Source organism: Cololabis saira, chromosome 3 (assembly GCF_033807715.1).
Source record: "Cololabis saira isolate AMF1-May2022 chromosome 3, fColSai1.1, whole genome shotgun sequence".
Lineage (NCBI taxonomy): Eukaryota > Metazoa > Chordata > Actinopteri > Beloniformes > Belonidae > Cololabis > Cololabis saira.
The window spans coordinates 19,185,567-19,329,745 of NC_084589.1; the positions used below are offsets into that span (position 1 = coordinate 19,185,567).

A 144,179-nucleotide genomic window follows, 5' to 3' on the forward strand; every position below is an offset into this window, starting at 1 on the left:
TGGCAAGACCGACAGACAGAACGGAAGAGAGAGAGACGGAGGGAAAAAAAGAAAGCATTTGTTGCAGTGTTGGCAGATATGGAGACAGGAAAGGACATTTATTGAAGAAAAGAACATAAAAAACCTACAAAGACACAAGAAATTAGACTTTGGCTTTTCAAGGTTACAATTATTTTTTTTCTTCCAATCTCACATTCTGAGCTGTCCAAATGTTTGAGCTGTTTGTATTTATTTTTATTTCATGTATCATATGTCTGAGCCAAAAGTCAGTTTTACTTCTTAATGATTGTTATGTAAATGTTATAAATGTTATAATACCTCAGCAATCCTTGTATGTCAAGTAGATAATAATGTTTATGTTTGCTTTTATTTCTAGTGGTGTACGGTAAATTAAGGAAATTAAAATGTACAGAAATCTAGGGGGTTACTTGGTAAGTGTAATACTTTGATGACATGGTATTTTATTATTTTGACTGAAATTCATTCAATCCCCTCAATCCTTTGACTTCTCAGTTATACAAAAACAAATTTAAATCACAGATCATGTAGAATGAAAGAATTTTCCAAAATACTAAACTATTTAAACATTTCAGCATCAAAAACCTTCCACTTTGTACACTTAACCAAACATACTCATCAGATTCAACTACTTTTTGCTTTCAGAGGTCACTGAGAGGCAGATGCAAATATCTTGCTTGCACAAAACCAAAAGCTGGCCACATTGGAGCCTCTCGTTTTACACAAAGTCTGTTTTCTGGTTTTAATCTAACAGAGACTCGCTGAACTGGGGGGTTTAATTTGAGTGTCATTTAGCCCAACTCATATGCATATTGCATTATCCCCACTAAATTATGGAGCACAACACCTGCCACATCATGATGTTCTCACTGTTAACTCATACTTCAGAAAGCAGAGTGACGCCTGTGGAAAGATGATGTTCTCAACCAGAGGACGTTGAGCAGACAGAACAACAGACAGGAGCGATCGCGGCTTTGCAAATCCACGGTAAAGTCAGGGAAATTTCACGAGCATCCCTGCCTCTCAGATGCACAAATGTTCACATTTACTCGGGTCACCCGTGTGCTTGAGTCTTATCACGGTTTTAGCACAGAGACAGATCAGTGCTTTCTGTCAACTAACACTCCACCCCTGATGATAGCAAAACAGGGTATGCGTATTTGGAGTGTGTGTGTGTGTGTGTGTGTTTTCTCTTCCTGCACTCTGTCATCCAGTCACATTCCAGAGCCGTGACCTCCCTGCTCATTGTCCAATTTGTGTCTCTATTTATTGTCCTGCCTCTGATTTCTTTATTTTATCTTCTTTAATCCATGTCTTTCACTTTTCTAAAACCCAATCTTTTCAACATTACAGCAACATTTTTATGAATGTTAAATTATGGATGTGCTCATATCCTCAGAGAGCCTCTTTAGAGACGGGGTTACTATTTCCTCTTGGCCCTTTGGGAACAGGCACTCAACACCACTTACCCACTCTTTACAAAGTAAACACCTACACAAACACATGCCTGTGCGATCTGTCCTTATACCCCCCACCCCTCTTTTGTTTTTGCCTGTGTAAAATTACAGTTGTACAGGTGTCCAGCCAGCAAAACAACGCTGACAGACAGGCACGCTAGAGGACAGCCAAGCACTTGTGTTCACCACAAAGATCTCGCTTGTCTTACAACCGGCTGTCTTGCCCAACATGTGGCTTTGGTTACAAAACCCTCTCCTGTCGCAGGATCCCCCTTCATCTCTGTGAAGTACACAGAGGACGATGGAAGGTACTTTCCGAGATGAGCCGCAAAGTGGCTTCGTTTTTCAAAGGGCCGTGGATGTACATGGCTCGCGGATTCCTGTGTTTGCTATGAGATAGCGTGGCACCTGGACAGGCCAGACAGGAAGAAAGGACAAGAGACAAGAGGAGGGAGATGATAAAAAAAAAAGAAAAACACAGAGGGAAGCTGCTTAGATGCCATGCCAAAGAAGGGAACGGTAGCTCTCTCAGATTTCAAATGTCTGTTCTGTGAATTTACAGTTTCAAACGTTTCCAATCTCACTGTCTTTCCACCCTCATCCCCTTCATCCTGCACTCATCGTCAGCACATCAGGAAATCATGTGTAGATGAGTCCGTGCAGAGTCCTGCCGTGGTCAACTCCTTTCTCTGCATGTTTTTAGAAAAACACACAGCAGTTTTGTACTTTTAAGGACCCCCCCCACCCCCATTTTGACACAATACAACTTAAGAGAAAATAAAAGTGGTATGTATATATCTATGTCAGCGCTGCATGAAGACAGATGTTTCTGCAGCTTGGAACAGGGGTAAAACAAAGAGCCTTTTTTGTGACTGACACATCCAGAGTCCCCTGCCAATCTGAGGTACAATCCATTTCCTCGGGCCAAAGTGTTCTCTTTGTGTGTTGAATATGTTTTAGAACATACTGCCCATTGATTGACACAGGCGCAAGGGCTGGTAAAACATTTCTGTGGTGTGAAGCAAACAACAATGCGTCTGTCACTCTGGCTCAGATGTTTGGCTTGGTGGGGGGTGGGGAGGGGTGGGACTGATACAATAGTGGTATAAAAATCTGGACGTTCTCTCTTGTGCTCCACTTCCCCCCCCTTTTCCCACTTCCCTCAGTCGAGCTGCTTCAGAAACTTTTTGCCCTTACACTGAGTTTTAACTCTAGACCTGGTGAATTGCTTTTTTCACATGTCCTCACAAAACTCTGTCTCTTTTTTTTTATTCCAACATGCCGCGCTTGGTCTTCAAATGATCACGATATCCATGAGCTGAGGCAGCCAAACGTTTGAAGCTGCTTCAGAGTTACAGGAGGAGTTTCACGCGTTTGAATTGGATGTGTCTTTTCCTATTTAGGACATGACGTAATATACTCAGCACATATTCTTTGATAATCATACATTAATGTTGACACGACCACATACATTCTTTGGTAATTGTTCCAGTTTCACATCACATACCTTGCATGTTGCTTTTGAGCGAACACAATGTAAAATTACTCTGACATATTTATACTCGTCGAGGTTGTTGAAGTCTCCCTTTTACTCCTTCAAACAGTTGGAAGGCATAGTGCCGGCGCGGAGAGTGAGCGTTGCATTGCACCTTTCTATTTCATAATGAAAACAGCAGAAAGTACATTTTGTATATATAAAATGTCCTGGTAGTTGTGTATTTCCAAAATGTCATATGGATTGATTCAACATCAGCATTACAATTTTAATCAGTGGTGTAGAACCAGGTGTTAAAACGCATGCGGCAGCCCTCCAGGCCATAAGAAATTGGACAAGGCACCAGGAAATTGTCTCTCCTCTAGAAACAAGTGTTTTGTGATTGTTTACCCCATGTCTTTAAATTGCATTTCTTCCTTTTTAATTTAAGCACCTGAGCTACAGGATTGAAGGAGGGAAAGGGAGAGGGAATGGACTGTACGAGAGGAATGGGCCAAACCTTTTCCACTATTTTTCCCCTCCCTTTCTATCTCTCCATCCTCTGCAGTATTAACCCTGTCTGATGTGATTCCTGTCAAATGCAAATGTCACGACCTGATACGGTCAGCCCACGGGGCACGTTGGCTACATTCTGGTCCACACCCAAATGAAAGAATTTGAATGATGCATGTTTGTGAGTCTGTGCCTGCAAAAACCTGCGTGCGGATGTGCACGTCTGACTGGCTGTCCTTGACATTATTACAACTAGAAAAAAAGAAGAAAAAAAAACATAAGCAGAAATGTGATTGCTATGAGAACAAGGAAAAATCCAGTGTCATAAATAAAGTACAGCGTCCAACATACAGCCCTATTCTTCTCACTATGCTTGAGCACCTACATGAACATGCAGTTCAATCAATAGGCTTTCAAAAAGGGAACTTTTAAAAACTGCTGTGCACACACAATTCAGCTTATAGGTTAAACGCTTCCACACTATGGTAATGATGCTTTCAGGTTTGACTTTAAGTCACTCAGTTTGTATTATTCAAATGATTGATTTCAATGAAGGTGTTAGATATTACTTTAAACTCTACTTCTGAGCTAGTCTTTCAATACCTGGAAAACCACACAGCTGTTCCAAACCGACTGGCTTCCTGCATCGAATCCCAGCGGGGGTCTCTCTGTGTAGCGTTGCATGTTCTCCCTGTGCTTGTGAGGGTTTTCTCGAGGTACTTCCTCCCAAGTGGCCTTGTAACAGACTGGTGAAATGTCCAAGGAGCATCCCTGCCTATCACCCTCAGAGGGAGTGCTGGGATGGTCTCAAGTAGATCCCTGTCACCCAAATCAGGAATAAACGGGCATGCAGTGGTGCAAAAAAGTATTTAGTCAGACACCAGTTGTGTAAGTTCTCCCACTTAAAAAGATAAGAGAGGCCTGTAATTTTCATCACAGGTATATCTCAACTATGAGAGACAAAATGGAAAAAAAAAATTCCGGAAATTCACATTGTCTGATTTAAAAAAAATGTATTTGCAAATTATAGTGGAAAATAAGTATTTGGTCAATGACTAAAGTTCATCTCAATACTTTGTTATCTACCCTTTGTTGGCAATGACAGAGGTCAAACGTTTTCTTTAAGTCTTCACAAGGTTTTCACACACTGTTGCTGGTATTTTGGTCCATTCCTCCATGCAGATCTCCTCTAGAGCAGTGATGTTTTGGGGCTGGAGTTGAGATCTGGAGACTGGCTAGGCCACTCCAGGACCTCAAAATGTTTCTTACGAAGCCACTCCTTCGTTGACCATATCACATTCTCCCAATCCTCTTCTGCATCATCCTGGACATGTACTGGTTTAAACAGGGGGAACGTCTGGCACTGCAGGATCTGAGTCCCTGGCGGCGTAGTGTGTTACTGATGGTACTTTGTTACTTAGTTTGGTCCCAGCTCTCTGCAGGTCATTCACTAGGTTCCCCGTGTGGTTCTGGGATCTTTACTCACCGTTCTTGTGATCATTTTTACCCCACGGGGTGAGATCTTGCGTGGAGCCCCAGATGGAGGGAGATTATCAGTGGTCTTGTATGTCTTCCATTTTCTAATAATTGCTTCCACAGTTGATTTCTTCACACCAAGCTGCTTACCTATTGCAGATTCAGTCGTCCCAGCCTGGTGCAGGTCTACCATTTTGTTTCTCACATCCTTTAACAGCTCTTTGGTCTTGGCCATAGTGGAGTTTGGAGTGTGACTGTTTGAGGTTGTGGACAGGTGTATTTAATACTGATAATGAGTTAAAACAGGTGCCATTAATACAGGTAACGAGTGGAGGAAAGAGGAGCCTCTTAAAGAAGAAGTTACAGGTCTGTGAAAGCCAGAAATCTTGCTTGCTTGTAAAAATCCTACAATGTGATTTCCTGGATTCTTTCCCCCATTCTGTCTCTCATAGTTGAAGTTACCTATGATGAAAATTACAGGCCTCTCTTTTTAAGTGGGAGAACTTGCACAATTGGTGGCTGAATAAATACTTATTTGCCATACTGTACATAACGGACGGCTATTCTGCCTTTGATAATAATACCATGGGTTATGCAATAAAACTTAAATAATGTGGTAAAGCTGTATTTTTCTTAAACAAGATACATGCAATATCTGCTATATAACTTGAGTTGTATGTCAAAATGTTACGAGTTGTTATTCATTTGTAAAATCTGTACGTATTATTTTTCTAATATATATAATATTTATTTTTATTTTTTTACACAATTATTCCTTGAATTCAGTTAAGAATTTCAAACACGCACTAGGAACACGTGCACGTCCTGACATGTAGGCTGGGCTGGCTATTGTGATTAGAACAATACTATAGTTTATGCCCACAACCACATTTATTTTCCAATTTTTATTTACAAAATGAGCAAGTATAAATGTTCTGTTAGATATATAGAAAACAACAACTCTATATTTATCTGTATGCTTGCACACAATTAAATGTAAACACACGTCGTTGAGAGGGTCTGATGGTGCAGTATTTGCTTTGTGATTGATTAACCTTGATTAATAAATATTACTACAATGTACTCTTTTAAAACAGTCAAATTATGTATTGTCTTGACATAATTTTATGTTGTTGAACTTTGTTTTATAGAAAAATTCGCCTTGCATTCTCCACGATACGTCACCTCTGAGAGTAGTGTGAGATATTAACCGCTAGAGGGCAGCATATAACCACTTATATAGAATCCAGAAACTGTGCTAAAGCTTTCAAATGACTTACAATAACCTAAACAAGTTTACACCCGTGACTCAGAAACGTTTCTTCCAACTCAAATAGACATGAAAATGAGATGAATACCATGTTTTCACTCTCGAAAATATATCAGTAGAGCTCCATGTGACTAAAATGAGCTGAGTTCTTTCAATATAATATCCCTCCATCCATCCATCATCTATACCCTTTTATTAGGACCACAGTGATATGGTAGAGATTTTCCCAGCCATCTTCATGCCAAAGTTGGGGGAACACCCTGGACAGGCTGCCCTTCTAATGCTGTCAATATAAATATTATAAATAGATAAATCCTTACTCTCCTACAGATTTATAACATAAAGAAATAATATTGTTGTAGATAGAGATAAATGTATCTATTCCTTTTCTTTTCAACTGTCTCTTACCAGAGGCTTTCAAACAGGATCAAATATTTGCACAGAACACTTCTGAATTTTACAGCAATTGTAAAACTACCCTGCAGCATGTCCCAGCATACATCCATTCACACGGCTGCATGTGCAGAATGGGAATGCATTCTCTGAATAGTGACTGTGTAAGCGTTACTGGCTGCTCTAATTCCTGCAAGACATCAGTGTCCACCAGAACACAAGCAAAGACGCAGTGTTAGAAAAGTGAACAAGATTTGATGATTTGGGGGAACAGCCAGATAAAATATAAATATGTGTCTGTGTTCATTGTTACCCAGGTATTCAATTGTCATTTTGTTCACACCTACTTAACACTACTTTTTTTATTATACTGTACACCCAAGTCTTAGGATGTGGCTTCAATCTATCTGTGTCATTAAAGCGTTAAGCATGCATGCATGCTTTTACTGTAAACATGGTGCACACGGGTTCCTATTGAGAGAAAAGGTTCAGGGAAACAATTGTAGATGCATATGTGCGAAAGTGTAAAACACATTCTACATGCAAAGGAAACACATAAACACCAGTACACCATAGATTAATACTGTACATCAAATTATTGAAAAATATTGATATATCTCACTAATCTCATCCATAGATGGTTCAAGGTTGGTACAGAACTAATGTGCAACAGTTCCTGCAACTGGCAAAGTAAACTGTACGTTTTTCTTTAACTGTGTTTCTAATCATTTGGTAGTTTTTCGTTTTTCCCAACCATAGATGTTTGAACCTAATGACCTTTTTATTACAACACAGACGGGAAGTGTTGAAAGTGTTTGAAATTGAGCTACACCCTTTCTCTTTCTCTTTCCCTTTCACTCTTTCCCTCTGTTAACAGGAACATAATGGCAGGTGTTGAATTAAGTTACAACCATATTTATACAGTATATATAATTTTACCTGACCTTATAAAGCACAACAATGTCAACAAAAAAATGACAATAAATGGCATAAATTCCTGAGCATTCAAAAAAATACATAAATATATACACCTTGCTCTTCATCTGGATAACATTTATTAATATGCAATTAATTTATGTTTGTTTTAGTTGCTAGTAATAATCAGTTTTCTGTGCCCACTTCTTACTACTCACGGTCGCTGAGGTCTACTATCGCCTATTTCTGCTGTCTTCCAGCATAGACCCTCAAAAGGTTGCCAGGCCTGCCCTGTTTCATGGCAGGGATAGTTGCAGTCCTGCACACTAAACAGTAACAATAACCAAAATAATTGCTCAACATGCTTTCACCCACTTGGGGAAAGCATGAGACTTCAGTCTGCTCAGGGTGACCAGTCCATCACACTGTTAATGGTGTAATAAAAGCTTTTTTTCTTAAGCATATATTATTCTTGGCTCCATGTCATTGACAGCAACAAATCAAGCCAGAAATCTTGGTGTAATTATTGACTCAGACCTGAACTTCAACAGCCATCTAAAGTTTATCACTAAATCTACCTATTACCACCTGAAAAAACATTGCTAGATTTAAGAGGTTTCTGTCTAAACAAGACATGGATAAACTTATTCATGCATTCATTTTCAGTTGGTTGGATTATTGCAACGGCATTTTTACAGGCCCTAACAAGAAATCAATCAGGCAGCTGCAGCTGATCCAGAACGCTGCTGCCAGAGTCCTTACAAACACCAGGAAACTGGACCACATTTCACTGGTCATGAAATCACTACACTGGCTTCCAGTGAGTCAAAGGCCAGAGTTTAAAATCTTACTGCTGGTCTACAAAGACCTGAATGGTCTAGGACCAAAATACATGGTTGATCTGTTAGTTCCTATGAAGCTCCCAGACCCCTGAGGTTCATCTGGATCTGGTTTGTTGTGTGTCCCAAGAACCAGAACCAAGCAAGGTGAGGCAGCGTTAAGTTATTCTGCTCCTCACCGGTGGAACAAACTGTTTACTGAAGCGTACTCTTAAATTAAATTCTTACCTGATGTACTCTACTGCCCTTACTTTTTAACAACTTGTGCTTTTTATTATTGTACCTCTTTTCTTATCATTTTATTTCATTGTATTTGTCATTTACTGTTTAATTGTGTCTTGCTGCTTTTAATGTTGACGTAAACCACTTTGAATGACCTTGTGTTGAATTGTGCTATACAAATAAACTGGCCTTGCCTTGCCTATTAGTTTAGTTTAGTTTAATTTATTTCGGTCATGATATCACAAAAAAAGAATAGAAATAAGACAAACATCAAAATAGCTTTTACAAAATTAAAAATAAAATAAAAATGACAACAAGGAAACGAATACACTGTTCAAAGAAAACATTACAAAAAAGTTTCCAATATACAAATAACATCTAGAACAAGTGGTGTAGGCTGAAGCGAAGCTTATTCATTGCCTACCCTCAAAAGGATTATTTAAAGTAATGAAATAAAAGCAAGAAGTAAGAGATAAGACTGCCAGTAAAACAGCCTCCATGGGGATAACAAAGATTCCTCGAGAAATAAGAAAAAAAAAACCTGCAGTCTACATGTTTCCTTCATCCTTGAATAATCAAATCAAATCACCAATTAAATGAATACCCAAATCAACATAGTAAGCATCACCACTCATTACTTTGGTATAGAGCAGGGGTCAGCAACCTGCGGCTCTAGAGCTGCATGTGGCTCTTTAGCGCCGCCCTAGTGGCTCCCTGGAGCTTTTTCAAATGTTTGACATTTTTTTCTTCTTTTTTTTCTTTTTTCCTTTTTTCTCCTTTTTTCTTTTTTCCTTTTCTCGTTTTTTCTTCCTTTTTCCTTTCCTTTTTTATCTCAACATTTTGACTTTTTTCTCGACATTTCGACTTTTCTCTCGACATTTCGACTTTTTTCTCGTCATTTGGGCTTTTTTCTCGACATTTCGACTTTTTTCTCAACATTTCGACTTTTTTCTCGACATTTCCACTTTTTTCTCAACATTTCGACTTTTTTCTCGACATTTCAATTTTTTCTCGAAATTTGGACTATTTCTTCGACATTTCAACTTTTTTCTCAACATTTCGACTTTTTTCTCGAAATTTTGACTTTTTTCTCAACATTTCGACTTTTTTCTCGACATTTCGCCATTTGCCTTCATTCTAAGGTTTATGCAAGACTTTTCATTTTTTGCGGCTCCAGACATATTTGTTTCAATCATCCTTCTTTTCAATGTTTTTTTAAATAAGGTTAAGGTTCTACTTGATTTCAAATCCCTCTCCAACTTATTCCATACATCCACCGCATTTATTTCATTCATTTATTTATTGTTTTTAACGATTAAATACAAATTTTTTCCCATGCCAGAGATTATTAGTATTAGAAAAATATATATCAATTCTGTACATAAAGCTAAAATGTACAACATTTAGGGGTAGTTTGTGAAAGCAGCATCGGTTCACGTTCGTGGTGGTGGTGCGCATGCGCCGCGCTGGATGCAGGAATCGTGGTCCGTTAGCTTCAGAGCTAGCGGGAGCAGTGGAGGAAGAGAAGGGAGTAAAGGAAGAGAAGGGAGCCAGGCGTCCTGCGCACTTCACACTGATATCGGTGACTTCAGATACCCCGCAGCTAATCCCTGAGCGGAACCATTATCCCTCCATGCTGTCCAAGAAAGGGAGATAACGTTAATAGCCCGTCACTGCCACCTCAATTAGCTCCGTCCGGGACGGATAACACACACACAGACAGCGGGGGCTGTTTGGGTTTTTTTTTTCCTCCTATAGGTTCTCCTTCGACCGGAGTCAGTTTTTCTTGAGTCATATCCCCGGGTTTAGCAGCAGCTCGAGTCCCAGCCAGGATGAGGCTGCAGGCTCGCAGCAGGCACCGTGCTGCTGGAGCAGAGGGGAAGAAGATGGACCAAGCTCCCCCCTTCAGAAACCCCTTTGTGCACGTCTGGAAATTCACCCCCCTGGAAAAGGCAAAGGTACGTCCTGCAAGCACAGGAGTCCGGCAGCTGCTCAAGAACACCCGGGTCTGGGCAGGAAAAGTGCGACACAGTGATTTGACATCATGTTAAGGCTGATTTATGCGACGCAGAGGCTACGGCGTAGGGTCTGCGTAGCCTACGGCGTAGGGTACGCGGCGACGCACACCGTACGTTGTGCGTCGCCGCGTACCCTACGCCGTAGGTTCTGCGTCGGTTTAACGCGGAACCATAAATCACCTGCAGGTTTTCTGGTGCTAAGCACCAGCTAGTAGCCAGCTAACACTAGCTGCATGCATGTTGTGTTTCCCCCTCCTCCTGGCATCCCTTCCCTCTGTTTTAGACTGTCTTTCAGTCCCGTGTATATTGCCTGAAGTGATAAATATCCACCATGTCCCCCGGGCTGCAGCAGCATCAGTGTTTTAGTGTCTCATTCATGAGCAGATGTAGCTGCCTGACTGACTGGGAGGGGCCTGACTGGCTTGTTGCTGTTTAACTCTTACTTTCTACCCTAGCTTTGACTTGAGTTGACGTTTTAGTTATTTATTTATTTAACAGTTAGGTGTTACATTTTAATCACAGTGCTGTGTTCCTGCAGCTTCAAGTGTTTCAGGTGTGGGAGCATCAGAGCAGCACCAACACGTGTGGATGTGGGGATTGGAAAACTGACAGTCATGCTCGTTTATCCTCCCCGTTTATAGCCCGCGTTTACTGTATTTTCCTTGCTGCTCAAGGTCTCTTTATTTGTCCATTTTCACTTAAGGAGGACCAATGTTCTGTTTGTTTCAGTCATCCCAGCTATCCGTCATTACTGGGGCTAATCAGATTTAAAGCTTTGAGGCTCCTTTTGCAGAAGATCTTAATTGGAGATCACTTCAGGCTCGCACACGCTGCTGTATAAACGCTGCACAACATGTCAAACATTCATCGGTATTGCAATATCAACATGCTCAACATCAATATGGCAACGATGAGAAAATGTAATAATGAAGTGCAGCCTGTTATTTTCCAAGTTCCATATATTCAAACGCTAAATGTCAGTCATAAATTTGGAAAATCAGATGCTTTTTTACGTGGAAAATTAGTTTTTTCTCTTGTTTTTTAATTTAATAGAAATAGTGTGTTTGGTTTTTGTATGTGTATACATTGGCCTTAGTGTCAGAGGTAAAGTTTTGGTTTATGCATTGCGAATCATATTGTCATTGCACTTCTGAACTATGATATCCCATAATCAATTCAAATTCAATTGACCATTTCAAGGTGGGTGATATGGCCTAAAAATTATCTCAACATTTCAAGGAAATTTGAATGGCTCATATTTATAAGAATCAGCATCTTAGTTCTAATTATGTGTGTGATTCTACTTACAAGGTGGCAGCAATATTATAACAGTTTAACACTAATTTAATTCAGTATTGTAACTTATCAGAGGCCTGTATAATACTGCCATCAAGTAAAAACGATCAATTCACAGCTTGTAAAAATATAATTACAAGAGCTGCCTTTCTATTTTTCACATCACTGTCAAGAAAGCCTCTTGTTGCTGTCAGCAGTCAGAGGATGTGTAAAAGAAACTAGTAAGATTCTGCCAAAACATGCTATAATCCGTTCAAATCTGCCTCCAAAATCACAGAACACTTAAAGCATTGAAGAAAGAGTTTGACAGACAGGCCAGTGATTTTGCTGGGGTTACAAACAATGCTTGAATGTTTTTTTTAAAGCCCTATTGCTTCAGTGGGTGATTGATATATTTTTAATTAATTCGTCTCTGGTAATATATCAAAGCATGCTTCAGAAAAAGATCTCCTACCCAGACTTTTAAGAAACTCTTTAAAACCTGTTGCAGTATTTTTTGCTGGGGTATTTCATGATCCTTGTGGGGGAAAAAAAGGTTTGTAAGCGAGGAGTTGTGCACCTCTCTGTCGATGTAGCGGGTGGTCAGGCTGATGTGTGGTTCTGCGGCTTGGGTTGACCACATGTCGATGGTAGAAGCAAAAAGGTTCATTGATAACGGTGTGGCTGAGGGTTTGCTGCAGTATGCGTTTACATTTGACCTGTCACCAGCTGTTAATGTTCCCCTCTCACGTCCCAACATAGCTTGGTCTTATTCTGTTACCTGTTACTGCTTCAAGTGATGATGCAGTTTAGTAGTGTTTCAATATTGAGTAATCATAGATTTCTTTCAGATTTTGCACATAATTGGGCTTTTTTGGATATCAGATGACTTGTAGCCAAACCCTCTCCACACTTCTGAACTAGCCCTTTTTAAGGACCTAATCCTCATCAATAGCTACCATGCTGCTTTCATTTGTACACAGGAATCCTGGAATTGTGCAGTTCGGCAAACAAACATGTTCTAACATTAACAACTGATATCACATTCACTTCAGTTCATACCAGTAGTATTATCATGAAGATTATGATCTGGCCCAACCCTTGTCATTACCCACTTGTCTCCAAACCTCCACTCATCGTGTAATTTGTTCTTAGGACCAATCCTTACAATTTCAGAATTTTTAGATCTATATTCATCTGCCTGAGTCTCATAGATTCATGCTACATCCAAACAAACATCTGGCAAAAGGCAAACACCAGTAAATCACAGGACCATATAGTCAGATGAGACTATCTGTATTACAACCTAATCTAGGTTTTGTTGTAAAACTCTTTCTAGAGTGGTGTTGGTCGGTTTTTATCACTTACAGCTATAGGAAAAACAAATACTGCAGCGTAAACGGTGTTAAATGAGACGGTAGTGAGGGATCAGCCTTAAGTAAAAACCAGTGTTTTACTAACGGCTGTTCTTTGTCATAACAGGTGTCACATAAAGTTCTGTAAGGGATTTAATTGGGGACCCAGGGAGGCTCACACAGATCAGTCCTCTTGAATCTTTGCAGAGAAAGTGAAGGGAAAACTTAGAATTTCACTTGGAGCCGAGGCAATAAGTTGGTTTGTGTTTTCAACTCCTTCACCTTTTATATTAAAAAAATGCAGCAGTAAATGAGGGTTATAAATTAAAATCAGCTTGATGAAGATTTGTATTATACTAGGTGTTGATGAAATATTCAAAATAAGGTTTGATAACAGATGAGCTTTGGATAAATGGACAGAGTTTGCATGCTGGTTATAACTTAATATTCCTCTTTTGTGTACTTTATGAAACCAAGTTTGTTTGTTTGTCATTTGTTCTCAATATACACTTTTGACTTTTACATTTAACAATTACAGAAATAATAACTCTGGTTTTTAGTCTAAAACAGTTTTAGTTCTGAAACAAAAGCAAGTTGTGAATTGAATATTGTAATTCAGATGTCACTTTATGTGTGGCCACCTACATCTGGAGATAATGCAATGGAAGCTTAGTGTTGTCATGTCACCAACAGGCAACAGCAAATCTAAGTTCAAAATGTACCATGATCTTTGCTCGCAAGACTGTCAGAACGCAAGTCTCAGCCACTTTCAGTTTTGGTACATTACTGTGTTTTAAGTTGTTTGGATTAATCTGTTTACCAGTCATTTAAGTGTCACTCTAACAGCTTTATTGTCATTGACGAATGGTGATCACTTGTGCATTAGTAATTGGGATTTATATTTATAGTCATAGTAACCTGTTGCATATTGGTCTTTGAACAAGGGCCAGCAAGAACATCTTTTTTTTTTTTTGATTTGTCACAGCTTCCTCTTTCAGTGTTTGCAGTTAAAAGGTCAACAAACCTGAGAGAGCTTCATTTGTCACTGCTCTACTTTGTCAAGCGGAGACCATAAGTATCTACAAATCAGATCAGCAACATGATTAGCAATCTTCCATTGTGCCATGCATCGTTTGAGAGTATAGTTATAAGAATCACGGCATACATTTTCATTGCTATGCTGATGTTACGCAGCTGTATTTGTCTATGAAGCCAGATGAAACGGAACCATTAGCTAAACTTCGGGCATGTCTTAAGGACATCGAGGACTAGATGTCCACTAATTTTTCACTTCTAAATTCCAACAAAACACAGGTTATTAGTTTTGGTCTCAAACACTTTAGGAAGGGATTAAATGGTGTTGCGATGGCCTCCAGTACTACTGGGAGAAACCTTGGTGTTATTTTTGATCAGGATTTGTTGTTTAAACGGCATATTATTCACGTTTGTAAGACAGCGTTTTTCCATCTCTGTAATATCTCAAAGATTAGGAGCATCCTCTCCCTGATGCGGATGCTGAAAAACTAATTCACGCATTTGTATCTTCTAGGCTAGATTACTGTAATGTGTTATTAGCAGGATGTCCAAGTAATTCCCTGAAAAGGCTCCAGCTGATCCAAAATGTGACAGTGAGTGCTGACAGGAATCAACAAGAGAGACCACGTGCTGCTGGGGGACACCAACATGATCCACTGAGCGCTGCCCCTCACCCTTCTCTCCTCTTCTTCTCTTTCCTTTCTTCAGATCAACCCTCAGTTATTAATTATATGTATCTCACCATCATTGTTCCCCATTGTTCTTGTAGTGTGTTGTGCTGGTCTGCCCCCTCCTTTTCTCTTTTGTGCATGTTTACAGGCCAGATCCTCAGGAGCTGCATGCTGACCTGCAGTCCCACCCTCTGATCATCCCAGTGCTTGCTTTCACCTGTCTGTATGGATGTCTCTGTTGAATACCTACTGACATCCTGCCCTGCAGTCCCAACCTCAGACCACCTCAGTGTCCTGTTTCTGTAGTCATCCCTGTAGTGCACCAACTAACCCTTGTGTCTGTCCTCTCTCTGTTCTTCATTCTCTCTGTCTGTTCTCTCTTTTCCTGCTCTGCCCAGCTGGTCTTCAGCAGGAGGGTCCCCCCTTATGAGCCTGGTCCTGCTCAAGGTTTCTTCCCTCCTAAAGGGGAGTTTTTCTCTGCCACTGTTTGGCTTAAGGTTTTTCTCCCACTAGGGGAGTTTTTACCTGCCATTGTTTATGTTATGTTTATGTAATTGCTCGGGGCTCATGTTCTGGGTCTCTGGAAAGCACCTACAGACAACTTCTGTTGACACAGAATAAATACTATATAAATAAAATTGAATTATAGACCAGTGAGTATAGTTTTAAAGTTAGCCAGGTTTTTGTGAAATTATTACAGGTGGCATTTTTATACACAATACCGGGCCTTTTATTGTGCATTATTTTTTTTAAATGCAGAGTGGTTTCCCCACAGCAGAGGTAATTGATCGGTAACGCCGGATACACAATTGAATACTTTTTCAATTTTTCTGCTATATTTACACTGTTGTACTTCAATTATCTACCTTTGTAGACTTCTCTCTTTGATACTAAGTGGCCTCAGAACAGCATCCATGCACGTTCAATAAATAAGAACCCCTTTTGTTTCACTTCTCCCCACATACTTGGTTTTCTCATGCGCATAAGTAAAGATAAATGGACGGGACATTAGCCCTGATCGGGCTGATCCAGCTGAGCAAGGAAGCGAGGACACGTGTGTCTTGTGTACACATAGCTAAAAAAACCAGTGTTCAGCTTGGGTGCAGATGGTTTTAGGGACGTCCCACTGACTTCCCTGAGTGTGCGGGTTTGAAGACATGGGTAAAGCTTGGTTGCGTGCTCCAGTGTTTCGGAAACCCTTGAGCAATCTTCTGTGCTATGAGGTCATCTGCTCACAAAATTAGTTACAAATTTCTCAAGAATACAACAAGGCTAGCCATTTTTATAACTTCACTTGCCACACTAATGTCATGTGCCCGCTGCCTTGATGCAACATTTCATGTTTACAAAAGACAAACAGGAAAAACACGCTGCCCTTTTTTTTTTGGCTTATTTGGTTTTGAAACAGAACATACTCAAGAAAACAATGCATTGTTTTAATAATACTTATCCCCTCTGCTCAGATGGATCTACTCTGATCAAATGAAACATGTTTGATTTGTTTTCAACCTTGGATAGAGCAGAACGGATTGTAGCGTAGTTTCTTCACTCCATACCAGCAGCTTATCAGAAACACATCAGATTTCCCAGGTTTGCTTCAAGTTTGCTTTAAAATTGGATGCAAATGCATCTGCTGTAATAACTGATTAGAGTGTAGTGCCATATTGGAGCTCATAAAGTCTTAACAGTTAACTTATTTATTATGTCAAGAATTGCATCGTAAGACTAGATGCATTATGGGAAGGTAAAAATGAAAGTTAGTCGTTTAAAATTGTTCTCAAAAGATCTGCAGCTTGATGTTTGTCTAATCTAATCTGTATTGGCAGACAAGGAGGTCTCTCCTGATAAGATAGTCTTGGCCTCATGCTGCCCACTAGTAGCTGCTATCCAGACAAATATTGACACAAGATAAGGCTGTTATCAGTCATAAAAGCTGGAAAGTAAAGAGCTAGTATTGGCCTGACACAGTGAGGAGCTACGTTTCTGAAACCTTTCCTTAACAATGCACATGAGTATGTAACACTTTAATGATAATATCAATATTTTTGGCTACAGAAAGTTTGTTCATTTTGATGAGTCCATGCTACAAACTGCTGTCCTTCAGAAACATGACAACTATATTTGTGAATAGGAGAGCTCTGCTTGTATTTTCTAACACCTTCTGTCTCCTAACTTCACAGATTGCTTTGATGACAGTAACACTATTCCCCATCCGTCTGCTCATGGCTGCATTCATGATGCTCCTGGCTTGGCCTTTTGCCTTCCTCGCCACTGTAGGGCGCTCAGAAACTACCGTCGAACCCCAGTGCCTCTGGAGAAGGTGGGCACTTTCTTGATGATTGCGTTTGTCTTAAGCTTTTTTTCTCAACTTCATTAAGTAGGGTCACTTTACTTTGCACAGGTAGAATATCATGGGCAGTTAGTGGAACAATCATCCAAACAATTTCAGCATCAGTAAAAAGTCACATGGCTCAAAAATGCTGGCTCCATTTCTTTTTAGGTTTGACTGGTCATTTATACCTTTGGCTGTAATACCACAACTAAAACTACAAACTGTAGAACACGACAATTATTCTATTTTTTATGTTTTTATGCTTTTCTTTAAGGGGATACTGTGAATAGTTCAGAATATAGCCCGTTTTGATATCAATGCAAGTTATATGAGTAAAGAGCCACAGTTTAAGGGGTTGAATGCATATGTGGCAGATTTCACAAATTGTTTCATTTCAGACTGTTAATGTTGTTTTTTTTCCCCTTCCTGCCACCACTCAATGTTCCAACATATTTTTTTTCCCCACAACAACTCATTACATTAACCCTACTAAGGCTTGAGCTTTTAATATGTCAATTCTGATTATGTAAGTGGACATATGCTGTCGTCTGTCCTGTTATTCAGTATTGTGGATGTAGGAGATTACTGATAATGCTTATTTTTTAACCCCTCAACCATGCGTAATCTTGTTTCCAGACTGGTGGACATCATTTTAAGAGTCATCATGCGGGCCATGTGGTTTGCGGGAGGTTTCCATTGGATGACAGTGAAAGGGCAAAGGGCATTGCCTGCAGAAGCCCCGATCCTCACCCTGGCACCCCACTCTTCCTACTTTGATGCTATCCCCGTCACAATGACCATGTCCTCCATCGTCATGAAGGCTGAAAGCAAGGATATACCTCTCTGGGGCAGTAAGTACAAAACGCACACGACGGTCATGTTATAGTTGTCTGGGAAATAGATGATCATGATCTATAGATGATTGGAGAAGAAAAAAATGACAGCATAAACAATGGGGTACTTTTTGCAAAGATTTCAAAGAGAAATTGTTTTATAAGAAAAGGATATGACTTAGCATTGTTTTCTCTATGTGCCATGTCCCTTCCACCTCTAAAGACTGAATGGTAGTTTCCTGCTTAGAAAATGCTCTTGGGAAAGGCATTGCTCTTATTATATATTGAATGTTTCAGGCTGTTTGGCCAGAGTATCGTGTTTGAATTGTGAGCAAACAGGTTCCTTTGAAAACTTTGTTTTCATCCAGTTCATATCCAACAGCCTTTCCCACTTTTGTTGTCACTGAGTACTGAGCACATCCATGTGCTCCTTCACACAGACGTGCTGGGATTCCAGTCACCCCTACATAGCACTATTAGGTAGATACAGATTATGTTCACAATAATGTTTTCTTTTGCGTTTTCATTTTATTGTGAAGATTTCAGAAATAGAGGAGGATCTTAAACATACGGAGAATCCTAACACTATCGTGTATGCCTTATCAAGTTTTATTTTATTCATTTTCTCTGTTTCTTTCCCTCCTTCTTCCCTCCATCTGTTACAATGCTAGCGGTCTGCTCCCTTGTAATATGTGCAGTTTGGGGTTTCTAAAACAGCCTGTGAGGTGGCAAGTCTTCAGCACGGTTCTGCAAGTGTCCCCTCGTCCTCTCATAGTAGCGCATTTATTTCACGGGTCTGTTGAAGTCCTTTTTTTTTTTTTTACCAAGTAATTAGAAATCCTACACCACAACTGTGCTTTTAACTATATGTAGTTCAACTAAGCTGTTGTGGAAACAGCTCAGAGGAAAACTTAAGAGTAGAGGAATTGTTGTGTGTGTTGACTTGTCTGCTGGAGAATCATGTGATGAACTGCAACTACCGTATAGGCAACGTGCTATCAGGGGATGTTTACACATACAGTGTCTTCACAACATGAGTGCAGCTGTTTCTGTCATCACACTGAGGTTATTGTCACTTTTGCCCAGACCAGTCTATTTTAAGCATGTTTAACATACACGGTATGTTTCAGTGTACAGAGGAAACACTTAACTACATGTGGGATGACTGGATGCACTAAACACAGCACAGGACTTAATTCCTTCAACCTAGTCTTTCCACCGGATACAATTCCAGAAATTAGCAGGTCACAGTCAAGCAAGCAATTATTAAATGTTTATACTCAAGCTGGATTAAAAAAAGAGGGCCCAAAATGGGACCATTTGGTCTCAGTCTGGAGCCCCATTTAAATTATTTACAGATAAATGATCACACTTGGATTGGGAAAGAGAAAATGACTAAATGGTAGTTTTTAACTTGGAATGTGAATCTCAGGGTCTGTCACAATTTGCTGCTGATACTGAGCTTATCACAGCAGTTTTGCAGTAATCATCATACATAAAAATTAAAATGGCAGGAGTTGTCTTTATTCACTAAGAGTAACAAGTCAAAATGCATGTGCTATCAAACACTAAAAAATCCAAACTGTTAGTAAATAACACTCTTCTGCAAGCTTTTAAGTCTGTAAATTACAGAATAGGTGAACCATGAATAGGTAAACAAATTATTGTAGACAAACTTTTCCTTGAATCTCCAATAGGCATGTTCAAAAAAGAGAAATTATACAAAGGTTTATGTGTTTTCACCAGACACAGTGTTTGTGACATATCATAATTTATCTTAATATTGGCTCACAGATGAAGAGCTGATCAAATTTTATGGTAAATTATTGCAGAAAACCAATTAATTCTATCGGGTTCACATAGTAAATCTTGCCTCAGTACCTAAAGCTCTGTGCAGAGATCACATTGGCCTCGCTCAAGTGCTCTCCTCTGACCGCATATCCTATTAACTATCTACCACGTGCAATTACTTTTGTCGTTACCTGTCAGAGCCTCGTCTCATATGTCCCTGAGAGCAAGACATGCAGTAAAACTCCAAGGGTATTATTTCGATCTTCGATCCTTTCCCTCCGTCTAGCCAAACCACAATTTGCCACATATTTACTACAATGCTGTGTGAAACTGAGCCAAGTGAAAACGGCGGTAACTGCTTGACCGGCGGAACTGAAACCACATAGTATTGGAGAATGCTTAAAGGCATCTTTTAAGCTTGAGTTTTGTAGTATCCTTAGGTATGAATTCTTCATGTATTTCAAGTCCACAATTGGTATTTCTCAATATTATTCTGACATCCGTGCCCCTACTGTAGTTGGCTATTCTTAAAATGGTAAAGAGGACTTGTCAAACTTGACAAGTCCTCTTGGCCTTGCACAAAGAACCAAGCACCAATGCATGCCAAGTAAGTGGAATCCAGAATAAGCATTAAGACATGATCAGCCGTCACGTGTGCAGAGTCTTTTGGTTCTGGCTCTGGTGCTAATCCCTTCCTGTCAGCAGCCAGTTCACAGTTAAAGTTGGTCTTGTCTCATAGCCTTGGCCTCTTCTTTCTTAATTTTATATTACCCCTTGTCTCTAAAACCTTTTTATTCTCCCTCTCGACTTTCTGCTTTTGTGCTTCCAAAAATGTATTGCGTTTGTTTTGCATTGACAAAGATGATGCGAAAGTAAGTGCTGCTTGCATTTGCAAACCTGTGCAGATCATTAAATCACTTTGTCTCGCCACAGTTCTCTGGTCTTGTCTAGATTTAAAAACTTCCCCTTTCGTAGGTCTCATATGCGTGGCAGGTTTCAGATGTTGTAATGTATTGCAGTGTGCATTTTGCAAATCTTGAAGTTCGAAATATTCACCAACTATATTTTTTTTTAAATCTTTTTTAATCTTTTGTTTGATTGCGATAAGAGATTATTTCTGTCTCATCCAATAAGGTGGCTACACTACAAGAAGTGAAACTACCAGTTATACCAGTTACCAGTTATATTTTACTACAGTGAGTTGGCTGTTAGTTTGCTACATTATTTTAAGTTTTTTGACATTATTTACGAGCGGCAAGTGTGCACCAATACCACAATGGAAACAACTGAATCCTTAATGTGGTGAATTATGTTCCACTGTTTTGAATTATGTAATTCAACTTTCCTTAAACATTAAATGAGACGTAGGAGCGCTAAGTATCTGTCTGCATTGCCCTCATCCCACGCAGAGCAAAGGATCATTAAACCGGTCTACTGGCTTAATTAAGTTTGAACTAGGGGTGTGTTCACCCGTTGAGCAATAAACTAGTGACAGCAATGTTTTTTTTTTTTTTTTTACTCTGGGTAGTCTGAGAAATGACTGACATGTCTAATCTTTTTTCCGGTCAGTAAACGCATCATAGCATGCAGCCACACAATCACAAAACCCTCGTAGCAGCCATGTCCTTAAGTTTTTCACTCTTATTACAGAGCAAAAACAACAGAGGCTGAGGATTCTCACATTTAGGTTTCAAAAATGTGATATGTCACCAGATGTGATGCTTTTGGTAATAGAGCTTAAATATATCAGCTTAGAAATTTAGACTATAGATAATTATTTTTTTTTTCAGTTTTCTTTCTTCTTCTCCTTGTCCGTTAGTAATGGCATCCTAAGTTTTTCCCTGTGAGTATGGAATGGCTAAGACAACGTTTACATCCTGTAAGATAAATATAAGTCACAAAGGAACAACAAGCCAGCCTGGACAGCAACAGCCACACAAAGCTCAAAAATGTTCTCTTGAGAAATGGATCCCCCTCCCATTTCCACTGGTACAGAACGTACTGAACCTGTTGCAACATAAAACCTTGGGCTTTATGCAACCGCTCATACGGGAGTGTCCAAAAGCTAATCACACCTTGGATCAACACCTTTTTACTGCAGAACTGACAACAGTCATACACTGGCATCCCTACTCCACTGAACACCATGTTGGATGTGTCTTTTTTGTTGTTTTTTTAAATACTAGTCTGGTTGTTTTTCTGCCTACATCACATGCCTTTCCCCCTCCAACTGGTTCTCTGATTATCCAGCGTTGCCCAGAGCCAGTTTGATCTGCATCCTTGATATTATCCCATGGAAATCAAAGTTGAAGCCAGAGGAACCAGACTAATTATTTCTGAGGAAGAGAATTAGGATGACCGTCCATGCTGTCGGATAAGAAAATGGCAATCAATTCATCTCTGGCTTGATGTCTTTGTTAAGTCTGACTGCAGTTTTCATTGTTTCATGCCACTGCTATTGGCTTGAAAAATATTTTGCAAAAGCAAAAATGAAATGTTTTATTTTACATTCAGGAAAGAGAGGTCTGTCCTCTAATGCACTTTACTTTTACTAATTTCTTTGATATATCCTCAATTCAACATAATTTGGTTTACATTTCAGCCAACCACCTCCATTTTATTTTAATTTATTTTTTCTTTTTTCTTTTTTTTACTTTGAAGCAGGGACTGACAGTATGTCAAGGGTTATATATTTATATAAACTATATTAATCTAAAATGTGGCTTTTGTAACCCTTAACTTTGTTTACATGTTGCTTTGTCATTCAGTTACTTAACCAGCTTTAGCTACATTGTATGGACTGCATAAATAGAGGGCTCATATTAGCTGGTAGGCTGATCATCCTCCAGTGGGAAAAGTGGGGGTTTAACTGGCACCAAGTAGCATTGTTGTGTCACAGCCACTAGATGGCAGTAATGCACTACACTGTTTGTCAACTCTTATGAAAGATGAGTTTGGAAAAATGAGATAAGAAACTAATGGAGAACAAAGTAATTCTGTAAATCAGAGACTAACTCTGTCTAGACATCCTCTCCACAGATCACAATATTCCAAGTAGGGGGAAAGCATAGAGGTCATGGTCGAGCTGGAGGATCAATTTCTACAGAAACTGATTCAGTATTTCAGCTACCATTGAAGGGGAAATACTACCCTGTGAGTGTTGGTTTCACTCTCTCACAAGAAGAATCACTGAATAAGTGAGTTTAAACAGTCTTATAGTTTAAAGCACTTTGTTGAACCTAGGTAAGATCATTTATGTTGATGGCTTTGAATCTTGTATCAGGAAGGGTTTGTGCTTCTGAGTGTTTCATTTAGTTTACATTTTATTACTGTGATTTTTTTTTTTTAATGCAGGCCAAGGACATAACTGTTTTTGCTTTACTCAGTTTGTCATTCTCTTCTTTGCATTTGTTTTCCAGCTTTAATCAGGTACATTAGGCCAGTGTTTGTGTCCCGATCAGACCAGAACTCCAGAAAGAAGACAGTGGAGGAGATCAAGCGCAGAGCCCACTCCGGAGGAGAATGGCCTCAGGTGGGTGGATTTACAGAAGAGCATGTTAGAGCTTCTTAATGCAAGTGTGCCTTGAGCAGACGCTTTAAGAATGTTTGTACATCCCATTTATAAACCTCATTACTACTTAATGACCCTGTCTAGCAGTTTCTGCCACCAGTTTCCTATCGATACACCGTATTGACCCAAAAATAAGACAAGGGTGTGTCTAACCCCCCCTGCATATATCTGAGAAAGTTGGACCTCTAAACACTTTTCCAACAAGTAGTGGTGCTGTACCAGCAACCTGCATTTTCTTGATACAACTGGAGCTTTAACATTTTAACACTTCCAAGGATGCAGAAATACAGTCAAGTCCTGAAGAAAGTGGCTTGAAATTAGGGAGAAAATACATGAAAGGAAGTTTTGATGCTACGTTTGTGTCTTATCTTAGCGTCAATTTGGCATTTACACTTGGATGTGCTAATACATGATTTAAAAACAGTTTGTTTGTTGTTGTTTTTTAAACATAGACCTTTTATTTGCAAAGATGGTTATTCAAAATAAGTTATTTTGAATGAATTGGAGCATTTCAGAAAATTCAATTGATGTCCTAAAAATTAATTTTCTCCTGCTAGATCATGATTTTTCCAGAGGGTACGTGCACCAATAGATCCTGCCTCATCACCTTTAAGCCAGGTAGCCTACTGTCATTTCCTCCATTGGTGTTTTCCTTTACTTATTTTGCAAGGTTTTGTCTTGACTCCGTGATCCCATTATTTTTTTTTTTTCTTTAGTAATTTCTTCCCTCAGGCCGTCACTCTGCTGAACTTTCAAGAGTGTTAAATATTTGTGCAATATCGCCATGACTTTAAATCCTGGTCCTGTCTTGTATATATTCTATGTAATGTACATATTATTTTATTGCTGTTGCTTTTATTTTTTATTTTATTGAACCTTGAGAGACAAAGTCTATTGAATAAAATTCCTAAATTGATTGCATATACCTGGTGAATAAAATTCATTTTGATTCTTATTTTGTATTATTTGTTTAAATGAAATCACACACTCATTTGAAATTTTTTTAGTGCTGAATTAGGAATAAAACCAGGAAATATAAAATCTTTATTATTAATCCTCTTGCAGGGGCCTTCATCCCAGCTGTTCCAGTGCAGCCTGTCGTCATCCGTTACCCCAATAAGCTGGTAAGTGATTTTAATGAATTTTAATTAGTTTAATATATTAAAGGAGCATGAGGCTCTTTTTAAGAAATGAGACTCATTAGGGCCACCCTTGGCTACGACGGCCGTTGGGGGTACTGCAGCCAACAGTGAAGCCGGCACGGGAGAACGGGGAGAACGTGCATGCAGCGTCATGTGACGTCACATCCACAGGACAGCGCGGAAAATTCCGGCCCGGAATTGCAGCACATTTTGCAGCACACAGCCTGTTCAAGGCAACGGAGAGATACACTAGAGGGCTCATTCTTTTGAGTTTGGAACGCTTCATCTGACATTATTACTAGAAAACTTAAAATGTATACGAATTGTTTTCATCAATCCTGCCTCATGCTCCTTTAATGTAATGGAATGGAATATCAGCAAAATTACTTTTTTTCTCCGTTTGATCTTTTTTGGTAAAATGATGTATGTTTGAAATGTAAAACTTTGGAAAACTGTCTGACATTGACTGTTGCTCATCAGTACTTAAGTACTTCGCAGCTCACATGTCGAGCGTCTCTGTGCTTGTCCTCTCATGAGTTTTGCATGTTCTCAGAAGTCGACTGACTGAGTAGATTTGTATCTGGAAAAAGTCTCAAAGCAGCATTGTTAATTTTTTTCTGAGGATCCTGAACTTCACACTAAATTTGAATTCAAGTCAAATGCATCCTGAATGTCAGTTGACCATTAATCAGGTCCTGGTCCTAAGGACCCGCTGCCCTGCATGTTTTAAGTGTTTTCCAACACACAGGGCTGAAATCCGCAGGTTATATCTCTGTGCACACATTGATGACAACCTGACGCGGTAATGCAATGACACGAACGAGGCGTATTGAAGCAGGGAAGCATCTAAAATATGCAGCACAGTGGGTGAAAAAAAAAAAAGAGCCAGTTTGGGGAATTAATGGTTTATAGTGTCATTAGGACCTGGAGCCTTGTTAAGTTAAGCAGGTTTTGTAAATCCTTTGGTTACCAATGTTAATCCAATGAATCCATCATTGTGTTTTAAGTGAACATGGCAATAATCATGGATGTCTTTACAAATTATTTAAAGAGTTTATGAAGAAAGCAGTAATTAGCTGTGTCGGTTATGAGCATGGCATGGTGGCTCCGGGGTTAGCATTGTTGCAGCAAGAAGGTTCCTGCTCCTGGTTTGCGTGGGTTTTCTATACCCATTTACCATAGCTTCCCCCCACAGTCCAAAAACATGTTAGGTTGATTAATGAGTCTAGACTTTCTGTGAGCGTGTGGTTGTTTGTCTATGCGTGGCCCTGTGATGGACTGGCAACCTGTCCAGGGTGTAGCCCGGCCGTGTGCCTGTAACGAGCTGGTATCGGCTCCAGCAGACCCCCGTCACCCTGCAAAAGATTAAAGGGTTAGAGAAAATAAATAGTGATGCAGCGAAATGAAAATTTGTGACCGAAACCGAAAATAATAATAAACACTTGGCCGAATAACATACCGAACAATGGTTCTTCGCAAAAAGACGCTGCAGAGCGAGTCAGGATGTAGCGTTACCGTCAGAAGAGCAGTGAAATACGCGCCAGTCACAATTTGTCTTACTGTACTTATTGTATTTTTTTTCATAATCCTTTTTCATTTTCTCCCGTTCATATCCAATTAATCGGGTCGCGGTGGGGCGGGGCTGATCTCCGCAATTTGAAGCCTTGTATAATAATTGTATAAAAAAAAAAAAAAAAAAAAAAGGTTGCTACTTCGTGGATTTCACTTATCACTGGTTCTTTTTGGAACGTAACCCCCGCGAAAAACAAGGGATTACTGTACAGCTTATTATTATTATTATTATTATTATTATTATTATTATTATTATTGTTGTTATTATTATTATTTCCTGCCTGCCATCTGTGCCAAGTCAGGAAAGCGGCCTTTATTGGTCCTCCGATATGTGAGAGGGTTCTCGCTCCTGGGGATGGGGACTTCTGACAGATAATCAACTCTTGAGCGGTTGCGCTTGTCGTCTGCCGGGCATCTGGGTTGTTTTCTTGGAGGATCTTGTCAAACATATCAGACAGTGAGGGTTCTCCACCGCATCTGTAGTACGGGCCCTTTTCTCTGCACTCTCTCTCCCATCTCCTGCGCAGGGCGTCCCGTGACCGTCTCCATCACCAAGCGGCTTTCCCAAATCCAACTCGGCCATTTCTCGTGTCCTCTGCTTTTTCCCCACATTCAAGTAATGATCTGACATGCTGACATGTTTGCTGCATTTAACACTGCACACCCCTCACTCCACGCTATCCGCTGTTTGATTGCCTCATCTAAACATGCCGTTAATAACTGTTCGGTTTTTTCCCCACTTATTCCACCGAACACCGAAAGTGTTTTTTTTTTGCTATTTTCGGCCGAACAATTGTGGTTACCGAACGTTCGGTGCATCACTAAAAATAAATGAATGAATGGATAATCTTGAGGAGTTTGTCATTAATTTACCAAATAATTCTCATCTCTTGGCAGACCAAGCAGGTGAAGTTACTGAACTGGATCAGGAAGTGTTGTAGGAAGAATTCATTGACACAGAGCAACTTTCTGATTGCCTTTCAGGGAATCTGGCTAATCACAATGATTCTAACGTCGGGTCCAAGGCATTACTCAGACTTATAACACCAGTGAGACATGTGCTTTGCTTAATTGTTAAATTTCCGCTGTGTGTCTTGACAACACATTTTCTGCTGAGGGTCTGCTGCAGCCAAGGCCTTTGCTGCATTTTAGTTGGCATTGTCAATGGTAATGGCCATTGGCGTATAGAAGAGTGCACAGATCTAAGGTGGCAGCAACCACTCCAGAATGTCGTGTTAGGACACGGGTGATGTTCAGGTGAGGGTGGAACAAGCAGGCAGACTCCAGCAGATAAAGTTCTCACTTTCTCTAAGTGACTGGATATATTTTATGTAAGTGTGTGTGTTTGGTTTGGTTTTATGAACGCACACACCACTTGTTTGCTCGGCTGATGATTTATCGAACGCTGCAGATCTGCACCTCTCATGGTGCGTTCATGGGTGCATGGGAATTTTCATGCTCAGCCCTGAACCTTTTGTACAATTGGTAATACTTTTTTTGTTTTGTTCAATTCATGATTAATAACACCCAAAAAGACAAGACCAAAGACTTGTCCGGTTGTGACCAGAAAGCAGTCACATGACGTTTGAGTTTTGATTCAAGAAGGAAGGGAGAGGAAAGCACGGAAAGAGGGATTCAGTTCCTTCATAATAAGATTGTTTTGTTTGTTTTACGTGTAGTGGGTCTGAAATTAGCCCTGTTATGAGTGAGTCTGTGGAAAGGCCACATTGATGGAGTACACTATTGCTTGGTCAGTTTGTATATTTGCTGTTTAAATAATTGTGTGTGGTGTTAATCTAGTAACATGGGAATATTTCGTATTTGGCATAATTTTATTCAATAAAGCAATCAGCTCCCTGATGTTTCTCAGACTTGTTCTCTTTGAATCATCATGTTATGTTTAAATGTAATCTAAGGAGTGTATATGACTAGAAATACCAGTGATTCTCATTTTTTTTATTAGAAAAATAGATAAAAGTACAAGAGATTTCTTTGATGTTTGAAGGCTTTAATGACGTAAGATCTAAGAAAGAAGTGTAACCTGTGCTCACTGACTGTGATGTATTGCCATTTAGACATGTTTGTGAATTTTATCCGGATGAAGGTAGTTCAGATGGAAGTTCCAGTTTGGGGATATAGACAGTTTTTAAACAGTTGCTATGATAATGACTGATGGAAAATGAGATCTTTGCACTGTTATTATCATTTGCAGTGTGGTCAAAAGTCTTTCATATTGTACTCTTACCTGTTTCAACGAGAGAGATTTACAGTAGTTGAAGACTACCTGCTGTAAATAAGGTTGCTATGGAAGTTAACAGCTCATCTCAAATGCAGAATGGGAATATTTAAGCTCTGTAAAGAAACTAAGGTGGCTGAATTTGTGTTTTGTGCAGGACTCCATCACATGGACGTGGCAAGGCCCAGGAGCGTAAGAGCACTATTTAATTAATTCACTATTTGTTATGCTGCAAGTATTATTAAAATAAAGTTAAAATGTATTTGCATGCTGTGTTTTCAAGTCAAACCATGTATTGATAAGTAAACCCAGTGCAGGCTCAAATATGTATTTATATTCAAGATGCACACTAAAATATTAACTCACTAGTTACAAATTATGCAGCAGTTCTGCATATGAGTCAGTACGGACTATTAAAGTTGTGACACTTGAAATTACACACACACACACACACACACACACACGACTGGTCTGTATTAATGTAATTTGATGTCCTGTTTTGCAGATTTGAAATCTTGTGGCTGACTCTCTGCCAGTTGCACAATGAATTTGTGATTGAGGTACGGAAGCTTCTCCATGTTCGATGTCTCACAGTCACTGTAAAGCCTCATTTTAGCCACAGTTCAAGCTAAATGGTATTTACTATTCTATGCCTTATTTATAGAGAGATATATTTCTCCTTTAACTGTGCTTGGGCATATTTTTTTCTTTTGTGTTGTTTATACATACTCCAGCTTGTATATTTGTATTATACTTCTGTTTGTGAGGTCCAACATTTGATTAACAGATAATGTTTCCTCTTTCCATAGTTCCTTCCCATTTACACGCCCTCGGAAGAGGAAAAGAAGAACCCTGCTCTCTTTGCCATCAATGTGAGACGAATTATGGCAAAGTAAGTCCAAAGATTTGTTTTAATATGTTTGGAGGTTCATCTGTTTGTGTACAGAGTTGGCAGCAAATGCAGGTGAGAGGTGATATACTGGCCGCAACTTCTGTTTCGGTCATCACAAACCAATCAGTTTGCCACCGCTTTATCGGTTAATGTTTGGTCGTATACTTTGATCGGTGGCTACTGAAATTATCAGTTGAAGGAAACAAAAAGGCCACAAATTGTTTTCAAAACAGGAAACTGATGAATGCAATGAACGATGGGTAAATGTTATTAGTGAAGCAAGTAGTTCAGATAAGATTCATGATTGTTATTCACACAATCTATGTAGTTTGGATCAAATAAATTAATCCATCTATAAGGAGTGTTGTGTTGCTGTGTTTCTCCACATCATAGTCGCAACATCAGCTTCTACATTTGCCTTTTCACACCTTAAAGATTTCCAGTTTGTGATCCCTCGCCGCTGTGTTGTCTGTGTTTCTCTCAGAGCTCTGGGAGTTCCCATCACAGATTATTCGTTTGAAGACTGCCAGCTGGCCATGGCAGAGGGCCAGCTGAGACTGCCAGTCGACACCTGTCTGCTGGAGTTTGCCAAGCTTGTCCGGAGACTGGGGTGAGTCCCTCAAACTTCCCAACGCGGTGCATCCATCAAAGAGAACAAAATAAGAAAGCACACAAGTGTGACGGGCCAGCGCAGCAGATGATGCACTTTCTAGCAGCAGCTTGGTGGATCATGTCTGGATTCCAGGAGTTACTGGTCCTGTTCAGCTCTCTGAAGCTTCTCAACAGTTGTGGCTCAAGCTGCTCAGACTGCTGGGCTAGAATGAACTTCATATCATCCCCAACGTGTGTAAATGAAGCAGCTACCGACATGGAAGTTGTCTTGTCCTGTTAAAAGAGAAAATGTGGAGGCTGACGAGGAGAAACAAATGTACGTTGGTCACAGAGCAGCAAAAGTAACACTGATGTTGAGTTTACGTCTGTTTTCCTGCCACCATAATGCCATGACATAAAATTGAGAAGTCTCTACATTGAGATTGGATCTGTGTCTGCTTTCGTCTTCTCTGCTCCCCTTCACGTTCTGCATGTTTTGTCAAAAACTAAAACAAAGTTTACCTCCATTCCCGTTACAGGCTGAAACCCCAAAACAGTGAGAATGTTCTGAAGGAATACGGAAACAGAGCCAGGAAACTGGAGGGACAGAAGCTCAGCTTGGAGGACTTTGCCCACTTCCTCAATGTGCCAGTTTCAGATATGTTGAGAGATATGTTTGCTCTTTTTGATGAGGTAAAACGCCACACCTTCTACTCAACCATCCTAACGCGACAATCTTGTATATTTAAAATATCAAGAATTTAGTTATGATGTGTCATTCAGAGAGAAATCTTCTGTGGTTTATAAGTTGATTACTCAGGACTATAACATCTTGCTTTTAAGGTGGGATATGTGTGGAGGACATCATTCTTCTTTTCTTTTTTTTGTCTCTTCAGCATGAAGATAACAGCATGGATATTAGAGAATGTGTGATAGCCTTATCTGTTGTATGCAGACCTGCCAAAACTCTGGAGACGATGAAATTGGCCTTCAAGGTATATTTTGTTTCCTACTTCTCATTTATCTAACCACCAGTACAGCGTCGCCATGACATTTACTGGTTTTAAATGCCACATTCTGAAGGCTGTAGTGGTTTCTGCAGTTATGAAGGGGTTCTGTTAATAAGTTCTTTCTGCACTAGATTTTCCCCACATTATTGCTCAGATCTGTTTTGTATAATCTTAAAATAAAAGGGGCATTTGGATATTCAATAGTGCAACCAGTGCGCTGTGATTGCATTGAAACCAAATGGCTGCAGTTTAAGTGACAAGAATTATTTCAGCTGCAGTGGCTTCATGAACATTTTTAGTTGCCCAAGTTCTGCCAGCATGTTCTCAAATGTTCTCCTCTTCAGATGTTTGAAGCAGAGGAAGATGGTGCCATCACCGAGAGGGAGATGGCAGTTATACTGAAGACAGCTTTAGGAGTCACTCACCTCAATGTCTCGAGTCTCTTTGCTGCAATCGATGCCGATGACACAGGAAAGGTGACATTTGGTAAGAGATTCAATAAAGCATCAGTTGAAATATGTCTATTATGTTCACACTACCAGACTTAATAAAATAGAAGCAAGCTACAAATATTAACGTTGCCTTTGTCTTTGGCACCCCCTTGTGGTTTCTCCAGAGAAGTTCAGAGCCTTTTTGGAGGAGAACCCAGACTTTGCTGAGGACTATTTATACACAGAAAATGCAGACCTTCAGAGCGGACACTGCCACGGTCACCAAACACAGCCCAGCTGTGGCACTGCCAACAGCAAAACAGTCAACGGTATCTGTCCCGACTTCAGCCCCAAAGACCACGACGGGACAATCGATGCACTCCTCAAGAAAGAGAACTAAAAGAGGGTTTAAAATGTAGTGAGAGCAAAAAGACACCTCTCCTGGTGAGAGGGGGTTGTGTGAGTTGCAGAGGTCAGTCAGCTGTTCGGAACGTAAAACGATACATTTCATTAACCACAACTACAATAATTAAAATGTTTACTCCCCTTTTCTGACATTATTTCCAGCCTTTCCAGTTTTTTGTTGCTTTTTTTTTCTCTTTTCTCTTCTTTTTTTTTATATGAGAAAAGCCTGTCAAAATGCCCAACAATGGCTCTTTTGGTTAATTTGTTTCAAATACTTTAAGGGCAAGCACTTATTACAATTGTTGGGGCAACTTTTTTTTTTTTTTTAAACTGTAAAATAGTACTGCTTGCACATGGGTTAAAGACAAGGGAAGCAAGACAAGAACAAGTCCTGGGTTATGAAGTGAACAACATTTTGGTGATATCAGTGTTTGATACTCATTTATTTGTAACTTTTATCCATTTCTTCTGATTAGTAGCTGCCTTTTGAATTGGAAGTGCAGAATGACTGGGCTCGTATTATTTGGAGCAGAAAGTCGGGGTGTTTTACGTTGGGAAGGAAGACCTGAGGGCACCGGTGACGATTGTTTGACGACTTTGATGCGTGAAGCTTCAGGGGCCACATTTGAGGTCAAATCGGGTCTTTGTAAGTTGACGGTCAAAACTGCTTTGAGCCTGTTGTGCGTGCGTGCGTGTGCGCTTGTGTATTTGTGTACAGTGATATTTGATTTAGCTCAGGGTTAAATGACAAAAATGAAAATGAACTCCAATGATGTCATATTTTCAACACTGAGTAGGTTATGTGCATGTCAACTCTTTGTATGACATCAGTTGACTCCTGTGTGATCATTTTTTTTCATTTCTCACTTTAATACACTTTCAGTTGTTAGTTTTTGTATATTTTTTTTTCTTCTAAACACAGCATGGACCAAAAAAGCATTGGGTCTTGATTTGTCACCTGCTACCCGTGTATTGTCCTTTATAAGTCAGTAATGAAATGTCTCCAAGGGAACCAATCACACCTGATAACCACTGAAAGCACATTAATTTCCGTTATCGGGTAATTCCCTTTCATCGTTACACTCTTAAAAAAACCTTGAAATCATTCCTACCCTGTACAAAGTAGAATGTTGCTTCTTAGTTTCTGCCATTTTGATTATTCCACAAAATCTTAATGGACTCACTCGGCCTCTTAGTCGCCAGTATAATTATCCCTTTCATATATATTTTTGGGGATTTTATTTAAAGTACCTGCACAGATTAAATTGTGTGGTTTTCATCAGTGAGACACTTTTCAAACACATTTGCATCTCATTGCGCAACTTAGGTGCAACCTGAAGTCTATCTTTAATCAGAGCTGGGTTAGATCTGCTTTCAGTTTGAACTAAAATGAAGGTTTATCTCAAATCACACAGACAGTAGAGAAGATTGTGAGTCTTATTGATACCTAGTAACATCTTGTCTACAATTGCAGCCAGTGGACACTGCCCTTTGTCCCTCTGTTGAATTAGATCTAGTAACTTCTTGAACTTTAGTGCTTTACATAATGTCATTTTATGAACTAAATAATTGTTAAAGGGAAAAGTTTTCCTGAATGGAAGAAGTGTACATTACCATGTGATTCTGTATGATTTGTAACTCTGTAAATTCATCACATTCCCATCTCATGTGACCATACATCCTGTGTATGCATCCTCATTCTGGCTTTCAGTGAAGCAATATTTCTCATCTTTTAAGCCTTCTCGAGATGAATGCTTTGAAAGAGTTCTAATATGTATTTTGAATATTCCAAATGCAGGACATTTTGTGAATTTTTGATATACGTATATGAATGATTTTTATTTTCACTGCCATGACAAAGATCTGTGATCTTCTCTGCTCTGCAGATTGTATTGATAGTGACAAATGAGCCACATTTTCCTCCCTTTTTGTATAATCCTACAGTTGTTTTGTGCTGTTTTCCTCCTACACAGTATAAATTTATTGTTTATATGATTACTGTTATTGCTGAGTTGACTGCTTAGAAACAAAATGCAGATTTCATATGGAAACCAATAGCCTTGATAGCCTCTATAGAATTTTTATGCTACAAAAAAAGAGAATGTACAGACAATCTTGTCACAATCAGAAGCTCCCCAAAGCTCTGATCTCCAGTTGACATTTTCCTAAGAAATCCTAGTTTTCAAATATTTTACCTTTGATCTTCAAACCATATGTTTCCCGTTTCAGTTTAAAGCGTGCAGGTTGAACTAAGTAAAGTGCGAGTGTGCAAGTGTGTGGAACCTCGAGGTGATGTACCACCACATGACGGGATCCATCACACGCACACACTCCAGACAGCGCGCACATATAAACTTTTTACACATATGACAATCTATTTTAGTATTGTCCTTTTTATTGCTTTTTTCTTTGAAACGGCATGTATTTGTATTTGCACTTTAGATCTTTCTTTTTTTTTTTTTATCCACTCTAGCAATACCACTTCTGCCCACTTGGGGGCAATGTATCACAAGGAAGTTGATGTGTCAGTCACTGTGGCAGCAAAGTGCTCCTCTAGTGGGACAGAGTGGTATCAAGGTGTGCCGACCTTCCAGTCTGCAGATCTGTCTGTCCCCGCGTGGTCACAAGTGGTACTACATTGGGTGGCTTTAAGAAATGTCATATTTCTTCAAAGTATTTTAGGTTTGTAGATTACAGTATTGTAACAATCACTTCATTACTATGAATAGGATTTGCATTAAATATGGGAACATGGAGAAAATTAACAGCCAGGAAAGTAAAATATCCCCTGCCCCACATTTTTTTTTTTTTGTTATTTCTTTGGTTTCACTTTTAAAAAGTGAGAATCTTTTTCAGCCAACTTTTCTGCTTTGTCTCAGGATTGTGGAAATTTAGTAGCTTGAAAAGGTGCATTCAAAAATGTGTAGGACTTGGAAGTAATGTAAAGGTTTGACTTGAACATGTTTGCACTGTGACATAGTTAAGTGTTAAACATACTCCTTAGTAATGTGACTTTATGACACAAGGCAAATATTACAGTTTACTCATGAGGGCAAACGTACTGCTTTGTACATAGATGGGAAAACTGATAAATCATGAAATTGTATAAAAGGAATCGATCCTCCAGGACATGGCCCAGAATGAAACACAGTCCTCTATCGCAGATGTTTCAAACAGAAAATGCCGCCATGATACATCAGCAAGACAAATCTGTACTGTTTTCAGTATGTAAATTTCAGAAGATTAATGTACTGGCTGAATGAATATACATTTTTGTTAAATTTTTCACTCATTCTTATTTCAAATGCTTCAATAGAGGTGGTTGGTTTTTTGATAATGTTTTGGTTTTGTTTTTTTTTTCTATTTTATTTATATCCGTCTGAGAAAAATGTAAACCTGCAAGCAAAACTTGTATTTATGCTGTTGCTGCCTGCTTATCACAATTTGTCCAGCACTGAGCCTAAGACGAAAGACTTGTGTACTCTGACGGAGCGATATTGTCTTTCTGATGGCTTATTGTACGCAAACCAAGAAATTATATTACTTTTTTGTAGCATAATTTCCTGTCTTTTCTATATTGAACAGGTTTTATTTTATTAATGCATTTTAATGATGAAGAGTCATCACTGCAAGCTACTCTTCAGGACTTACGATGTACAGTAACTTGTTAATGTGACTCCTGGATGGAATTAAACAAGAAAAGTTGAAACACACCTGTGTCAGTGTTGCAATGATCATTTAGAAATGTGTGTACTCCATTGTAAAGATGACGTATAAATCTAGTGAGGCTTTGGTACAAGTAGTTTCTCTGTACTAAAGTGATTTTACACTTAATTTTAGATCCAAAGAAAAGGCATCACATGGCAGTCCACAATTATACGTGTCATACATGTGATGCAAAAGAGTAGTTGTTTAATGTCTAATTTGGCTGAATTGTAAGCAATAGGGTTTGGTCTTAGAGGTATACATGGAGCATAATGACAAGTGCCCCACTGCATCTAGATTTTGTATTGAGCCATGATGCCACCGTCCCACTGGGTGGCAGCATCTTATATTAAGTCATTTCCTACCACAGAAGAAAAAGGAAACACTTATGAGGAGGGAAGACGGTTTCAAGATGGAAGTGAAGAAAAAACCTGTTACTGCCTAATGGAGATGAGCCAGTATTTGTACTTTATTAATTTATTTTGGGGGCCTGAAGGCCAATTTACCCATCAAATATCTTGACAATGGTAATGAATTTGCATCTATTATTAATGGTTAAATGTACAGGCAATTATGTAAAAAAAATAATTAAAAAGGTGATTTAAAGAGTAGCAGTTTCTGTACACCCGGCCGTTTAACACGTATTTCAAGTATAGTGCTGATGTGACGTGGGATTATGGCGTCTGATACATTTGGTCTATATGGATCTGAATGAGGGCAGCACTGTGGCTTGGTGGTCAGCACTGTTGCCTCACAGCAAGAAGGTTCTTGGTTCCACTCCCGGGCCTGGCAGGGTCTTTCTGTGTGGGGTTTGCATGTTCTCCCTGAGTTCCTTCCGGTTACTCCGGCTTCTTCCCAAGGTCATGCATAGTAGGTTATTTGGTGTTAATTGCCTGCAGGTGTGACTGTGAGTGTGCATTGTTGTCTATCTGTATATGTGGCCCTGCGATGGACTGTCGACCTGTCCAGGTGAACCCCTGCCTCTACCCTGTAATGAGCTGGGATAGGCTCCAGCAGACCCCCGTCACCCTGCAAATGAAAAATAGTTGCCCTCTTTAAAAACCCAACTCAATTATCCACCTTATTTTAAAAGTAAAGCCTTCTTGTTTAAGCCAACTGACACAACTGCCAACCAAATGTGAACTTGCCAACACACCAACAACTACGACTTGAATAAGGGTGTAAATGACTTGTCAACATTCCTGTCATCAAGGTTTCAGTGAAATGTGAACTGTTGCAGTTCCCCTGAGCATCCGGGGTTCGGGGGTTCAAGTAGCTTCCGTAGGTCATAAAGTCCAAGAGAATTCCATAATTTTCCTTGTAAGCAAAGATGGGACTAATGTTTCAGTTACCAGGGATTGGTCATTCCCCATGTAATATCACTGGCTTTTATTAAAAACTGATTGCCCATCCTAACTTCTGATTTTCCACAAAAGTATCCATTGTGCAACATCACTGACCAACACCTGTGTGAAACTAGCTCTGTTTTTAACCAAGTAACCTCAACTCCCTCTCCACTGATATGAAATTATGATAGTTTTGAATCTAAATAATCTGCAACAGTGACACAACACAGACATTCTTTTATTTCATGAACAAAGTAATCCTTAGCTTAATATTTCTCTCAACATTGGTTTATCTTGCCCATTGCTTGCTGGTTTACCAATTACCAACACTTGGTCAATAATGGTCAATAATTATTTTACATGTTTCATAAGATCCAAGAGAAGGCGTTCCAACTGTCTACACCTGTCCACTCTGGCTGATGCTCTGGGGCTCGATTGGATCAGAAACAAGAGCTTTAAGTGGAAGGGACACTGCAGCGGATTATGTTTAGGGTTAGCATAGACTATACAACAACGGACGAAGCATCACGTGACCCACTGGTTTCTAAAAGCCTGTTTTTCTTTTTGAGGGGTGCAGTCATGTTGCTTCAGAAGCCGAGGGAAACACACCCACCGTATGTTAATCAAAATAAGCTTTGCTCCCAGCACCTTCAACCAAACACCCCCGAAATATCTGCTGAGCTGCTGTCAGACATTTAAGGCGGAATATCTAGTTTAACATGTTGACTCGACGGAGAATTCAAAAACGACCGTCATGTTTAGCCAACAATGGGTTCTTAAAAAAGGGCGGTTGCTTTGCTAAGCGTGGTAGCATGTCGATTAGGAAGAGGCAGTACTGGAGTTGAGGGGGGATGAGGGGGGATGGCATCCCCCCTGAAATAAAAACGATCCAAATCATCCCCCCTGTAAAACCGCTACCCCCTCTTTCCATCCCGTTATGTCATTTCATCAATGAATGAGGTTTTACTGCTATTTCAACATTTAGAGTCATCACCAGAAAAATAACTTATTCGACCATTTTCACCTGTTTCAAGTAAAATTTCACTTGAAATAAGTAGAAAAATCTGCCAGTGGGACAAGATTTATCTTCTCATTACAAGCAAAAAAATCTTGTTCCACTGGCAGATTTTTCTACTTATTTCAAGTGAAAATTTACTTGAAACAGGTGAAAATTGTTTTTTCCAGTGATGAGTCTTGTTTTAAGTGTAATAAGATTTTTTTTACTAAAATGAAACATTTTAACTAGAAATAGGACAAATATTCTTATTTTGAGTTTTTGCAGTGATCCATTTTACTCATCCTGTGAAGGACAGAGTCATATTGATAAGTTTAGAAAACTATTTTTTAATTGTGTTTTGATGTATTTGATGTAAGCCCAGTGGATATTTAAAGCTTACAGAAGGCTGAATTTAACTGCTGCTATGTCATTCCTGCAGTATTTCTGCAGGTGTTTTGGTCAGTGCTATTATTTGTAATATATTATATTATTTGTAATCAGCACAATTATCAAATTGTGAAAACAAATTATCTGTCCCCATATGATAAAATCCACCATCCCCCCTGATTTTTTTTTACAACTCGAGTACTGGGAAGAGGCTGGCGATCGGCTGAGCCGACTGTCAATCAATCATGTTAAAAATAAATGATATAAATGATAACGATGATGATAAATTATATAAACTCTTACGGCGTGGAGTTCAACCCCCATCAGTGTTGTCATGGGTGTGAAATCAATCGATTGACAACAAAATGATTTTTCAAGTCAGGCTGTAAAGATGTCTATTTCTGCTCTAAAGTTGGACATTTTAACAAAGGAGTCCGGGTGCAGATTGACTCGGTCTTGCAGCCAGCCTTTAGTGGCCAGCCGAGAAACTGCAGCAAATCTTAGTATATGAGCCTCATGCGGAAGTAAGACGACTGGTTTTGGGGCTCAGGCAGCGCAGCTGACACGAACAACAGCGTCTAGTCAGTCCGTGCGCAGTGATTGGTGCTGGATTGTGCCAGTTTAACCACCTGACTCAGTTTACCCTGGAAGTCACAACTAACTATACTCAGTAGGTCCACCACGTTGGCCCAGCATGAAATGTTTTAACAGTGGTTGGATGGTGTGGCATTGACATAATTTCAGACTTGCTCCCCAAAAGATGAACACATACCAAGAAATAACTACTTGACAAGAAGTTATTTCTTCTGCTGCTCCATTATTGGTATTAGTTGTTTTTTTGTTTTGTTTTTTAAGAAACTGTTCATATTAGACACATGCTGTCTGTAATATCTGTTTAATATATCTGTAGTAATGCTATAGCATTTCCTTTAGCGTCGTTTATACAAATCTAGTCCACTCATTTATGACCAGATGGCTGTCGGCCATGTTCATTACTAATTAGCAAGTGTTAGCATACGACACTAACACTCTTATATATTTAGTGAGTGGCTACTCTATATATATTTGTAAGTCTTTTTGGACCAACTTATTGTTGGTTACAATTTTATTTAATGTTTGTGCATGAAACCCTTTTAATTCTCTACAATCTTTGGTTCAAACTGAACCATCTTTTCATGAAATAAAATTGAGAAGTTGAAAGTTTCGCTTGATTTGGGTCGCAGCTTGTCCTTAAGGGGATGATGGAGGGCCCCAAACCAGACCAGACCAGTTGAAGGCCACTGGTGTGGAGAAAGTGTTGCATTATATCATCATTGTAGTTCAAGTTGTTCTTTTGCTTCTATGAGACAAAAATCCTGCAACCTATGATCTTGCAAATAAAAATGTCCATTGTGAGTGTGGTGTGTGAGTGAGAAGATTGAAAGCAGAAATAAATGATACAACTGGACAACCCTTGAAACAAAAAGTATCACTTAAGCAGTTAAGCTTCAGAATTTTTTTTTTTTCTCTTATAATTTGCAGGTCACATTAGTTAGCGCTCACTTTAATTATTCTGTCATGACTGAATTAAAAAAGAAAGAAAAAGTTTTTCTCACCTCTTCTATGCATTTCTTTCCTTCAGGGAGCAGACAACACACTAGAACAGATTTTTATTTTTATTTAATTTGTTCCCCACTTTGGTCCAGGTCTGTGCAATGCAGAAAAGAACCCTGAATGGTAATGTTATTGTGAGGTTGGGTGCTATACTTTAGCCTCTGCCTGTCTTCACCCGTCTCTTTTCTGCCTTCATCCTCAACCTCATCCATCTTCAGCTCCTGTTCTTCCCCTCCCCTCCTTTGGCCATCTCCTCGTGGGTCTCAGCTGTTTCATTTATGAAAACAAGACACTCGATTATGTGTGATTGTTGCTTGTCGAAGCTCCGTCCAAAACCTCATAATTCCATCTCGGCTTACATCGACCCTACACTTTGTGACATGAGGCCTGGGGCTTGATTGATGATTGTAGTTTAAACGTGCAAACATCGTGGAGGCAGCAGATTTGGCGATTAGTGGCCAATTGATCACTTCAATTGGCCTGCATACAAGAATCTGTCTTTCTCGCACTCGTAATAACTAATGTGTATGGGGCATGGGTGGGGTGGGGTGATTGTGTTATTTGATGTCCTGATTTTGTTTGGGTTGGGTTTCAAGTGGGAGAGGTCTGGCTGTCGTGAATGATTGTGTTAAGACTGTTGGACATCATAGGTAATGAGATTTTTTGGTTTGACACAGTGCACGGTTAGGTCACTGAGGTCCATTTTGGGCTGGAACAAGTGATGAGGGAGAGAAAAGACTAACTGGTTTCTTGGAAAGGAGCCTGGAGTGACTTTGACGCTGACAACTGCATGCTTTATTTAAAAGAACTTAGGCTCCTGAGAACTTATTTTCCCAACCTGGGTCAGACTATAAACACAAAGTTTTACTTCTCTTCTGACCGTTCTGGATATTTATTTTTTTTGATTGGGGGGGCTGGGGGGAGGTGCTTGTAATCAAAATTCACCTGATAGGCAGTTTTTTTTCTTCTTTTATATAAAAATAGAATGTTATTATTACTTTATCTGTACCTATTTTTATTTATATTTATTATTATTATTATTATTATTATTATTATTATTATTATTATTATTATTATTATTATTATTATTATTATTAGTATTATTATTATAGTTCATGAAAGCAGGAGAGCCTGAGAACATATTTAATCACATCTAACACAATATTGAACCACCCATGTGATACATAGCAGAATAGAAACAATGCTGTCCACTCATATCAGAATATACAATCTGATTTGCATCCATGTGTACGGACCAGTTTAGGACCAGAATGTGAGATAGATCTTTTAGTTTTTCAGGTTGCCCACTCGCAGTTCTCCACGCTTTCCCTCAGCAGCTGTTTTGAGTACCACATGCTGACACCATCTCTCAAAACAATTGAAAAAATTCCATGTCCAGCTCTCATTTTTATATCCATTGCCTAATGTAATCGGTTAGTTATTATTTGTGTATGTTTTTATTCATTTGGACTTATTTCTCTTCTTGTCATTTATGAAAGTTGGTATATCAGTCTGTTGGTCATTTTATTAATCAATTTAGGTTTTGTTTCAACCCTGTAAAGTCCTTCCAGTTGAGTTTTTAAAGTGTTGTACAAGTAAAGGAGAGTTGAGCTGGTTTGATCATTTGTCATCAACAGACTTCAGCCCTTACATTTTGGACTTGAGACGGACCGTGACCTGTCCAGGGTGAAAATCAGCATTCCCCCCCCCCCCCCCCCCCCCCCCCCCTGTGCAACACTTGACACTGTGCAAATATCTTAGGCACCTCATATCTGGTTATGTTATCAAAGTTTAAATGATCATCCATATTCTTTTTTTGAGAAATGTGGTGACTCCTCCATTTATTCATACATGTATTTGATTGTGGTGTCTTTCTGTACTGCAGCTAAGTGACTAAAGCAACAGTATTTCTATGCGTATGAAAATATAACAAGGTCCAGCTCCAAGGTTTTAATATTTTAAAAATGAATTCCTAATTTTGGTGATAATACAACCGCAGATGTTTTTCTTGCAATCAAGCTTTAAGCTGGTTTACATCTGACATTTAACTGGCAGATGTATACAGAACCAAGTAGATGCTTGAATCAGGTGAGAAAATACTGCGATGGCTGAGAGAGAGAGGAATCGAAGAGAAGAAGCCTGAGGAAAGAGAGAGAGAGAGAAAAGGAGGTAGGGAGGGAGGAGATTGATGGTAATGGGGGAGTGTTGTTGGTTGTCTCTCGTATTTCAAGAAAGGTCCCACACACAGATCCCCAGACAAAATCCCAGTACTCTTGTCTCTGCGTGTGTCCCTGGACCCCAGGAGGGTGGGAGGACCCGACTGTTCACAGATTAGCAGTTCCATCATCTTTCATTTTTCTGTCCTTAATCTCATCTCTGCATCTGTGGTGTTACTCTGACTCTGTCTCTTAGTATTTGTCTTTTTCTTTCCTAATTTTGAAATATTCATATTTTAATGCCCACTTGAGTCAAATTTATTTTGTAAGGATTTGTTGTTTTGTTGTTGAAACATGTTCAGCATCATTTTTCTATACCGGAATTGAATCATCCCAGCTAATTTCTTATCAAAGGTGAGTGTTTTATTTACTAAATTAATGTTCTTTCTGACAGAATAAATTTTTTTTGTGATAATATTGATTTTAATGTAGCCAGTGATGTTCTCTTTAAGAGTAATGTACAGAATAATAAACTGTTATTTATAAACTTCTAAGCAATTTGAGGAAAAAGGTATAATCAAATGGCATGAAATTGTGTGGGTTTTTTTTTTATAAACCATATTTGATAAAAAAAAATAAGATAAAACTTTTAGGTTTCATTTTTATAGTCTATAGTCTATAGTATAGTTTATAGTTTTATAGAAGTTGTAGAAATACTAGTCAAAATCTGGCAATCTGTGCAATGGCGACCAACAAGTGTGAAAGGAATCGTGTACGCAGTGATTACTTTGCACCCGCCTTCGTTGCCATTACACGGATGGATCACGTCATTCTTCTTTGCTTTTCTCTACTCTGCTTTCTCTGTTCATATATTTTATGTTAAGGCTGAAACTGAAAAAATGAATCCATGAACCCACACATGCTGTGTTTGTGTCATGTGATTACTGATAGGCTCCTTTACGGGTGTTAAATTTAGTGTAAACTTCTACAAAGACTGAATTTTTCCATAAAAGATGTCTTAAACATATTTAGTATATGCTATTGTATATGCTTTTGTATGTTCTTAACAGCAACCTCACTTGTCATAAAGGCAATAATTATTTCTCTTCCTACGTTTTCTGTCAGTCTACATTAGATTTGGCAGCTTCAGCTACGCTCCTTTCCTCCTTTGGCACTTCTCTCCTCTCTAAAGCTGACAGAGGGAGTCCCAGATAGAGTGATGTCCTCAGCTGTAGCGCCCTCATCCAATACCATGGGTCCCAAAGAGGTCAGTAGATATGTGGGAAACATTTAGTGAATTAATCAGGAAAACCGTTTATTGATAGTGTTTCTGCCTGAATCTATGCAAAACAAAAAATGCAAGTACAGTGTATTTAATATTATCATTATTCATTTCTTTGAACATGATATAGAGGGCATAACAAGAAAACTAGGGTACATAAATCAAAGGTGAGAAGTACCATCAGATCCAAAAATATGACTGAAAGGGACACATAATGGTTCACCCGGTTCTCCGACCTTAAACCAAATATCTGAATCTGAAATGAATGTACTGTAGATGTTTCATGACAAAAATATATGTTTACATAATCCAAGTATTACTTTTTATTCCTAATGAATTAGAAATGAGACATTTTTTTGTTTGTGTTTTTCTGATATTGTATGTTATCAGTTTTCAACTTGCTCCTTCAGGTGGAGCTGGTCCTTGTGAAGGAGCAGAATGGGGTTCAGTTTACCTCCACCACCTTGGTGGCTCCAGCTCCGGCTCAGACTCACCCCAGTGGGGAGGAAGAGAGGGAGACCTGGGGGAAGAAAATCGACTTTCTCCTGTCTGTCATTGGATTTGCAGTGGACCTGGCAAATGTGTGGAGATTCCCTTACCTTTGCTACAAGAACGGAGGAGGTGAGATGGCTGAAAAGAGCCGTGGGGGATTCAGGGTTAGGTTTGTTTTAGTACGGGTCTAAAGGTTGCCTCTAATGCACAATATTAAAAGAGGAAATGGCTAGATAAATACTCTGATTGCTTTAGAGACAAAACAAATGAAAGAAAAGGAAAAGATGAAGGTGGAATGTATTCACATGCAACATTTATACAGGATGGACTATTGTTCATGTACATGTGAACAATATTTACACATGTATGCAACATGTGTGTCCCATCGTTGTGTATGAAGGCTGGTGGTTTTTGTGTTTCTTTTTTTTTTTTCCTCAACCCTTTACAGAGATCAAAATAGGGGAAAAACCACCACAGCTGCTCCGCATAGATTAGCTCTAACAATCAGTATCACTAATTATGGCTGTTTAGCATAGAGCTCTCATTATGTGTAAGAGCTGGAAATGATACTGTGGCTATACGTGAAATAACACTGCAGTCATGGTCAAAGCTGACCCTCAGAAAGTACACAAATCCAACTGGCATGTGGGAAAATATTGCCACATTTGATTTAAGACAGCTGTCCCAGATAAGAATCCTTTTTTATTTAATAAGTCCTTCTCTTATTTCTCAACATTTTAAAAAAATCCCAACATAAGACATATGGTTTACTCACTGTACAATGGCTGCTCCAAATACCAGCACAAACACTTATATATTAGATACAAACACTTTATATATTGAAATATACATTTTAACAACACATGATTTATTGTATTGGATCGTAGAAATACTGACTTTATTTACAAATGGTGATTTTAAGTAATGTTACTTAAATGCTAACAAGGATTTAATGTAAGAATTTGCTTTTGAGGTAAAAACCAATAAGTTATACACATTTCTTTTTAACAAAATCTATTCTATTTTCATCATTATGCTCGATATGAACTGTAACCATGCTTTATTCTACGTAAAATATCTCATGTGTAATAAATATTCATATATGCATGTGTACACGTGCAGCATTTAAAACTATCATTGTTGTGCGTGTGTGCATGCAGGTGCGTTCCTGGTGCCATATCTATTTTTCATGGTGATAGCAGGGATGCCTCTTTTCTACATGGAATTGGCTCTGGGACAATACAACAGAGAGGGGGCAGCAGGCGTCTGGAAGATATGCCCCATATTTAAAGGTAGGAAATGCCAACGTATTTCTTCAGAATTTCTCCAGCATGTGGAGTGAATAGTTTCATTCCAAGCCTCCAAACTCCCGTTCCAGATTTCATTTCTGCCTCATACACAGGACAACAGCCTCTGGCAAATGTAGAAGATGAGTAGTATATTGTTGTAGGTTGCAGTGTAGGAAGGATCCAAATACAGATGAGCAAAGAGGCAGGAGTCCTGAGAAATGTCTTTTTAATGAGCAAAAAGCATGAATGGTTTGTAGGAAATCCAAGCTATTCAAAACCAAAAACCTGAGGGAAAAACTAGAAAAAACTGCACATGTAGCACAGATTGACAACAAAAAGCATTACTAAAACACAATAGTAACCAAATAAAGACACAGTACAGTACAAATAAGGAAACCGGTATGGACAATTATGTACCAATTAAACCAACTCAGGCTATGTTCACTCTGCTGGCCTAAATCTGATTCAGGATATCCAGATTGTACTTTTTTTTTTTTAGTCTGAACACTAATAGAAAGTCCAACCACACCTGGAGGTGTCTTCAAACGTTCAGACTGGCACAGATCCACCTCAATCTGACGAGTCTGGTCAGTCACATAGGCTTTTAAATAGTCTTCTGTCATTTGCAACGTGACAATAACGAGGACGATGTCTGATGCAAGTGACAGAGGATTCCTTCATTGGCTAATATTAACTGTCTGTTAGCTACTGTATAAGGTAGTAGCTCAATATACTGACATCATGGCGGAGACGGCTGCCTGACATAATGTAATACACAGAATTACTCCATCTCTGGTACTGGTGCATAACGTCTAGAAAATTTGCTGCGTGTCTCCTCATAAATATCTGCAAAGCTTTCAAAGCAGCACACCCCATACTGGTTTGTTTACACCATGTTCACACCATGGTACTTCTCACGCTGAGAAATTCACTTCACCGCACAGTATTTCCAACAGCCCATCTTACAAGCGAGTCAAAGGTAGACTACGTTGCTGCCTGAACTCTCAGCTCAGAGCAGCTGTCTGGAGTTACCAACCTATCAGCCAATCAGAAAATAGGATTTCTCAGCCAATCAGGATTTTTTTGTTGTTGTTGCCGGGGTCTGAGTCTGAGTGTCAGCTGCAAGCGTTCCCTGAATGTGTAGCAGAGGTGACCTACGTTGCTGTTCCAGGGGCCCGTTTAGTTTTTATTATTATTATACATCACTAAGCCAAATTATTTAATATGGCATGCATATTGTGAAGAGACAGTAGCCACTACATTGTTTTCCTGCTTTATAGAATAAATAAAACTGTGTATTTGATAGAGTCAAATTTGTCCTTTCTGAAGAAGCTGGGTGGATGGGACACTGGGAGGGAGACATTCCTCCATATGAAAATAAAAAAATTTAAAAATCTCACTCCACACAAACTTAAAAAGTTAAGAGATTGGATTTGGGCCGTCAGTGTAGCCAAAAGAAGTTATTTCTTTAAACCCTGGCATCAGATATACTGAAAGCCTCCAAAGTGTTTATAATGTATTAGAAATGAGTAACACCCCGAATTTTGTTCTTAATAGTTCAATAATTTTTGTTATCATATTCATTGGGTAATTTTATTTATTTACTTTCATTGTATAAAAGTATTTTATTTTTTATGGGGGTGGTGCAGAGGTCTCAGAAATGCATGTATAAAACATGATACATCCAGAATTATAGGATTGAACCACGATCATAAAAAAAGAAAAACACTTTTAAAGTAAATCAGTAAAATAAAAAAGTAAAAGTAAAGACAAACTCAATCCCAAGCCTATAGCAGTTATGCTGCTGTTTTTTTTTGTTTTCAAGTGAAGGCAGAAAGAGAAGTGATGCACTGAAAATTCAAATTGCAGAACATAGAAGTCCTATCAGACGGAAAAACATAAATTATGCATTAGCGCACATTTTGTTGATTTTTAATCATCTTACATTCAATTTTTCTCTTGGATATGTTGAGACTGTTTATATATAACAAATAAGAGCTCTGTGTCTTTTGAAAATTGATCTTTAGAGGAGCCTGAAGGCTGACAGGTTGATCAGTTTGATAAACCGACATGCACATTGAGCCTAGGTGTGCAAGCATTACTTTAAAGTGCAAGTTATTAAATGCCAAAGATGAAAAATCTTCACCAAATAAAGCATATAACAGTGTTCTCCCAATAGCTCTTACAGACTAATGGTAAAACTACATTAAGACAATGCAACTTATCCAAGGTCAGCTCAACCCGTCCAGATGTTCCTTGCTCCTAAAAGTCAGTTTCAATTTTAACCTCTAAATCTCCCCCATTCCCCCAAATCTATACGCTGTAGTGGTTGAATTCAGTTCTGATTTGTTTTCTCTTGTATGTCCATCTGCCTGTCTGACAACATACTCCTCCTTGATATCTGGCTGCCTTTCTGTCCCCACGTCTGCCCACATGCCTGCCCGTCCACATGCCAGTCTCCTTTGTCTGCATATCTCACCACTGAGTCGTGACAGGCATTATTTATCCCGTCCCAGAACATCAGGTTCTGTTGGCACTCAGATGGAAAGCAAATGAAAATTGGGCTTTTAGACTCTTGTCCTGATTGTCCGAACAGGTATCCATCGCTGACACTCTTGACTACTTTTCAACACATCCAAACAAACACTAATTCACATTTGTGAGCTCAGTCCTAGGTTAAAAAAATAAGGATACATTTTGTTCAGTGCAAATTATATGCCCCCATACACTTATCAAGCTTTCGCAAACACATTTTCACCAATGTCTTCCTCTGCCTTATGTCCTGCTTAGCTTTTTGCCAATTTTCTTGATAATCAAATAAAATAAATACTCAAATCCACACTTCACTTTGAATTCAAACCTTACAGATACAGCCTCAAATACCATTACCGGCAGTAAACCATTTGTTGCTTTGCAGTAGGAACTTACAGCAATGTCCCGTGTGAACCCGTGTCCTTTTGGTCCTGAAGGTTGCCCATAGTGTATTTGTGTCTTGCACCATGTCTTTCTGAATGTGTGTGTGTGTGTGTGTGTGTCTCAGAATGTGTATCTTCTGTGTGCGAACATGTGCCGTCCGTCAGGAACCACACAGAGCACGTTGACGTTCTAATCACACGCTTCACTCTCTCTCTCTGCCTCTCAACAGGGGGATAACAGTAATTATTCAAATACACATACACATGTCCGTATTGACAGTAATTATTCTGATCAACAAGCTGGTTTCCTCTCAGGATCAATGCATTTGAAGAAAAAGGATGGAGAATCAGAGCTGGAGAGATAGCATGGCCACATGTGGTGCTAGTAAGAGACATCACACCCTGGACAAATGTCACATCCACATTACAAAGATATCAATAAAGCGCGGTCGTGGTGAGGCTTCTTAGCAAAGGTTAGCTATTAAAGTCAGCCTCAGAACAGTGGACATTGTTTCTGATTTTTATAAAGGGCAGATATGCAGATAATTAAGGCATAACGAGGCAATGTTTAAAAGTTCAGCTTTGTTTCTGTGAAACTGCAATCTTTAAAATGTTTTAAAGATTGTGTTTTCTTGAGTTTGAACCTGCATATGGGGCTGATGATTTTTTTTTCAATGAGTCAATGTTTTTTGATAATAAAATATTAAAGACAACATAACTGCATTCTGAGAAATAGCTTTGAGCATTTTTTTGTAAAATGAACTTCAGAATGCTGCATACAGTATGTTACCAGGAGGCCTAAAGAGGTGGCTGTCCAGATCAGGGCTGAGGTCTGGTCTTCTTAGGCCACAAATGTTTCCTTGCTTAAACACAACTGATTCTAATTAATGGTCGTCATCAGCTTGTCATCAAGGTCTGCACAAGTCTGTTGATGACACAGCCATTTTATCAAGTGTATTACAGCAGGTACTGCCCAGCCCTGTTTTTAATCATGATCCATGATTTAGACAGTCACTGAATTACAGTCGAATCGAGGTCAGGACTTTAGTCATTTCAGGACATTCAAAAGAATTTATAGTAACAGTAATAATTAAAGCTGCAAGCAGCGATGAACGGACCCTCACACTCATGGCCCCCGTCCCCCATAAGCATATCAGACATGACACCACCCACGACTTCCTATGTCAAATCAGTCACAAGTTAAAGCAGAAAATCGGGACAACCAATCAGAAGAAGGGGCGGGGCTAATTCAGTCCAATGAAGCTCAAGGACTCAATACCGAGTCCCATGACACCACCCACGACTCTTTATGTTCAACCATTCAAAATTTATGGCAGAGAAAAGTATTCTAGGGGGTGCTGTTGAGCCGTTAGGCCACCCCCATTCATGCAAACCATCAAATATAAAATTTATCGCCAGGCCTGGCTTGCATGCAAAAGTTGGTGACTTTTGGGGAACTATCAAATATGGACCAATCAGATGAAGTGGAGGCGCGCGTTTTGGCATCTAGCGTCGCCACGGTAACACTTTTGAAAGAGAAAAGTAATGCGCGTAGTCACAGGATGGAGACGCATATTTTGATGTATAACACACTTGGGGACACGTTACGGTTCGGGCCGTATTAATTGCCGAAGGAATGGCATAAATTGCTCCAAAATTACGCAATTAATTCAAAATAGCAGACTTCCTGTTCGGTTTCAGCCATGGCGACAAGAGACTTTTCTTTAAGTTGTGCCATGATAAAAAAAAAAAAAAAAAAAAATCCTACAGATACAATAGGGCCTTTGCACTGTAAGTGCTCGGGCCCTAATTAAAGCTGCAAGCAGCGATGAACGGGCCCTCGCACCCTTGTGCACGTTCAGGCGTGCTGCAGTGGAAGCGCTTGTATGACTTGCATGTAGATTCTTCAGGCCTGGACATTTAGCGGATGACACCACCCACAACTCTTTATATCAAACCAACAAAAAAGTAGGAACTATCAAATATGGACCAATCAGATGAAGGGGGGGCGCGCTTTTTGACATCTATCGTCGCCGCGGTAATGCTTTTGACTGAGAAAAGTAATGGTTCGGGTTCGGGCCGTACGGTTCGGGCCGCATTAATGGCCGAAGAAATGGCATAAATTGCGCCAAAATTACACGATTAATTCAAAATGGCCGACTTCCTGTTCGGTTTCAGCCATGGCGCCAAGAGACTTTTCTTTAAATTGTGCCATGATACAGGTGTGTAGCAATTTTCAAACCGTATTGTGGGGCTTGAGGCACAAAGTTTTCTAGGGGGCGCTGTTGAGCCATTAGGCCACGCCCATTAATGCAAACCATTAAATATCAAATTTTTCGCCAGGCCTGACTTGCATGCAAAATGTGGTGACTTTTGGGGAATGTTTAGAGGGGAAAAAAGGCCCTCCTTTCATCGGAAAAATTTCTACAGATACAATACGGCCTTCGCACTGTCAGTGCTCGAGCCCTAATTACGTACGTAAAAGAAATGTTTCCATAATATTCCAAATTCCAAAAGTCTTTCCATATTTCCTGAAACTTTGTCTTTTTTTATAGGCCCCGCACTACTGTGTGGATGTAGTTTATGTAAGTTTATGGAAACTTTAAATGAAGCAAATTATTTTTCACCAGTTCTCTGACCTTTAGACAATCCCTCACAGTTCTGTCATCCTTTGACCCATAAATTATGAGACTTTATACTAGCAAGCATTTTTCCTCTCGGGCAGGACCATTAGATGTAATTAGAAGTGTGAGGTTTCTGTGAACATGTAAATGCATCTTGATATCGTATGATAAACATATGGTGCTTATTAGCACTTGTGAGTGTATTTACAAAGGCTTGAATATTTAGAGCCCTTTTTATCAGCTGTTACAAACACATACTTGGACAGGTGCGGGCACCATAGACCTACACTTCTTATGATCCTTTCTAAAATGAATCTCAAAAACATAAAAAGTATGAAACATAAAAGGGTCTAACATGCTCTTGTTTTGTCAGTAAACAAGATTATACAAAAACTGAAAGTAAAGAGAGAAAAAACATTAAATCTTACACCAGATCAGCAACATAGGCCAGCTGTCTTCTGACTTTTATTTTAGCTTTCCTTTTTTTGTAATATTGTCTCTTTGTACTGTTAATATTAATAATTTGTTTTCTTCCAACAGGTGTAGGCTTTACAGTGATCCTCATTTCCCTGTACGTTGGGTTTTACTATAATGTCATCATTTCCTGGGCGCTGTTCTACCTCTTCTCCTCGTTCACCAGCGAGTTACCTTGGGTGCACTGCAACAACTCCTGGAACAGTCCAAACTGCTCAGACTGGGCTGACAACAGCTCAGTCGGTGACATTTACAAAGCCACGCCTGCTCAGGAGTACTTTGAGTAAGTTCAGCTGGTCTACACTTCTAAATTAACTTGTTGGAGTCTTATGTGATTTCTTGGTGTAAACGAGTTGTAGACGTAGTTATGCAGCTGTGAGTGGAAATAATCCACACAAGCCATGCAGGTCTGGTCCAAATTTTATGAAACACAGTCATAGAATGTATAATTATCAATAATCAGATTCCTAAGATTGAACCTGGACTTTATCTGCATTTGGCTGATGTTGCGTGTCACACTGAGAAGCTGAACAGGTGTCTCCTGTTCCAGTCACTGAAAGGTTGTTTTGTTGTGACAGTTGAAGCATTTTTGTCCTTGATAGCTGAAGTGGCTATGTGCTATTTACACCGAGCCACCTGCGAATGATGTGACCGCTGCAGCTGAGTACCGGTGTCCACTTTTAGTCTTATCTGTTCGGCTCCCTCAAAGATTATATGAATCAAGGCATCAACAATGTTCGGTAATTAAACAGTGTTTCAGCTGATGTATATCATGCAGCTCCATTAGATGCATTCAAGTATGGTTTAAGGTCAGTGCTGAATGGAGTTCTCTACACAGTCTGCAGACAGGTCCCTCTCCTTTTACTGTAGCACAGAATGATAGCAAAATAACTGCTATCCCTTTGCATCTAGGATGATATCTGAAATCTTTCACTACCATCTGCCCATGTGGTCAAACAACTAACTCTGAGCATTGGTGCATACATGGCTTTGGCTGTTTTCAAAGCTGCATACAGTGCAGAGTGTAGTAGCATAAATGTACCAGCTAAGTAGTACAGTGATTGTCTTTAGTGGGTAGTTTGCGCCATAAAACTGATTAGCTATGGTATAATCAGAAGCCGGTCACACTAATGAAATTTAATATGATTAAATCTCTTAAAGGAGCATGAGGCAGGATTTATGAAAAAAATTTGTATACGTTTTAAGTTTTCTAGTAATAATGTCAGATGAAGCGTTTCAAACCAAAAATAATGAGCCCTCTAGCGTATCTCTCCGTTGCCTTGAACAGGCTGTGCTGCAAAATGTGCTGCAATTGTGGGGCCGAATTTCCCGCGCTGTCCTGCGGATGTGACGTCACATGACGCTGCATGCACGTTCTCCCTGTTCTCCTGTGCCGGCTTCACTGTTGGCTGCAGTACCCCCGACGGCCGTCGTGGCGAAGGTGGCGCTAATGAGTCTCATTTCTTAAAAGGAGCCTCATGCTCCTTTAATTGTCCCTTTTAGAGATGATCAACATCTGGCTTCATCTTCTTATTTATTTTCTGCCAATATACAGTAGCATGAACCTCCTTCAAAACGGATGTCTTTTCACCTGAGCAGTAGGTTGGACACCTGCCTTACAATGTTACAGAATTTGGCGACAAACCCAATTCATGCAAGACTGTGGCAAAAATATTAAATCAAAAGCTTTTAAGGTTTAGACGACTGGAATTTGCACTCTAGTGAATGTTTCTGACCTGTTCTTTGCCCTTCAGGCATCTATCCAGTAAGTTATTACTTGTTCACAGTGCTAACTTCAACACATTAGATATAGGCCAATTCTCAGTGGTGTCTCGGGATGTTACTTAACTGAGCACTCTTTTTGCTAGACGCGGGGTCCTTCATATTCAGGACAGTAATGGTATAGCCAACCTGGGCCGTCCACGCTGGCAGTTGACTGCCTGTTTGGCTGTGGTGATTGTTCTGCTCTACTTCAGTCTCTGGAAGGGAGTCAAGACCTCTGGCAAGGTAGCACACATAACATACAGTGGCTAATTTTGCTCATTTTAAAACCTGTAAAATCTGTGATAATTCCACTAAAACATCCTTCATATAGAGGATGCAGCACCCCTGCTTCTGTCATCTTTCCTTCTTTTACTTGTATGTCTAAATGTGTGTGTCACTTTACTTTTTCCTCCCTGTAACTGTGGATATCCTGAACGTGCATATCATTGTGTGCACATGTCGTGGTGCTCTCTCAGGTTGTGTGGATCACGGCCACCATGCCCTATGCCGTCTTGACTGTGCTGCTGCTCCGTGGAGTCACTCTGCCTGGAGCCATTGATGGCATTAAAGCATACCTCTCTGTGGACTTCATGAGACTCTGCGATGCCAAGGTGAGTGCCAGCAGAGGAAAGAGGGAATGCAAGTGAGGTGATTCAGTGGGGGCCCTGATGAAGAAGGGGGGGAGGGGCTGAGAGCCACTTTAAAGGAATGCTTTGACATTTTGAGTTTCTGTCTGAAAACCCGAAAACTGACAAAGTAGGGACTGTGTTAAAGATTTATTTTGAACATTATATACTAGGTAACGTTAGAAAACAAGCACATGCATTTGCTCTATACCTTTTTTGATAAGGATAACAGTGACAGGTGCATAGGTAGACTTTGCCTTAAGTATTTGCCAAAGCTGCTGCAATGATAACTTTTCCCTTTTAAGTATTCTTCTGAGAATTTCTTGTGTAATAGGGCGAATGGTCAAAGTGTGGTTATTGGCTTTGCAAAAATCTTTAAAACACAACATATTATGACCAAAAAAAAGAGAGAATTGGGGAACTGGAAAAATAGAGAGGGCAACTATCATGACATTACAAAATTTGAAATGATGTTAAGAATGTACGTGGAAGGGAAAAAGAAAATCAATTTGCTGTGGTCTGCAAAACACACACGTACAGACACGTGCAATACACTCACTTTTAGCATGAGATGCTATGACTGTGATTTCCAGTCTCTTCTGACAAATTAGCCATTTTTATCTTGTGTCGTATGAAAAAAAACATAATGGGAGCATTATTCACCTTAATTTGCACTGTTGTATTGATGTTTAACATCTGAGAGCCTTTGATTTTTTTTCTTCTATTATATAGCCCAATTTGGAGAATGAATTCAATGCTAGATTTATTTTCAGTGCAAAAGAGAAATTAACACAAAGCATTAAAACAAGAAAGAGGAAAAAGAAATGTTAAAAATGGTCTCCTTGAGGTGCCACTTGTCATCACACATAATAATATCTTATTTAGTTTCATCAGAGGTGTTTAAGAGCTCAATAAGCTAACACACTGCACCAAAAGATTCAGTTATGGAGAATGATGGAGAAAGCAAGACAGAGACATGGAGAGATGCATGGGAGCAATTGGAGAATTAGATTAGATAGATGCGCGGAGCAGTAATTTGCAAAATTACTCCTCGTATTCACAAGCGTCTTTCATCTACTGTTGAATGAGTTTCCTGCAATTATCTCTAATAATGGTTTTTTTCGTCTCCTGTGCCTTTTGTTTGCCGCTTCACACAAGTGTGCTTGTTCTGTTGCTCCCCTAGGTCTGGATTGAAGCAGCAACACAGATCTGTTTCTCACTGGGAGTGGGGTTTGGTGTGCTAATTGCCTTTTCCAGCTACAACAAATTCACCAACAACTGTTACAGGTAGATACACACAGCGTGAGAGGCATGTGGGGATTCACGGAGGCAGAAAGATGTGGATAAGTTGCTCACAGTGCAAACACGCCGGAGGTGAATTACAATAACCTTTGAAGCTCCTTGGAGCCCCCTATGTCTTTGACACCATGCAGCGCAACAGACATCCGTAATACCAATCACAACTGTGGCCCTCTTTGAAAATGATCAGCATCCTGGCAGGGGCCTTTTATCTCCTGCTCTGCTTTCTTGTTTCCGTTTACTGACACATGACACGATCCATGTTGAGGATTCCTCGACGAGGTGAACTTTCGTAGAAAACTACATGACAAGAGGCTCACTTCTGTGTAGAACACTTTATTTGCACTTTCTATTTATTTTTTATAAATGTGATCTCATAAGAGAGTGGAAACTAGCCCCTCTGCTACATAATATCATATACTTAAAAACTGTAACAGGTAACAGGCAAAGGAAAAGGGCCTTGATCAAACCCTGACAGGCAGAGTCACTTAAGGATATGATCAGTTATTTAGATATAAGTGATCTAATGAACTGTTATATATTTTATTCTTGTCACAGACGACTGTTTTCTTTCTGATTTCATTGTTCCAGAGATGCCATCATAACCAGCTCCATCAACTCCTTAACCAGTTTCTTCTCTGGCTTTGTGGTCTTCTCCTTCCTTGGATACATGTCCCACAAGCACAATGTGGCTCTAGATAAAGTCGCCAGAGATGGTATGCTTGTTGTTGGTTGTTATTTTTATTTCATTTTTTCCCCTGATCTTAATCAACTATTTTAGCTTCTTTTCATCTGTCAATGTTACACTTCCTGAGATAGAATGACCCTGTGTTTGAGAAAAAGATATTTCAGAAGGGTCAAATTACTGGTCTGCATCAAGTAAAGAAATCCAAGGAGATTGCTGAAAATATAAATGTGTTTAATAATTGTCCAATGCAGTATTAAAACCTTGAGGGATAGTGATGAACCATAATCTTGGAGAAAGAAAGGTGGTTGGAATAAAACAATCTTGAATTATCATGATCAGAAATCATTTAAATCATTGCTCAAATCTAATCAAATCCAAAGAGTATTTTCACGTTAAAATGTATCTTTCAATTTGATTTGAATTATTATTTGATTACATAGGGCAATCGACATTTCACTCATTTCACTACTATCAGCCAAAAAAAAAGTAACTTATTTATGTAATTATGTCATACGTAATGCCTGGGGAAAATGAGTGACCGAGCAAGAGACCAAACAAGGGTAAATCTCAGACAGTGACATAAACAGGTAAACACCTCCAAGCCGGCATGGGGGACCCTCAGATCTAAAAATTAAAAGGTTCTGCGGTGTCTCTTTAAAATTAAAACTCAATGCAATGCTCACCTGTGAACCTTAGAGCATTTCCATACGCTCAGTGAAAAGAGTAACCGAATACCAGAATATATTGTATGTCCAGGTTTTTCCATTCATGGGTTCTTTATTCCCTGATGACCCATGCATACTATATTACACAAAGACAATGTCAGGATTCTTCAGGCTCAAACTGTGAACACTTGGTTCACAGAGTATGTGACATCATTTTCACACATGGATTGTTCATCAAGCAGTCCAGGCATGAACCCCACTGAGAATATTTGGGTCTGAATAGTCTTGGAAAAGACTATCCATAGTCTTGGAAAAGACTATGCAGCAATTTTAATCTCCTATCACCAATACATGAAGTTAGCTAAAAACTAACAGTTACTCTAGCAGCTCTGGACTCTAGTACATGTGACATTTTGTCATTTCATTGAAATGATACTACAGCAAATGATTTCATAATCAGAGCTCAACAGGGTCCAGCAAAATATTAGTGTGTGACTTATTTCTTTTGCCAGGCAGTTTACGTTGTATCCATTTTTTTTATTTTTTTTTTATGTTGCACTCTTTAGGTGCCGGGTTGGTGTTTGTCATTTATCCAGAAGCTATTGCAACACTGCCTGGGTCATCAGTGTGGGCAGTTATTTTTTTCATCATGCTCCTGACACTCGGTATTGACAGTGCTGTGAGTATTTTCCCACACACGTCAGCCTTCGCACTTCTCTATTCAGTCAAATGTTATTTGGCCTATCTTTTTTTGTTGCACGCAGTGGCTTAGATTCAAAGTTCTGTCATATCCCAAGTGTTTTTCCATCATTTTTTCTCAACCAAACAAAAAGCCCCAAACGACAAATTTAATCTGACATTTGTTGCCTTTGAGCAGTAGTCATAGTTACAAACATCTGCCGGGTCTAATTTGACACTCACTTTTTTCTGTTTCTCTTTTGCTTGACTGTTTAACTTTGAACTGCCGTGGGTCTTGTTCCAGATGGGAGGGATGGAATCGGTGATCACAGGGCTGATTGATGAATTCAAATGCCTTCACAAGCACAGAGAGCTGTTCACCCTCTTCATCGTTGTTTCCACATTCCTGATATCCCTCTTCTGTGTCACAAATGTAAGTTTCATACTAGCGACATCATTACTTGACATACTAACCTTTTAAGCTCTGAAACTGTTAAATGTAATTTCAAGCAACTCCAGCTGCTCCAAATGCATCCTGCCTCATATTTAGTATTTATTTATTTTCTTTTATTGTGCATAATGAACCTTGCATTTGTGTTGTTTTTTTTTCCTTCTGACTTTTAGGGAGGGATGTATGTGTTTACTCTGCTGGACCACTTTGCAGCAGGAACATCGATTCTCTTTGGAGTGCTTATTGAAGCCATTGGCATCGCTTGGTTCTATGGTGAGAAAGATGGACCGGAGAAAATAGGAACGACAAACACTTGATTGATCTTTTTTCATGACCAGCAAAGCTGATATTTCATTTAGCGTCTAATGAGTAATATGTTGGTATAGCGTTTCTCTGCTTCGACTCATCCTAGTTCTATTAGATATAGAAATGCCACCCCTAGAAGGTCTATTTCCACTTTGGCCTCTTCACTCTTGAACCGAAACTCTGTCCCTTTATGTCAGGATATTTCTGGCATGGTTCTCGCCAAATTAACAAATACATCAAAGTTTGAGCTCTGCCAGCGTTACCTCTGTGCTCACTCAACAGTGGTGAGGCAGCAAATCAAGAAAATTGTAGGTGAAGAAAAGGCTATTCCCATTTATCATGGGCAGGAGTCAGCTGTCGAAGAGCTGGATTGTTGTTGTGGATGAAGTGACCTGGTGAATTTCCCCCTGGATGACATCTGGCACTCATATTTCTTTTGCCTTCGTTTTTGTTAGCAAAATCATGGTATCATCATTGGGTGATCTTTTCTCTAAATTCCCAGCATCCTAAAGCAAAACACAGTGAGAATCTGGCCGCCTATTTTGAAACAATAACAATCAAAAAGTGTAACAATAAAAAGGTCCGTGAGAACAATTTAACTCGACTTCCTTGTTGAGATTTTTTTTTTTATCTATCTACTGAGGTTGACTGTGGAGGGGTGAATGGAAGACTAGAAAGAAACAAGGCCGCAGGCAGAGGGGTCAGTATATTGCCCTACTTTGGTGGGTCCTGACCTTGGCAAGCCAGATAAATCATGCCAAAGGCCTCAGTGCACCTTGTGGGCCTTTCCTCCCCATCTTGATAACTGCTGACAGGGACCCTTCACCCCTGACGACTGTGGTCTTTTGTTCATCTGTCCAAAGCCTAAATACATTTAGTCTGTGCTGAATACCTGGTCATCAGTCCAGATATCATCCTCTGAGAGACTCCTCAAATGCACCATCACCAGAAGGTAGAAGAAAGCAAGAGGTACACCCTGATGGAGGAGAGAAGGAAAATCATTTTCAGATTAAAAAGAAAAAAAAGGATGCAACTGCCGTTGGTTTTCCAGAATAAATCTGGAGTATTTTTTCCAGTGTTTCAAAGATTTACCCTATAGTTTTGATAAAATGACTGGACTGTTTTCAATGAAGAAGGTATTATATGCCTCTTAATGAGGACAATATGATGATGTATGTGTGTTATGTATGTAAAAGCAGCATAAGATGTGATCAGATATTAAAAGGATACGAATGGATATGTATAAGAGGGCTATACATTAGTATATTTCACTTTGTATTAAGATGAAGCAAAATGAGGATCACTCAATACATCCTTTGCATGTGACCTTTGTACTATGTTTTTACACGTGCTGCTGAGGTACTACAGAGTATTTTTGTGTGCTTTAGGGGTGGATCGTTTCAGTGATGACATTAAGGAGATGATTGGCCAGCGCCCAGGCAGGTACTGGAGGCTTTGCTGGAAGTTCGTCAGTCCTTGTTTTCTCCTGGTGAGTCATACTAGCTGTGAACTATGGAAATGTAAGCATGAGGCTGAAATGAGACAGTGAATGTCTTCTTCTTATTGTTTGATTAATTATTAATTCCTTATTCATCTGGCAAACATCCAGTCATTCTTTATTAGGAACAAACCAGGACTGCAGACAAGCCAGTCCAATATCCATAGAAAGTGAAGTGGTTTTGCATTGCTTTGTTGAAACATAGGTCATTTTGAGCGCAGCAAATGCTAATCAAAGTGTAATTTAACTTTTCTGCCTTAATGCTGCCATCACTTAACAGTAAATAACCAATAGCACTGGTGCAACCCCATACTATCACAGGGCCTGGCCTTTCAACAGTCTGGATAATCCTTTTTTCTTTGGTCTGTAGCAAACAGCAGCCATATCTCCCAAAAATGATGTAGATTAGTGACCACAATAGACATTTCTATACTGTGCTGAACCATCCCAAATGCCTCCAAACCCAAGGATGATGACACATCTGTACAAATTTAACACAAGGCTTCTTGCTTGCATAGTAAAATATTAAACCATTTGTGAATGTACTGGTTTTTTTTTTGTTTTGTTTTGTTTTTTGTTTGTTTTTTTTTGAGGGGGGGGTTAAGCATTTCTGCGATTTTTGCACATTTGTTGGCAAAATGAAGATCTTTTACCCATCTCAGCCTTTCATGGATACTGCTTTTGGACTAAATCATAAATCATCTCTATAAAACAGCTAACGTTATCTTATTCACCTCTGTATTGTTACTAAATTACCCCACATCAATCTTTTTTTTAAATGGATTGATATTTGCTTCCAAGATCACCTTTTCTTGATGCCATTTCAAGCTTTTTGTATTTATAGTATTTTTATTCTCTCCACAGTTCATGGTTGTGGTGAGCTTTGCCACATTCAACCCTCCAAACTACGGCTCCTACCTGTTTCCTTCATGGGCTAACATGCTAGGATGGTGTCTGGCCATGTCCTCAATGGCCATGGTGCCTCTCTATGCTATCTACAAACTCTGCATACTGCCTGGATCGTTTTGCAACGTAAGTCTGATGATTATGTGAGTCATGCAAATGCTTTCATTAGTGTTGTAATTGAGGTACAGCTTTGACCGCTCTTTTTTTAACAGAGACTGGCATATGCTATCACCCCAGAGACAGAGCATCATCTGGTAGACAATGGGGAGGTTCGACAGTTCACTGTAAGTGCCATTTTAGTCACACATATTGCATCTCTACAAGTCTCTCCGTTCTTTTGCAATTTGTTTTCCATTACACGTCTTACCAGTTGCACAGTTCGATGTTTCATGCACCTGTTGCATTTCTGTTTCGCAGCTGCATCATTGGCTGGTGGTCTGAGACCTGCGGAGAGCGAAGCAGAAAGAGTGAAAGAAAGACAGATTGGCAGAATGCATGCAGGGTGAATGAATGCAAGCACAACAAAGGTCTGAAGAGTTAAGAGGAATAGAGCTTTTTAAATTGGTCACTTTGATAACTGTGTTGTTCTTTAATTTTAACAGTGGATGTGTGAAGCTGTGCATTGGCCCTCTCCACCGTTTCTCCACTACTTGTTGAGTGGGAATCGGTCCAGCAGTTCATGTGGTGTTCACCCTGCTACTTCTGTAAATGCAAAAGTCCCTGAACGCATACCATTCTAGTTTTTAGCCTGCTAGATATCAGTGTGAGAAATACTCCCTCGATTTTCTTACATTGTGCATTCCTAACAAAGAGCAGCGAATGCCACAGGTGAAAGAACACAGGAAGTTTAATGTAAATTGTGTCAAATGCTTCGTGGCTTAAAATAATCAATAAAATTCAATAAAATAAAACCTTGTTGTAATGTTAGGGGCTTCACAAAACATTTTTATGCTCGAGTTTTATATTTTTTTATTTGCTAATAAAGTTTAAACAGTAAGTAGCCTTTATTTTGTATGGTTATATTCTTATTATAGTGTATTAAAGTATGAGAAATAAAAAAGAATATTGAATCTAAACAAATGCCACGAGTTTTACTGAATCCTAGACTTTAGCAGGGCAGTTTATTTATGTTTTTCCTTTCAAAGACTGTTATGATTATATTGTACCGTCAAAATTCCTGCAAAGGACCAGTTTTGGTTTACATCAAAATAATCTTTTGGTTTGACTGTTTTCTTTTATAGCAAAAATAAATTAACACAATGTTATGATGAAACCATGACAGCATTAATATGAGCTTTCTCACAAACTGATACGAATGCTGACAACAAAATCACCAGATTTCTGTTTTTCTCACCAATGTTTTATTTTAAGTTAAAATGATAACTACAACAGTGACTTAAACATGACCCAAAACATGATTAGGCTGAAACTGCCCTCGTGAGATATCTGCTTAAAAAGGGAGCTGATGCTCACTCTAAACCTCCACATAAGAAACTGTAGTGTCAGAAGTCCCAAAACATTTGAGCCTTTATTGTGAAACTGCAGTATTTTCCACTGAGATTGGGTTGCATTTCAATAGTATCCACAGAGTATTAGCCTTACTAACCAATATCAGTTTTTAATACGGATTAGAAAAGTGAAGCATCTTTTGAGAGTATGTTAGTGTTTCAAACTCAGCAGAAAAGTACAACAAAAAGTTGGTTACACAAAACTATTTGGGGAGTCAAGTTGTGATTGTGCTTGCAAAAGCATGAACACTTTAGAAAAAACACTGTATGTGGCTTCACAAACCAGCGTTCAGTCAAAATCTCTCGCAAACTAACTTTGACTAGTCCCATAATTGAACTGCCCCCAGCAGAGCCAGTCAGTACGTGAAACACTGTAAAACATTTCTGCACACCATTTCCACCATGCAGAATGTCAAATTACATTTTTTTTTTACTTCAATTTCAATAATGCTGCGGCTAATATGATTAAATACCACAACTTCTGATCATGTCCAAGATGCTGACCAATCTAACCTACTAACTAAAACTAGCTATTACTAACAAAGACTCTCTGTGTCTGTGACATGGGAAAATGCTATTTTTCCTAAGAAAAAGCAGCCCTTGTCATAATTCTTGCCTCAGCCCTTTGGGGATGCTAAACACACTGGTGATTTAATCTTTCTGTGATGAAGACCACAGAAATTCACCTTTCAATGAAACAATTGATGATACTTTGACAAGACTTGACATTCTCTTTTTTTTTATAATTACTGGATTGCCACATAATTAGTGCGACCAGATGTATGTGTCGTCCCTCCCAGTTTCAGGGTATGATTTGGAAGACGCGACTGTCATGTTTCCTCCACAGAGCATGAAGCTTAAATTTTATAGTTTACACAATGCTATTCTGTATTTGAAGACTGTTTTAAAAAGCTGCTTTTTATCAAAGTTAATTTAATACTGTGTAATGTAATAAATGAATCAATTTAAATGCTATTTCGATGTAAGTAAATATAATGTAGAGGGACTTGTATTGTATTGTAATGTATGATATTATATTTCAAGACCAACAGACATTACACTTTTATTTAGCCTAGACTAAGACTAGACTAGGCTAAGATGATAACATAAGAATTACAGGAAAAATTCTTCACAAGACCTTTCTGTTTTTATCAGAAATTATCTCAAAACGGGTCAGTTATGACTCATTTTTCTTTCCTTATGGTACATGTAACACAATCAAGGGTTAATGGTGTCCCAAGCTGTATGCCTGTGCTGCTGTACCGTGCCTTGTGGTGTTTCTGATTGTATGATTTTGTTTTGTACTGTCAAATAAAGTATAGTTAATAACATTGTTACATTTAAAATGTAATTCTTCTTTTTTTGTTTTTACTTCTATTTGAAATGCATTTTCCATTTCCTGTGCCTTTGGTTTTCTTTCAGCCACTTTTTTCTTTGCCTGGCTTCATCATAAGGAAAAGAAATGCAAAAGTTCTTCCTTAACACTTTTGTGCTTAAGAGGGTTATTGACCTATTATTATAGACTGCTGTGCTCAGTTATCTAAAATGAGATATTGATTATCTAGTCTCCACCCATATTTATTGTATATACAAGCAGGTAATGTCTTTGGTTTCAGAAGAGGAAAGTCACAAACACAATATCAATGTGATAAAGACTATCAGTGACTGGATATTGGTTAGATGACACAGCATCAACATTGCTGATTAGAGTACCAGAGGATCAAAAACAATACTGCATCCAGGCATCCAGACATCCAGACCAAAATACACCACAGATACCATTTTTGGATGAATATCTTTAAAGATACTAACCATTGTTTTTATCATTTTGAACCATCCATCTTAAAAGTCAATTTCTTTCAAGGTTTTTTATTTTTATTTTTTAAATTGAAGCCTAGCAATCTCATTTGTACTTCACTTTGCAGAAAAAGACACATATACTTTGGTTTCTCTGTGAAATACACTGGTTTCTTTTAATTTATTTTCTTAATGGGTTTTAATTTGACCTTTGTTGCAAAACGCAGATTTCCATTTTCGCCAAGTTTTCATTGATCTGGTTCTGTTTTCTGTAATAGGTGTATGTACAATTTGTACATTTGAACGATCTTGATGAAGAGAATATCCACTTGAATATCCACTTGCTGCTTTTTACTTTTTTTGTTGTTACAGTTTCCAGTAATTACCAACTCTACAATTACCCACTAGTGTCACTGATAGCTCTCAGAGAAGCAGACAGAAAATGCTACATTAGCATTTTGCTGCATTAGGTGAAGGTATATTGGTCTAACAACAGAAAACTGGGGGAATACTTTATTTAAAACCATTGTATTTCCTGATAATATGCATTTACTTTGATGTAGAGAGTTGCGGTATAACAATATTGTATCTCTTTACATGACCTCGCCTTCATTTAAATGGCAATGTTACTGCACAAAGACAAATGTTTGCCCTGCAGATTTTCAAATGTTACCAGGGTCGGGCAATTGCAAGGCAATTTTAGCCCTCCAAGGATACAGTTTAAAAGGTGCCATTATCACATCCAATAAAGACAGCAATCATGTATAATTTCATGTCTTGTCAGTGTTGTTGACACTGAAAAGATATACACAAAGAGATGAGCAACAAATGGAACTTTGTTGTTTTGAGGTGCTCTCCACTGTAAGTGATTTTGTCTTTGTCTTCATATTGTGTCAAAGAAGATACAGCCTCAAGACTTGATAGTCATACATTATAGAAATTTGAAATGTTTATTGCTTGTACACACAAAAGATGCACTTCATACTCATCATTTTGCTTTATATTGTTTCGAATTGGCTTATAAATGGTCAATTTCAGATTTGTTTTAATCCATCACAATTGTAGAAGGCAAATAAAGTTTCAAAGCATAACAAAGGTAAGAATTAAAGGTTGTATTTCCACTAAACAACTTTTTCACTGCAACAACCGACCTCATCAAGCATGCCTGACCAGTAATTTTGGGTACACTGTCCTCTAGTGGAAAATACTCTGCACTACACATCACTCCGTGTGCAGCATCAGGTCAAATCATCACAAAAAATCAACAATTAAGCGCATACATCATGTGCTCATCCTAAAATGAGTCCTCATTTAAAGTGGCATCTATGTCAGAGTTATAAATATTCAAGGAATTATTTTGAAAAACTGTTCACCTATACTTGTGAAATGTTACGTGCATCAAATTACTCCATATAAAAATATATGTCTTTAAAAAACAAACAAAAAAAAACAACCCTTAATGTATCACATGTAAAAAAAAAACTTCTGCACAAGAGTGTTTTCCATTTTTCATTAAAGTTCATCGATGTATGATTTTTGGCTCAAGGGTGCCCTCCATTGGTATTTGTTGGCAAATTACATATTTGCCAAATTTACATTTTAATAAAATAAAAATGGTTCTTAGGTGATAAAACACTCTATCCTGAATAGAGAGTTTTATCACTTAAGAACCTTTTTTTTCAGAAATCAAACAATTTCTTTGCTTTAAAAGCATAAGGCACATAAATTAAAGCATTATGTATCCTCATTCATCCTCACTACTGTCACATTTTTCATTTCAAAATTCTTCACACATCTCATTTAGGAGCATGTGTGGTCTGCAGGCAGACCAGTCTGGTACCTCAAAGTCCTGAGCCATGCCTCAGTATTGAGTGTTTAAAATCGTATAACTCCTATTCTATCCCATCCATTTTCTATGTTTTTATCCTGTGCAGGGTCACGGGGGTCTGCTGGAGCCTATCCCAGCTCATTAGGTGAGAGGCCATAGAGATTGGTATCAGCAACGACGAGTCCAAAAACCAGGTACTATGATGGTATGGTGTTGAGCCATTGCTTTTGGAAAAGGTCATTTACAATTCTGTGATGTAAGATTAATGCACACAAGCACATTCATATTTTAGACCAACATGAAATCTTCAAGATTGACATATTTTTCAGGGGCAGGCATGCTTTTTTTTTCTCAAACGAGACAATCCAAAACTACATTCTGTACATTTTATAAAGACACATTTGAGGAACAGAACAGTCCAGGACTGGCCTGCCTGCACCCCTAACCTGTCCCCAAAAGATAATGTAGGGAGATTTATATTTATTTATTCATTATCAACATTAAACACCTTAACCAACTGTTTCATCCTTTCATGCTTGCAATAAGAATGTGACAATTTAACAGGTGAAACCCTTTAACTTTAACACTTTAACAGTGCAGGACACTTGGTCCCACTTGACATATGGACCAAAACAACACACCATTCTCCATTTGTACAACTTAATTATAGTTCTCAAAACAAACATGTTTTTTGTCCCACTTTGGGGATGTCACTGGCAACCATTTGGTTTCCACTTGGTCTCTTGATGCCCAATTAACTCCTCAGATGCGTAGGAGTTGAAGTCTTAGCTTCACACTTCCTTCTGATCACAGAGCTCCTCGCGCGTCATTGATTATGTCGCAAAAATGCACGACTATTGTGAAAATAAACCTTTTACTCAACGTTTTATGAATAATCCCGAGGGTTACGGAGGCAAATTTCTTATAATCCGCGAGGAAAACGGCACCTTGTTCCCATAGAGACATCCCAACAGATGATCTCCCATGATGCCAGGGTTACATAGTGGGGTAAATTACACAGAGCGGCTTTTGAGGCTGATTTATGGTTCCGCGTTACCCCAACGCGCAGAGCCTACGCGGCGACGCGCACCGTACTGTGCGTCGATTTAACGCGGAACCATAATTTAGGTTTTACTGTCACCTGCTGCGCAGCGGTGAACACACACACAAACACACAAACACACACACACACACACACTTCCATCCCCGCTGTTCCTGCGCGTGTTGCTCCACTCCACTAACTGCTCCAATTAAACATTTGGCGAGCATGGAGCGGCTCCAGTGACATTATAATGCCATTTAAGCGCGTGTCTGGAGACTTGGACCGGCCTGTTTTGAGTTTATTATAACCCATTTCTCGTTTGTGCCGCGTCTGTCCGCTTTTTACGCACAAAAAAGATGAGCTCGGAGAAGCCCAACTTCCTGACGCAGCCCGTGGTGAAGAGCATCTTCATGTACCGGAACGGAGACCCGTACTACGAGCCCCGCCGGATCGTGGTGAACGAGAAGAGGGTGAGCAGCTTCGAGACTCTGCTGCACGAGGTGACGGGCGGGATCCAGGCGCCCTTCGGAGCCGTGAGGAACATCTACACCCCGAGAGGAGGACACCGGGTGGACCGGTTGGAGAGCCTGCAGAGCGGACAGCAGTACGTCGCTGCGGGGAAGGAGAAGTTCAAGAAGCTGGAGTAAGACTAGGAGAAGAGTATGGCCGGATAAAGTTGGTCATTTCAAAGTGCTTTATCATCATACTGTGTATGCCCAAAGATTGCGCATGGTGACCCAGAGTAACTCATACAAGTAAGCTTTACTTGCAGATTTACCAGGATGACTGTGCAGTCCGCATACAGCGTTAGAATAGAATAGAAAGCCTTTATTATCATTATACTCAGTACTCGAGTTGAGGGGGAATGAGGGGGGATGGCATCCCCCTTGAAATAAAAATGTTCAAAATCATCTTCCCTGTAAAACTGCCATCCCTTATTATGTCATTTCATCAATGAATGTGGTATTACTGCTATTTCAACATTTGGAGTCATCACCAGAAAAATAACACCAGAAAAATAACTTATTTGACAATTTTCACCTGTTTCAAGTAAATTTTCACTTGAAATAAGTAGAAAAATCTGCCAGTGGGACAAGATTTATCTTCTCTTTACAAGCAAAAAAATCTTGTTCCATTGGCAGATTTTTCTACTTATTTCAAGTGAAAATCTACTTGAAACTTGTTTTTTTGTTCCAGTGATGAATGTTGTTTTAAGTGTAATAAGATTTTTTACTAAAATGAGACATTTTAACTAGAAATATGACAAATATTCTTATTTTGAGTTTTTGCAGTGATCCATTTTACTTATCCTGTGAAGCTCATAATCATATCAATAAGTTCAGAAAACTGTTTTTTTATTGTTGTGTTTTGATGTATTTGATGTAAGCCCAGTGGATATTTAAAGCTTACAGAAGGCTGCATTTAACTGCTGCTATGTCATTCCTGCAGTATTTCTGCAGGTGTTTTGGTCAGTGCTATTATTTGTAATATATTATATTATTTGTAATCAGCACAAATTATCTATCCCCATATGATAAAATCCACCACCCCCCTGATTTTTTTTTACAACTCGAGTACTGATTATACTGGTACAATGAGATTAGGCAGCAGCTCAGTAAAAGTGCACACATGCAAAGACTATGTAAACAAAGACTGTGTAAACAGCAAAATGAGAAACAGGAAACATAAATATATATACACTATGAGTGAATGAGAGAATAATAATGCACATGAATGAGTGGAAGAATATTGCACTTGAATGGATGGAAGAATATTGCACAGTATGAGGTAGTTTATTGGTTTAGAAAGTTCACAGCTTTGGGGAAAAAGCTGTCCCTGAGTCTGTTTGCTCGGGTCCGTATGGACTTGAAGCGCCTGCCAGAGGGCAACAGGTCAAAGAAGAGGAAACCGGGGTGTTGTTACTGTAGGCACTACAGGATCAGAACAGCTGACTGAGTGATGGTCTCTTCTTAGGTTAATGTGACTCAACAGTTTTGCTTCAGTGCTGAGTCACAGCTTGATGCAAATGAGATCAGTCCTGTAGAGAAGCATGCTTTGCCCTGGCCTAAAAATAAGTGGACTTATGAACAAGATAATGAGATTTGTGTGGCCAGGTATTGATAGAGTGCAGTGGTGAAGGAATTGGGTGGTGGAGACAACAACACCATATTCCTTTAATTTCACAGTAAATAGTGAGTCAAATATGTTGACGGCCTCTGTTGCAGCACTTGCAGGCGTCATCGTACTGCATCTCTTATTCACTGAGCCGGTCAGATTTGCAGTCTGCTGTGACGTTACACGCCCAGTTCAGAGTAAAATCAAATTAACATCATGGTGTATTTGCTCGTATGTAGAAGCACTAATCTTTACCACCGATTTCATAAAAGTCACACTCTGTGGAACAGTGGGGTGGAGTGGAGTGTCTATAACTGGCCGCTGTTAGTGTAAGGTAGTAAGACTGCTGAACAGGAGCATTTGTTGTGTATATCTGAGATACATGGACTAAAGGATGTCACAGAGATTGAACAGAGAACTCAGGACATTATGCCAAATTTTGGACAAAGGTCAAAATATATCTTCTATAAGTTTAGAAGTGCCAGCACGGTGGCTGGAGTTTGCATGTTCTCCCCGTAATTGCGTGGGTTTCCTCCGGGTACTCCGGCTTCCTCCCACAGTCCAAAAACATGCATGCTAGGTAAATTGATGATTATAAATTGCCTTCAGGTGTGAGTGTGAGTGTACCTGGTTGTCTACCTGTATATGTGGCCCTGTGATGGACTGGAGACATGTCCAGGGTGGACCCCTGCCTCTGGCCTGTAATGAGCTGTGATAGGCTCCAGCAGACTCCCGTCACCCTGCTAAGGATAAAGTTGGTATAGAAAATGGACTGATGGATGGAAGTTTAGAAGTATCAGTACAGTCTCATATGATCCTCATGACAAATCACATATATTTTCCTTTGTGAGCTTTTTTATGATTTAAATGAGGTGTACCTGTCTTTAATTTCTCATTACAGTTATGTACAGATTGGCTCCAGAAAGAAGAGGATGATGCAGACTCTGCCATTTCAGGTAAGGCAGGAGTGCTGAGAAAAAACAAAACAAGTGAACAAAAAAGAGCCAGGAAAGTTTCGTGTTGAGTCAATCGGACAAGACGAGATCCTGTCGAAAGTGAATGAAACAATCGCCTATTCATTCAGTAATGTTTTCACAATGACCCAGTAGTAGGAACATGTATCAAATACAGTCGGCCGTTATTGCCTTGTTGTTGCCTCCTCAAATAATGATTTTTGTGGAAATGCACTTAAAAAAAATCATTAATCTAACTTTTTATAATCTTTTAATTCAACAATGTCTTTGAGGTCAGCATTAAACCCTCTGCTTTTAAGTAGAACTGAATGAAACATATCATTTCCTCAGGTAAAGTTTCAACTACATCACCATTGCTGCGTCCAAGATTTTAACATTTGAACCTAGTATTGAATGCAAGATACATGAGGACCAGGAACACAATGTGAAGATGTTATAAAGATACTTTTGACCAAGGTGTAATGTTAAGCAACCCTGCTCTGTTGTTGTTCAGTGTGGGGTTGCCTCCGTGGGCATGCATTATTGATTCATAGATCATAATCATCCCTCCTTGCATTTTTAATCAACAGGTGTATTGTATTTGCAAATACAAGACATGGATTAAGCATAGAACTTGGGGGGAAGAACAAACAAACAAAAAAGCAAATCAATTATTTTTTCAAGTGTATGGTGCATTTCACAGTTATGGCGAAAGCAGTTTATGTAACAACCAGGTTCCTCTACTGGGAAAGTCAACTGACAGTCTTGTTCACGAAGAACACTTAAAACAGTTTTTGATTCATTTCCTTTTTAGGGAAAGTGCGAAAGATGTCCTTGCATTAATTACTTTATTTTCATGGTTTAGGTAATAATTAACAATTAAGTTTTTTCTTGGTATAATTCAATAAAAATAACCTAATATAAACCTCATGTTCTTGTTGCTGATGTTGCTCTGATTACCTTTGCGAGCATAAAAAGCATCATTGTAATTTAGAAGTGCCTGCTAACTAGTCCGTTTGTATACAGACCCAATTGATTGTTTATTTTATTAATTCATTTAATGTATTCATTTTATTTTTGTTTTTATGTTATACTTTTAGGAATAAATCTAACAGCAAGACATGAAATAATCATGGAAATCATGCTACACTGTTTATGTCCAAAGCAAAATCACAAATGAACACTAGACAGTGTCTATATTTGCCCACTCTTTTTATATTTTGATATTTTAACACTGTTCAGTGTAAAAGTAAAACTCATTAATTTACCATTGTAAATTTAACACCACAGGTGTTGGAAAACTTGTTATACTCAAAATATAAACTAAAACTCTTTAACTGTGTAGTAAAAGAATCAAAACCAAGTTTCATTCAAAACACTCCTGCCGTTTTAAAGTAATTTTACAATTAAATGTCAGGTTTGGATTCTGTTGCTGTTTCTCAGCTTTGTAAAGGTTAGACATAAAAAAAAAAAAAAAAGTAAGAAAAACACCATAAAATTGGTAAAATTGTCATAAGTGTCACGTCTGGGGGTAAGGTGTGGACCCAAACGCAGGAGAGCAGGAGGCAGGAGTTCAATGAAAAAAGGGTTTATTAACAAAAAAAAACAAACTAAAGCGCTGCAGAGCAGGATCACAGGCTGAACAAAAACAGGAATCCAAAAAACCAGGGGAAACATGGAGGGAACAAACAGTACGGTCCGACCGGGAACAAGGGAATGACAAGACCAGATATACACAGGGGATAACGAGACATGACGAGACACAGGTGCAGACACAATCAGGGCAGATGGGACACAGGCGGGGCAAAACAGAAACTGAAAGCTGGGGGGAATGTCAAACCTTGACAATAAGTTCCGTTAGTTCTAAGGCTTTTCCCGTCAGCACGGTGACCACAGCGGATTTTCTGTTTCTGTCTTCGCTGTCTTCCTTTGTCACACCAACCAACTGCATATCCTCTTTCACCTAATCAGAAAACTTCTTTTTGGTCGTCCCTTTCTCCTTTCTGACGACTTTATCTATTAATGTATTCATTTCACTCTTCTGTATGTTTCCAATCATATTCATCTTATCTCTCTTAGTTTATGTCCACGATGTCTAACACTGGTTGTTCCTCTAATGTGTTCACTTTGAATCTTACTATTCTTGTCACTCAAAAAAAAAAAAAGCATCAGGGCTGCTGTCTTCTCTGTACACTCTTCAAATCTACAAAGAGAGTACAACCTTTTCTGTCCTTCCCTCTACTTTTTCGTCTGCATTCCCAAAGCAAATACTGCATATGTAGAGGTGTGGCTCGATGTTAAAACACATTGCAAAGTATTGCATCAAATGATCCTTTTTACCTTTTTAATTATCCTTTTATTACTCACTTACAAGTCCACATGTTCTATCATATCTGTCTTTAAAAGTCGTAGCACAAAAAGAAAAAGAAATAATAATAATTAAAGCTGCGAGCAGCGATGAACGGGCCCTCGCACCCTTGTGCACGTTCAGGCGTGCTGCAGTGGAAGCTTGTATGACTTGCATGTAGATTCTTCAGGCCTGGACATTTAGCAGATGACACCAGCCATGACTCTCTATATCAAACCATTCAAAAGTTATGGCAGAAAGTAGGAACTATCAGACATCGACCAACCAGATGAAGGCGGGGCGCGCTTTTTGGCGTCTATCGTCGCCACGGTAACGCTTTTGACTGAGAAAAAAGTAATGCGCCTCGTCGCAGGATGGAGACGCACATTTTGATGTATGACATACCTGGGTGCATGTTACGGTTCGGGCCGTATTAACGTCCGGGAAGTGGCATAAATCGGGCCAAAATTACATGATTAATTCAAAATGGCTGACTTCCTGTTCGGTTTCGGACATGGCACCAAGAGACTTTTCTTTAAGTTGCGACATGATACAGGTGTGTACCAATTTTTGTGCATGTACGTCAAACCATATTGTGGGGCTTGAGGCATGGAGTTTTCTAGGGGGTGCTGTTGAGCCATTAGGCCACACCCATTAATGCAAACCATTAAATATCACATTTTTCGCCAGGCCTGGCTTGCGTGCAAAATTTGCTGACTTTTGGGGCAAGTTTAGGGGGGCAAAAAGGCCCTCATTTTGTCGGAAGAAGGGAAAAAAAATCCTACAGATACTATGGGGCCTTCGCACTGTAAGTGCTCAGGCCCTCATAATAATAATAAGAATGGATAGTTTCATCTTTTTCCACAATACCATGCTTGAATAAAATATAAACTCAACTCTATCTATAAACTTGATTTAAAATAAAGATGCAAAAGTTAATAGTTGGTACTGTATATCTAAGTGCTGTTAAAACAAAAGAAAACAAACAACAAATAAACTGTCACCATCAAATCTCACCATTGTATATTTTTGTCAGACATGTCTAACATAATTAGGAGCTTCAAAATTTAAAAAAACAAACAAAAACAACTCATTAAGTGTGCGCAGTCTGAATGACGTTGAAATTAATGGAAACTGCAGTAAAAGTTCAAGGTATTCCCCTTGGCTTTGTTGCTACCCAGCGTGCAGGGAGATGAATAGAAACCAGGGACTTCCCGTCTTCCGTTCAGTGAACGATCACGTGTTGATGAAAATAACTGTCAATAGAAAAACACGTTTATATCCATTAACTCCCTTGCCAGTGATCACTGCCTTCCCCTCATTTGTTTCTGTTTGTTCCTGGCTTGGTTGCTAGCTAAGTGGGTTACGCCCGTCTCTGTGGTTTTGCTCTTCACTCTGAAGACTAATAGAGGAAATGCATTAAGTTCCTCTATGTTTTGTTTTTTTCGTGTGCTTGCAGGGACTTAATCAAAGAGTTAGTTTGTTTGCCTTTTTTTTCTGTTTTGCTGCCAGAAACAAGTGGTAGAAATAAATAGAGCCTCTTCTTTATTCTGGTATCAAGCTGTCACCACTCAAATGTTTTTGCAACACAAGAATAAATTGTCAGTTTTTTAAATACACACCTACCTGTAGCTTTAATACACCCACACCTATGTTTTATTGATCTTTGAGCAGCTCTGTGTTATACATCAACACATGTTGATGTTTCAACCATCTTTTTCCCTCTCTCTAGGCCAAACCACTCCCACAGAATAGAATCAGAGTGTCGGCTCGATTCCTGAAACCAATCAAGGAGCCATGCACAATATTGTATGTTCCACTAATTCACATGAGCTCTGCTTTTGCTACAATGTCAACTTTCTGATAATGATACCACCGATTCTTTGAGAATTGCCTGTAACTATATGCGTTTCTTTTGCATAGTGTGGTAGCAAATGGCGATATTTTGAACCCCGCAGTGAGACTGCTCATACACCAGAGGATCCTGGGACAGTTTGAGAGAATACTAGAACTGATCACTGAGAAGATGGGTTTGAGAGTCCTGGGAGGCGTGCGAAGGTAAATCCACATGGAGACTGCAAAGATGGACGATGTCTGTTTGAAGAATAATAGTATAACCCCTGCACCCCACTCGCCATGAAATGACTATTATTGCGTTGCAATGTGTTCTTTATTCATGTCTTTAAATGAGTAAATTACCACATGATGTCTGTGTGAGTTTTGAATAATTCTCAAGTGATTTCGAGCCCTTCAGGTAAGCTTGTTATTTCACATATCCAGCTGAAGACGGAGCAGAAGGGAACCATGACGCTTCCCAAGGCCCTCAGAGTTTAACTTGCTTAAAAAGCCTGTGATAATTACATAACCATTTAACAACTCCAGCATGACCTGTGAAAAGACCTCAAGGGTTTTGATTTTCTTTGGCGCTCTAGCCTCTACACCTATCACGGCCACCAGGTGGTTGATGGGAACAAACTGGAGTGCGGTCAGCTTTACGTGGCAGTGGGAAGAGAGAGATTCAAGAGGCTCCCGTACAGCGACCTTCTCTTCACCAAACCCAGAGGAACAAGGAGAATCAAAGGGTAAACTCTTCACTTAAGAAAATCTACTTCAGTAGCATCTTTTCAGAAGGCAGGCCATTGGTGGAAAATGTAAAAGGAAGGGATGAAAGTGGAGATTTGATCCAAATTGCTGGTTCCCTGGTTTCTAGCTATAGGCGGCATTTCGAGAATTTGCATTTACTGAATGCAGTGAAGTGGATTCAATTAGAGTAGTTTGCATGCTCTCGTTGTGCTTGGGTGGGCTTTCTTCAGGTACTCCGGGGTTCCTCTACAGTCCAAAAATATGTGTCAAGTTGATTCTAAAGTGCCCATGGAGTGACAACCTTTCCAAGGTGTATCCCTGCCCTTCGGAGAGGCGGGATGGTCTCCAGCAGATATGACCCTATATAGGGAATATAGTATTATAGTAATATAGTATTTGATTCTGTTTAATTTGAACTGGTTTACTTTTTTGATAACAATAGCTGGGATTGCTTTTAACAATTAACAAAAGTAATTTCAAATAAACAGAACTGATACTACATTTTTTATGCTTTTTTTGTATTTATTACAGGATGAAAGCCTACTCTTTACCACCCATCTACAGACTCTCAAAGCAAAATGAAAACGTAAGCATTTGAAGTATTATATTACTTAAATGTTCCTGTGTGGTCAAAACCAAAAATGTATGATGATGTTTGTGATGGATCTTTGACAGGCTTCATTACTTCATTCTTTACACGCCCTATGTTAACCCCTTTCCAGCTTCTTTTGAGATGTTCAGGAGGCTTGAAATGCATAAATAGATTTATATGAACACATTTTAAATACTTGATAATACAAGACATTAAATATGTTGCGTTCAGGCATCCTGAACAGAAGATAAAGTCAAAGTAAGAATATTTTTTTTCTTTCCTTTTATTCCCTTTCCATGGTGTCTTAATCCAGCCTCATTTACTCTGATACTCTAAAGCTGAGTTCAATTTTGTATCAACAAAATATATATTTATTTATTTGTTTAAGTCTGAGAGGATGCATGTAAAAACAACAACGTTGAGCCATGACCTTTGGATAAACAGATGCCACATAAGCTGAAGTCACTTTCAACTTCAACCAAGACATACCAGCAATGCTTACATTTAGGTTTCCATAGCTCTTATATGTTTAATGTTGGTCTTGAGCTTTCCAAATTTGAAAGTTACTAAATACAACTCCTGCTTTCCACAGAGCAAGTCAACGGTTCAGTGCAGTGAGGATGGAAATGGAGAGTGCAACGCCTCTCCTTCAAAGGACAACAGCAGGAACAAGGAACACCTGTCCTCCATTGTGAGAGAGATCTCTCAGTCAAGGATCCTCAAGAAGTGGAAGAGCGGACAGAGCTTCACTCTCACCTCATCTGACAATGGTAACACACAGACACACACACACACACACACACACACGTTTTTATTTTTTAATCAGTATAATGATCATGAAATGCATCTACAGTTATATGGAAAAGAGAGTGTGTTGTCAACCTTTATCGGAACAGGTATTAATATGTGACCTACAACATGAGATAAACAACAGCACAAGACATTTTATACTGTGTCATTATTTATTTATACAAAATCCTGAGCCAAAATGAAAGAGCAGTGTTTTGATTAGGTATGTTTCATGATTTAGTAGCATGTAGATCCACCCGTGGCAGCAATAACTTAATAAGAATCTGAATATCTTTCCACTCTTCTTGACATGTTTTATTCAGTTCACTGATATTTAGAGGCATTGGTTAATGTTAAAGTTCCACCCCTACATTTTCAATCAAGTTGAACTGTAGATCTTAACGGGGCCATTGCAGCACCTTGATTCTCTTCATTTTTGTTCTGTAGACATCAGATCAGATTCTACACTGGGAATCAATTTTTAGTGAAGTGAATTGAACTGTATAAACTGTGTTGGAATACGGATGAATAGTGACTGGAAGCTGGCCACCGCTCAGAGCAAACCCACCCTCCACCACCGTGCTTGGCAACTGGTCTGAGTGCAGAAATGCTCTGCTTGGTTTTCCTTAAATGTACTTTTATGCATTATGACATTTTCCAGACATTTCCACTTTGGTCCTGTCTGTTGAAAGTACATTGTTCCAGAGGCTGCAATCGTCTTTTAAAAGATACAAGACTTTTCCCTGGCAACTTTTGAAACAAGCCACAATCGTGCAAGTTTTTCATACTAGATTGCCATGAACTATAACATCTAACGTGCTCACTGAGGCCTGCAAAATGTGAGATGTAGTCTTAGGTTTTTTTTATAACTTTTCTCTGAGCATTCCATGATTTGAGGTTCTGGTGAATTTACTGGATGTCCACTACTGAGATGATTGGCCATTGTCTTCTCTTGTGTATGTACACCAGAAACACACAGAAACATCTGCTTTTATATTGGTGGTCATCCTTGTTGGTGATCAGTTAATCAAGTGCTTTGATCGGCAGCATCTAGCTGCTACTTACCCTTTCAGTTCCAGAGGAGGCATCAAGGGTGTATTTTTCCACATACCACTTTGTTAGAAAAAAAGTATTGACACTGTAAATCGTCATGCATTGACATGTTGAGCACCAGATTTTTCCTCATCACGTCCCGCTACATAAAGCCTCAAAATGAAAAGTGAATTCTCATGACTGTATACTTGTCCTTTTAAAGGTGGTCTGAAAGTCACATGGGTGGGGTTTTTGAAGAAACAGACGTGTTGGTTCAGTATCTCAGAGGGGCTACTAGGTAAAAACACAGGGGCTGTCAACACTCCAGGTGGTTGAATTGCTTATCTTTCTGTTTTCATATTGATTCAAATAATAAGTTTGAAATGATTTTATAGCGCTAAAATTACACATATCTGATAATGTAATCAGAAATAGATAATGGATAATATCAATGGCACTATATAATGACCTCCTCCTGTTATCATTTAAAGAATTTGTAGTTTTAGAGATAGATAGAAGTCAGTTTATAGCGAGACCACTTCTGACCACATGGGGGCACACAGATAGACACTTTGCTATAATGAGTAGGGTCGGCCCAGCACGTCTTGTAATGCCAACAGGAACATGCCCACCATATGTAAATCAAAGTTAGCTTTGGCTACCAGCTCCTTCAGCAGATACCTTCTGAATTATCTGCAGAATATCTGCTTTAATGTGGAGGTCAATAAAGATTGCAGGCAGCCTCCAGCGGCCGATAGAGGAACTGCAACAAATCTCGGTTCGGCATACGTCTCAATGCGGAAGTTAGTCCCCTACTAAAAGCACTTTGTTGTGGCGTTACACCAGGGTGCATCCATGTGCAGAAGGAAAACTACATAGAGGGGCTTTAAAGAAATCCCAATTTCTAAGTTACACATTGCAGCCCCCGTGCTTCTACCTTTTGTCATCAAGATTTTTCATGGTGTTTTTTTTTATTTTGTTTATTTTCTTATTAATATGCTATGAATGCAGCTCGAAGATGGTTGGTGTTAGACATTCTTTCTTTTAGATATGAGTCAAATGACATTCATAAAATCCTACAGACCCTGGCCTTTTCATTTCTCTTTGTCCTAATTCTCCTCTCCCATAAATAACTATCATGTCCTGTTTTACAACTTACTGTTCAGATGATATGGCAGCATATGATGTAATGAAATCTTATGTAACCTGCTGCATATTTAAATGTCCACATAGTGGCACTGTTGCCCTGCAAAACATATAGCTTGAAATATTGTAAGGGGGTCTAACATGATGACATTGACCATTATTACAAGAAACACATTACATCATCTTCTGGGCTTGTAACCAACATATTTGTCTGTAACGTCCTTGATGAACTTGCTTCGGTCTTTATTTTTGTGCTCTAGCATTCTTCTAAGCAGTTTTAGTTTATTTAAATGTAAGGGAAACGGTACCTGAATCAACATCTCAGTCTTAAACCGTAATATCCCAGAGTTAAGAAAAAAAAGCACATTTTCTTCTACAGTCCCTTTAAGGGCTTTTGTTGCTCTGAACCTTAAAAATACTTTAAGAAAGTGAAAAAGCACAAAAAAAATGTGATATAATAGGATATATGATTTTTTTTCTTGAAGAGTGCTGATGATCTTATTGTTGCAACTCCATCTGTTGTTCAAACCATATTACGTCATCTTTTAGTTCGGACGGATGTTGCAGGATTTTTCCTTTGGCAACAGAGTTGACAGCAGCCCAGAGGAGCGTGGTGAATTTGTCTCTGTGGTTCATGGGAGCTGGCATTTTGCATCAAAAGAGATGACCGAGGAACATGTTTGCGAGTGTGTGTGTGTGTGTGTGCTTGCCTCTGTGTGCGTGTGCATGCTTATGTGTGCTGTAATCCTCTGTATCAAATTGTTTGCTGTGTTACATTAGAGGCACAGAAAGCCATGTTGCATTATTGGCCACATCAGGTGACGATGACCAAATATTGAATTAAAAGACGGACTGATTGGAAAACAAGCAGGGAGAAGACAAGGCAGTTTGACTGGCATTGAGAGCGCTTTACCTTTTCATGCACTCCCCGCTGTTTGACCTTTAAAATCTCTTCCAATTGCCGTCATGTTAACTAAAAGTAATCATTTGCCTATTTGTTTCACACCCCCTTTGTGGCAGATTATCTGGTTCTGTCCATGGTGTTAATTCATTGCACTTCCCACAGTTAACCCATGCTTGAATAATAAAAGGATTAATTCTGCACACATATGTCTTTCAAGGCAGCCAATTTAGGGCTTATGCTGGTTTTAACTTCTCACTTTGAAACTTTGGTATCACTTTCATATAGGCATTTACAGACGCACAGAGGTGTTCTTAGTGTTCATTTCCCTTTGAGAAGTCCTCCCCAGGCCGGGCATGAGGTAAACACATTCAGCCCTGCTGCCAACAGGAACAGAGCCAAAACGTTGACAGACTGGCAGAGGCTGTGGAAAGAGCACAGCATGAAGCCGACGTTGCAGATATCTGATGTGTTCAAGCTTTGGAACAAAAACAAAAGACAATTGTAAAGGTCTCATGCCATTATTCATGTGTTTGTGAGAGAGAAAGGGAGGAGGGCGCAAAGTAAAGGTTGAAAGGTGTCGAGATCAGCAAGCAGGTGAAAAAGATGCAAGGAAAAAGAAAGACAAATGAGAGAGATTGATCCCTTAATGTGAGAGTCTTCCCTTATTCAGTTGTGACTGGAAGGTCAGCGTTTGCGAGCACGTCTCTGCGCGTTATTTACTGTCTGAGAGCCAGACCGAGTATAAGTGCAGCAAATTCTGTCCGGCATATTGTTAAAGCTTCTAACTTTTCTGCTTCATTAGAGTGAACACAGTAGTGAATGACAGCAAGGACGAGGGAGGGGGGTAGGCACAACAACTCATGCAGCAAAGGTCATGGAATGAATTCAAACTCTCTATAATGAACACATCTAGCTTTAAAGACACACTGGCTGTCTCACGCTTCATCACAAATATTTATAAAGGTCCCTTTAAGTTGAGTAAATTATTTTTCCAGTCTAGCTGGTGTTAGGGCTTGTTTTGGAAAAACGCATTAATATTCAGTTTGTATAGAGGCTGTTAGCCGTTGTTGCTAAGCTCAAAATAGAATTTGGGTGTTTATCAATGTTCTTTTCCTTGAAGGACCTCTGTGACCAATTCAGTTAATGGCTCCCTTGAGGAGAGAGGAGAAGTGAACACAGTAGGAGTGAGAAGAGAGGGGGAAAAAGGAGAAAAGCGTGCATGCGAACAGGTGATGAGGGGAAGATAAAAGATGGTTAAAGAAGAGGGAATAAAATGTCGAAATGATGGAGGCAGAAGAACATTAAGAGGATGGGGAATGGAAGAGAAAGAATACAGGTGGAGTCGAATAGTGAAAATGATGAATAGGTGCAGTATAGAGCGTGAGCTCTGAGAGGGGGGAGAAAGGGGGGGCACAGAGATATTCAAGGGTAGAGGTGATGGGTGGAGTTTGGATAATTGCCTTTCATTTGGATAATCTCTCCATTAAGAGTCATCAAAGCAGATTTTTACTTGTCTGTGCCCCTTGCTCGAACAGATTGCTGCTCTGAATATCAACAAAAGAGCCTTGTGCTTCAAGAGGGAAGGAATGACAGAACGGTATGCACAAGAGGGGAGGCAGTAAAGGCAAAGGTATATGGAGAAAAATGCTCTCCGGACCTTCATCTTTCCTTGTCTAAGCCTTCTGTATGCATCAATTTAAACTAGATGTGGGACCTGACAGGTTATGATGTATTTGTCCTGTTTCACCAAGGACTAGCGTAACACTCTTAACAAATTGTGCTTCATGGAGTAATTTCAATGCAGCATACTCTGATCTCTCATAAATAGAATTATGAAATTATGGCTCACCGTACTATGAAAGGCTAAGACACCATTAAAGATACACATCCTTTAATAATGATTACCTGAACATGTAAAGCAGCAAGGTCATGGTGTGTGTGCATGTGTGTATCCATCCACCATACACCGTCCCGGCTCTGTAGACTGGAAAACATTATAAACATTGCTGCAGCCAGTCATTGACAGGGGAAGGGCTTGTGCTCGTGCTCATGAAATAAGGGAGAGGGGGGGCTTGGCAGGGTTCATGATGGGGTGTGTTCTCTCAGGGAGCAAACATGCTTGGGTGCAAACCTTTTACAGTCAGAGTGCAATAGCTGAACTCTGGAGTTTCATCTATGCAGGCCTTCACTGCAGCTGGAGTTGCTTTTGCAGTATGTTCAGAGTCAATATTTGCTTAATATGAACTTTTCTACATCTGTCGGCAGGCCCATCATCTGTAAACACCAGTACATCAGTTCCATTGGTAGTCATACATGCCCATACCATAGCACTGCCTCCACCATGTTTGGGTATTTTTTTCTTTCCTTCCACATACTTTCCTCTATCCTTCATTCTGATGAAAGTTTGTTTTGGTTTCATCTGATCTGATCAAATATTATGATTCCAGAATGTTATTATTATTCAGGACGGCTTTGTTATACTGTAGGTTTGGACAGCGACACACCTACCATCTCCAGAGTACTTGCCTTCTCTTGATGTAGTAAAGGAAATCAGAAATCATCCACTTCAGTTGTTTTCCAGAGTTTTTGAAGTTGTTAAGCTTTCTTTCTTTTAAAAAAATGTACCAAACTAGTGATTTAGCCACAGCTCAGATTTGTTCGATCTCTCTTATAGCTTCTCTGAAACCTTCGGTTTCCTTGAGCTGCCCCTTGGACTTCATATTTGTAGCTCCGGTCAAACAACTGCCAAATGTCAATTCAACGCCTGACATGAACTCCAGAGCTTTCGGTCTTCATTTATGTGGAGGTGAAGAGAGAATGAACCACACCTGACCAATTAGCTCATTTAGTCCAAAACCTTTTGAGCAACTGAAAACTGAAGTAATTTTGTGGTAGATATGTGTCTGAATTTCCTAAAAATTGTATATATGCTTAATTTTTTGTAAAATCTCATAGATTAAAGCTGAGAGTTAAAACTTTGATTGATATTCGTTATAGAGCAGTTTGTAGAAGATAAACAAGGTTTAAAACATTATTTAAGTGCAGATCATTTATCTTTTCTCGTTTGCACATGCTTGGCTCATCTTTGAGTGTAGCATTACAATTTAAGTTGCACGAAGGATGCACATTGTTCCTCACTCCCACAATTTTCCTTGAAAAGACTTTTGAAGTCTGTTTAAAAAAAAAAGCACATTGAAGACAGTCTTTGTATTATTTGCAAGCATTTTCATCATGTAAGATATTTTTGGCTTGTCTCTGTCTGTTTATGCATTTGGCTGTATATGCTCAAGTCATCCAGCCAGATCAAGGCTTTTCCTCTGGTGTCATAAAATGTGATTCTGTCTCGTGGAATTAGCACGTTTATCTATAATGCCTGTCAAATTGAAACAAGCTTCAAAAAAGCATCAGGAGGCAGCAGACATGTACACAAAGAGGCTGTGTGTTCAATCGTGAGCCCGTGTCAGGAAAGGAGACTAAGAAGCAAAGGGTGAAAGACTGCAACACTTAAAGGAGGTTTGCAAAGTTCTAAGAAAGTGTGGCGTTTCAGAACTGCGTTTAGAGTTTGTTTGTGTGCGTTGCCTGTTTTTATGAACATTTGATGCACTGTTCTCATACGTCACATTTCAGAAAACATGAACATCCTTGTCAGTCCCTCACGCCTTTTCCCATTTCTTTCATCTCCCTCTTTTCAGTGCATCAGAAAAAGGTTCTTGATGACCCTTTGATGCAGGATTACTGGATTAAAGAGCCTGGTAGCTGCACTAATCTGGCACATTAATCTGCTAACAAGTGTTTCAGCTGTGACATACAACAGTGCGGGCTGTGGCATACAAAGTGTAGGGTTAGGGTAATACGTGACACTTTCAATGACATAATTTTCCTCCAGACTGTCACCTCTAATCTGGTCTACATTGTGCGTTGTGGTTGAGCTCGGCAGAGGAGGATCTGAGTAGCGGTGATAGGAGCATCAGCATCAGCGACGCTTCTCTCAGCCCCAGACGCTGGAACAGCTTTGGCATACAACCTGAATGGCATGAGTAAATAACTGACATTTACAGATATCTGGGGCTCACATCATGCCTTTGGAGGCCGTTTGAAATTGCCGTGTTACCAGAGCAAGCTGCTTTGTGCTCATCACTGTCAGTTTATTCAGTCAAGCATAAGTTTTTGTCCAAACCATGTTCTGCGAAGGGTAAGAGAGATCAAATCTCATAACAGTGCAATAGAGAATCGAGATGATTCCATGACAAAGGTGATTATTTCTCAGAAGGGTTCAGAACCAGAAGCTGTAATTGAATTATTTCATTTCCATTCAAAGCCACGAAAGCTGACTTTTACATCAGCAGCAACATTTTGGAGCACACTTTCATGTTTCTTTGTTTGTTTTTTTTTCTTTTTGCAATGAGATAAACGTGTCCTATTGTGATATACTGTATATTCATATTAAAGGGATTAAACTGAGGCCACATAATAAAGATACTGGGTTGTAAAGCTTCCAGGCAACTGCAAGGAAAAGAGAAAAAGATCGAGCTCCATGAATTATTTAAGAACTGAGCTGAAGCCATGACCTTTATAAATATTACTCTTCCTGTCTGACTGCAACATTGTTAAGCAGCACTCTCCGTTGATTTAATGTCAAAGCTATCTAAGCACAGGGCTGCACACTGCAGTTGATGTGAAGATTTTTTTTCTCTCTCTAGTATTGAAAAGGTTTCCCAAAGATAAAGTGCATGGTATTTACTTGTTCAGAGAACTCTCAAAAAGAAACTTTAATGCAAAGGACAATCATCATCAGCGGTACTTTATTTAAACTGCACCTAGAATGGAGTGGCCATGTTTGTTCTGTCTACAGCACTTTACATGAGCTTCACACACTTCATACCTCTAGAAAGTTTTTTAATTACTTTATAACAAAAAAATAAAGAAGAAGAATAAAACGCAGTAATGCGACCTGCGAGGTACATCTCCTGTTGCTGATCAGGAGCACAGAGCTCCAAGCCAAGCCAGGATGAAGCAAACTTTGTGTGATGGCTTAAGTCTTCAACACTGATGTGGTCAGTCAGAGACATCTGAGCCAGAACCGGATTTAGTCAGAAAAAGTTGTCAAACAGGAGGAACGGCATCAGCAAAGATTACATGTCGATGTCTCTGTTTGGGACGGCTCAAAACCAATCCTGCTAAAGCTGGAATTGAATCCAGCAAAACCTGGATTTGCAAAGAATTGCAAAGGGGGCATTACAAGCAAACTGGCTTACTTGTATAAGTTACAATAACTCTATGCTCAACATCTAACTAAATGTTCCTGCAAGGTTTAAGAAGAAACAACTGGACACTTTTGTTGGTCAAAAATGATCAAATGTAGCAACATAAATGAATATTAGCCAGCTAAGTAAAGGACGGCTTTGTATAGCCACGATGTTAGAATACATGCACCAGTTTCCCAAACAATGTAAACATATGAAACAGTAGGACTTATTACTCGCAGTTCAGGTGTAAGACCCTCCAGTGTCCAAACAGCACTGGCTTGTACAACACAACCTTGTACGTCTCTCCTTATGAGCTCAAGATGACATCTAAGGTAGGAATTCAGCATTGCAACACTTCTAATAAGTCCATAAACATGGAAAAGCATGACATGTCCACTCTAACAAATATATGTTAAGACGATATTGAAGAAATCTACAAGCGAGCTGCAAATCCGTGAAGCACAGAGACATAGATGAGAGCAGGACATTGTGGCTTTTACACTCTACTATGATCCAGGCCTCAGAACAAGTGGATTATACAACGCTAACAATAACAACATGTTTGACAAACAACATAACAAAAACTCGCCTCTTTCTTATAAACAATGAATTACATGAAACACTTACGTGTAATATAGAAGTGTGGATTTGTTTTCAGATCAGGTTTTCACATTTTACGCTAAACAGCTGGATTGTTTTTCAGTGTATCAAATCACCATAAACGTAACACCATCTGAGCCTCTCTGGTGCGAGCTGGCCGTACAGTCATTAAACACTTTAATGGGACTCCGGTCAGTCACTGGAGCACACTTGCTGAGTGGCAGCGTTTCATAATTACCATTCAGAGTTACTGCCCACGTTGTTTTATGCCCCACAGTAACTCAGGCATGTGCTGAGTGGATTGAATCAACAGGGTGTAAATATACAATGTACTGCACTGTACGGTGATATAAAGGAGTGTTGTGTGGAGTGATTTAGGTCCATAAAATAGCATTTCACAAAGATATTGTTTATTTAATACAATACTGCTGATCCACTGAAAGTAGAAGCCAATGTTAATCGTGTTTTTTAGTGATTTGGGATTTGGTTTTAAGTACACCGTACCATGCGGAGCAATAATTCTCTTTATAATGTAACTCTTTATAATTACAGCCCCAAATCAGAAAGAACTTGTGGAAATAATGTCAAGATACAAGGTTTTAGTTGGTCTTGGCTTCCATGTGTCCTTTTCTGTACAACATCTGTTTTGTGTTTTGTTACTTTTCTGCTGTTGTTTCTTCTGGATTTTCCTAGAATGATATTGAATTTGTGTTGCCTGTGATAAGTCTTTGTTTTTTGTTTAGTTTACTTTAGTCTATTTCCCGTTTCATCTTGAAGGTGTCTGGTCCTCCCACCCCGTCTGCCTCTTCCTTCTGTTGTCTTCCCAGTGTCTCATTAAAACTGGTGACTTGATTGTCTTTCCTTCTCCCGTTAGTCCATTGTCCCGTTTGTCACTCAGCCATTATTCTCGTCCATCTGCTGGTTAATGTTTTTGTTTTTTTGAATATCCTGCCTTGGTAGCAGTTTTTTGTTAGAAACAAGGAACTTTATTGACATCATTCTTACCTCCCTAGTGTCCTGCATATTGGGTCCATCTCTTGCAAATGATGACAGGCATGAAACATCCAACAAATACTTTGACTTCGACTTTTATTTCTTTGCAGACATATGAGCTGTACATATTTCATCTGTTTTTTTCATACATCTGTTTTTCTATTTCTGGCGTGCAACACATTTCCAAAAAAAATGCTTGTCTCTACAAGACAAATTTTGTGGTAGAAAGAAGGTGGAAAAACGGTTATTGCAAATGGATTATTGTCAGACAGATTTGTCAAAAAAGGCATGAGGAAAATCATCTAAATGTTTAACAATGTTTAACAGGGGTTTTCTAACAAATATTAGTTGGGATTAATATATTTCTCCTTCTTTAATGCACAATATCGAACGATTAAATCAATCTGGAGGAATTTCAGTGTGAAAAAAGGGTGAGCTTGACACAGGTCTCCGATCCATCAGGCAACACTGCACACATCATTCATCAACAGCTGATGTAACCAAACGGGCGAGTGATTACTTTAAGAAAACTTTTTCAAGCACTATACTACAGAGCAACGTTAACAAATGTTTCTAATTTCTTAACATAGCTCTGTAGTGTTGTTGAGCTTATACTTTATGTTAACCTTTTGCAGAGGTGGGGTCGGTATCTCTGGGCTCAGAGATCACACGGTGGGCGTGTGTAATGTGGTCAGACAGATCTTTTTCGGAAGAAACGAGTGCTGCGTGTGCCAGACCTTCAATGAAAAGGATCCTCTCGACTGTTAAAAGCAACAAGTCCAACAGTCAGGCTCTGTGATGGCTTTTGGACTGGTGTCCACCAGCTAAACTCCCATTAAAGTATTCAATTACTGTATCGTTGCCAACGGTCATTTACACATTTCTGATTAATCCAGAATGGCATATTGATAGTTTAGAGCAGAAAATGCTGCCTTCAAGATAAATCTTCTCCATGCTTTTTTAAAAAAAAACAATGGAAAACCACATTCGGTATTGCAAACGTGTGGCTGTGGGTACAGGTGCTGGACTGGCCTGCTTACAGCCCTGACCTGTCCCAAACAGAATATGTGTTAGGAATATTGAAAAAAAACTTTAAAAAAAAACATGTTGCAATGACAAACCTTAAAGATGTGTTTATAAGAAAACTGGGCTGAAATTCCAGAATGTCTCTAAGTGTTGCCAGAGAGAACATTACAAGGTGTTCTACATTTTTCTGGACCCCGTTCAATTTCAAAATGTATAAAAACACATAAAATGAAGCTGACAAAAAATAAAACAGAAAAGGATCAAATAAAAAAAAAGACATTTTACATTCAAATAAATACAAGTCACTGGCATGGTACTTGGACGATGTATCTGTGGTGTATATACACACACATACAGCAATAGCATAGACCATGACATTCAAGTGTAGCATTTGCAAGAACACATTTTTTTCCAATATGGCCTACAGGCAGATGTCTGCCCGTCAGAGGTTATGAAGTCTGAGTGTTTCTGAGTGTTTCAGACACAGAAAGTTAATTTTATCAAACTGCATATCTAATGAAGATGTGGTGATTGATGGGCTTTATTTGGCTTTGTACATCTCTCCTTTTCAGAAATACGATTAAGCTACATCAAATGAGGTTAAAAGTAGTTGGGTACATTAGTTCTCATTGATGTATTGACATTTTTAGATTTCCAGCACTCTTTTTGCTCTCTTTCAGCTAAACTCTCACTAAGACTGTATTTTAGTAGCTGTTAACCCCAAGGTAAACCGTTAATGACATGAGTTCACTACCTGACTTGCCTAATTAAGCTTCAAGTCATTGGTCCGACACGTGTAAGTGCTAGTCTCTTATTTCACAGCAGCAAAAAATGGAGGAGAGCCGTGTTTATCTCCACTGTGCAGGGATTGGAGTTACACCCCAAAAAATAAGGAGCATGCATTGTGGCAGGTTGTTGACAAGTATTTCAGCTTCAGGATTTATCTTAGCAAAAATCAAACAGCAGTAAGTCATAATATGTGTTTGTGAAAAACAGAGATGGAGCTTCTATCGAGGAGTGGAATATTATCTTTGCATGCTATCACTTCATCTTCAGTTGTGTTTTATTACATTTCTTTAGACCAACAGTCATTTATAACTTTACCTTCCGGGATGATGGCAGCCAGAGCCATTTATGTGAGTAATTACACCCACTTACAACTGCATCCTTGTTTTACCTCAAACTGATGGATGACATGTAGCTTTACCCCTGAAACGTGGGTGTACTCCATCTGTTTTTGTGCCAGTAGTGTAAGACAGAGTGTATGCAAGTGTCGAAATTAAAAAGAAAGAAAGAAAAAAAAGTCGCATACTTTCATATGCTCACTTGCACGTTCACACAAAAAAATGGTCCAATCATCTGCAATGCCAGACCTCAAAAGCACTGGATTTAATCAAGAGCAAGAAGCGGATATTCTAAATATTGTACTTAATTTGATCTTGCATTTTTATGAGCCTGTGCCTCATCCTCAAATCACGTTAAGATGTTTAGAGTCATAGCAGCTCATCCACTGCTTACTGCTCACTCTCAAGTCGTTTGGGCCTCACTCTTAATGAATGCGGCTGATTTCCATAAAATATTCTTAAAGAGGTCCGTTATTATTTCCATAACGTTTCATCTCCCACCATGGCTAAACTTCAATCAGTTTTTCATTTGAAATGCATTAAATGTCTCCATAAACTCTTCTAATCGCTACCGAGTCATTTTTCTTCCCTAACTAGTATGCGTAGAAAGGGAAACTATTATTAAAGACATTAATTAAAGCTTTTTTCTCTGGTCTTTTTCTGCTTATTTCTGATTGGAATTTCAGTCTCATCCAGCGTTTCTAAACAAGTGTCTAATTATGTTGTTTATCAGAGCGTATAGTTGTATTCCTCTTATGATGTTTAGGGTTAATTACTCAAAAGCCTTTGATGCTCACGTGCATGCTGGAAAGCCCACTATTCATTTTGCACTCCAACAAACTTGTCTTGCTGAACTGACAGCTTTGATTAGGGTTAGTGTTCACTGATGTGTAGGAAAACATCGTCATTTAGTTTTTAGACGTATAATACCAAAGTACAGTAGTACTGAATACAGAATTTAAGTACTTTAGAATTTTTGAATAGAAAACTAATCTCATGGTCGTCTTTTTCTCTTTTTGTGCCACCAGTCTACTAGTTTTAAACTATTTCCCCTGCAACTGAACACAACATCTATCTTGAGTTACCAGTGGCTATGTTGGTTATGACAATTGCATTGATGATAATGTTAATACTGATCATATTTGAAAGCCTGATCATTAAACTAAACCGTGAAAGGTTTACTGAGTCTGTATTGCTCCGTTGTCTGGGGGAATTTTCGCTTACTTGCATTCAATAGTCTCAGGTGTTCTATTTTTGTTTACCACAAGGTGTCAGTCTTGTGCTGTGCTCCCAGTTGCACAGCGGCTAAATAAAACCAGACAAATTTCAGCAAGTCTCATACTGAAGAATGAACACAACTTTATTGATATGAACGATTTTATAGAGTCCTGGAATTAATTAATTTGCAATGGTTTGAGAGTTTTGGTTTTGAGGTCTTTAGGGGTGAGCAAGTAAAGGAACAACTAAGCTATAAAATTACATGAAAGAATGAAAACAAAATAAGGACTGAGGTTGTATGCATCAGTTTGGGAAAAAAAGCATTTATTTTCATTTTAATTAAGTAATTACTTCTAACAGTGCAATGCTGCAGTCTGGTTTTATTCCTAGTATTAATTCATGTATTGCTTTAAAAAGTGTCCAACTTTCTGTAAAGTCAGTTTAGTCAATTTTTTAATTTAAACTTTCTATTTCCAGACCCAGAATCAAAGGCCGATGATGGAAACACAGATAGTGAAACACCCCAAGACCAGAAAACTGAAGAGGTACAAGCATTTCAATACTGTGCATAACAGACAAAAACAGGCATAGGCTACTGAATTGTGTTTTATGTAACTGTAGTCTTGCCACTGTGGAGCATAGACTTTAGGAACAGAACAGGCTAAACCCTCTGTGATGTCACCCACAGGTTTTGTGGAGTGCTTTTGATGCCCGTTTCTTTTGGGGAGGCTTTGGGATATCTCACTATGCCCAACCCCAGTTGATCCAAAAGTAGACAACTGTGCTAAACAAACAGGCCCAGCAACATCTACACCTCAGTCACCACAAGCTACCAATAATGCTAATTATTGAAACCTTACTGTTCATACATTCTGATTGAATCTGTCCATCATTGTAATTTTAGATGTCACTACTGAAATGAGAATGAGAAGCGAGCACTGAAATGAAGACTTTCAGAGCTCCAACCGAGCTCCGAGGACAGAGATCCTCGAAGCTCGGAGTGGACCAGCAAAGCTCAGTTTGAGCTTAGTCCTGGCAGATCTGTGGGTGGAGATGTTTAACTTAGCAGTCCATCTAATCAACCTGGCAGTCTCCAGTCAAACTGTGAAGTTTGCTGTATTGGCCACTGTCAACTGCCTGATGGATTAGAGGCTAGACAAGCTAAGTAGCTAAAGTGGAAGTATGGATAGATTTAGCTGATCTACATCTATGGAAACCAAAATCATTTTTTGAAAAGTTGGACATTTTAATTGCCTATTTCCTACTGGTGTCAGCCTTGACCAAACATTTGCCCTTTGATGTAATCTCTAATTGATGCTCACAATGACATTGCCTCCTCATTATATATATATATATATATATATATATATATATATATATATATATATATATATATATATATATATATATATATATATATATATATATACATATATATACACATGTTAGTTATTGGTATTTCACCAGTTAACACCTCTTTGATGTGCTGATGGTTAACTGGAGGCTCAAATGTTTCTCGTCCTTAAAGAAGAGATTTGTTAATGCTACCGATTCTGTAGCATCATCAATATCTTTACAGAAAGTGTCAGTTGCAGCAAGAATCTGTATTAATAATCTCACCATTTTTTCTGCTCAAGTATATATAGCTAAAAATTGCTTCTGTGCTTTACAGAAACCTGACGACGATGATGATGATGATGCAAAAGCCACAAAGGAAAATGGTGAAAAGGCAGAAGAGAAAGTGGAATCTGCTTCCAAACATACCTCAGAAGAAGAAGTGTCAACAAGCAAAGAAGACAGTGAGAAAAAGCTAGAGGAAAATAGTGAAAAAGAGGGAGACGAGGGAAAGGAAGATGATGAGAAAAATAATGAAAAAGAAGGAGGATCAACAGCTGTAAATGAAGAGGAAGTTAAGGAAGTGAAGGAGGAGGTCAGAGGTGGGAGTAAAAGTGAGGGTGAAGGTGGGGAGCAGGGATCTGGCAGTGCTAACGCTGATGAGATGCTGGACAATAAAGAGAAAGCAGATGGAAGCCAGGCATCCTCTGAGGTTGAGAAGGAGCAAGACAAAAATAGAAATGAAATGGAGCTAGAGGAGAACAGTAGTAACAGTAAGGAAAGCAGTAATGACCAAGCAAATGATGTAGACACCAGTGAAGAACAGGCTGAGGTACAAAATGGCTCAGAAAAGATTCAGTCGCATAATGAGACAAAAGAAAGTGAAACTGACAGAAGTAGCAGCAGCAACAGTAACCAAGCAGAAGATAAGAGGAAATCAAAAGAGGAAAGTTCCAAAGAGTCAAAAGAGTCGGGGGAAGAAGAGACCAAGGTGAATGGCAAGGTGAGTGAAGACGATCAGGAGGTGAAAAGTGAAGAACAACCAAAAAATAAAGAGGAGCCCAAAAATGAAGAACAGCCAAAAAATGAAAAGGAGTCGAAAAATGAACAGGAGATGAAAAATAAAGAGGAGGTAAAAAATGAAGAGATGAAAAATAAAGAGGAGGAAAAAAATGAAGAAGAGGTGAAAAATGAAGAGCAGCCGAAAAATGAAGAGGGAATGAAAAATAAAGAGATGAAAAATGAAGAGCAGCCAAAAAATGAAGAGGAGGTGAAAAATGAAGAGCAGCCGAAAAATGAAGAGGGAGTGAAAAATAAAGAGATGAAAAATGAAGAGCAGCCAAAAAATGAAGAGGAGCCGAAAAATAAAAAGGAGGTGAAAAATGAAGAGGAGCCGAAAAATGAAGCAGAGCCAGGAGTGAAACATTCAACCAAAGATGCCTCAGCAAATGGAGAAAAGGGGGATGATGTTAATGAAGCGAATGAAGACCGAAGCAGGAAAGACAAGGATTAGGGAAGTGGGTAATGCATGAATAGAACAGTGCAATGCACTTCACTGCAATAACAATTATATTGATTTAAAGTTATGTAGATGTTAGATTAAAAAGGGTTTTATAATGTTAAGCAGATATAATCGTTTCACGAATAATAAATTAAGAAAAAACAATAATCACATTTTATGAGACAGGCTTAATAAATGAAAGCTATCGTAATATGTATTCATTTTGAATTATTTTTGCATTAAACTGTCAACTTACTGAACTACTGTTTTTGTTTCAGTAAACACCGTCTGTGAAGCTGGTAAAATAGTATACCGGTATACCTCAGCCTGCTAAAAGTATGACTTTGTATGGCATGTTTGGCATTTCCATAAGCTAATCATACAGATGAATGTTTTAGATAGGCATAGTAGTCAATATGAAATGATGTATCCGTCAGAATAATAAAACAAAATACACAAAAAATACAAAATAAAAACAGTCTGAAAGTCTTGTTGCATTACATATTGTACACTTTCACGATGTCATGCTGAAATACATATCTGATTATTTATCCGTCTGTGACCAGAAAATAAAACTATAACTTTTAAAACAACGTGCTGATGATTCACTAACTTATTTTGTGGGTGTCAAGTTCCATTTAATTTTAATCCAATTGAGATGTATCCAATTTTGGATACTTCTATAGTGTTATACCAGTCCCCTTAATCTAGTTTTCTTAAATATTTTTGGGCAGAGTATTGTAAACATTCAAGCACTGCTTAAACCTCACTCCAGAAATGAGCATCCATGATGTCCTATCTGTAGCAGCACCAATGTTATGTTAAATAAAATAAGTGATACCTATAGACAGGGAAGCCAGAGTGCTTTTGAAGCTTCCTTTTCCTTTACTGTGTGTGGCACCATGTTGCAAACGGGCAGAAAGAGCAGGCCTAGACGCCGGCTGGAACACACCCACCTTAGTTAACCCACACTAACTAATGTAAACTTACGTTCATTCAGATCAAATGTGTCTTGTGAGTTAAAACAAGAACACGAGGAAGTCTGACCATCAATTAGCTTTCGCCAAATGATGGCAGTTGTGCAGCCCCTTTGGTGCTTCCACCCAGCTAGCAACAAGCTCCTTCAGGTGAGCCACGGCAGTTATGTCATAACTAGACTACTGTGAAACAACAGGTGTGCTGGTTTCACAGGTGTCAAACAACCAGACCTGTTGTTTCAAATGTTGTTTAAGTGGCGACATTAGAAATGATGCAGTTTGCAGTCTCTCTGGCATCGTCACACCTGGATCTCAGTGGACAAAGTTAGTCGATCCTAACAGGAAGATGAAGAAGCAGGGACCCAGCTCTGTTCAAAATAGCTAAAGTGATCAAGGCTCATTTTTGGCTTTGGCAGCTGTCAATCAAAAGACTACTGTCGTAATTATGCATACATGTTTTCATAATTTTACATGATGCAGTTAAAAAAACTAAACAAAAAAAAACTTGGAGGTTAACCCTTAACAAATTGACTAAAACACAAAACAATATTTGCAAATCCCTTTAGTAGGAACAGTGAAGGTCAAACTGAGTTCAGTAAGATAAGAAAAGTCTCCAAGGCCACATTGATACTTGTCAAGTTGTACCTCCTAATTCCCTCACTGGCTAGCACTGACATTATTTATTTCACGCTTCAGTACGTTTGCCATTTGTACATAGCCTACCGTATGTCAATCCATCTCTATTTTAAGCAACTGTTCATTCAAAACACATTCGACCTCAGGGACACTGGTTTTTGGGCCATGATGCAGCCTTTTCGCATTTTTACATTTGTGGATGATGCCCCCTATGTTTGTATATACACGTCGTGTATACTTTATGTAGATACCCACACACAGACAATGAAAGACTGTGAAAGTATCCCTTTGCTCTTTTCCTGTCTAATAATTGAAGAACTGTAAAAGCTGAAAACTCAGATGCAATTTTTCTGAAAATTAGAAACAAAACTTTCCTTTATGTATTTTTATTTATTTATTTTTTACCTTTTGGTTGTGAGGTCAACATAAAAAAAGAGTAAATAAATAACTGGAGCCATCCTGCAGTTTAATTACAATAACTGCCATAACAGTGTTTTGCGTTGCAAATAATGTGAAGTGTGTGAGACATTTCTAAAACAGTTGTGGCTTAATTGGTGTAACAGCACATTCACATTCACACCGAAATGTGATCTGACCTATTTCTAAATCCGTTCCCAAGGATAATACTGGTAATACTGGCAATACTTTTGTCTTTTCTTTAATTCAATATTTTTCTTTACTGGCTTGTCATAAATACAGTTGCATGAAGTCACTAACTGCCTCTCCTCGTATCCCTGCAGCTTTAAAATGGGATTTACACCATAACGGTCTGTGAGTCACCACCCATGAGACATGGGGAACATGGGTGATGGGGAGGGTGAGGAAGAAAGAAAGCAAAGCACAAGAGATACACAGAAAAGCAGTCTGGGGCGGGAGCAGTGGTGAGTCACGAGGCCTGAATGGTTGAGATGATGATGCTCCAGATGCTATTTCTGGAGTCAACATCAATTCCATTTTGTCCACAAGCCCCTCACTCTGTATGTGTGGACTACTTAATAACGTCTTAGTGGTCTTGAACAACCCCCTTAATGAGCATAAATATTACAAATTGTAATTACTTCTGGTGGAGCACCACAGAAAATTGGACATTTTCCTTTAATTACACCGGTCTACTTATAAACGTATCAGTAATTTTCTTAGTTCTCCTGAATTATGTGGGGGAAAAAACCCACTCTGTCTGTACCAATATGCTGCTCTAAATATTCTGTATATTTCAGAACCATAATATCTTAGTAAGGCTAAAACCTATATCTGCAGATACAAAAGCTTTTAACAGGGTTAGTGTCATTTGACACCATTTAAACCATAAAGTGTATGATGGCACAACAGAAAAACAGACAACTTGGCTTTCTCTTTCCATTGATAGAATTGTTTAGTGTACAGTATTATCTACAATGAACAGAGCATACAAGTATGCAGCATGTTGTGAAGTTGAATATGTTCTCCTTTTCTCATTCAGTACTGATAATTAAGCACATCATTATTTACAGAAAACTTTTTATTTCTTTTTTTATTTCTTTAATTTGAGCTCCTCTCCATTGGCTCTCTGCTGAATCCAGGTGAAACCTTAAAACCGTTCTCTTCACATCTGAAAGGGTTAGGCAGGACTCACATATTCATGAATATATTCTCACGTTCTCAGTAGCTTTAAGTGGGACTTCGACTGTGCCAACCATTTAAATCACCTGACTGATGGTACGTGTGATCTTGTGAGGTAAATCTAGCCCCCTGTTTCGTGTCTCAGCAAAGCACTGGATGTAAATTTTACTCTAAGAACTTTTCACAGTCAAGCACTTTGAAGTCAGGTACAGTTGTGGTCGCCAGAACATCATTAAATAGAGCGAGAATCTCTTCTCTCGTGGGACCAGGTCCTAATTTGGTTTCAAAAGACAGAAAACCCAACCCACATTTAAGATTAGGCTCTAAATGTCCCATTTTGACAAAGCTTGTCTTTAGGATATGAGGACTTGAACAATATTGGCTTCATCACTCACATTCAGCCATTAAGACATTGATAACTAGCAACACTAGTAACACTGCTGTGTTAAAGTGTCACAGAAACTCTATCATTTTACTACATGCTACAACTCCTTGAAAAGTGAAAACTGGTGAGGGTTTAACTGGACTATAATAGGCAGTTGGTACTTGTAGTAGGTCTCTTTTTATCCCATCAAAAGACAGTTTAGAGGTCTCTTCCTGTAAAAAGAGATATTTCCCAATTAAATTAAACAGCATTTTTATTTAGGTTTTCTGTTGTTATTATGTAAACAAAACTGAAATGAGCTGAAATAAAATGAAATGCAAAAACAACAACATTTTCATACTTATTTGAGCTGCGAATATATCCTTTTTATTGTGTTCTTTGAAAAATAGACATACTGTATATGGTCACTGATATACAGTATTTCTGCCTAATCCAACAAGTGCAGTATTTCTATCGATGGGAGAATTCACTGATACATTAAGATGAAGTAAGATCATGAGGAAATGAGAATGAAAAGATTCAGAGCGGAAAAGATGTTCAATATGGCTTTGAAACCGCAATGCATCCTGGATTAGCAGGAAATCATAAATCAGCACATTCAACTAAATGGAGCATTCATCCACAACAGTTTGTCTAATTCTTCATTTAGCTATTTTTTTTTTTTCACTTGGGCCCAATTGGTTTAAAATGACATAATTTAATGATTCCTAATTCAAGTAGAAAGACAAGAAAATGAAGGTTGCAGGAATGATGTTAAAAGGTCAACTTACATGAAGCTCTGTAGTCAGGACAGCAATTTGCCTCCTGCAGCCGTTTACTGATCATACCTGTTCTAGACCTGCAACATTTATGCAAACCAAGATGCTTGCGGCTTGATCGTACTTAAAAATGTCTATAATAAAATTGTTCTAACCAAGTACAGTACACTATTTTATGTTGCATTTATGCACAAATGATCAATTATATGAACAAAAAGAGAAGATTAAGAAAAAATAAGCACAACTTAAAATGGCAGAATCACAGAAATATATTCATAGCATATGTGTAGACTCGTCATTTTGAAAAGCAGCAAAACATGACCACTAACACCTTATTGTGCTTGTATGTTAGTTATTGTAAGCTAGCCTAACCTGAAATAAATTAAATGAAACCTTCTGTGTCTACAGATTTTTCTCAGATACAGCAGGAAGCAAATCCTGCCATAAATGCTTTAACTATGATATATTTCATCAGTTCACTTGTATTTCACGCTATTCTGGTCAGTGAGAGCACCTACAGAATGTCTTATAACGTTTTGTGAGCGAGAGCAGGAAGGATGTCATTAAGCATCTCTGAATCATGACGACCATTAGCGCCGTCAAGAACACTTCTGCTGCTCATCAGAGAGCTGGGCGTGTTCTCATCAGCCGCCTCTTATGCAACCCGTCTGCCCTGACATCTGACTCTCTTGTTCCATCTTGCTTTTTCAAAGTGGCACCCTATGGTGACAGGTAGCTAACAAGTGCTCGATTCAGAGTGCTGCAAAATGCCTCAGGTACAGAAACATTTGCGTGTTAATCTTTGCATTGGCCACAGGGAGAAAAATAGACAATGGCAGGGACCGTGTAGGGAAGTAAATGTGTACAAAACTAATAATATTCTTTAATACAACAGATAGTCAGATGAATCCCTTATTGCAGCAAACCATGTGTTAAAACTGCACTGAAAATAAGCATTTATAAGCTATGATGCTATTGCAATACTCTTTATCTGTTGATTCCCAGCTGTCATGGTCAGTCTTTGGATGAACTCCCAGAGCTGCTTTGATTTAGAGGTAAAGAGTCCTCAGATACAAACGCTGAAGCCCCGATTTTCACCACAGACAGAAAATCATTGTGTTCAATATTAGTTTTGATCACATCTGAGACTATGGCCTAATTACTCATAACTTTAGATAAGGAAGTAACACGTTCCACTCTCATAAAATGTGAATTCACCTGAAAAGAAAAAGTCCATTGGAAAATCTTGTGTTTTTAAGTGGATACTGTCTTCTAATTTGCTTCTGTTTTTAGTTTTCTCTTACACTGTCTGTGGTGCTGACAATAAACCCTTGTTCAGTTGCTTTTAGTCATTAAAATCAAGCTTGAATGTCAAACATGTTGAATGAATATAAGGACCCAATACTGTCAGTCATGTAAGCTGACCTTTCAAAAAAAGTGCTCACAAAGATCCACACACACCCACACATTCACACGCGGTCTGCACACTCATCGATCTTCTTTCCTGTGGACACCGATCAGGTCTCTGATTTTGTGGCCCCCGGTTGGATGTTCTGCACTTTGGAAAGAGTGACGGGGACCTTTCCCTCTCCAGGGGTTGCTGTTCTCATTATTGGTGAACCTGTGGTGTAAGAAGGGTGTTCACAATTCAAACATGACAACATTGTCACAGCTTTGCAAATTGGATTTGAACCATCATTTAAGTACGTGTAAAGTCAGAAAAATGGAAGATGCCACATTACCAACTGTTGCATGCAGATCTGCCAGCCGCTCCTTAAACTTCTGCTGCAGATACAGTTCCTCTTTGGAGTAGCTCTTGGCAAAGGCAGAGAGCAGAAGACCGACCGCCATGGAGGTGCCGCCCACACAGAAGAGCACAGCGCCGGTCAGCTTACACACATCCAGGGCACGGTTGAAACTGACGGCGTGGCTGTTCAGAAAATACATAATTGAAAAGACAGCTAGAGTTTAATTCCTGTGCCTTCCAGTACTGTTATGTTTTCTTTTGTACAGTTTTACAACTTTAATTCTCAATAGAACTCTAGCTTGCATTTTTGTTCCAGTTCACTCGAACACATTTAAGAGCTAACAGATTAAAAAGAAAGAACAAATTGAGGCTTCTGTTGTGATACCTGTCAACAAAGAGGAGGTCATCTTCACCAAACGCTTCTATCCTGGCTGGAGTTGCATATCCCACCACGAGGACAATGAGGCCTGCAAACAAGATCAGGGTTCCAAACGCGAGACAGACCTGTATTGTGGGAGACAAATGATGTGCATCTGAATGATGTGAATCTACAGATGCTTTAGGGAAGCCAAGTGTGGTTTTAGTTGCAGCTGATCTCTTGCATGCAATCGTAAAAATTACCTTCCAGAGTAAAGAGCTCCACCTTCCAGGCGATCTCTGAATCTGAAAATCTTCATCACGCTCCCAGATAGAACCCGTGCATTCCTCGTAAAACTGCGAGAAAGAGGTGCATATGTACAGTTTATGTATAGCTGTGTATATGTACACACATACACTGTTGTAGATGTGCCTGAGAACACACACTGTTACCTGGTGTAGGTAAGATCGAACTCCATACTGCTGGTATTTCCCACCGGCCTGAGCTTGCTCACCATAGTCTGACCCACAGATCTCTGAGCATGAAGTCATCCTTCACACCTGTCTAGTCGGGAACACATGCATGATTTCATTTATTACGTGAATGCATACATGCACACTCGCTACGAAAAACCACGCACGCAGTTAGTCGACAAACTCCGTCTAGTTTCCAGCTGCGCATAAACACATTACATGCTGCATTCAAACACACAAACATGCACTGTACCCTCACACATACTGCCAAGTTATGTAACATAGTGCTGAAAGCATGGCTGCCTCAGTACATTGAGATTAATGATGCATCCTCCTTTTCCTCTGTTGTGAAACAATTTGGAACACCTTCATTTTTACATTCAGCATTGTTTCAGGCGACTAAAAATACTCCATGCAAGTCATCACATCTAGGCCATTATTACCAAAATACATCATGGGTGTGTGTATGTTTAATCATGGAAACAAAGTTCATGCTTATAAATCTCTGTAGCCCCACCCAGGACTACTTTTGGAAAGACATTTTCATATTAGGGTATTGTGTTTACATCAAGTTTTCGTATACAAATGTCACCTCTGAAATCATGGCCACTGTGCAAGATGCACGACTGCCTGCTGTGCTGTGTGTTACAAGTAATGCATTATATATGCTACGTTCCACTGTGTTGGCTTTGAAAATTAAACACATGACCTATGATGGCTTTGTTATCTTTGTGACTTTCAAGATGGCGCCTTGGACGCTTGCCACGGTGTTTCGCTCTCTCTGCTACTTTAGTGTTGCTTTAGTGTTGCAGCCATGCTTTCAGCAGTGAGCGAAAATAAGCGAGTCAAGTTGCCTGTCTTGTTTGAGCTGACTTGGCCAAATAAACCTGATTCTGATTCTGATCTTATAAGATAAGTAATAGGCAGATTAACTATTGTTTCTTGCCAACTTCAAAATTGTCGTTTGTGGTTAAATTGTTAATGTGGAATTGTGTTTGTTGCTTGTTCTGCATATTTCATGGAGTTTTCAACCTGAGCTGAAACTTTGACGGCAACTATTTACTGTAAATGAATCCCTGCAGGTTGATATATAAAGCTTTGTGTTTTCTAATTCACTGTTTGTGGGTTTGTGGTGCAGCTCAGAAAAAAACATTGATGTTCCTGTGATGGTTGCTCCAAACAACAGGTATGATGTACATTTGGAGTCCCAAAATAAAATGTCATAATTATACACGGACCACCTTATTTTGACGAAATCTAAGATGACTTAGAATCAGAGCTGTCTGGGAGATTTGCGAGGCCCTGTGCGAAATGGCTGGGGGGGAATTTTTGGGGTTTTTCGGGTCGGATCGGGTGTCTATATGCACAATTTTAACTCTCCAATTATCAAAATACTGGATACCTTTCCCTGCCTCATCATCATCTCTTGCCTCGACGCGGGGCCCCGCGGCTGCTTGAGACCCGGTCGGATTGGTGATTTTTGTAACAAATTTATCAAACAAGCCTTTCAGAGAGGCATTAAACTCTTCCATTTTCTTTAGTTTTTTTCTTTTTTCATCCCCTGATGGAGATTTCCTGAATCTGTCTCGTTCTCTCGACATTGTGTGACAGTTTGTTACACAATCCACCCGTCTGGATCAGAGCACCTTGTGTCTGCGCTTGGTCTGACGCAGTCGTATTGAACAACACGCGCAGCTGCGCAGAGACATCAATCAGCAAGCACATCATTGCACATATATTTATTGATATGCACAGACTAATACACATTGAGGTCTGTAATGGAACGTGACTGTTGATATTTATAAGGGAAAGAAGGAAAAAAAAAAAAAAAAAAAAACGCCCATAGCGCGAGGCCCTTGGGTCACACGGTTCGCACACCCCTTGCGGCGGCCCTGCTTAGAATATAACTAGACTATTATTAGGGGTATATCAGTAAAGAATAGTATAATCAAAAATATATATATATTTTTTTGGCTTCATGATTGGATTTAATGGCTACTTCCTTATCGATCATTCTCAGCCATTAAATACATGTTGTTGTTGTTGTTGGCTAGCTTAGCCTGTTTTGATTATATGATCTAATGTGAAATAAATAGATTTGAAAACTGAAATAAATTACAGTTGGTTGTGCTGTGCCATTTAAGGACCACTAAAAAATGTAATGAAAATAAAAATGACAGCTAACTATTACAAACAACAGATCCATTTTTTAAGCGTGCACATGTAACAGCACACTGTTAAAAGCATCAGTATTTGATGTGTTGAGTTCTGTAAATAGAAAGATGTTTCATTATGACTTTTCTTCATATTTTTCAGTTTCTATGAAGCAGTTTCCTCAGAGAGAAATCACAAAATTCAGATGAAAAAGTCAAATAAAGAAAGTCAAGGGAATTGTTGCAGAGTTCACCTTGAAACAAAACCTTGTGGCTCAACAGCTCTCCTGGTTCATTAAAAATATTATTTTTGTAAATTCAATAGTTTTACTATAAAGTCAAAGAAAGCAAGCCTGCTTGAGCACTCCTTGTAACAGGCTGATATCCAATACCCTCAACAGGCACCATATCCGAGTAACAGTCACCATTTTGAGAACATAGAGAAGTAAATAACACTAAAGTATATTCATTGATGCAAGGTCCAGCTCAATTTCCTGCTGAAACCTTGTCCTTGTTATCTGATTGTGCTTGCTGATGTTTGGATCTTAAAGAGGATATATATTGTTCAAAGTCTTCAGTCAAAATATGCACACATTTATAAATAGACCAATTTAAAACATAAATGCACAAGGTGTGTGAGAACTGCCGGTACTGAAGCCAGGAACATAATGTGCTTGTGATTATTGACATGGAACATTAAGATGAGGTGCACTGTCCCCGGGTGCCTTGTGCTAATCATGTTAATGCTTAATTTGTCTACTGAGGACACTGGTGTCATGTGCGAGACAGCCTTGTGCATAAGTGAAAAAACACCACAGACAACAGGAAAAATGCAACTTCCAGAGTTTTATATCCTGCATAAATGGAGATCTGTGTATCAGCGGTAGTTAAACTAAAACAATGGAGAATAATAAAACTGTGAAAATGGTAGGATGGACCCACAGCTGGCAGATATACTTACTTTACATGAAGATAAGGTTAAAATCCTCTCTCTCTCTCTCTCTCTCTCTCTCTCTCTCTCTCTCTCTCTCTCTCTCTCTCTATATATATATATATATATATATATATATATATATATATATATATATATATATATATATATATATATATAAAATACTGTTATTTAGCAGTGTGAGTACAGTATGCGAGTGATTAGTGAATGGGGGTAGGAGTCAGGACTAAATAAGTTTAGACTTCTTACTCCTTTTTGCACATGTAAATTAAGATAAAGTATGACATTCTTTGTTTTGTTGTTTTGTTTTCTTATCTTCTCTTGAATTGTTGTTTTTTACATGTACAAATCAAATCAAATCAAAAATCAAATCAAAATCATGTGAGAAGTGAGAAGTGTGAAGCTGAAACAGAATTTAATCTTTTGATTTAAAGACACTTGTTTCATCTCAGAAAATATTCACCAAAAAAGAGATAAAACACCAGAATGGATCTATGTGACAATATAATATTTTCAAAATTTCAATTTGTGATCCAATGACCGCTGAAGCTGAAGCTGGAGCTGGGGGATGCTGATGCTGAGCGCCATTGCCGTCATCCTGCCCTCAGCGGGCAGGAAAACACACACACGTAATGTGTGACGCCAGTCTGAAAACAGCACCACCCCCTCCCCGCCGTGAGCTGCAGACGCGCTCTTCAATTCAACTTAGAAAGGTGAACTTTGCATCGATGTGGGTCGATCAATGTCAGACAGAAACATCCGAGGTAAACGCAGAGATGCCCCAGACACGCAGGGACATCCGCGGCCACGGTCACGGGCGAAGTTTCACTTCATCTGACTGGAATGAAACAACGCCCGGAATAAAAAAAAAAACACTTGCAAATTAAAACTGGACTAATTGAATCAATTTCAAGACAAAACGAAGTTCACTTGAAATGTATTGCACATGTGGACGCCGTTCTTCCGAATGTGAGATTTGATGTGCAAAGGTGACACCATTGACCGCCTCTTCGGTTCTCCTCAAGCTGTCAGTACAAGGCATCGATAAAACTCCCATCTACTAAAATAATCCGCACCAATTATGCATAAATGACAAAAATAAAATTAAAAATCTAATTTACCTGACATCTAGCAGCTCGGAGGGAGATCACTCGCTGCCGTTTCCTCAGCCGGGTCCCATCACTCGACACTCACCTCTCTCTCCCTCGCATCCCATCTATGATTCAGATTCTCACGGTCCTTACTGCGCAGGCGCGCCATCCATGACAACATATGATTCATCTGCGAGTATAAATAACCAGGCGGGAGGATGAGCAGATAACCTTAATGAATGAACAGATAGATAGATAGATAGATAGATAGATAGATAGATAGATAGATAGATAGATAGATAGATAGATAGATAGATAGATAGATAGATAGATAGATAGATAGATAGATAGATAGATAGATAGATAGATAGATAGATAGATAGATAGATAGATAGATAGATAGATAGATAGATAGATAGATAGATAGATAGATAGATAGATAGATAGATAGATAGTGTTTCTTATATTAATGACATTTCCCTTTGATTTTGTTTAATGACTGTTTATTTATATTCTTTTTTGTTGTTTTGTGTAATTCTTTTTTTATGTATGCTCGAAATAAAGATTTCAATCAATCAGTCAAATGAATAGCAAAGTAGACATTTAGTCAATCATCACAAAAGTGAATATTGATGGAAAACACGTCACATTACAGGATTCCAATCACATTCCAAACTATTTTCTGCCAGTGACGTTCGCTGTTAGTCAACATCTCTGCTCCCCTCAAAGAAAGTGTGAGTCAAGGAGAAGTCAAAAAACAAACGTCAAGACCCAAATACAGCATCCCTGTTTAACAGCTGAATGAAAATGAGATTCCTGTTAAAACAGTGATTTTGACCAGTAACTAATTAGCACTTTAAAGGAAACTTAACATTTATTGTTTCAATTTTCAGAATTGAAAGAAAGAAAGTCCCAAGAAATAATTTTGGCCGCCCCTCATGCTCATTTCCATCATCCAGACCTTTTTGTTGCAACTTATGAGTTTTCTAGTTGTTATTTTGGGAAATTTCCCCCATTTCTCCCAATAGAATATGTCTCCTCTGAACTCTTGGGCTGTGTTGTATGTACATATTGAGGAAGTAATTGGTGAATTTGTCAGACCAATATTTTCATCTTTTCTCATCCCCGGTGAACTGACATTTGTGTCTAGAATTCTTTGGTTTATAACTGAAACTAATCATCTCTTCATACTTCATCCTACTAGCTACATCACAGTCATAAAGAATAATAACAGTTCAAATGTAAAATGTTAAATTATATGCAAATGAAGTACTAACTGTTTCAATTAGTCTTCATACATTTGTTCTTATATCCTGCCTGTTATTGCAGCGCTCTCCCTGATTTTATTGGGCCCTTTGAAAAGTTTGAGTACACTTTGTACTTTTATTCCTTTCAGATTCGGGTTATCTTCCTGCACCGCAGTAAAAAGAATCAGGTGTCCAACTTAAGGTTGAGCCCTTCTCCTCTAATTCCTTAAATCTCCCTGACCAGCTTGCTAATATTTCACACTGCTGTGAGAGAAACATCTAAGTACCTTCCAATCTTCCTTTGAGCAACATTTCAATGTACACAATCAGTCATATGCACATTTCAAAAACTCACCATTTGGGAAGCATGATTACTCCCCCTAAATGAACCTCATCCAATATTTTGGGACAGTGTGTTGCAGGCATGAAGACAGAACATGATGCCAATTAAACTTTCTTAAGTTAATGAGAACAAAGGACATTTTTTTCCCCATCCTACCTCAACTTTTTCCTGATTCAGAATGTGCAGCAAAACCTCTCATAGATTACAGATGTGTTTAAACCCAACAAGATTGAGTGAAAAGTAATTTATTCCCAGATGAAATGGTGGGCCTCTTTGGTTTTCATTTTGAGCTTTTTGGATACATACGGTATAGTATAACACATAAAAACTCTGTGTTTGCTGATTAAATGCTCAACAAAACTATCTGTGCTGCCATCATCACAGGATTTCTGCCTTTGATATCACATTCCAACCTTCCAGTTTTCAGCAGAAAATATTCCATTATCATTCCCCGTCTGTGTTTCTCTCTGTGTACAAGCTGAGCTACTCTGAGCAGAGAGAGGCAGTTTCTATGGCGACATGAAAAGGTCACCTTCAGGAAGTTCTCTGTGAGCGTGTGCAGAATGCCAGTTGGATAATTAGGCTTCCTGTAATGACTGATAACAGACCAGAGCTCCTCAGAGAGAAAGCAATGATTAGGTGGGTGGGTCGGGGGATTATTAGTCATGGTGCAAAGAAACAATCAAACATTTATACTAATGGCATTCCACGCTCACACCCTGTGTGTGTCTCTGTTATGTAAATCTGTGTGGCTACTCCAGACATACTAATCCTATGTACAGCAAAGTAAAACACTATAATCCTCGGTGGAATCAGTGGTACAGGTATGTGATGGTGGTGAAGAAAAGTGCAGGGCAGCTGGGAATATAAGAAATTCATCAGTCCAAATTTCTTTCATGTTCTTCCTTGCTGGGAACTTGCTGCAACTGAAAAATAGGTTTAAAAAAAGAAGTGACAGTAATGGTGATGCTATGGCAGCCTGGTAAAACAGTGTGACCTCCATGAGCAGGGGTTGCAGTTACATCCTGACAATCCCATGTGTGTACTGGTGTGACACCTGGCTGCAAGGGATATTATTGGCTGAATAAACATTATCACCATGTTAAATCTACTCCAGAGGGAGAATAACCTTTTAAAAGTTTAATAATATATAAAAAGAGGATAATTAAAAATGTAATAGTTCGAGACCTTCTAAGTTTGTGTCCTGCTCTGATCTCATTGTCATAAGCCGTTATTTCATATTTAAACACAATTTCTATGTCAGGCTGTAACATACAGGCCTAAGCAAAACTCTTGGTCAGGGAATTCAGCTTTTGAATGAAAAAAATGTTTCCTTATCGAATGTATTCTTACTATTTTTAGTCACACAGTTTATGTTACTAAATATGTATATAAAAATCAATCAAGTTCATGTTTGTTACCCACTTCCAGATATTTTTCAGTCTACAATCGTTATAAATTTGTATGGCTCAGATTAAATCAATCAGTCCTAGTGGGGCTTTTTAACACAACCTGCATTTTACCTTAAACATATGAATCAGGAACAGCAGACTACTTTACTATGTACAGAGAAAACAAAACATGCAAGAAAGAAAAGACTTCTAAATCAATGTGAAGACTTCTCTATGACAAGCTACAAGAAGCAAAATGACAGTCTGGAGAGTTATTGACGTGAATGTAAAAAAAGTTAGTGGGACCTCGTAAATGCTCCGTGTCACTTAGTGTGTCGTACAAAATTTGTAATTAACCATCTCACTCTTAGAGTAATTCAATTTACTTTATATATTATAGTGAACATGATCAAATCTAAAGGTAAACAAGTTAGCACTTTAAACCTTTCTACCATGTTCTATAAACACGATGTGATACATTAATAGGATTACAAAATTTAAATGGTATGTTGGGATATTTTTTAATTCATTTTTAATATCTTTGTTTCTCTATTATTGTAAGTGCTGCTAAGTCCCCAAATATAATTCATGATCAGCAAAGTTTTTCTATCTATCTATCTATCTATCTATCTATCTATCTATCTATCTATCTATCTATCTATCTATCTATCTATCTATCTATCTATCTATCTATCTATCTATCTATCTATCTATCTATCTATCTATCTATCTATCTATCTATCTATCTATCTATCTATATATCTATATATCTATCTATATATCTATTCTACTGTAGCACCGTCAAACAAAGTTATAACTTGCTTCTTACAATACTGACCTCTAGTGGACTTTATGGGATTTGCATTGTCAGTAAATCAGTTGATTTAGATAAGACACATTTTTTGGTTTGCAATGTATTCCTCACAAATGTGACAATTAACCATCAGCTCTCCATACATTTCCATTTGTCTATTTTTTATGCATAAAGTCTTTCTCCTACAAGGTTGTGCAAGAACTATTTCAAATCGTACATGATTTATTTATTGCTGAATACGTTACACAACCAATGGCAGGCACAGAGGAAATAAAAGTGAAAAGTGAAGTGAACTGTTGGCGCACTTTTTGAAACTTGCAAATTATCCATCTAAAATGTAATCCTTTCTACAGTTTCAAGATTTCTTTTCCTCAAATAAGTGATTGATGAGGCGTTGCAATGAAATTCCTCAAATGGTACAAAAGGTTTGACAAATTTTCAATTCATAAGTACACAAGATGCTAGCTGTCCTGTAATGGCCTTGCTCTCCTCTCTTGTATTTGATGATAGATGAGAGGAAGAAACACCAAATCTATCCATCTCAGGAACTTTAGCCTTGGTGTTAGTGCCCATTTGTCATTTTATCGATTCTTCCGTCATTCTGCCATACAAGAGCTGGAAGCCTGGACTTTCCACTTGGACTTGGACCATGCCTTATTTCATAAACCACTGACTGGAGGGGCTAAAAAGTGTTGCTCTGATGGAAGCGATCTTTCTCTGTGGGGCTAAGGCTGTCACAGTTAGAGCTGTACAGACATTAAACTATGGCAACATTTACACAGTTTTAAAGAACTGTTTTGGGGAAATATAGTATAACCATAAAGACTTAACATGGAATTGTGATATTTGAAGAAGTTGCTTGGTTAAAATGTATATTCATCCTTATGCCATGTGCCCTATTATGAGTAAAGGAGACAGCGACACAGCAAGCAAACTCTCAGTAACTTTGAGTACTTCTGCTACAGTAACAGACAAATAATGATTCAAAAAGTGTATCTGCCATGTCAGTATTTAAAGCCAAGCAGTATATGCATGCATATGGCCGTTTGCGCTCTTGTTAAAGTGAAGAAAAATTAGGCTAAAAAGCTTTCGTCCAATCAATGTCTTTTCAATACTTTCCAGTAATGGGAGGTCAACCACATTGTAAAGTGTCTATTTTGATGACGATTTGGTGTCAGACACTACCTAACAGCTGTTGAGACGTATAATCACATATTTCTGGATCTATTGTCTGGTGTTCCTCCAGTGATCCACAGCAATCCCCCATTTTTTAATTATACCATTTCCAGGATTTGCACTGAGTGGACATCATTCAGTGGTCGATCAGGACTGATGTATGGGCCAGCACTGTAAATGTCTCTGCTTTGCTCTCCGGCACAACATCACTTATAAGAGACACACTTTACAGCTATTAATCATGCTGGATCACACCCCACAGACTCTCTCTCACACACACACACACACACACACACACACACACACACACACACACACACACACACACACACACACACACACACACACACACACACACACACACACACACACACACACACACACACATCTCTTTAGCAGTGCTTTTCGTGCCATATATGTAAGTAAACGTGAGGAATTCCAATGTTGAAAGTAGTTTAGAGCTGCTTCCCCAAGGGACTTACAACACTTTTGAAGTCAATTCCTTTAGGGTAGAAAAAAAGATTAAAGTTGAGGTCAAAAATTAAAGATGTCTGGAACAGCGTAGGTTCAAGATCTGAGTGCACTGGTCTGATTGTGACTGTCAACCCCCCCCAAAATTCTTACTCTTGGCTTGTAATTCATCAAATTAAAAATAGTCCAGCAAAGCTGTTACAGAGGAAATAATATTAATAATGTTACACAAAACATTATATTGCACATTTTCATATTATATGGTATATTAAAGGCAGTTTTGTTTACAATTTTGGTGCACATAATTAATAGTAACTCAGTTTTTATTGTTGTTTTTCAAACTTAAAGGTCTTTTAAATACTGTAAACAGGAAATTGGAATGGGCAACTGTGAATGAAAGGGATGTGGCCATTTCTGTTCCTTGAAAAACATCTTAAATGTTTTGTTTGCTTCATAGTAGATAGGCTGAGGTTGCAGCTCGCTAACTGGCCCTGTTCAGATGTGTTGCTCACATGCTTTGTGGATGATTAGATGGATCACAGTTGGGCAGGAGTAAATCCAGGGTGAACAGACTCAGGATAAATGTTTAATATAGCGCCAGTTATATTTCTGCTCATCACAACTGTGCGGGTTCCGCTGCTTTGTCTTTAACGGGACCAAATCACCATGGTTACATACCCCAAACACATGACATGATCAAGATAAGTTTATGCTCAGAGTTTTGGACTGCATTATCTGTAAAAAGTGCCATAATTTCATTCCTTCCCTTTGTACTGTTGCATCTGCTCCTCCAATTACTCTCCTCCTCCAGCTCTACCCACTTTCTTTTTGCCTCCTCCCTCTTTGTTCCTCACATCTATATAATTGGTCATTTAAATGAAAAAGCCTCAAATTGAAGGGTTAGAGTTCCAGATCTTTCCATTACACCGCGTGTGTGCGTGCGTGCGTGCGTGCGTGTGTGTTTGTTCGTGTGTGTGTGTGTTTGTGTGTGTGTGTGTGTGTGTGTGTGTGTGTGTGTGTGCATGTGTGTTTGTTCGTGTGTGTGTGTTTGTTCGTGTGTGTGTGTTTGTTCGTGTGTGTGTGTGTGTGTGTGTGTGTGTGTGTGTGTGTGTGTGTGTGTGTGTGTGTGTGTGTGTGTGTGTGTGTGTGTGTGCTGGGGTAACCCCAGCCCCATGGTGATATGGCAGATAGTCTCCAAGGGAAGTCCTTAATAACAAAAGCATGTGGAAGAGGCCTCCTCAGCTCCCCAGTTACCGTGGTTACAGGCTTGCAACCTGTCCATGTACGAGTCTGCAATGGGCCGTTAAGTATTTGACATATTGTGCAGGTTTTCCCAATTTAATAATTACTTAGCTTTTTAACTGATACCAAGACAAGTTTTCCCAATGTTTAGATGTGGAGTCGAAGATCACAATTTAGATTTAGAAACTGTTCACAATATTTGTGGAGCTAGTCTGAACAGATACAAATGTTTGTCAGTCATTGGGAGGCAATGAAACCTTCACACATCTGACCAAGTGCGCATTTGTGTATCTGTGCGTTTAAAACCGTGCGTGTAAATGTGTACAAACAGGACGGCTGGCAAACAAATGTCACCACGTGGCAACAGCCAACCACGCTTCACTTCTGTCTGCGCCAAGCTCTCCAATTACAGAAGCTCGCTCTGCCAAAAGACTCCTTTTCTTTCCTCTCAATAGATGGAATGACTGGGCTGCATCCTCTGACACACACACACACACTTTTTTTCCTCTCTCACTGCCTCTCTTTTCGCAGTGCACCTGCCTCCCTGCTCTACAGGCCAGCTCAACTCCTATCAAAGGAGCTGAGCTCTTTTCTTCCAAAAAGCTAATCCAACACCTGTCTCCAGGCCTTATAGTGGGAATGGAGGACTGTGTGCAATGTGAGTGTGAATGCAGGAGCAAAGTGTGTAGAGTGGAAAAGCGAGAGTGTGTTTTTTTGAGAGAGGGAGACAGCTTGTGTCTATGAGAGATCAAGAGCAAAAAAAAAAGAAATAGCTTCTGCATGGCTCTTTTGTCTGAGGATTTGAGAACGGACATATGGAGACTACACGCCGACTGTATTCTTTTCAGTGGTTATAGAGCACACAAGGACATTTGGGGAGGTTTTATTTTTGCAGGGGTCGGATTCACAGTAACACAAAGACTGGGACAGCTTTTATTTCCCCCGTGAATGTCCGGCTTCTCAACTATTCAAAGTTTATTTGTGGCAAAGATTACAGAATTACCATACACCCCCGACTCTTCATGCAGCAACAGTTGTAGAGAAAACACGTGACAAGAATTCAGTGTTGTTAATGCCGTACAGCCTCAGCGTGTAAGTGTTACAACTGTCCTATCGCTCCTATGAAAGGCTCTGCTTGTCACATGGTTCAGTTACAATTCAGTTTCCGCCCTAGGCTTGTTTCTGTCTCATCATGGGTTTGTGCCCCTTTGAGTCATATTACTTCTCATGTCACACGGGAACTCAGCTGTAATGAGTCCTAAATCTTAGCTGTCAAAGATATGTTGGAAACTGAAACACACTGCTCTGTGTACATAACGGGGACAGTGTCGTGGCTCTCCTTGTTTTATTTACAAACAGTGAAATATTAAGCCTCTTTTTCCCGCCCTTCTTCCTCTTTTACAGACTTTAATTTAACAGGACGACTTACATCAGGACCTTTTGAAGATTTGCCTCCAGCAGCAGGGGTCTCTCAAATTGGAAACTGGAGGTAAAATAAATCTAAGATTGCTTCTCATCCCGTAGAGTACCGAAAATGGCTGCAGGGGAGATATTACAGTGAGCACGGAAGGCAGGAAAATGCACGAGAAGAGGAAAGAGAGGGTGGAAAAAGAAGCCAGGATAGGAAATAAACAGGCAAGGTGGGAGAATAATTGAGAGAAGGGAAGGAGATAGCGTTAATGGAGCTTTATTCACTTTGGCCATCGGGGCCTGAAATAGTCATTTTACCATCAAAAGGGCAGTCCCTGAGTGTGAGTGTGTGCTAGTCGGTGAGGAAGCATGGCTACTGGTTTATGTGTGCACTTGTAGGACTTAGATTTATCTGCATGTGGGCATGTACACGTGTGTATACACTCCAGTATCTTCCTCCAGTTGGTAGGAAAGAGTTGAAATCATCTGCTACCACAGTTATGGCACATTCTAGACCCATTAAATTATTTAAGGCACTGAAAATGGAACATATTCTTTGGGGGGGATTTTCACATGTGCAAAAAAAATATTGCAGTTCCCAACTTTTCCCATTCTCATAGTCAACCAAAAGTGCTTTGCATCAGCCTTCTGTACCTTTACCACCACTTTACTATACAGGGAACTGCTTTACAACTGCATATTGTCACTTTTTGAGGCAGAAACTCACACACTGTACGTATGGTAATCCTGATAGGAAACGTTATTTTACAGTTCTTCTTCATTGACAAGTAGCTCAGACCCAATTTCTCAGTACCAAGCCAATGTATTTGGTCACCAGAAGCTTCACACTCAAGTTAGGCTTCGCTTTCATAACTTTTGCAGATGTCCACTCATGATATTTAATAATTTCTATTCACATCAGAAAGGCATTTAGTTGGCATGTCTTTAGAAAAATAGCTCTCTTCATTGAGGGTCACTGGCATTTGTTTATGCACAGCTCTATTAAATGTCCTGAGAGCTTCAGGACCCGGAATTTGACTATTGCTACGCCTTCTTAATTTCTTTTTTTTTATATTTTATATATATTTTTATCCCGGTTTTTTCCCCATTTTATCACCCAGGGCTCCTACCTGACAGTCCTGGGCATTGCCATCCTCTACCAACCCCGGGAGGCCCCGCACTGAGCTCAGGTCTCCTCCTTAACCTGAGGAGTGAGCAGGCCGCATCTTTTCACCAGACAGGGTGGGGTTTCTCCGGCCGGACTTAATTTCTTTAAACTACTCTGCTGTGGCTGAGTTGTTGCTGAATTTGAGGCCATCGTCCTGTTTCAAGAACAAGTTTGGCTTTAGCTGTCAGACAAATGGACCCATGTTTCACATTATAATACTTCAGTACACACAGGAGTTCATGGCTGACTCACTCATGACAAGGGATCCAGATCATGTAGCTTTAAAACAAGCCAAATAATCAAACCTTCAGCACCGTTCTTCCCAGTTGATATGTAATGTTTGTGTGATTTCTGCATGAGACTGAAGTGCATCTGTACTTTGGTCTCATCTGTCCGAACAAAATGTTCCAAAAGTTTTGTAATTTTTTCAAAGCTGCTTTTGCACATCTAAGTAGTGCAACTACTGTATATCTTCTTCTAACAACCAAACAAATAATATATTTGTGTGGCTTTTTTTGTCTAATTGTACTGACATGAGCTGTAAACATTTAAAATGCTAAGTGAGGCCTGTAGAGTCTTATATGCAACTCCTGGATTTATCTGAGCATCGTGTGCACCGATCTTGCTGGGACATCTATTCCTGGGAAGTTGTGTAACTCTATTGAATGTTTTGTTCTTGACAACTTTGACTGAATGTAAGAGGAGTCTTAAGATGATGAGTTAAAGCAAACCCACCAGATCATTTTAAATTACTTTATTAATGAAGTGATTATCATATTTAAACTAACAGTGTAGAACTCTTTGGTTTTATTTGTTATTGCCAAATCCCAGAGAAGGAAAGATGATCACAGCAGCACCACAGGGGGATGCCAGGATGCAGAATCCTCCCCTGGAGCAGTTTTAAATCCCTCTGCAGATGGAGATTACTGCGTTTTCTATAGAGAGAGATGAGGAGACGCGTTCATTCACTCAAATTAGGAAAAGCCTCCAAGTCCAGTACAGATGATTTATAATGATCTTCCTCTTCCTAATTGTTCCTAATAAATAGCATGCTCAGTCGGGGGGTTGTTACGCATCTAAAACATATTCATGCCAAAGACTAAAGAGTACTTTGGACATGCAGTTGAGCTTTTGAAACATCTGAAAAATATTTAACTTCGAGAACATTATCACTAAACAAAATGCTAAACAAATAATAATTGATTTAATAATAATTGATTTAAAAGGTTTAAAACCCCACAGCCACCAAGAGTCTTCAGTGGATGAAACTGATGAGCTTCAATACATGTTCAATTCTTACAACAAAGTATATGTCATACTAAAATGATTTGGTACCATTTTTAACCAGGTATAAATACCCCAATGCACATAATGATTACCTTGAAAACATGAAACATTGTTGTTTTTTAAGGATAGAAGATAATTGTTTTAATGTTGATGATGCAACACATTTGCCTTCACAACTTAAACCAATACACAATCAAATTTGACCTTCCCTTTAAGCTTTCAGTAAAATGTCAAAATAATTCAATTCACCAATTGTGACTTTGCATCCGATGTGCTCATCCATCTGTCACACATCCATATGCATGCACACACTCTTTGATCTCTAGAATAAACACACTTCTACCGTCTTTTACTACTTTGACCCAGACAAACACGTTCCGTCCCACTACACACCATTCATGCGTGTGCCCTTCGCTTCATGATACACATTTTCATTGCTTTTAGCATCGATATTCACTTGTCTATCTCATACGGTAGCAGTGCTTTTTGGATGCAGCTAGCCAGAGCTAGAGTAACTGGAAGTCAGGATAAAAAGGAACAGCTCAGTGTTTTCTTGCACTCATTCTCAAGCTCACGCACACAAAAAACACACCCACACATAAGCCAAGCTGTTAAAATCATATCAGCAGAGGCTCAGTGGATTAGCATATCTGGGTGAGATAATGAAGCAGACGATGGTTACTTAACTTTGACTTAATGTCCCCCATCTGCCTCTTTCTATCACTTGCTCCCACTGTCTGACTGGCTTTGTCGTTGTTTCCTTTCTGCAGATCTGAATGGGTTTTTGTTCTTGCTCTTGCTGATTTTGTTTCATTTATGAAGACTTGCTCTAGTGTTTGTCTTCCCACTTGGTTTGCCTGTGCTGTAGTGTGTATATCTCTCTTTTTTCCTCCTGTACTCCTTGTCTCTACTTTTGCCAGATGATGATCTCACTGAAAGTGCATTCCAATGAAAATACATTTCTTATCCCACTGCACCCACCATGAGGCTGGGGATTATCTATTTGTGCAGTAAAATTGTCTGTCTGTCAGTGTGCACCACCAACCAACACTGTAAACGAAGGACATCTACTACGACGTAAATTTAAAAAAATAAAATAAAACATGCACACACAACCATTTAAAAACTTAAGCAGTTAAAATAACATATGATGAAATAATATAGAATATACACTCCTATTATATTAGAATTAAAAACAAATATACACATGCTAAAGCTGCATGCCCAAGCAATGTCATGGCTATAACCGTGAGATAGTAGACCATGACATTTTATCCCCTGTTTTTTTTTTCCTTGGCTCATACAGATAAGGACATGATGGAAAAACATAGCATGGTGTCTACACAGCATATCAGCAAGATTTAAATGGGATATTTCTCCCTTACCTGTTTCTCGTGCATGTGACAAATTGCTTTTCTTGATATAAAAAAAAACAATTTTAATGGTTTATTCTGTATTTATCTGGGATTTTGTGAAAAATACGAAAGAATCAGTCACCAAAAATCCAAACATCATATTGCATCCGTTACATTATACAAATATAAACATCATACCCAATGTTATTTTCAGAGCATCCTGTTATAGTTGTTAAAGTATGACAAAACCACACATAATCGTGGAATATTTGTATATATATTGTAGTTGTAAGTCATTATTTATTTTTCTGAACTATTTTTGTTCACTATCCTCAAAAATAAAAAAAAGAGGGTGCCTTTTTTTCCCTGTAAATGTGAATTAATGTGCCCATTTTGACATGTATATTGGTCAGTTTGACATTATAGGTTCAGCCGAATTAGATTATGTCAGTCATAGCTTAATAAAAGATTTGTATTTAAAAGTCTAAGTCAGTGCAGTTAACCTTCTCTGATTGCCTGATTATGTTCAGTATTCCAGCTGGACACCAATTGCCAATGATAATGAAATCAGTCCACATTACATTCCTCAATTTAATCTTCTTGTACAATCTGGATAACAGTGATCCATGGACATGAATGTACGATTTGAATCAATTGCAGTTCAAAATGTCATGTCCATAGAAAATCACATGACTGACCCAGGACTGATGCAGTGAAACATATGAATCTCCACTTTGTAGTAAGTTAGTGTTTACATTTGTCAGAGCCTAATGGTGCCATTAGTGCGCTCATTGCCATTTGCAGCCCTACAGAATTAATTTATGCAAAAGCCTGCTCCTCTCAAAAGGTTACAGACATGTGCAGGTCCAAACATACATTGAAAACATGTGCAGTCAGTATTAAGTTTGACCATACTCTGCAAGCACACAGATCTTTTATTCAGCTCAGTGCGACCTGTCAGTATAATGGAGATTTGCTCGTTATTGACCACCTAGACTGTCTGTCAGACTGAGTCCTCGGGGTAACCTGTGTCTTTGAATGCTGCTGTTGAGAGTAATTCAAACAGAGAGCTTCTTATTAAAACAGTCTTACAGGCATGTTCTGTACACTACATGCATGAAATAATGTGTTTCCAGGCACACAGGAATGTTTGCAAATATGGGAAGATGCAATAAATTTACTGGCTAGCTTCAGCGTGAACCTGAGGCATTTCTTCACACATTACCATGCACCTCTGCTCACACATGGGACCTCAAATTTGATAATATCGTTGTATATCTGCACTGTTACAGAGATATATGTTGGTATGCTTCATGCAAATGCTTATAAAACATGTAACCTTCACATGCCTACATTATAAACATTGCAACAAGAGGGAGTCATTGGGGTTTATTGAAATGATTTATAGACATAATTTCTAGTGGGGATTTATTAAATGGAGTCCATTAGGGGAAAAATATTTTAGTTTTGTTAATTTTTTTTAAGAATTGAGGATAAAATAAGAGTGACTCTGCCTCTTCCTGTTTTCCTGCAACTAACCAGCTAAGCAGACCTATATACTGTCCACTCTTAAGCTTTCCATCTTCCATCCATTGCCCCTCTCCTCTTCCATTCCATCAATTTCCAGATATCTCTTCATATCCTAGACACCCCCACCTCACACTTTGTTCCTCTCCTTCCCTCTTGTTCTGACTCCCTTTTCCAATTTTCCCCAATGACAGATCCCCCACCTGCCTCAGATAATAAGATACACCTACAGGCCTGCGAGACTCATTCCCTCTGCATCCATCACGCCAAGAGTCACATTACTGCCCTTTACAAGCACCAGGATGTTTTTCTCCTTAATTGTAGCCGTATACATACCTCACCCCCTCCAGTAATAATAAATGGTCTTGTCCTCCATTATGGCCATTAGGGAGCTCACACTGAGAGCAGCATGCCGCCCACAGTGAGGAAGGCTTGTTTTCTGTTGGATGTTGTAGCCAAGCAGTGGAACAATGTCTCTCCGTCCTGGAAACACATGTCAGTATCCTGACTGGAAGGATGTTGCAAATATGGTGTGTGTCTGAGCAACTTCTCTTTCCCTGTTTCTTTCTCACGCAAGTAAACTGAAACAATAGGTTGAACAGGAGACGAGGAAATAAAATACTTGTTCTCAAGAGACTGAGTAACACACATCATCCGTCTGTGACCAGATGTCTCCGAAAGACAGCCAAAGTCGACGCTCAAGAAAATAAAGATTACCCAGTCCGGGCAGAAGATGGCACTATACTCCTATGAGATTGCACCAAACGTGCTTTGTACTGTAGACTGAAGAATGGGATGCTGGAAAGGGTGCATGCACATGCTCACACACAAAACAAAATGAACATGCATTTTACACTGGCGGCATTGATATTATCAACACATTCAGATTTTTTTTAAAGGGAAAAAGAAAACGAACTGCTGCACAGGTGTTTTTATATCTTAAATATTAGTACCATAAGATTAGTACCATAAGTCGTGATAGAATCAATAGTAGTAGTACTAGAACTAGTAGTAGTACTCAAACTAATATGGGCAGTTATAACAGCAGAAGTAGGAGGAGTAAAAGCATCAGCAGTAGAAGTTTCAGTAGGAATACTATTACTCATAGTGGGGTTTTTTGTGTAATTTTTCTTCTTTCTTTCTTTCTTGAACTGATTAAGATTTTTAAATGAAACTACTGATTGAAAACACGTGATTTTACTGTGTCCAGTGGTAGCAGCAAGGATGCATGTGTTGTTACAGTCACTGCTAACTGTTAACATACATTTGAAAGAAAAAAAAGTAGCCTGCTTCTTTCGTGGTTGTAGCACTAGACTCATTACATTAATGTAACGGCTGTTTAAGCCCGTAAGGATGACAGGCTTCTTACATTTAAAAAAATGGCAAAAACCCACACTGGATTCAGATTTAAAAACAAAAGAAAAGTTAATTTTGCACTTCATATGTTGTTTTTCCAATACCAACATGCTTATTTACTTCAACATATTAACTTTCTTTACAGCTTGAGGTCATGTGTTGCACTTGAAATAGCTACATGCAGTTTCATCTGCTGTTTTATCTCTAGATGTGTGTGCCAGACACCAGCAGGCCAATTTACAGACGGTGACACGAGAAACCGACAAGAAAATCATTACGAACACATTCATAAATATTGGCTGCTCTGTTCCTTTAATGGTCAGAAGTCAAAAGTTTAAGGTATGGGAGTCCTGGAGCTAAAAGACTCAAGGATAGATCAATGTCAGTCGTCTGGGGGGAATGAAAGCCGTTCTGGTAGAAAAAGGGGGTAAGAAAGAAGGAGCTTCAGGCACTGAAAAGTCATATCATAGAGTCATCAGGGTGGGCTGTGGTGGTTTCAAATCATGAATTCTTTAATGTACTAAGTCCAAATGGTCCCCTGTGTCCCTGCAGTGCCTCGGCCGGCAGTCTGGAAATAATTGAGAACTTGAGGTAAAGAAAAAGGAGGGATCACGAAAGGGAATGAGTGAGAATGCAGGACTGGGTGAAGAGGAAAAGCAAGTTTGAAGGGATAAAGAAATGACGGAAGGAGAGAGATGGAGACTACTCTTTCCAAAAATTACCTTACCTTTACACTTGCACAGCTCTCCTGTGACTCTGGGGCTGACATTTGTTCAGTGTTCCTGCCCCGGATCACTCAGTCTCATGATAAAGATCTAGAGGAAGGTGGAAGGTAATCTAGTGGCATTTCAGGTAATGGACCTCAGAGGAATCATTCTTTCATCTCAGGTCATTAATCGCAACGTCCAATCACCTTGCTCGTAGATCAATTGTACGGTATTGAGCTAAAAAAAATGAAGGCATGGAAAGTGATGCTGAATTATAAAACATGTGGTATATGTTCTTCCTCAGCAGGTTCTCAGCTTGCTGGGTCAGTAAGTTGATGCCATGTGACCTTTAAGAACATCATGAATTACCTGATACAAAAGTGTGGCTGCTTAGCCCACCATTAGGATTTCAAAATGATAAACCTTAGCGGAAATTATTATTATGGTTATAATTAATACTGACCCTATTTAATTTCCAATTTCAATTTACTAGTGATTTTTTTATTAGTTTTTTTTTTCTTTTCTTTTAAGTCTCTGAAATAGCCCAACAGCATTTTTTTTTTTTTTTGATAATGACAATTGCTGCATGGCTGCTGCAATAAAACCAGGGTTCTAAAACCAAGGTTAAAAACATTGCTCAGGGCAGCAATCCTCGATCAGTGCTCTTTGTGAACGTTGATAATTGCCTCTCCTGGTTTCTCAGTTCACTGAGTACAGACCACATACTCTCTTAGCTGGCTGCATGTTCATTAGAAGTCTTCATTCGATAGTTAGAAAGGATACGAGTTTTCAGCCAGCCCATTAAAGGCCAAATGTCACCAATTTCACTGTGTGCAATGCACATAAAAGAAGTCATGCATGCTATTGATGTTGAGTAACTTTCCATTCTGCATAACGAGCTGCCTGCACAGAACTGCAGTGTGTGGAATTCAATCTCTTTCTTTTAATGGACAAGTAACAATTATGCTTATTGTATTACATTTTTTTTGTATTGCTGCTATAGATAATAAACTTTTTTTTGGCTTGGTTTGGCAAAATATATTAAATGATAGGTAAATGAATATCGATTCGAAGGGAAAGAAAATCGATAAATAAATGAATCCAGCACGTTTTTCCCCAGCACAATTTACTACATTGTTCAAGTGTAGCAAATTAATAGAAACCGATAAAGCTACATTTTGCTTATTTATTTACAAAGTGTTTTTTGTGACATGCATTCTTCTTCTGATGATGATTAAAAATAGAGATGTTGAAATTCCCATGAAACACACACAATCAGCCTTATTCATGAAATCTACATAGATCTGTGAGTAGATTTGCCCATAAATCACGTCCTCACTAGAAAACTATTCTGGATTTTCAAATGGTGTGTAAGACTTGAATTTGTCGCAAGAATGTCCATCAATCGCAAACTGACAACAGTCTCCCGCTGCTCATCAGTTAGAATAAATCCCCATCCAGGGATCACCATATAAGGAGGTGATGATTAATATGTAAATGTGCATCCACATCCTGCATGTCTACCTGTGGATATGCCCCCTGTTAAAAAGAGAGAGAGACAGAAAGGAAGGAACATTTTTTTCAGACGCGGGTAGGTAATTTCAAGTGAAGTGGAGCAAAGAAAAATATTTAATTCTGCTCTGTCAGTGCTGAAGTAAACAGGGACTGGCTAGGCACGGGCCTGGAAAGAGGTGATTAATGCAGTTCAGTCAGGCAACTCATGCATTGAAAGTCTTTGAAACACTTTAATGAGAAAACATACTTGGTTTTGGCATTTAGGATCCATTCAAGCATCATTTATCAAGCTTACATAAAAATACAGGGGTACAGAACGTAACCCCTCTCTACAGAATCAGAGCCCACAGGTGGAAGGTGGCGAGGAGGCGGGATTAGTGTTTGAGAGTAACAGCGAGCTTGGGAGGTAGGACATCTGAGAACACATAGCCTACTTCTAGTTCCTTAAAGGTCAAAGAGCAAATTAAGTAATTGGAATAAACACTTCAGAGGGGTAAATGTAAGCATGCGCACACACTGCTGCGATTGAATGCCAGAATTAACCCCTGGGGGTAGTTTGATTTAATGTTCAATGAGGCCTTCAAGAGGTGAAGCAAAAATGGTTTGATATGAAGTTGAACGTGCAGGTATCTGGATTTAGTGAAATTACAGACCACAATACATTAATGTTGCAAAGTCTGACAATGACAGGGAATTTTTGCGTGCTCTCCTTATGGACGCCAGTGCTAACTGTGGTCAGAGGCAGGAATTGATTTTGTTTATATCAATAAAATGTTTAATACAAACATTTTAATGATTGCTAAAAGATCAATTTTGCCCTCCCAACAGATTTGTGCACAATTTTGTTCAGCTCAAATTTCCTGAATGAGGCCCAGTGAATTAAAAGAAGAAAAAAAACTGTCCACAGTCTAATGGACCACCCCTGTTGTTAACTGCAGTATGATCCAATCTGTGATTCATCTTATAACTCACAGTGATAATTTAATAACCATCTTTAAAATCTTGAGATTAGTTTCATAGGAGCATATTTAGCCAGTTATTTTTGGAATATTTTATCAATACCTAACACAGTTCTCGTTGTCCAATACTGTTTACAGTAACTTTTCTAGAATCTGCCTAGTACTGAACCATTTGTTGCTCTGATGTGAACCTGCTATTTACTGACTGGATCAGAGGGGTGTGTTAAAAGGGCTGAGTGACACCATGTAACCTTGCATTTACGTCTTTACTTCCACTACCTTTGAGACTCAAACCAGGGGGAATAATATTTAGATAACAGTTATTTGGAAATGTGTCACATAAAAGCACTTAATTCCTCATTGTGAGTAATCCATCTGCCTTAAGCAGATTTCTCACTTCTAAACAGGAAAAGAAAGAACAAAAGAATCCTGAATTATCTGATTGATGCTGGAATATTGCACTGTATGTGAGTTAAATGCTTTAGACGATAAAGAAACACAAAGTAAAGGAAATGGGCAGCACTTTAACAAATAAAGGAAATTTGTCCAGGTTTTCATATAAAGGAGTGCAATTGGACAAGAAATTAATCTTAACTGATTAACTAATTGATACAACACAATCTTAATAACTGATAATAACAAATAACTATTTCTAAGGTGAACAATATCTATGGAAGTGACCCCTTCCCTTAATTTCTGAAGAGTGACACTCCTGTGGGGAAATCCTGTGACCGATGGGAGGAGAACGTTTGCTTTGCCTTTGGTGTGATCTCAACATAACACGTGTAGATACAGTTATGGAAGTTGCCCTGTGAATTCTTCTAAATGCCATACGGAAAGATGCTCACAGTAAAAATCATCTTGGTTTCAAATTTTCTATGGCCAGCCAAGAATGATTTACATGCCTGTGGTGTCAGCAACATATTTTAATCTAATGCTGTCACCAGTGAATGTAGGTCTCACACAGACATCCCCCGAACTGGTTACCTTTGTACAAAATTTCACATCAAATTAAATTACTGAGATATTTCATCCTGGACCAACTGGATTACGTTTTCAATCCAAGAACCACAACTGGAATTTTAGGGGGGTACATTCTGTAGACAATACAACAATATCAATCCGAATACACTTGCTGCTTGTGCACAGCATGAGGGGACAAATAACCCACATCAGTAGGGCTTTTTAACATACCACAAGGGAGGAAGGAAAGAAAAAAACATGGGATTGGGTTATTCCAAAGATGAATGTGCCATGCACCTTTTGGGCAAACAACACAAAACCAGAGATAGAGAACATTGGCATCGTTTGATGAGGCATTCCAAATGTCTTTGGGGGAGACTAAATTGCCATGGGCTAAATGATAAATATATGTTATTGGTGGTAAAGAGTGATTCCACTGGCTGTCTTGAGGTGCTCTGCAGCTGCCAGCGCTGCTCCATTTGTCCTTGAAGATGTTGGCTGAAAATGTTGTCATCTGCTTGGGTTGTCTTTTGTCCCTAATTTGTGTGTGCTCTACCTATTGTAAACCTCGCTGCACGTGGTGTCAGACTTGGAAGTCTAGTTTTTTCCTTTTCAACTCTGCATGTGTTCCCTGACTGCTATGACAATTGTATCTTTCTCATTTTATGTCTGTATGCCCTTAGGGTAATTTTAGTCTATGATATTATTCTGTACTTTATACAGAAATGCAAAGATAAAGAAGATAAAATGCATTTCTACTTGTACGTTGTTTCAGGGCTTTTGTTTGTAGCAGGACTTCCAATGGAATTTACAACATTACAATAGAGACAAAGTTAACGCTAAATTTGAGGAAAGGAGTTCAATTCTGTATCTTTAAATATTGAAATGTGCTTCAGAAGTTAAAAATTCATGCAAAACAGTCCCAGCTAAATCTTAGACATGGCAAAACATACTTAACACAACAATTTTTAAGAACTGTGTCTAATACAGGGTTTTCATTTTAAACTTAACAATTCAGAAAAGCTCAATCAAAATGCATGAAACGGAATAATTCTACGTGGGGAGACTTACATGCGCCTATCTTTTATTCCACCTATCCAACTGAATTATTGATATAAGTTTCAGAGACTGTTTTAGCGGTGCACAACATGGATTATCTATGCATAAGCCTAAAGACAAAACAGCCATGTAAAAACCTCCATCAGCGAGTGAGAGATGGAGTTTGAATATTTACAGTCAGTTAATGACATTTCCATTCTGAGGGCTTGTCAGAAATAACAAAGCCCTGCATTTACCCTCTGCATCTGCTTAAGTCTCTTTTCCTCCTCCCCGTGCCCCAAGTGGCTCAGAAATCCTACTTTATAGCAGAGAGGTGTCAGAATTTTAAACAGGCCTCGTCTTTATCCCCTGCTTCCCTGAGCTTTTTCCCTTTAATTCCTGGAAGACTAGACTGTGGTCCCCTTTTAACCCTCACCTGCTCCTCTGCTAGAATAATGTTGGCTTCTCTCTCTATTCTGTAAGGGAGGAGGGTAAGGGGTGGTGTTGATGAAGGGAGAGGAAAGGGGTGGTGTAAGGAAAAGAGGAGTGTTCAGGACAGCAGAGAGAGATAGAGTTAAGATGGAAGGGGAAAGGGTGGGAGGAGACTGTGCGAGTGTGTCTGCGTGCGCGAGAGTGGCAGCAATAGGAAGTGAAAAAAAGAAAGGACAAAAAAAAAAGGAAAGGAAAATGGAAAATGCTAGCAGAGGTAGAGACGATAGACAGGGACAGACAGTAAAGGCTGGAGTTGTATTATTCTCTGGTGGGATGCTGACTAGCAATTTATCACACTTCACTTTGAAAAGAAAAGAGGTAGAGATAGTGGCATTTTTTTTCCATCTCTTGTCAGACAAACCTGATGACAAAGCACAATCCCCACACCAGGTAATGTCCCCTTTGTGAAATGAGAACAATTTCATACAAAGCCAAAGTGAGGGGGTATAATTGGCCTACATTTTAGGTGAAATAGATGTGTTCCTTTCCCCGAGAGGACAATAAGTACTTGGGAGTGATATGAGCATTGCTTATGGATTGTTGTGGCTGTGTCAAGACCATTTTTTCATTTAGGGGTTTTTCCATAACCTTTGCATGACATTTCATAAACTTTTTTCATGCCTTAGACTAACTTCATTCAGGATATGTCTCATCTTGTCAATCTTAGCTAATACAGCTCTAAATATTATGATCCTGTGACATGTGATAAAATTTAAACTTTGCCTTTTCTAAAAGCTGCATGCCGCTAAAAGGAATACATTTCCAAATTAATTGTCTATAAATGATATTCTGCTGTATGAGTAATTGCCTGCAATTCACTCCCCTTTGAGTCAATCTCATGTGTGAAGTCAACGCTGTTAATTAGACCTGTTTTTATGTTCAAGGAACCAGCTGAGCCTGCCTCCTACCCCCCCACCCCCCACCCACCACCCCACCCTCCCTCTCTAGCATTTGTACTTAATTACTGAGGGACTGCTGTCTGCACCAGTGAGGCATAACAAAGGGATGTAATGCCCTTAGCAAACCCAAAAAGAGGGAGAAAAATTTAATCATTTCTCTAATTCTAGTGTCTGAGTGGTCCAAATACGCTGCACTTTTTTCACACAGGCTTTCTTAAAATTTGATGGATGCTTTGTGTGTATTATTTATGTGCTAACACTGCAATAAATTGAAGCCAAAATAATTTATCAGACTTTAACTTATTTTTTCGTGTGTAACACTAATAATATATATATTGGTGTGAGTGCAGAGGTCCGACTGCCAGGACAATAAAAACAGCTATTTTTGTGAATAACATATGTGGCAATATTTTAATTCATTGTACAGTATTTACTCAAATAAAAACTGGGATTCATTGAAGCCATTTATGGTCTCCTATAATGGCCGGGGGTGTGGTTGACACAAACAAATGGAGGCTAGGCCCCATTGCAAGCTGGGCAGGAGAGGGGGAGAAAGAAAAATGCATTTTGTCATCGTAATGTGCATGGTAGAGATGATTATTTTTTAATTCTATCACTTTTATCCAGTCAATTTAAGGAAATAATCACAATTGCTTTTTAAAAAAAACAACTTTTTATTGTACTAGATAAAGCATTTGTCACTGTAATATATTTATATGCTTTAATGTTGCCATTCGTTTTATTCATGTTGGACGACTTTGTATTGGTCCATTCTGTTGTCCCATATGGTATTCATGCAGATCTTTCATAATAAGCCTGCTAAGAACTGGAGGGATTCTAGCCAATTAAAATGAGACATAATTTCAGTGTCACAACAGACTTATAGCAGAAATGTTAACACTTTGCCTCCACTTGGTCTGATCCAATATTAATATTAGGCACAGGGTCCAATGCGATCCAAATAACAGGTAATGCTAAAGGGGGGGGCAATCAATGAGGCCAATCTATTCACTTTAAATCTATATGTACAATGCTTTCTACACCACACATGAACTGTTATTGTTTTCAGAACTGAGAAAGTAATAGACTATGCAACGTGGTATTCATTGTAAAGAAGTTTATTAGGGCCCGAGCACTGACAGTGCGAAGGCCCTATTGTATCTGTAGGAATTGTTCTAGTTTTTTTTCTCGTTTTCATTTTTCCGACAAAAATTATTTTTCCCCTAAACGTACCTCAAAAGTCACCAAATTTTGCACGCAAGCCAGACCTGGCAAAAAATTTGGTATTTAATGGTTTGGATTAATGGGAGTGGCCTATTGGCTCAACAGCACCCCCTAGAAAACTTTGTGCCTCGAGTCCCACAATACGGTTTGACGTACATGCATGAAAATCGGTACACACCTGTATCATGTTGCAACTTAAAGAAAAGTCTCTTGGCGCCATGGCCGAAACCAAACAGGAAGTCGGCCATTTTGAATTAATCGTGTAATTTTGGCGCAATTTATGCCATTTCTTCGGCCGTTTCTTCGCCCGAACCGTAACGTGCACCCAGGTGTGTTATACATCAAAATGTGCGTCTCGATCCTGCGACGATGGACATTACTTTTCTCAGTCAAAAGTGTTACAGTGGCGAAGATAGATGCCAAAAAGCGCCCCCCCTTCATCTGTCCATATTTGATAGTTCGTATTTTCTGCCATAACTTTTGAATGGTTTGGCATAAAGACTCGTGGGTGGTGTCACCGGACTCGGTTTTGAGTCCTTGAACATAATTGGTGCTAATTAGCCCGTCCCTTCTTCTGATTGGTCGATATTTGATAGTCCCTATTTTCTGCCATAACTTTTGAATGGTTTGACTTTCGAATATGTACTTTGTTATGTCTCATGTTAAGACGATTGTCTTATTTTCTTTCTTTTTTTATGATTCATATTCGAAATAAACTCTACTACTACTACTACTACTACATAAAGACTCGTGGGTGGTGTCATCGGACTCAGTTTTGAGTCCTTGACCTTTATTACTGAAAATTGCACGCGCGAGGGCCCGTTCATCGCTACTTGCAGCTTTAATTTTGTTTTGGATTTCTAAATGGAGCAGGTTTCTCATCCAGTTTTATGGAATACATGGATGAAATCACACACCATCAATCATACAAGGAGGGAAGCATAGGGTTTGCCCTTGCATTGTTTTGTTATGGCACTGGTAAGTAGCAGTTTAAAACAATAAAGCCCCTTGGTCTTTATTTGAGGAAGTAAGGTCAAATTTTACATTTTAGTGGATGTGGACACTTGGACAATTGTATTGTAAAATTGCACTGTTATACTTGTAGAAGGAGTAAGTAAATATAATTTCATGTTAAAGAAGAGTGATAATAATTATCACTGATGACACATTTTGTCCTGTAATTTAAAAAAAAAATAGTATTAGTGTTTATTTATAATGATGTAAAAGGAAGGTGCAAAATGGAGAGTGACATAAGGCTCACAATGACACCTACTGGGTGTTGAAAATTGGATTCACACCACAGTGGTTGATTCCACTTGTTTCTCAAAGAAAAGTGAGCCACAGTGTGGATATTGTGTGGCAAAAGTGCACGCTCTCTCTCTCACACACACACACACACACAGTGAACATCCGCCCTCCGTGACACACACAAAGTGAGAGGAAGTTTAACAGGTTTTGACACTTTAGATTACATTCAACACCAAAGAAATCCACAGGACATGTAATGTAGAAATTATCCATTGATTACAGGCACCCTGTCCTGGTTTTTTATCTGGAGTGAATTGAATCAGCTGAGGCTTTGCTAAGCTCTGCAGTACCTCAGGTTATGAAAGAGGGTTCATAATTTAATGTAGCCATAACAGTGTGAATAGGAAAAAGCCAAGGCAATCATGTCGTCGCAACTCATGTATGGCTCTCTCAGTTCCCTGAGGCCCGTGGCAAATGCTCACCTTTGCTGATTAGAGGAAATATATTGATTTCTGAAAGATCATAGTTTTCTTTATTATATCTACACCCATCAACCTCAACAGCAAAACAACTGACGGCTGAAGTAAAAGATTTCTTATTTTGTTACAATTCAATGTTCCGTTTGTGAGTTTGTGGTTTGAGCATCCATGTGGATGTTAAAATTGTTTATCTAATTGATAACCCATGGGATTCTCCAGAACAAGACTGATCCATAGAAAACCCATACCCAAACCTAAAGGAGTCAAAGAATCAGCTCTTTGTGTCCAAGTACAAGACAACACAGATTATCTCTGGCATCCCATGTGGTCAGCTCATAATTTCCTGTTTTTTTAAATGAGACATATGGAAAAAAAAAATTCTACAGAAGCATATATCTAGGTGTCTGAGGTGACTGCTAAATCAAAGTTACGGTAACAGAACCTGGTTATCTTTTGGTCACTTTGTCTTGAATATATGTCATTTAGTGAAAAGTTCAGATTTGCAGGGTTCTGTCACATCACAGACTCTGATGAGGGCAGAATTATCCAATACTGTACACCAGTGGTTCCCAAACTTTTTTCGCCAGGCCCCCCTTTTGTACATAACAGAATTTTCAAGCCCCCCCCCCCCTTTCCATCTCTGTAAAAATAGATTTTCAACCTGACCAGCTCACAGAGATTGAAACAACAACAATACAAACAGGAGCCAAAATCTGAACATTTGCTCTACAAAAATGACACCTTTAATCCCCACATCTTTTCAGTGATGTGAGTGGGCTTGCTTCATGTGTGCAACACATTTCTTTTTTTTTTCCTTTTTACTGTAAAATACAGTATGCATTACTTTCAACATATTTTTGAAAAACAGCAGCAACAGCTAAACAAATAATCAAAATTTCAACAATTGCTCTGCAAAAATGTCATCTTTAATCCCCACACCTTTTCAGTGACTGGGTGGGCTTGCTTCATGTTACAGATCATCTCAAACCGGTTGCAGGTGAGAAATTGCCACATGCATCTTCCTTCCAGTAGCACCGGGTAGTTGTGGGGCCTTAAGCAGCAGGTCCCCGGTTAGATTCCCGCTGGCCAGACCATTACTTCATGTCATCCCCCTATTTCCTGTCTCTCTCTCACTGCACATATGTGTTGAAGGCAAAATCTTAAAGAAATATATATATATATTTTTTTAATTAATCTACCTTCCAACCTCGCCGCGCCCCCCCTGCAATAGCGGCGCGCCCCCCCTAGGGTGCGCGCCCCCCAGTTTGGGAACCACTGCTGTACACACATCTTTATCTCCGACTAACATAACATCATAGTGCATTTCGCTGTATTTGTGAAGTGCACAGCTCAAAGCTGTAACACAGGTCAAAAGAGGCACACATCCCAGATGAGAGGTGAGGTGCAGGTGGGTGGTTGACTCTGCCCCCTAAAACCACCTGCTCTTAACCACTATAAATAAATGATCGTAAAGAAATCTGCTGCACTGCATACAGTACCTGTGATAGTATATTGACCAAAGGTTGTAAAATATGTCATCAGTCTTAGGAAATGTTACGATGTCAAAAAAATGTGTCTTTTTTACAGTTGTAATATAGAATTTCTTAAACCTTTTTTTTACTATTTTCCATTAAATATAGACTTTGTGTTATTTCAAAACAGAATGTATATGTCTATATTATAAATACTGTATTAGAGTTTGATATAGTTTTTTATTTGTTTACTTTTTTTGCAATTGATATTGCACAGGATTTAAAGTGTCAATGCCACCAAACCTCCATGGCTTTATTGTAATGTAACGTTACAAGGAAAACTGCTTAATAGTCGCCTTACAGCCTCTTAAATACTTGAAAACTGACTTTAAACATTATATTGTCACCAGTGGCTATGGCTAAACTCATGTTCAAGGAATTACTGTATAATGAAAAAAATCTCATTTTTCATTTTGTTGAAATTAGTGAGGCTGACCTTTCACTCCAAACTACTAACAAGCATTTTGATTATCGAGATTGTGTGATAATTACAGTGTGAATAAATGGCTCCGAGAGAATGTTAAATCATATGCATGTAATATATCAATGTACCATTAGTATAATGTAATTTACAGTCATGGTGTTCTCAGTTTTAATGTGTCGACTCTGATGGCAGAAAGTAAGCAACACAAAAAGTGTTCTACTCTTCTTACTATATGTAAGATTCATTATTTTACTGGTGTAAGATGGGATTTATTTAAACAGGGTACCTCATTACACAATTTCAGACTTAGTTATTGATTTTTTAATGATGTGTAGTTATCGTGTTACACATTCAACTGGATTTAATTGAACCTGTTTTCAGTAGGGTCACGGAAGAATTTCTTGGTTTATTTAAATACTGTACATTTCAGTCGTTATGATGACATGTCTCTCTTTTAGCAAGTGAATGACCTTTTTTGTAGCCACATCACAGATATATAACCTAATATATGCTTTAAGGCCCAATGTACTCATTCAACTGTGTTTAATCCAACCTTGCAAGTTTTCCAAGACAGCAGTACAGCACAATATATTTTGGAATGGTTTTAACAAATGTGTTTTTCCAGTGTGTTTGTGTTATCCTTGAGTTACAGCTCTGATGGAACAGCAGTTCTTTGTGTGGAGTTGTCCCAGGCTGTGAGTGATGGTGTTTGGGGAAAAAACACACTTTTACTTTACACGTTTGTGTACACACTTATACACACTGTGTGCATGCTGTGTGTACTAAATCAAAACACGTTCACTGGATTATCTAAAGTCTGGGTGAGGATGAATTGCATCAAATACTGCTGTTTCACACAGAGGTACACTAGTTGTCAATGTTGACTGCTTGTGTGCTTTATGTTATTACAGAAAATGAAAGGAGCTCTTGAAAAAGTACAGTTAAAAGTCTGTAAAAACATCCAACTGATGTGTTTATGATTACAACAATGTATCTCACGGACACTTTCACTTTCGACAATAATAGCACCAGGCAGATGCAGCGTCAGGAATAAAACACCATGCAGTGAATGTGAAAATGATACTCTTGGAAACAACAATTAACTAGAATAAAGAGTTGAAACATACATATCTATGGAACCATGCTAAGCTTCTATTTTCAGCCTCCAAGACTTGGAATACTTGTTGAAGTATCAAAGGAATATTTACAGGGACCTGCATACAAAAGGTTTTGTAATGTCAAAGGGCATGACCTTTCACCCACACTGGTCAAAGAATTGTGTATAAAGCGCTACTCTTCCATTATTATTTTTTCTATCTTTTTTACATGCACATGCAGGGGAACATATCAGCCTGAGAGCACATCGGTATGGCAGCAGGACTTCCAGGGGAAAAACAAACAAACAAAAAAATCATATGGAAAATCATTTCCTTTTTTGGGGGGCTACCTAGAGTTTCAAATACAAAAATAAAAGAAATTTAAAAAAATCTTTTCATGTCTTATACACTTCACATTTTAAGTTTCCAGCTTTAAGACTGACTTTTTACATGCACAATAAGATTATGATTACTAACCTCAATATTATTAAGATAATATTGCAATTAAGATGTTAACATTAATTTGATAATCTGTTTACATGTGTATTCCCAGTTCAATTATTGAGAGCTCCCTTACATCTCTTCAGGTTCCATATCGTTTTGTGGAAATTTCCAAAGCTAACATAGAATTCTTTCCAACAATTACAGTAAACAGGTTAAACTGACTAATTCAAAGTTTCGTTTTTACCTATTAAAAATGTTTTTCCACTGTAATGCTTTAGATCCGTGAAAAATGTACCAAGAACCATATTTTTACAGTAAATTCACATAAACTATTAATTTAAGTCACATAATTGCTGATGTTAAGTTCAATTTGTAGGAAAAGTTGTATAAACTACTGAAGAGCCCTATGTCATGCACTTTAGTGTTATGGAAAAGGCAGCACATATTTATGTGAAAATTATTCAAATTGAAACACGCAGTTCAATCGTAGAACTAATTTACTTAGTTTTATTAAAAATGAGACGGCTAACTCTGAATAAAGGGCTATGACTATGTACAGTGGTTCAGTGTGTAGCATGGAGCGACGGCTAAAGGCATCTTTAGGAGGTAGCAGGGTATCTTAAGGTCATCACCATCCCTTGCAGCTAACTGGAGCCATAAGTTGATAAATTCAGAGGGGCATTTGCCCTTCAAGCCGCACAATTTGCTAGAAGCCCTGCCTCTGTTAGGCCTCCCCTAATCTAATGCCAACTGTCTGCCTGTGAAGAAAAATGGAAAAATTGTTTGTGAAAAATGAGCGTCAAACCCCACCCCCCCACCCTTAATCAGAAATACGGTCAGCAGTAGCATTTATTAGGCCTAAGAGAGTGTCTTATGTTTGGTCCTCTAAGGAGAGGTAAATGCAAGCAATTACAGATGAAGTGATTTAACATACCAGGGTTCCTCCTCTGCATAAGTGGCTCATTGTAAAGAGCAGACCAACAGTGCAGAGTATGTAAGGCCTTACAGCACCACTGTTGTGCCACAATTGTTTTGACTCTGTCTTTAGAAGAAAATGTAACAAATATATAAAAAAAAATCATATTTCATTAAACTAGTAGACTGAATAATGTGAAAAACAAAAAAAGCTGCTCTGAAGGTGCTTATATTTGCCAATATATTTCAAATTGTCCTTATCTGTGTGTTTTTTTTCCACATATTGGAGGAGAAAAGAAAATCCAATACATTTTTTTTGGTGGGGGAGGACAACACAAAAACAAACACCATATAAAAATTGGTTTCCTAAGATGTCTTTATAATCTTTTTCCCTGTTTGTCTTTAAATCTTTAAATAAAGGACTCTTATCTGGCGTAATGTGTAAGCCCTTTTGTCATGCATGTTTGAGGTGAGTTTGGAATACTGTAAGCTGTTTGTATGTGTGTGTGTTTTCTGTGTGAACCAAGTTTCACAGCGTGGCGGTAACTTTGCCTCGTGTCAGCCTTAGACATGCTTCACACGCGGACAGGGCAGGCATCTGCTACGGTCATAAACACACAGGTGAGCGCTCACTCACACTCGCACACACCCTGCACCATAACATAAGTGCCTCTGCTGAATGCTTCTGCTTTAACCAACTGAATTAGTCAGCCACAATCGATTTGGCGCAGTCTGAAAGCAAACAACCAGTCTCCTCTACCCAGTGCATCTCAGCACCCACCTCTTCCTTCCTTTCTCTTCCAACCTCTTGTTTATGCCATGCCTTCTTTCCACTCTTTTCCCACACTCCACCTGTGTCCCATCCCCTTCCTCTTTCTTTTATCACCTTTCATTCCCCCCCACAACATTCTCAGTCCTTCCTTTTTGTCCAGGCTCAAAGTATTCTATCAGTATATGCAGCTAAGCATATTTAGACACTCTTCTTTCATTCCCCGATTCAACCACTCCTCTCCTCCACTACCCGACCTTTCAAATTAAGCCACTTCATTCCTCGAAGTATTTCAGCATTTCATGAATCACTGTCTCTCGTCACATCTGTCCCTTTTCCTTTCTCCTGCCGTTCTATAAACTTTTCTTCCACCTGTGTCTGCACTCCTGTCCTTCACCATGACTTCTCTTCCTGTTTTCATCCCTCCATGCCAGTGTGCCACCACTACCACCATCCTCCTCCTCACTGCACACTCATCCATCCTTTATTTCACTTCGCCAGCCAAATCACTCTCTAACAGATGCCACACTCATTCAGTGGGTCTCCCAAGTGTATGGGTGTGTGTGTCTCAACGAATGTCTGTTGTGTTGGCATACTCATGTACGCGTGTGTATGAGACAGTATGTGTGGGCATGCAAGCATGCTTATGTCTCGGTGGAACAGGCCTGGCCGAGGCTAATTGCTGCCTCCTACCTGGTGGTGACAGGCCTAATCAAGGATGATGGGCTCACTGTTGGTCTCTTGCTCTCTTTCTCTCTCTATCTCTGGTGCTTGCTCTCTCTTTCGCTCCCCTTTCTTTTGGCAGGAAAACAGACAGCCTCTGGTCCCCTATTATGGGTTGTTTTTGGAGAGGAGAAGAGGATGGGAGGATGATGGCAGGGGAAGGAGAGCAGAAGTGAGAAAGGAAGGACAAGGCTTTTCATTTCAGCTTTCCTCTCTTAGGGGGACAGCATGGGAGCAAAAATTGGCCAGAGTGCTTGAGGGGTTGAGGTACACAGGTTGCAGCACAATGGGCCTATTCACCTCCTCTAAAATAGTGAAAGGGCCAAAATGATTGGATGAATGAATAAATGAATGAATAAATTTAGTTTCAGGGTGTTTTGGGGGTAAAGCAAAGCGATGGGATGAGGAATAGTGTATGACCATGTGTGAGAGACAGACTGTATCACTTGCTTAAAGGGATTGGCTATCAAACAACTGCCTCTTGTTGGCCAAAAACCGCATGAGTCTTGAATTAGAAAAATGCCATTTGGCCTGAAAAGCAATATAACAGATGTGTGCGTGTGTGCAAAATATCTAATGCCGTTAATGTGTGAACAATGTGACAGCCCAAAATAACTCCTGTAAATAACACAATTTCCAGTTGTATCAAGATTTATATCTCTCTTACAAGCTCTTTGTAGACAACCATGCAAGCTGCGTGCACCTAACTGAAGGAACAAATTAACAAATGTGCGTATATTTAGTATGAAAGTGACTCCTGAATTACATTTTCCTTCTCCAAGAAGGCCTGTGGTGAAAGGAACAAACTAAGTGCAATGCAGTTTATTTGATTTTTAAGTCAAACTACCTGGACAGTCAAAACTTTAATTACATTTCCTTTTAATTGTCAACATTTGTCTCTGAAGTGCAAATTCTTAACCATCCATGTCAAGTTTGCAACAGTTGAATATTCTGTTAAAGGTAGGGTAAGCAATTTCTCAATATCACATTTGCTGAAATTTGGAGCAAATCCTCAACAAAATATGGATATGGAGCTCCTCCCTCACCCTCCCTCCAGAGCTCCCTGAGGAAACATACAGACGTCACAGTCCTCCCCCTATTCCTCTGTTTTATGTGCACACGCATTAGCACAAACTCTTGTCCTTTAAGTCTGGAACAATGTTTGTCATAGTTTGGACGGGTAAGTTGCCTGCCTTATTTGCAGTTTACAGAGTCAGGCTGTATATGGAGACTGAGATGGGCAGATAGTGAAGAGATGTTCATAGAACATAATTAGTTTGTTGACTTAGAAATTACATAAAATCGTTGAGCTTGCTTTTCATTTCCATTAATGTCTTCTATTTTTCTTGCCAGTTGTTTGTTGTTTTTTTTTTAGCTTCCAGGGCCAGCTAATGGATGGACTCTCATCTGCATCCGATCTGTTTTAATGGCGTTAATTGTGAAATTGTATTGTGCCGTGGACGGTTTGGATGGGTTTTCTACTTCTACTAGGTCATTTCTTTTTCTTTTTGGGTTGCTGCAGTTGCAATTTAACATATGAGTGATCAGCTTTTGTCTGTGTAGTAATGTTTTAAATGGTTTTCTGTCATTCTAAACTAACTTGAATCATGTCAACCCATGCACTCAAACATAATATTTGTCACTGTTTCTTGCTCATGAATACAGCAATAACACATTTATGTTAAACAGGAAATAAAGTAATTTGGTTGTGACAGGGGTTGAGTGGTGGTGATACAAATATAACTGTCAAGCAGAGGAGCTGAAGATGAGTCCTGTAAGTACTTTGATATGTCATTGTTTAAATCAAGTTTTAGTCGAAGATTTACTCAAACCACTAAAAATGTATTGTATAGATTAGGTAGACTACTTTTTTTTGTTAGAAAATATAGCTTTTGCTAAAACAGACATTTCAATAACATGTTACATCAAAATATCAAGTCCCACCGGTTTGATAAAAATTAAAATTCATGTTCCTTGGGGAATAAAAATAAAGAAATAAAGAAAACTCTCGCACATTTCCTGTTTCACAACTATTTATTGCTCTCTTGTTTGAGATCAGGATTGCCCTCTACATATGCTGATTTTTCTTGTTTTGTTCTGCTTCTCTTTTCTTACTGACCTGTCTCTCCACCCCCCACTGCAAGTTAGGTACATGGTGCATAGGTGCATATTCCTCGAAGCATGACCAGAAGTTACAATGATGCTTATGATTAAGGACAGATTTATCCTGAATTCTGATGTATTATTTCAAAATGTAAAAACAATATTGAACATATCACTTAAAGGAGCTTGAGGCCGGATTGTGGCAAGATTTATGAAAAAAATCCGTATACATTTTAAGTTTTCTAGTAATAATGTCAGATGAAGCTTTCCAAACCCAAAAGAATGAGCCCTCTAGTGTATCTCTCCGTTGCCTTGAACAGGCTGTGTGCTGCAAAATGTGCTGCAATTCGGTTCCGAATTTCCCGCGCTGTCCTGCGGATGTGACGTCACAGGACGCTGCATGTGCGTTCTCCCCGTTCTCCCGTGCCGGCTTCACTGTTGGCTGCAGTACCCCCAACGGCCGTCGTGGTGAAGGGTGGCGCTAGAGAGTCTCATTTCTTAAAAGGAGCCTCTAGCTCCTTTAAAGGGGACATATTATGAAAAACACGTTTTTTCTTGTTTTAACATATATAAAGTGGTCTCCCCTCACCCTGCCAGCACAGGGGAGACAAAATACCATGAATTTCTGCAAGGTCTGTGACCCCCGCCTTACAGAATCCCCCAGTGTCACGTGATTTTTTTTGAGCCGATGAGAATCTGCGCCTAGGGTGACGTCACCCGAGGCGCAGAGGTTCGGCCTCCGCTGCTGAAACCACGCCCACAACCAGCTCTCTCCGTCGGCTCGAGCGTCCGCCATTGTTCAGAAGCGGTGGCTGTTTGAACAGCGAGGGAGAGTAGAAATGAGATTTTGCATCGACATTTACCCTCATAAAAGGATCAGATCCCACAGCACGGACCCGGTAACTGCACACGAGTCAGCGGTAAGTTCCTTTTTTTTTATGTTATTTGTATTTGTATGATCTTTGCATGGGCTAAGTGTTTAGCTTAGCTCCAGAGCCCCGGCGCCGCATACGGAGCTGCGGGGGCTGCTCACGGACCGGACCATCGAGGAGCCCCGGGCTCGGGGCTCTATTAGTACCTTAATACATTTTTCTTCTGTGGTTTCAGATCTTTCAAGCACCTGGAGCTGTTCACATTCAGAAGACGCGCGGTCCTTCCTTGAGCCAGCAATAGTGCATACATTTTATTTATATATTTTAACAATAAAGTTGCCATTTGTGAAAATTCAGTGTTGTGATTTCTTTACAGTTAACATGATTCATTTGTCTTGTAACATAAGAAGTGAAATGATGAGGAATCGGAGTAAATAACTGTGGTGTAACTGTTTAGAATTAAATTCAATCTTCCTGTTTGAAGACGAGGTGACTAAAGGCTGATTTATGGTTCCACGTTACACCAACGCAGAGCCTACGGCGTAGGGTACGTGTCGAATTAACGCAGAACCGTGGACACGCTTTGCTACGCAGCCGCTGCTCTTCTCCCCGGAGCGACGCTTTGTCTCCTCCCCTGCTACACGTCATTCAAGCAGCCAATCAGCGCAGAGCCTCATTATCATAGCCTGCCCTCCCCTAAAATGAAGCACAGAAAAAGGCTTTAGAAGCGGAAAAAATAAAAACATGGCCCAGAGACTTAATTTCTGATTTATGTAGAAAAAACAAGCTTTAGATTGTTTTTAAGACATTCAAGGCCTGTTTAAAATATACATTAAATGCCATAATATGTCCCCTTTAATATTGACAGAATTAAATATTGAGCAAAAACTTGCATCCAGTGAAAGCAGTTTCAAGACTTGAATCATCTGCTTTTTGACCAAATGATGACAGATAGTTTGTTTGGCTGCTTTACAAATGCTGCATTTATTTCTATTTTCTTGCACTTTTCTCATTTTTACTCATTACTTTTAGTATCACAATTTCTTTCTGGTATATTAAAATGCAAATTATGGAAACAGAGTGTGAATTGGTAACTAATGTAACAGCTTTTATAATTTGTATCTTTAAAAAAAGGAAAGAAAATCTGTTAGGTTTTTCCTTTTTTCTAAACCACCAAAAATGTGATTCACAGCAGATCATATACCATTTTAAGTGTCATTAGCTGCTGTCCCTTTGTTGTTGTTCTGCAATATTTATTGCTGTAGTATGAGTAATGCCCCCATATGGAAGTTAATCAATGCTAGGCCTAGAAGCACAAAGAACTAATGTTTATAACCTAATCAAATATATGACTGTGGTGGTAATAAAAAATAAATAAATAAATAAATCATAATTTCCCAAGTGTATCATATTAGAAAGAATACACTTGGAATCCTAATTTCTGTTTAGTTTATGAATTATGTGACAGTTTATGTGAGACTTGGCAGAAAAAGGAGAAAATATGGCTTAATCTAGCAAAAAAAGGTCTATGCAAGGCTCTGTCTGGCTCGTATGCTCTGCAAAGCCACACATGACTCTCACTAAGTCATGCGAGCCAATGTGAGTTGATTTAGCAGAGTTTAGGACACTTTGCAATATCTGTACAAGCAAATCGTTTTTTTGAGTTTGACCTTCAGGAGGCAGAAAAACAGTCCACTGGAAAAATGTAATATGTGATCTCCATTCAGGGATACTTGCTGACTTGTAAAGACCAAGTGTAAGAGCTGTACTATTAAATAAGTGTCCTTTTCCCTCATGTATTTTCTGAACCTTTAACCTTGCACTTTATCCTTCAGGGTCCTTCAGATCCACAGGGGACAGAAGACTATCTCAACTTGTTTTTTTCCTTAAGCTTATGTAACACATCTACCTTAGTTGCTGTCATAATTTCATGTTGCTGTGGATAAAGATTATGGATGAAGTACTGGATATGATATGCAAAGTAATCAATCACAAATGTTTATTTTTTAAATACATGAGTTTTCCCTCTGCCCTTGGTTTTTTCCTCCATTTTAAATGAAATAAGACTGTAAAAGAAGGACTAAACAACACCCACAGGTTTTCTGAAGAGCATGATTTTAGATTGGCTTATCCCATGTTAATATTATCTTACGTTCAAATCCGTCAATCCATCGAAGTTTATGATGTTGCCACTTAAATGCCTTTTGAAACAAGTAATGTTGGAGTTGAAACAAGGTTGAGTGGACATATGATTGAGTGGGACCCTCGTTGAGCAGACAATAAATATGAAAGCATTGCTGTCCCAGCGACTTCGTCACAGCTGAGATTCGGCGGAGGTCTAAGCAAAGTTAATCAGAGTGAAATGATAGCTTACCTGCAGTGTGGCTTGGATGGGATCCAGCTGTGGTTAAGCACTGGTAGTTCTGTTTCATCCCTCTCTTACTGACAGTGGCAGTAAACAAAGTGAAATTGTCTTCTCTCACTCCGTGCAGGTCGAGTTTTGACGTTAACAAAGTCGCGTATGTGCCCTGTCACCTACTGTTGCTCTTGCGCTATTAATACCGCGTCGTAGCTGACGTCCACCCCTTAGATCTTCTTGAGCTGTTGCCTGGTGTGTGTCGCTTGTCGCTTTCTTTCCGTTGATTTGTGCTTCGATCAACACTTTGCAGGTAAGTAAAGGGAGGTAAGGGTTTGGGGCTGTCATCCTGCCTGTGGCCAGTTGGCCGGAGTGCAATGGCTGGCCTCTAAGGCTGTCGTTGACAAGCAGTCCTACCTCTGATCATTTCTCTGAAAAGATTGTGTACAAGGTTTCACACAGGCAGTCGCTGTTGGAAAACTGTCAACAATCCCAATAGATTGTCCAAGTTGGCAATGGTAACTAAGGGAGGCTTATAAATCAACTTATAGCACGACAGAACATGGTCTTAGAAGAAGAATGAATGTGCACTGTTCTTTATTTGGGCTTTATTCACAGCTTATTCAAGTCAAGTCAATACAGAGCTAAAAAATAAGTAGCTAAAGTGATGAGAGCCAGGAATCACCTATCTCTGTCGTAGTCATAAGACTATACATGAATTATTCATACATTTGTTGCTTTACTGGTTAAACAAATTCACCCCAATACAGATGTAATGGCTGACAAATCTAGCTATAGAGACCAAAACCACCGTAAATATATCTAATTCTGCTGCAAAGCTGGATATTTTGACAGTGGAGATTGACCTGCTTTTGTTTACAATCTCCTGAAAAATTATTATTTTTCCATGCTAAAGTAAAACAGATGAAACACATTGACATTGAAATGGTTATGATTGTTAGTAGAAAAGCAGTCAGCTAGTTTTTATTTAAAGATGTATTTCATTTTTAGATATTTGTTCAATGCACAGTATGTAGCCTATGTTCCAAAACTGAACATGGATTAAGAGTCTTATGTTAAAAAACTACTCTGCTGAACCAACTACTCACAGTAAAACCACTATGTGACCCTAATAACTATGCACATATCAGTGGTTGAATAAGCACACATATGTATGAACAGATTATGTATTCATACACTTGGGCAACATTTAGGCCTTAGGCATTTTTGATAGTCAACATCCCTCTTGACTTACCTGGTAAATCCGTGCAGGTTTTAGCAAAACTCTGGGCACAATTGTGGATACTACTATAGTCTGGTATATTTCCATAGTCAATGTGTCTCAGCATTACTATAAATCTGCAGTCATAAGGAAAAAATAGACAGCTTTCCTCAACAACACTGCCACAAGACACAGATATATGTATTTTTGGTTGAAGGTATTCTACAGAGTAAAATGCAATATGTGTTGTTTCAAAAGCCCCAACACGTCATATGAGTATTGGATATATCAAATGTTATAGTGAGACTTCTTTTTGCTCTAACAGCAATAACAGAATTTAAACTGTACCACACATGAAAGGCCACCACACTGACCGGTCCATCAAAACTAATTGATTTTACTAGTCTTCATATCCAAGGAAAAAATGGTTTTGCGCTAGATAAAGGGACAAAAGGCCTGTTTTATATGATGCAGAATATAGAGCAGTGGTCTTCAACCCTGGTCCTCGGGACCCCATGTCCTGCATGTTTTAGATGTTGCCCGGTCTCAGACTGTGGAGATAATGGATTGCCACTGGATGCAGAGTCTCATGTCAGTATCTCTCTACATTGAGATTGCCTCCAATGATGTCAAGCCTAGTTTTTCTAGTGAGGGACATGCTCCACACAATCACACCACCTCCACCAAAAGATGTCTTATGGTGCAGCAATCGACATAGGGTCCTTTGCGTCTTCTCCATACGTTGACCCTATGATACAGAATATTGACTCATCGCTGAACATAATGTTCCTCCACATCTTCAGGTGCCACGTGCCTGAGGGTGAAGGGCAGTCATGGCAAGCCTTCTGGCAGCCCTACGAGACTGGAGAATGGCTGTGTGCAGTCTATTCTGGATTGTCTAGGCAGAGAGCCGTCAGACATATTTTCCTGCAAACTTTGACCGCAAATCTGTAGGAAACAGCCTATGGTACCTCAGAGTTGATAGGGGAAGGGAACTGTCTTCTTGGGTGTCGTAATTACCAATATCTGTTGTTTCTTCAAACTTCAATCATCCAATCTACCAAACAAGGGAAACATTTTTTGGTTTTGGCAGAGAAGATTTGACTCGTTTAGAGGACTCAGCATTAGAAGGATACTGTTTTTTTTAAATACCCAAGGATATGTTGCTAATAACATAAACATGACTTTTTTTGGACATGTATAGAATAACATTTTGGATGCAAAACAACGATTTATAAACTGTAGGAAATATATACATGAAAAGTACAGAGTGCCAAGGTTTTTTTTTTAAAGTTCATTGAAATTTCGAAGTTAGTATTGCTGCCACCACCATCTCACTTTCCACCTATGATACACTGCTTCTGGCTGTGCTTTTTATGACGGAGACCATTAAAGCTTAAAGTACAGATGGCTAATCTTTTTCAACTCAGCATTATAGCTCAGGAATCCTGCACCTGCTTTAAAGTCCTCTTCCTCTGTCCTCTTTGATGGGCTCAGCCTGTGTGCGTAATGTCCAGCTTGGGTATATGATAACTCAGTCTAATCCCAGTCAAACCAACTTAATTCTCCCTGTGTCAAAGAGTAAAGCTCCAGAATCAAAAAATAAAAAAATAAACACACACACACACACACACACACACACACACACACACACACACACACACACACACACACACACACACACACACACACACACACACACACACACACACACACACACACACACACACAGGGTGTTCATTTGACTTCCAGCAGAGGGGTGGGCTATCATTTAAGGAAAGAAACTTCTCATCCTAGCTTTGCTTTGCCTTTATTAAAAATATGGCATCCTATTTCTTTGTAGAAGTTCCTTCTCACTTTCTGGTTTTAAACTTTATCATTTCACACTCTTTTTTCCCTTTTTATTTTACCCCTTTTCTAGTACCGACATGAAGACATTAAATCTGGGATAAAGCTTTAGCCACCAGTCTCGTGAATCCTGTCTGCCGATCAAATTATAGTAAAATGAATGCCTCAGCATTTGATTTAGTCATGTCAAAAGGCCAATGAGATGTACCCCTGTGACGCCAAATCCCTCTATGCCAGAAAATTGGAACTAAATTTATTTAACATTACCAGAGGTTTTATCCCTACATCCCAAATCCTCATTTTTGTTCACTTGGCAGTGCTGTGCTTTGTAGAAAAAGAGGGTGTGTTGCTTTTTTGATAGTCACTGAATATTCTTTAATTTTAAACTCAAGTCTGATCCCTTTGATCAAATAATAGGGTAGGAGTTTGAAGTTCTGGTGTACCTTTTATGAAGATGAAGACCAACTTTTAAACATGCTTCCATTATAGCAGTCTTAACACATTGATGGTGAATACATTGTAACGTTCTTTGTAAATGTTATCTGACACCACTCCCTCACCATCCAAGCACTTACGACAGCCAAGATAGAAAATGTAACATCAAAACTGTCTCAAACTAAATCTAAACACAATCTTGGAGCCTTTTAGATTTGAACACAACTATGAAGACTGGCAAAAACGTGAATGAAATCGAGGCACTCAATTTTTCTCAGTTCACCTTCATGTCTGTGATCTTTTCCTATATATATATATATATATATATATATATATACAGTGGGGAGAACAAGTATTTGATACACTGCCGATTTTGCAGGTTTTCCCACTTGCAAAGCATGTAGAAGTCTGTAATTTGTATCATAGATACTCTTCAACTGTGAGTGACAGAATCAAAAAAAAAAATCCAGAAAATCACATTGTATGATTTTTAAGTAATTAATTTGCATTTTATTGCATGACATAAGTATTTGATCACCTGTCAACCAGTAAGACTTCCAGCTCTCACAGACCTGTTAGTTCTTCTTTAAGAAGCCTTCCTGTTCTCCACTCATTACCTGTATTAACTGCACCTGTTTGAACTCGTTACCTGTATAAAAGACACCTGTCCACACACTCAATCAAACAAACTCCAACCTCTCCACAATGGCCAAGACCAGAGAGCTGTGTAAGGACATCAGGGATAAAATTGTAGACCTGCACAAGGCTGGGATGGGCTACAGGACAATAGGCAAGCAGCTTGGTGAGAAAGCAACAACTGTTGGCGCAATTATTAGAAAATGGAAGAAGTTCAAGATGACGGTCAAACTCCCTCGGTCTGGGGCTCCATGCAAAATCTCACCTCGTGGGGCATCAATGATCATGAGGAAGGTGAGGGATCAGCCCAGAACTACACGGCAGGACCTGGTCAATGACCTGAAGAGAGCTGGGACCACAGTCTCAAAGAAAACCATTAGTAACACACTACGCCGTCATGGATTAAAATCCTGCAGCGCAAGCAAGGTCCCCCTGCTCAAGCCAGTGCATGTCAAGGCCCGTCTGAAGTTTGCCAATGACCATCTGGATGATCCAGAGGAGGAATGGGAGAAGGTCATGTGGTCTGATGAGACTAAAATAGAGCTTTTTGGTCTAAACTCCATTCGCCGTGTTTGGAGGAAGAAGAAGGATGAGTACAACCCCAAGAACACCATCCAAACCGTGAAGCATGGAGATGGAAACATCATTCTTTGGGGATGCTTTTCTGCAAAGGGGACAGGACGACTGCACCGTATTGAGGGGAGGATGGATGGGGCCATGTATCGCGAGATCTTGGCCAACAACCTCCTTCCCTCAGTAAGAGCATTAAAGATGGGTCGTGGCTGGGTCTTCCAGCATGACAACGACCCGAAACACACAGCCAGGGCAACTAAGGAGTGGCTCCGTAAGAAGCATTTCAAGGTCCTGGAGTGGCCTAGCCAGTCTCCAGACCTGAACCCAATAGAAAATCTTTGGAGGGAGCTGAAAGTCCATATTGCCCAGCGACAGCCCCGAAACCTGAAGGATCTGGAGAAGATCTGTATGGAGGAGTGGGCCAAAATCCCTGCTGCAGTGTGTGCAAACCTGGTCAAGAACTACAGGAAACGTCTGATCTCTGTAATTGCAAACAAAGGTTTCTGTACCAAATATTAAGTTCTGTTTTTCTGATGTATCAAATACTTATGTCATGCAATAAAATGCAAATTAATTACTTAAAAATCATACAATGTGATTTTCTGGATTTTTTTTTAGATTCCATCACTCACAGTTGAAGAGTACCTATGATAAAAATTACAGACTTCTACATGCTTTTCAAGTGGGAAAACCTGCAAAACTGGCAGTGTATCAAATACTTGTTCTCCCCACTGTATATGTGTGTATATATATATATATATATATGGCTTATTGAATACCTTGGATATAAGTGCCTTTTTGCAAAGTTGAGGGCCCCAGAAGAAGCCGTTTCATCAATAACAGAGCAGAAAGTGCGTAAATATCTATTAATTTTTTCAGTTTCTGAAATTTAAAGAGTGTGTTAGTTTATAACAAGGTGTTTGACAAGGTTAAATCTACCTCTGTGAATTGTGTGTTAAAGTGTAAATGACTGATGAACAAATTGCCTTTGTTAGACATGAGTATGCTTTGCAACAAAGTAAAAGTAACATCATACTCATTTTGTATAACCAATATGTCGTTTTAATTGATTATTGTTAATGTAAAGGTTGGGTTTGCTCTGTTTGGTCATCAGTGACTTCACTAATGGGTTGTAAGATATTGCGGCAACTCTGACTAAAATTTCATCTCCAGTTACATGTCACATGCTTATTATACACATTTAATATGCTGTGTTTTTTATACAGGAAATTG

The 144,179-nt window shown here is 39.0% G+C and overlaps 4 protein-coding genes across 5 annotated transcripts; 3 read left to right on the plus strand and 1 right to left on the minus strand.

The window, feature by feature from the left end:
* The first annotated feature begins 10,056 nt into the window (after positions 1-10,056).
* Positions 10,057-35,450, plus strand: LOC133426903 (lysophosphatidylcholine acyltransferase 1). The gene is made up of 14 exons (XM_061716420.1): positions 10,057-10,535; positions 17,112-17,251; positions 17,900-18,114; positions 23,307-23,419; positions 24,016-24,076; positions 24,524-24,582; positions 28,566-28,600; positions 28,914-28,968; positions 29,218-29,300; positions 29,785-29,910; positions 30,431-30,584; positions 30,788-30,886; positions 31,246-31,387; positions 31,518-35,450. Exons 1-14 carry the CDS (start codon positions 10,410-10,412, stop codon positions 31,730-31,732), a joined length of 1,623 nt encoding a protein of 540 aa, XP_061572404.1. The 5' UTR covers positions 10,057-10,409; the 3' UTR covers positions 31,733-35,450.
* Positions 35,451-43,061: 7,611 nt separating this feature from the next.
* slc6a3 (solute carrier family 6 member 3) lies at positions 43,062-62,641 on the plus strand. The gene is made up of 15 exons (XM_061718277.1): positions 43,062-43,188; positions 43,614-43,824; positions 44,856-44,987; positions 51,064-51,280; positions 52,866-53,004; positions 53,238-53,372; positions 54,571-54,674; positions 55,278-55,402; positions 56,606-56,718; positions 57,022-57,150; positions 57,342-57,441; positions 58,863-58,963; positions 59,837-60,004; positions 60,091-60,162; positions 60,296-62,641. Exons 1-15 carry the CDS (start codon positions 43,141-43,143, stop codon positions 60,317-60,319), a joined length of 1,818 nt encoding a protein of 605 aa, XP_061574261.1. The 5' UTR covers positions 43,062-43,140; the 3' UTR covers positions 60,320-62,641.
* A 3,726-nt stretch (positions 62,642-66,367) lies between these two features.
* Positions 66,368-91,403, plus strand: LOC133440934 (doublecortin domain-containing protein 2-like). The gene is made up of 10 exons (XM_061718278.1): positions 66,368-66,696; positions 69,070-69,124; positions 73,201-73,277; positions 73,392-73,526; positions 73,901-74,050; positions 74,583-74,637; positions 75,236-75,413; positions 89,199-89,266; positions 90,394-91,326; positions 91,364-91,403. The coding sequence occupies exons 1-10, from the start codon at positions 66,410-66,412 to the stop codon at positions 91,364-91,366; spliced, it is 1,941 nt and encodes a 646-aa protein (XP_061574262.1). The 5' UTR covers positions 66,368-66,409; the 3' UTR covers positions 91,367-91,403.
* Positions 91,404-94,610: 3,207 nt separating this feature from the next.
* nrsn1 (neurensin 1) lies at positions 94,611-102,817 on the minus strand. Of its 2 annotated transcripts, none has more exons than XM_061716423.1 (6): positions 102,717-102,803; positions 98,470-98,577; positions 98,281-98,373; positions 98,045-98,163; positions 97,655-97,842; positions 94,611-97,533 (listed from the first exon to the last, which is right to left on the minus strand). In XM_061716423.1, exons 2-6 carry the CDS (start codon positions 98,566-98,568, stop codon positions 97,430-97,432), a joined length of 603 nt encoding a protein of 200 aa, XP_061572407.1. In that variant the 5' UTR covers positions 98,569-98,577; positions 102,717-102,803; the 3' UTR covers positions 94,611-97,429. The 2 variants fall into 2 exon arrangements, with proteins under 2 accessions (XP_061572407.1, XP_061572405.1); XM_061716421.1 differs by having other exon boundaries at positions 94,612-97,533; positions 98,470-98,581; positions 102,717-102,817.
* Positions 102,818-144,179: the final 41,362 nt, after the last annotated feature.

What these genes read in the sequence shown, in the direction of transcription:
- LOC133440934 (XM_061718278.1), top strand. Translation starts at nt 66,410, where the DNA reads ATGAGCTCGGAGAAGCCCAACTTCCTGACGCAGCCCGTGGTGAAGAGC. An exon ending in TGCAGACTCTGCCATTTCAG is followed by an intron (nt 69,125 to 73,200) that starts GTAAGGCAGGAG and finishes CCCTCTCTCTAG; the next exon opens with GCCAAACCACTCCCACAGAA. An exon ending in GTCCTGGGAGGCGTGCGAAG is followed by an intron (nt 73,527 to 73,900) that starts GTAAATCCACAT and finishes TTGGCGCTCTAG; the next exon opens with CCTCTACACCTATCACGGCC.
- slc6a3 (XM_061718277.1), top strand. Translation starts at nt 43,141, where the DNA reads ATGTCCTCAGCTGTAGCGCCCTCATCCAATACCATGGGTCCCAAAGAG. An exon ending in ATACCATGGGTCCCAAAGAG is followed by an intron (nt 43,189 to 43,613) that starts GTCAGTAGATAT and finishes TTGCTCCTTCAG; the next exon opens with GTGGAGCTGGTCCTTGTGAA. An exon ending in TGCCTGGATCGTTTTGCAAC is followed by an intron (nt 60,005 to 60,090) that starts GTAAGTCTGATG and finishes TTTTTTTAACAG; the next exon opens with AGACTGGCATATGCTATCAC.
- nrsn1 (XM_061716423.1), bottom strand. Translation starts at nt 98,568, where the DNA reads ATGACTTCATGCTCAGAGATCTGTGGGTCAGACTATGGTGAGCAAGCT. An exon ending in TTCGATCTTACCTACACCAG is followed by an intron (nt 98,374 to 98,469) that starts GTAACAGTGTGT and finishes TCTTTCTCGCAG; the next exon opens with TTTTACGAGGAATGCACGGG. An exon ending in GACCTCCTCTTTGTTGACAG is followed by an intron (nt 97,843 to 98,044) that starts GTATCACAACAG and finishes TTTTCTGAACAG; the next exon opens with CCACGCCGTCAGTTTCAACC.
- LOC133426903 (XM_061716420.1), top strand. Translation starts at nt 10,410, where the DNA reads ATGAGGCTGCAGGCTCGCAGCAGGCACCGTGCTGCTGGAGCAGAGGGG. An exon ending in TCCGTTACCCCAATAAGCTG is followed by an intron (nt 24,583 to 28,565) that starts GTAAGTGATTTT and finishes TGTTTTGTGCAG; the next exon opens with GACTCCATCACATGGACGTG. An exon ending in AAGCTTGTCCGGAGACTGGG is followed by an intron (nt 29,911 to 30,430) that starts GTGAGTCCCTCA and finishes TTCCCGTTACAG; the next exon opens with GCTGAAACCCCAAAACAGTG.